Source organism: Dipteris shenzhenensis, chromosome 1, assembly GCF_047967505.1.
Source record: "Dipteris shenzhenensis isolate YYH24624 ecotype China chromosome 1, Dip_SZ_1.0, whole genome shotgun sequence".
NCBI classification, from domain to species: domain Eukaryota; kingdom Viridiplantae; phylum Streptophyta; class Polypodiopsida; order Gleicheniales; family Dipteridaceae; genus Dipteris; species Dipteris shenzhenensis.
This window is the reverse complement of record NC_141596.1, coordinates 68,283,508-68,426,809: the sequence shown is the minus strand read 5'-3', so window position 1 is coordinate 68,426,809 and position 143,302 is coordinate 68,283,508. Positions and strand designations below refer to the sequence as shown.

The 143,302-nt window shown below is 42.6% G+C and overlaps 2 protein-coding genes across 11 annotated transcripts; both read right to left on the bottom strand.

Annotated features, from left to right (window-relative positions):
- Window positions 1-50,556: 50,556 nt before the first annotated feature.
- Window positions 50,557-105,645, bottom strand: CRSH (Ca2+-activated RelA/spot-like protein). Of its 5 annotated transcripts, none has more exons than XM_087377628.1 (14): window positions 105,525-105,645; window positions 105,311-105,430; window positions 103,817-104,967; window positions 101,133-102,068; window positions 100,683-100,958; window positions 99,728-100,582; window positions 99,521-99,587; window positions 58,218-58,396; window positions 57,868-58,125; window positions 57,610-57,711; window positions 57,369-57,479; window positions 51,670-51,771; window positions 51,357-51,458; window positions 50,557-51,210 (listed from the first exon to the last, which is right to left on the bottom strand). In XM_087377628.1, the coding sequence occupies exons 3-14, from the start codon at window positions 104,774-104,776 to the stop codon at window positions 50,905-50,907; spliced, it is 4,254 nt and encodes a 1,417-aa protein (XP_087233754.1). In that variant the 5' UTR covers window positions 104,777-104,967; window positions 105,311-105,430; window positions 105,525-105,645; the 3' UTR covers window positions 50,557-50,904. The 5 variants fall into 5 exon arrangements, with proteins under 5 accessions (XP_087233754.1, XP_087233776.1, XP_087233781.1 ...); XM_087377650.1 differs by having other exon boundaries at window positions 103,817-104,853; XM_087377655.1 differs by lacking the exon at window positions 105,311-105,430 and having other exon boundaries at window positions 103,817-104,853.
- Window positions 105,646-115,079: 9,434 nt separating this feature from the next.
- Window positions 115,080-141,300, bottom strand: LOC147906274 (uncharacterized). Of its 6 annotated transcripts, none has more exons than XR_015542015.1 (3): window positions 140,983-141,300; window positions 115,697-115,911; window positions 115,080-115,508 (listed from the first exon to the last, which is right to left on the bottom strand). XR_015542015.1 is itself a non-coding variant. In XM_087383979.1 (3 exons), the coding sequence occupies exons 1-3, from the start codon at window positions 141,155-141,157 to the stop codon at window positions 115,501-115,503; spliced, it is 237 nt and encodes a 78-aa protein (XP_087240105.1). In that variant the 5' UTR covers window positions 141,158-141,300; the 3' UTR covers window positions 115,080-115,500. The 6 variants fall into 6 exon arrangements, 3 of the variants coding, with proteins under 3 accessions (XP_087240105.1, XP_087240095.1, XP_087240083.1); XR_015542017.1 differs by having other exon boundaries at window positions 115,697-115,902; XR_015542019.1 differs by lacking the exon at window positions 140,983-141,300 and adding an exon at window positions 140,672-140,976 and having other exon boundaries at window positions 115,697-115,902.
- Between the last annotated feature and the right edge of the window lie 2,002 nt (window positions 141,301-143,302).

Below are 143,302 nucleotides of genomic sequence, written 5' to 3'. Positions count from 1 at the left end.
CATGCGGTCGAAGTATCTCGAGGCATCGAGAATCCCCCTAATATGCTAGTCTGCTCGCGGGTACATCGATCGTGCCTCACATGAGAAGAAAATCGAGCTAATATCACTTGGCATGAGAGATGTCGATGAGATCATGCTCTTCCAGAGGCTCTGAGCTCGCGTTACATCCATCCCTCTTCCCTAAAAAGGAATAATCCACGCCACTGACATATAATACTAGTCGGACCTTAACATCTTTAGCAAGCATTTGCTTAACACCATTCCTAATCTACATGCTTGCTTAAACTTCCAGTACATAAAACAACAATAAAAATGTTCATGTTCGACAGGCAAACATGATTCTTTATCTCATCTGCCTCGTACCTCACATACAACTCCCTCCCAGCTTCCAAATCCTCTGTACTAACGTTTTTACACACACTTTTGAAGTGTGGCTAGCCGAAATCTTTCAAATAGTACCCTAACATTCCATGGTACATGTGCATATTTCTCTGCTTTAGGGCATGACACATTATCACTGCACCCTCAAGAGACCCTCAAGCCCACTCACATCCCACCCAACATACTTTTGAATCAACCTATTTACCGTGAGAATACTTCGAGCCGAAATCTTGATTACCATCTGCAGGTGCAAGTGGGACAATGCCACCTCCCTCTCAACCGCACAGAAACCAGAGATGCACACATCCTCCATAAACTTCTCTACCTTGCTAAGAATACTCAAATCCACGTCCCCACCTCCAATACCCACCGTTACACTCAACTCAAATACTTTCGGTTCTGATGTCTTTTTCCGAGCAGAGCTCGCGGACTTTTGAACACTGCTCTTCCTCCTGTAGCAGTAGCAGCAACAAGTTAGAAAATCTATTCCTCCTGCCCCCTTTCCATCGACTGGGGGGTCCTATTCGCGCTAAGGCCTGAACATCTAAATCCAGTTCGTTAGCACCCTTACCAATCCACTGAAACTCCATCAACCATAGCAGCTTGCACATCTGATCTCCTCAGTATACGATCGCCATCAGCATCCTCTTTGTCCTCCTTCTCTTTGCCTACAACATGACATCGGAATGACTGTCTTCCCCTTTATGCTCACGGACGACACCCTCCATCCCCGCAACACCAGCTTTATCCGTCCCAAGCCCATCGAACACATCATGGAGGTAATAAAATATCGTTCCATGTAGAATCATGCAAGGTAACACCTATTTAACTACCTCGAAATGCTCCAGAACCACCCACACTAGTCCATCACGTGCACAACGACACATGGGCAGCCATGCATCCACCCCCCCTTTCTCCGCCCCCGCCCAAAGCTACAAATTAAAGTAATTCCCCCTTTCCATCGACTGGGGGGTCCTATTTGTGCAAGTCTCAAAAATTGGCCACCAGTGCCACACTATGGGCTTCGTGTGCACTGAGCCTAAGGGATGGACATGATTACTTTTTGCTAATTAGGTCCATCCCACTAGTTCTCAGTTTGTCAAATTCCCACTAGTTCTCAGCTTGTGTGGTCAATTTGACTAGTTTTAAACATGGTTTAGCTACTATTTAGCATGATGGTTGAGGGTAATATTAGGGGTATGTAATGCTTGTTAGGGTTTTATTTTGTGAACATTCTGCCCTCTTTGTTAGTTGAGCTATTGTTAGCATGCTCTGCAGAGTTGGGGTTAAAACAAATGCATTGATGGGGGTTCGTCGTATCAGAGTAGATATCAATTTTCCTACCCTATGTTTGCGAATGGAAAGTCGCCTCTATTTGATTCTGTTGTTTGTTGGATTTGCATAGCATTGGTGTGTGTGGGGATATAGGTTTTGGTGTTGCTCTTTGGCATTTGTTGGTCTTGCGTTGGTGGAGTTGGCACTTGTGAGCCTCTTCTTAAGCTCCTGATGTACTGCTGTTTGCAAAACAGCGGTTTGTTATAGACAATGGGTGCAAGGGAATTGTGTTCACCGTCTTTGTAAGTTTGCAGCGTGGAGGTCGTTTGAAATTGCCAGTTTGTTGTAGGTGTTGCTTGCAAGGGCAAAATATCTACGTTGCAAGGTTTACACGAGCTTGGAGTTGAGGTGAACGGTGCTTGCAAGGGCAATATGTTGTATATGAGCAGGGAATTGAGGTGAATGCTAGTTGCTACTTGCAAGAGCAATGTGATGTAGGTTGAATGATTGTTTGAGTCACAATGAGTGTTTGGGTCATTGTATCATTTCCGATTGCTGGAGTGTTTGATGATTGCCTTCTTGCTCCTGTGTGCAAGGCCGTTTCGCGGTCTTGCTATGTCTGTCCTATATGTTGATTGGTCCTTTGTTGTTTGTGATCTAGTCAGAGTTTTAATTCGAAGTGTCATGGTCTCCTTTGCCAATCTTTGTACGATTGATGATGCGTGTGAGTTTGTGGGACATTTTGTGACGATGGACTTTTGCATGTGTGACTATGTGGAATTCTTCTCTGCATGTTTTGATTCGTATAGGTGCATTTGCATGTAGGTCTATACCCCCAACATTTTGTTATCATAGAAGAAAGAATAAATGCAGAATGCATTTGTAATCTATTTATAAAACCGTTGACTTCACCAGCAACAAACAGTTTAAATGAAAGATGTAATCTTTTCTTATTTTTGTAAATCATTGCTCTTATGAACTCTAAAAGGCAATAAAGCAAGCATATTAAATTCATAAACTTTAACAAGCACATATAATAATATTTCATGCAATGCCAACAAAGAATGATTTGAAAACTATATGCAAGCAATACCCACAAAGAATGTTTTCAAAACTATATGATGGCAAGACATATAATCATAATGATAGAATCTTTTCCTCATGATTATGCCTGCAAATTTTCTTTTGTAATGAGAAAAACTAGCATGTAGTGTGTATCTCTTTTGAGAATTAGATTTTAATTGTCCCACCATTACATGAAACTAATAATTGGCTTAGGGACACTCCAACAGTCAAAGTACCCAAGATTGATCTAACTCTAAAGAATTGTATTTTCAACATAAAAGTCTTAAATAAGTATGGAGCTTACAAGCTCTCCAATGTGACTTACCCGAAGTGTTTGAAAGTAGACCTTGTTGATAGGTTTGGCCTTGGAATCATCACTTTGCACATTGATGAGCTGTACTACAATGAATTTGTGAAAGTGTTGAGGTTGGAGATTCCATTAGAATCACCCATTTCTTGGTGTGCTCAAGAATTTGCTGAACAATGGTTAGATTGCAAACTACACAATTGCTTTTGACCTGTCAACTAGGCTCGAGAGAATTCCACCCTTCGGTGTAGTGCTCAAAATATATCCAAAAGGATCTATCTCCCAACGCAAAGAGAGATGCAAAATTTTAATTAACAAAGGAGAGGGAGGTCAGATGCCCCTGGCAACCTTGGCTGTGATGATGATTAAGCTAGGTGTGTCATATAAGGAGAGGGACGAGATTATAGTTGGGGATGGCGAGCTTCCAGAAGACCTGATAATAGTAAGAATATTTTTGAATTGTCTCGAGCATGTATGATGTCACTTTCTTTGTAAAAGCTTCTCTAATTTATAAATGATTGGATGGAAGGTGGAGAAGAAGACAATAGCATTTTGGAATGCCACATCAAGTCATTTGAGAGAATTGGAGTGCAAGAACATTAAATCATAGAAGGAAATTAAAAGACAATGGTATTTCAAAGGCTCTTGGAAAATGCAATTAGGTAAAACACATTGCTTCAAGATTTATTACAAAGGCAAACGATGTATATACTACTTTGATAGCTGTTTACATTGGTAAGAAGAAGGGCTATTCTTCTTCCACTCTAGGAGCAATAAAAGTAGTGACCAAAACAAACATGTTGATGGGAAAGCATCCTTCAACCTTCTTGGGACTTCAATAAGTGAGTGTTCTCATGAAGAAGTTCCACGAACGGCCAAGGGAGTTTCAGCACCTTGTCCATGATCGCACCTTTCCAAATGACACTGACAGAAGCTCCTTCTACAATGCTTATCATAGCTCTAACCTTTTATATTTTTAATCAAGGAGGTTGGTTTGTCACCGACCAAGCAAAAGACCCTATCACAATCTCGTGACACCTTCTTTTCTTTACAAGTAGAGAATGTAGCCTCATACTAGGAGGAAATTATTCCTGTGATGAAAAGAGTGCCCAGTACTCTACAAAAAACAAAATTTTGTCCTCATTCACCCTCAAACATTTCAATAGCAAAAGTTCACAATTTTATAAATATGATAGAACAATATTAAGGTTGTTTTGTATATTGTGAAGGTTGCAGCGCAACCTGGTTCCCATATCCAATTTGTTGGATATGGGTGTTGAAAACTCATGAAAGAGTCATCGTTAGAGTCGAATCCTTTATGGGCATGATTATGGTGATATTTAGCATATTTAGCATGATTAGTTGTGCATTCTTTTTGCTACCCACCTTGTGAAAAATGAACTGTATCTTGCCAAAGAATTTGAACTTCTTTGCAACCTTTAGGAAGTCTGCATGCCGGTTGCTCCAAAATGCCAACTACTTTTATACCAAATTGAATGGAGAGATTGTAATCTTTGCAATTACAAGTGATTTCTCATCTCTTGGAGAAAAAAAGAAAAGGAAATTACTCCCACTATTGGTGCTCTTACCGTGGACACAAAATTCAAAAAACAATTCTCAGACAACAAGTGCGCTTTGCTTTGCAAATTTTATTTGTAGGACTTTCATACAACACCACGTGCTTTGAGAAAATGCATAAGCAACAAATTGCTAGAGATAGTCACCTTGAAAAGTGCACACTTGAAAGAGTGCAACATTAGAATTTGACGATACTTTGACTTCGCTACCACATATGCAAGTATTGCAAATTTCAAATAGGATCTACGATATGTAGAAGACACTGACTTTATATTATCTCCGTTAGACTCCATATTATTTTTTGCACTAGTTGAAACCTTTGCATCTAGAGTAGAAATGTTACATGAAAGTTATCAGACATACACAAAGTATGAGAACTCAGCCTCGATTGACTAAAAATTTGCTATTCAAATTGTATCAAACAACCAGACATGAAAATTTACCCATGTAAATTTGAAAAGCTCTCTAACAAGAGGAAAAGATGGAGTGCTAACATGCAAGAATGGTTGAATAACATATTATTACAAGAAGAAGAAACCGACATCAAGAGTACCATGGGTGCTATGCAAAGGAACTACCCCTTGCACAATATAACACTATCTTCAGTGAAACACAAGGCTACATAAATAAGAAAATGTAGAAACTACCCCTTGCACAATATAACACTATCTTCAGTGAAGCGCAAGGCTACACAAATAAGAAAATGTAGAAATGAAGTAGCTACTTCAAAAGCATGTGCACATCAAGAAAGCATGGAGTTCGATGAAGCATTGCATGTATCAAAACTAGCAAAAAATCAAAGATAAAAAATTGTTATTGATGATGACATCAACCATGACAAACACATGACAAAGTTTGGAAGTTGTTCCAAGTATGTTAAAACATACATAAAGGAATAAAAGACACACCTTCATATGGTTGCCTATCCTGTGAAATGAATGGTATGCAAAAATCAAAGCACTTACATGATGAAAGAAATACTTGTTTGGGTGGCAAGCAAAAGAATATATTATAACACTATTTTTGAAGTGAAACATTTCAAGGTGTGAAACTAGTGCAAGAACAATGTTAACACAATATGGTACCTAATTACTTCACACCGGCACAAATTGCATTAAAAAAAATGTGCCACCTGAACAAATGCTAAATGACACCAATACAAACACTGGCTTTCGCGTAAATTAGAGAGATGAGTTCCAATGGGCAATTGGGCATAACGGGAAGTATCATAAATGTATTGGCAGACACCAGAACGTGTGTTACCATGTTTCTTGGACGATGAGCACTCAATACTAATTGGAATAAAAAAGAAATCAGAATACAAATCAACTTATGCAAGTGGAAGAGTACCCTCATGAAATCCCCAAATGCACTAATAAACACCCCATTATATGTCGCCAACAATGTCACTGTAACAATGAGTGGTACAAACTTGCACTAAGAATTACCACAATAGACATTGAGCCATTCGTGAATGAAGATGATGCCAATGACACTTATAAGGAGGATGAAGAATGGATACTTTGATACAATTTTTGGTGAGCACATGATAGACGATCGATTTTGAGACAAAAGCAAATATGTGGCTCCCTCTGAGAATCAAAAGCCACTTGTCCTTTTCAAGGACATACACAACAAAGAATTAAACTTCCCGACACTCCACTTTGGTTCTCCAAGACGAATTGGCAGTAGAAAGCTAACATATTTTGGACATTGTCAAATGAACTTACAATCCAAACAACCACGCGGTATTGTAATTCCAATCAAGCAAAGATCTAAGACCACTAATAAGACAAAACCCCACATTGTATGCTAGGTATTACATACACAAACTATAGGAGATGTTATCTCTAATTGTAAAGGATAGATCGTTGATTGGAAAAGTTATTGAATACTTCTTTGTTATGGACTTCCAAAGAAGAGGTAGCCAACACAAGCAGTGGACAACGCACCAACATTTAATTCCAATAACTTCGATTAGATAGTAGCATTCATAAATGAGCACATTACATGTGATAAGAACTCCTTGAATGAAAACATGAAAGAAATACAAACACATAAGCACACAACAACATGCACGGAAAAACATCATAAAATATGTCAAATTTAATACCCAAAACTACCACTACATGACAATGATACTTACCTCTTTAGACTATAAGAAGAGAACAACATATTAATAGGTATACAAGAGAGTTCAAGAAAACTCCTAAACCTACAAACTAAGGAGAACATATTCTTTGAATGGTTGGTACTTCTACAAATTGATTTGCACTCACAAATAATGAAGCCAACATTCTTTCTTAAACGTGAGCCTAAGGAGATCTTCACGAATGCGTTTAGCAAGAAGATTAATTTCCTATGGCAATCAAACATGGACATACAATTCAGTATGGATCCATATGCTGCCACCGCATACTGTACATCATATATCACAAAAATGGATAGCACAATCATGCAAAAATTGCAACAAACAAAGAGAGCTTGCATGCAAGAAAACACTCCCACACAAAAGAGAAAATGTGCAAAATGGGCAATGCTTTCTTGCATGCACAGTAAATGAGTGCACAACTAGCTTCATTCATTACTCTATCATTGCCATTACATGGGAATTTCAATTCATAAACACAAAAGAGAAGCAAAAAAGAGCTTTCATTCCATAGCATAAAGACAAGCTACTTGCATTGCAGAATGACTCAATAGAAATACAATAAGAGGTGAAACATGGACAACCTTTGCCTTGCCGCATTCGTTGCAGAGCACAACCATATCAATAAACCAATAACACATGTAAAGAAATAACCAACCAAAGATTATAAGTTTTGTTAAGCTCAACAGATACAAGGACTTGGACAATTATTTCCACAAACAAATGCTGCTATACTATCCCTTCACAAACATTAAGAGCTAGGAGCTACTACTCTATGGATCGCAGAGAAACACCTACTATGCAAGACAATCGATAGTTGAGGCAAACAGCAAAAAGTACAACTACAGTTAATATAAGAGTGAGGAACTTGAAGACATCCTCACAAACCTGTGAAGAAATTCAAAGGACAACACGACTTCCTTTGATGCCAATGAGATGTTGAATGAGAATTTGGATGATATTGGATTGGACATGCGTTCCTTGCCAAGTGGTGCAAAGCAAGATCATTCTGTTTTGCCTGTCAAGAACCAATTGCTCCTTGATAACGAGGAATACTTCCAAAGACTATGCTCACTAAACAAGGAGCAATGGGACTTGATGATTTGATGTGTAAGAGTATATCCCAACATAGACACTGAATTTATTCCTTACAGGGGGGCCAGGAACAAGTAAGGCATACTTTCTTCTCCTTGTTTTTCAACATTATTACAACCATTTAATCCAAAATGGATTGCAATTGGCCATAGCTCTCATGCTTGCATACAGGGGGAAGGAATCATTGAACATTGACTGGAGCACAATCCAATCTGCTTTGCAATTATCCACGCATAGTAAAAACCTCACATCACTCTACTGAGAGACATACTCGACACACTATTCACACTATACTCACAAGTCCAGCTTATTGTTTTCAATGAGATCTCAGTAGTGCAGAAGAGAACTTTAAACTTCATGGACCTCAAAATGAGAGTTTTCAAACACAACCATGATGACTACTTTGGCAACATTAATGTCATAACCATGTGTTGCCAATACATTTTCGCATACAAAATGCAACCACGATGACTACTTGGAAAGTGTTGCCAATACATATTGGCATACAAAACGTAGATGCTTTGAACTCAAATCCACTATGAGATAGAGCGACCATGCCTTCAGTACAACGCTTAACTCATTTAGGAAATGCACACACACAAACCATCAAATAGACTATATAAACAAATTGTGCTTTCATCGAGCACCTAAAGACCATACATTACCTCACCTATAATACACAAACTCTCATATGAATGCCCAAAATGAATCTGTATTACAACTATCCACCACGAGAAGAAGATACATATGAAGAGCGGTGGATCACTACTTCGAAACAATATGTTCCAAGGAAAATTTATTATAGATAATCTAAAAACAATTGGTATACAACAATTGACATAAAAGAGGGGATGCTCATAGAATTGTGCTCAGGTAACATTAACCAACAAGATGGGTTGGCCAACGAAGTAGATGGAAATTTCATGACAATATGCACCCACATGGACAAAGACATAGTTTGGATACTTTTCCAAATGAAAAGAGTTAGAATGAAAATAAGAAATGCCAACATGCACGCTTTCCAACCACACATTAAAATAGAATGGACTCCCATCTTTAGAATCACAAAAGAAGTTCAAATTGGCCCATTTAAAACAAGCATTCTCACATCGCAGGCAGTTAGCCTGTGGCTGTTAAAACAATCCACATGGCACAAGGATTGACTGTGGATCCCTAGGGTTGCATTCTCCTCGATAAGGGTGTGAAGTCATGGTCTAGCATACACGGCACTTGACAAAATATGAAGAGGGGAGAGGAGAAGAGTGGAGATGAGGAGAGAGGGCATAGCTAGAGAGCACACCACAAATGACTAACTGTACATGACTAACTGTACACTAGATTTTGTTGAAAAAATAGAATATATACAAACCCTTTTAGGGTTAGAGGTTAGGGGATCTAACCCTTTCCTTTATAGCACTCTATAAGGTTAGTGCTATGCACATATGATCACGTGATGGTGCTATGCACACATGATCACATGATGTTGAGCATGAATTCTCAACACCTTCCCTCAAGATCAACATCATGAAGTTGGCCTTCCCTCAAGATGATGATTCTGGGGAATCGAAGAAGGACTGAGCATTACATTCCATCACACCCCTTTCATGGGAATGTCCTTCCTCTACGTCAAACCAAGAGCTAGTCGGTGTTTCTCGAATAGCTCTTTACCGAGTGGTTTGGTAAAGATGTCTGCAACATTTTCTTTGCTATCACAATGCTGCAGTGTGATGTCACCAAGTAACACTCTTTCTCTGATGAAGTGCTCTCTGACATCAATTGCTTTGTCCTGGAGTGATATACTGGATTTTTGGCCAATGCTCGAGCCGATTGATTATCACAGTATATTGTTGTTGGCTTTGACTCATCAAAGTAATCTGTTTTCGACAATAGTCTTCTAAGCCATATAGCCTCACATGCACCTGTAGTGAGTGCCCTATATTCTGCTTTAGTCAAAGACAAAGAAACAGTTGGCTGTTTGTTTGACAACCATGATATAGCACCTTGACCAAGGAAAAATGCATATCCCTGCGTCGATCTCTTGGTCTCATGATCTCCGACATAGTCACTGTCACAGTATCCATACAACCATGGATGACTTCCTCTATATTCTATCCCAAACTATCTTGTACCTCTGATGTATCTCAAGACTCTTTTGGCTGCATTCCAGTGAGACTATTTTGGATTTGCCATAAACTGTGCTAGTGAGCTTACTGCATAACAAATATCTAGCCGTGTGATTGTCAGATATATAAGAGATCCGATGAGTTGCCTATAGTATCTATCATTGACTGTAGGCTTTTCTGAATCTTTAGTAAGTTTCAAACTCTGTTCCATGGGAGTGGCTGCAATCTTGCAATCTGCCATATGAAACTTCTTCAAGAGACTGTCAACATACTTGACCTGACTCATGAATGTGCTATCTGAATCTTTCCAGAACTCAATTCCAAGACAATAGTGCATAAGTCCAAGATCTTTCATGCCGAACTCTATAGATAAGTCTTCTTTTAATTTTCTGATGAAGCTATCCTTGCTTCCTGTCATAATCAGATCATCTACATACAAAAGTGCAATAGTAATGTCTTCCCCTTGAACTTTGTAGTAGAGAGTATGATTTGCATTGGATTTCATGTATCCCAGATCAGCAAAATACTTGTCAATTCTACTGTACCAACTTTTGGGTGCTTGTTTTAAGCCGTAGAGACTTATCTTGAGATGGCAAACCTTATTCTACTGTCCTAGTTCAACATAACTTGCTGGTTGTTGCATGTAGACTTCCTTGTCTAGATAACCATTGAGAAATGCATTCTTGACATCAAGTTGATACACATTCCATTTGCTGAGTGTCGCTAGTGATATCAAGAACCGTATGGAATCGATCTTTGCTACTGGAGCATAAGTCTCATCATAGTCCTGACCATATTGTTGTGCAAATCCTTTTGCAACTAGTCTGGCTTTGTATCTTTGAATACTGCCATCTGGATTGTACTTCACTTTGTATACCCATTTGTTTGCTATGGCCTTCTTTCTTGGAAGGTCGCATAATTCCCAAGTGTTATTTTTATACAAAGCATCCATTTCTTCATTCATAGCAGCTTGCCATTCTGGCTTGTCTACTACGTCTTTGAAGTACACTGGCTCTTCTGTAGCCATGATGGTAGTCATAAGAGCATAGTTGGTGGTTTCCACCTGAATTTCTTTGCCTTTCTAAGCATATGTCAATCTGGCTGGAGGTTTGCTTTCCCTAGTAGACCGTTTGAGCTACTATGGCTCTGCTTGGGGTGTTGCTAGCAATTCTTGCTCTTTTTCATCAACCTGTTCTGTGGATGACTGTGAAGTCGATGCTTCTATCTCCTGTGTAGGTGAGGTTTTCCATTCTTATTCCTCATCAAAGATTACATCTCTGGAGATAATGACTTTGCTGTTGATGGGATCATACAATTTGTATGCTTTGCTTTCTTCATTGTAGCCAACCATGATGCATTTGCGTGACTTCGCATCCAATTTCCTACGATGATCATCATGTATGTGGGCATATGCTATGCAACCAAATATGCGGAGATGCCCAATGCGTGGCTTGTGTCCAGTGAATGCTTCATAAGGAGTCATACCCTGTATCGGTTCGGTAGGAAGCTGATTAAGCAAGTAGTTAGCTGTAGCTATTGCTTCTGCCCAATACTGATTTGGAAGATGCTTTTCACTAAGCATTGCTCTAGCACTGTCTGCTAAAGTCCCATTCTTCCTTTTAGCTCTTGCATTCTGCTGAGGAGTATCACATGTGTGAATTGTCTTCGTATGCCGTGACTTTTGCAAAAGTTCATGAATGCTGAAGACATGTATTCACCTCCTCTATCTGATCTCATGTCCTTGATCTTTCTGCCTGTCTGATTTTCTACCATGGCTTTGAATTCTTGAAATCTAGAAAACACTTCAGATTTCTCTTTCAGAAAGTAGACCCAATAATATCTGCTGTAGCCATCGATGAAGGTCAAGTAGTAAAGTGAACCATTGATGCTGCGGGTCTGGGCATAACCCCATACATCTGTATGTATCAAATCAAGAATACCTCATGCACGAGAGGTACTTCTGACAAAGTTGGTTCGCTTTTGTTTGCCGAAGCAGCATGCTTCACAAACTTTTCCAAGAAACTGTAGCTTCGGAATCCCAATTGCCATATTCTGATTCCTGAGATCTAACAAGTACTTGAAGTTGACATGACCATATCTCTTGTGCCATTTTGCAGATAGTGGCATCTGTTGCATTTGAGCTGACATGGCATGCTTATCTGGTATTGTAGCTAGCATTCTGTATAAGCATCCTTCTTTGACACCTTTTGCTACTAGCTGACATCTTTTGGATTTGTCTCTGATAGTGCATTCATCACCGTCGAAGATGACTTTGTAATTGTGTTCCATCATTTGACCTACTGACAAAAGGTTCTTGCTGAGCTTCGGAACATAGAGCACAACTTTGACTAATCCTTTTGTACCAGTGAAATTGTTCATAGATTCAGTGTATTGTCTGCTGTGTAGACATTTTTCTGACCTTCTAATGGTTTCATTTCTGAGAACCATTCCTATTGATTTGTCATATGAGATGATGCACCGCTGTCGATGTACCAAGGATCCTGTTCAACTTGGTCGACTTGATAGCTGAAATCCTCTTTGGGATTGAAATAAATGTCTAGGTACACTGTATCAGTTTGATGCAATTCCTCGCTTGCAAGAAACATATTTCCTTGTTCATTTGCAAAATGACTGTGACTAGAATGTCCACCATGATGATTTCCTCTGCCTCAGGAATTCCCTCGATTACTGCTGGATTGACCACCTTGGTCGTACTGCTTCTTGCAGCAATCTTTTTCATAGTGTCCAAACTTGTGACAGTAGTTGCACTGGATGTTTGACACATTGGTGGATGCATTCCCTCGTCCTTGGAATCTTCCTTGATTGGAATGATTTCCTCTTTGCTAATTCTCATGTTGCTGAGGATAATGCTGATGCTGATGCTAATGCTGATTCTGACTTTGTTGTTGATGATGACCACTTTTTTGGTATGATCTACCTCTGCCTTTATCTCTGCTTTTGTTTGAAGCTGTGAATGATTGATCATTAGAATGACCTTTACGTGCTTGAATGTCCTGAGTCCTGAGTTCTTCACCAAGTAGGATTGACTAAAGTTCTTCCAGTGTCAAAATTTGCCGTTGGATGGCAATACTCTGGACTAGATTCTCGTATCCTTCTCCTAGTCCATTCAGGATTACTTGAACCATTTCTGTGGGCTTCATAGTCTCTCCTGCTGCTGCAAGTTAATTGTTGTAGTCTTTTATGTGGAGTATATAAGTATGACCGGTCTCACTACTGTTGCGGAAACTCTGGTTGATCTGGTTTCTCAAAGTGAGAATCCTGGATGTGTTCTTGGACTCGTAGAGAGCTGCGAACATATCCCATGCTTCTTTTGATGTCTTGACTGTGTTGAGCTATTCTAGCATGACATCTTGCACATTCTGCTTGATCAGGTGATAGGCATACTTGTCTTTCTTATCCCATTCTGCTTGAGCTGGGCAATGGCAGGATCTGCTATTGGTGCGGAAACTGTTTGTGTAGATGTAGATTTCGTTGCTGGTGCTATGACAACAGATGGAGTAGAGCTATTGGTAGCTGGATTGGCCAATGGTCTAGGTGTAGACCCATCGACATACTCCCATTTGTCCTGAAGCACAAGAATGGTCTCCATTCGGTATTTCCATGTACCATAATTGGAGTTGTCTAACTTAGCAGATGCCTGCAGATTGAGGTTGCTAGTCGACATGGTGCAAGAAGTGTACTCAAAAGTGTCGTGAAGATCTCTATATGAATCAACTGCAAATACACTGACTATGCCAAGTGAAATCCCTATACCGTCGGTGAAGATAGAACTGTAGTATATAAAATCTGATTTGTATTACAAGGCTTGTGGCAATGATGCCAGGAATAGCCAAGAGGCTTTACAAGGCTGAAATGATGTGCACGATGCCGTGAGATAGCCAAATAGGCTTTACAATGGTGGCATGTGTGTGTGAAATCAAATGCTAACTGCCCATTGAATCAATCTACAATGCCTCTGAACTCTGAAGTCTGCTCACTGAACTGATGAATGTAAGGTTTTAGGTAATGTAATGATGTGAAACCATATGTGAGTATATGGACTGACTCCGAGTATGTACTAGTCAGGAATTTTGGGCATGGCTTAGATTGGCAACTTGGGGAAATTCAAGGCGTCCCCTCTATGGTGATCTAGTCTACTCTGATCTAGATCTAGACCAATCGTCGATCAATGAAAGAACAACAAATAATTCCTTTTCTTTTTTTCTTTTTAAGTGTTGGGTCAAATGCGTCGATGTAGAGGCAAATGTGCATGAAGGAAGTGGTTTTGATGGCGAGGCTCAAATGTGAGTGTAACTTGCGCCAAAATGTGCACATGATGTGATGAGCACGGAGCACGAAAAAACAAGCGACTTTCCTTTTTGGAGCGCCCTCAAATTCTTCCTGGATCAAGAGATATGACTTGATCTAGGTGGAGGGGCAAAAGGAGTGCAAATGTGCTCAATGATGATGTGTCACTATGAGTCACATGCAGTGATGATGTGGCACTATGCCTAGCAAGAGGTGTGCCTGTGAAGCCTTGTGCTGAGGTGGCAGAAGTGGTCACATGCAGTGACTGTGAATCACTGTGTGTGCCTATAGAGGTCAGTGCTGACTGGACAGTTGAGGTGGCATTGCTGAGGTGGCAGAGGTGATGTGGTAATGATGATGTGGCACTGATGACATGGCACAAGTGACATGGCCTGCTGATGTGGCTGTCGATGATGATGTGGTAGTTGGTGATGATGTGGCAGTGGTGACGGGTAGCCACACGGGGCTGCTGACGTGTCAGATAAGATGATGTGGCACTTGGCAAAAATCTAACCGTGGTTCACTTGACTTAACCATAATTGTTTAGCAACAGTTAGGGGCCAACCTTATTTGGTTCACGGGCTAGGGTTAGGCTGACCAACCCTATCCACTTCTAACTAGAGTGACGCTACTCGGGTTACCTTGACCCAAGGTGGGTGTGGTTTGAAGAGTGCCACGTGGCCTTATCTGCCACGTGGCAAGTTCTCTCTTAGAGAAGAGAGGAAGCTTGGCGAGGCATGTTGTCGTAGGAGCTGGGCGTGCGCAAGGTCGCCGCTGAAGGTCTACATGCTATCTTTGCTTGGAGCTCGGGATTGCTTAGAGCTCGGGACTGCTCCTTCATTGAGTGCATTGACGATAGGAGCTTTGGAGTAGCCTGTGGTGATGTACTCGTGGGTTGGAGGAGCCGTTGAAGAGGCTTAGAAGGTGTTGTGTGCTTGGAGAGGCGAATGGCTTGCGAGGGGCTCGTTGGCGCTGCGAGCTTACTGCTAGTCATTTGCTTTGAAAGCAAATGGCGATGGAGGCATTGCATTGGGCTGTTTGCTGGTCGTCGAGGAGCCATCAGAGGCTGGAGCTCTACTACCAAGCTATTGTGGAAGCGCGAATCGCATGCTCAAGAGACTTTGGAGGAAAAAATGTGCGATCTTCAATTGCTGCTTCAAGAAAGGCTTTTGGAGGAGCCTTGAACCTTTGGGAGTCCAACGCATTGTGGAAGGGCCCTTACTGGCTCGTAGATTCTTTGCATGGAGCTTGCGAGGATGCTAGAGAGTTCCTTGGCAGCCCATGAAGATGCGCTGGCTGCAGGGTCAGTCGGTGAAGAGGCTTGTGGTAGACCGTTGTTGGAGGCTCACAAACTGCAGTCGTAGGATGCTGTTGCGCTGAAGCTACTGCAGGGCCGCTAGATCTGTGCGGGGTTGGTTGAGGATTTGCTATAGATGGTCGGCTGGTTGCCCGTATGCTAGACTCTAAGTAGTGCCATAATCACCCAGCAGCTCCTGCTGATTGGCTCGCGCGAATCGTGGGCAGGAGCTAATGCTATGAGAGCCTTTGATAAGGCTGGAAGGACAAGGCCAAGGAGCCCTCAATCTACCTCCTCTATTTCTCTCAATGGATTATGAAGAACTCTCCCTATCTTTCTCACAAAGGATCTCTCTCCCTCAACTGAAATCGAAGAACAATACAAGGAATCACTCAATCTCACATAGACGGAAATCTCTCTCAATGAACGAAAATTTCTATTAAAGAAATGAAAGGTGGTCTCTTACCGGAAGTGGACTCTCACAGAGAACACTCAAGAGAACTCTAAATCTCTCTCACACTCTCAAGAATTGCAATGCCTCAGCGGAAGGCAAGGGAGCTCTGATACCATGACAAAATATGAAGAGGGGAGAGGAGAAGAGTGGAGATGAGGAGAGAGGGCACAGCTAGAGAGCACACCACAAATGACTAACTGTACACTAGATTTAGTTGAAAAAATAGAATACATACAAACCCTTTTAGGGTTAGGGTTAGGGGATCTAACCCTTTCCTTTATAGCACTCTATAAGGTTAGTGCTATGCACATATGATCACGTGATGGTGCTATGCACACATGATCACATGATGTTGAGCATGAACTCTCAATAGCACTCTCATGTGCCAAAAAAATTAACAACCTATACCTCTTGGAACTGCTGCAACATGACAACTTCCACATGGACGATGATGTGAAGAATGAGATGGTACGGTTGAATAGGGAAGCAACGTGGAAAACAATAGTCAAGATCAATTTGGAGGGAATTAAAAAAGCCAATTTCTTGCTTCAGTCATTTAACACAAGATCGTTGCAAAAGTATGCAGAAGACGCCAGTAACACAACAATTCTGAATTCTTATGTTATATGCTTTCAAGAAACAAGGACTAGGTCTGCAAGCAAATACATACTAGCCAGGTTTAATGCAATTGAGAACTACTCAAAGACCAGAAGATGCACTCTAATTGCCAAAACATCAACCATCTAGTGTCACTTTGTAGATTTTGCAAGGAGTAGAGGTTACAAGAGTCAACATAACAAGAAAGAGTTGGAACTACACTTTTTTGAATATATACAGACCACCTTCTCTGCGATACAACATGTTCATATTGTTCCTCCAAAGAATACTTATGTGAATGAGTGCACCAACTTCACCTAAAATACTCGTAGGGGATTTCAACATTGACATGTGCAAAGCATACCAGAATCAACAAACTTACAAAAAATGATGGTGCAATTTAACCTTAAACTATAGTTCAATGAGCCAACAACTTTAGACAAATTCCCACTAGACCACGTATGGACAAATCTGCCAGCGGTCACCAACATCCATGCGGACACATCATTCACTAATTGGATAGACCATTCCATAACATAAATTTACACATGATGCTCTCCCTTACTGACGTGCACGCCCTCATTGAACTACACCAACATTACACTTGCTCTTACAAGATCACTACATAATGGAGGGCCGGTGGGATCCCCACCTTGTTTTATTTTCACTTCCTATTTTTTTGGGAACAGGTTTTTTTGTCTACATATCCAATCAAAACTATATGGTGAGGATTTGAAGCTAACATTGCTCATCACATCAAATGACATAGTATCTCTTACACCACTTGTGTGCACTTACATCTAAGTCTATAATTTATTTATTGATTTTTGGGGGAAAAACGTCGTCTTTCATTAAACAAAAAGGGAGCTATTACAATTGTTCACCTACTAGGAGTAAATTGCCCATGACCTACACCTTGTAGGCAACTCTCAAAACTCGAGCAAACCCAACTCACATAAACAGCTTCCCACCAAGTAGTCCTTCTTCCCTACTATTCTCCCAAAATCAGTCAATATTTGTTTGACAAGACTTAAATGGCATATCTTCTCCTACTCCTTTCTTGAATACAGCCTTCTTACCAGTGAAAGCATAACAACTACCCTAATATGCTACTAGCAAGTAGCCAAAGTAGATGGTAGCCCTCTAGTATCACACCTAACATAACCAATTTCCAGTTTGTTCTTATTGAGAACTTGCTCATCAAGCCAACCTTCTGAATTGCCACTACAACTACATGCCAAGCCCTCCTTGATACATTGCATAGTAGACCCCTTCATGTAGACTGGCATCTCCTCTCAGGCCAGTGTGGCCCTTCCACTTCATTAGATGGCCACAAGCTTTCCAAGCATCTACCATTCCTACAACCAAATACGAGCCCTAAATGTTAGCCTAGTACTAGCAGCACAATTTGTCATACCAAGTCATTTGCATCCATGCTCCCACTCCTCCTCCCTTCCCATAATCCTCCATAATCTAGGGACCATTTACAAAGCGCTATACTACCCAAGGGGCTTGGCACTCAAGCATCCATTTATTCAACAAGGCAATACTTCTCTTATTGAGATGAGGGACCCCCAATCCTCTATTGTTCTTAGAGGCCTTCATGGCCTCCCCAGTTATTTAATGCCATTTTCCCTTATCCCACTCTTCGGCCCATATGAACCCTCAAAGATTTTTTTCAATTTTTGCCCAATGATTTTGTCAAAATCACCAAATGGGATGCTAAGTAAGTTGTAGTAGAAAAAAATACATGTTGGACAAGCAAAACCTATCTCCATCCCATTGTAGCCCCATTCCAAGCATGCTTCTTTTGCCAAATCCTTTATGGATCTCTGTCAGAGCTAACCCAACATTCACTAAGGCTCCCAGATAGTGAACCACCATCCCTCTTTGAATTTACTTCACCAACATCAGATCCAACCAATCACACAACATTCTACAACCACTACAAAGCCCAAAAGTTTTTCCTCAACTATAAATTGATCCTAAGGCTTCGCAAAACCTATCCAACATAAAGTATATGTTATTCACACTCCCATGTTCCTCTAGGAAAAGAACCACCATGTCATTCACAAATAACTATGTACAGAATTGATTACTATAGGGAAGCACTACCCCCCCTTCCTTTGTGAGATGAATTAGAGGGATAATACAAAGTGCAAACAATAGGTGCTAGAGGGCATCCTTGTTGAATAGAACTTCTTAGTTCAAATCTACCTACCACCCCACCATTCAGACAAAACACTACCATTTCCAAAAAGGGACTTCAACATTTTGCAAAACCCATCTCCAAATCCAAGCTTATCTAGTATTGTAAGTATAAATGTTAAGGGGTCAATTAATTAACCCAAAGTTGGTGTCAGAATGGTTAAGTGTTCTGACAATGAAGTTGCAACCATATATACAACTACCAAGTCTTGTAAAAGAAGCAAAGAGCACATGAGCAAGAAGGGGGAGAGCGTGAGAAGAGAATACGTAGTATGCGTCCTTGAAATGATCTATTATTTTGAGTAATGAAGACTCTAATTTGATTGTTTTATATTATATATTACATTTATCTATTTCCATTTTGATGCAATGTCTTGTTCATTCTCTTTTAAATCTGAATGAGAGACAGTAAAAAGCATTCTGCTTCGTAATTGAGAGATCTTAGGTGTTCTACATATTCCGGCAATCCATTTCAGCAATGTGTTAGTAACTTTAGTAATTGCAAATACATTGGAGTCTTGTACTCGATTAACGCTCACATTCCTTTGGATTTGAATACCCAACAAGTAATTTGGTAATTGAAGACTAAGATCGGATGTTTGTGCACTATGGAACATTGCGCACAACTAGGATGACAATGCAATTGTCTTTATGCCATATCCAAAAAGGTGGAGCAAAAAAGTTCAGTCCAGTGGATTAGATTGTCCAATGTTTTTGGAAGAAGGTGGGCTTTGACAGCCCCAAACAAGTTTAGATTGATTTGAATTGATTATGCTAACATTCTGGGCATGGCAAACAAATTCCACACTCTGTCAAACACTCCAAGGAGTGAGAGTACATATTTGCCACCATTATCACCTGTTAGTCCACAAGTGAACATGCCAATACATGTGACCACTAGTTCATCCAAAGGCACATCCACAGGTATAGGTAGCGAGTCTTAAATGCAAATTTTTTGAGTTTCATGGCAAGGAAAAGAAGATCTAGGTAGCCATGTTGCTCAATTTGAAACTTGGTGCCAGTAGTTTCAACACCCTTTTTGAAGATCTGTAGAAGCTACAACAGTTTGCCGATACACTTGTTGGAAAAGCGATGTGGTGGTTCAACGCATACGGAAATTCACCACTTATAACGACCTCAAAGCACAATTTTGGAGAGGTTTTAAAAAGAGAAAACCCCTTGTGATGTTTAAAAAAAAGCCAAGGCAATTGAAACAAAAGAAGCTGGTCATAGAAGACTACGCCTAATAATTCTTGAGTTTGAATGCACGTCTGGACGTAGCAAGAAGGACAACCACTCAAACAACGGTGGAATACTTGGGGTAAAATAAAAAATTTATGGTTTAATTGGTGGCTTGGTACGATCAGTAGATGCAAATGGGTTTAATACTCTAGTTAATGCAGCCAAAAGAGCTAAAAAATGCATTGGAACAATAAAGAAGAAGATGAAGAAATTGGAGGCGGATCCAACGATGATTTCGAAGACAATTTTGATAATTCAACAGTGAATCTGAATCCGAATCTAATTCAATTAGTGATGAGTCTAACAGTAATTCAGACATAATTCAAGGAAGAAAAAGAAGAAGAAGAAAAAGAAAGCAGTAAAGAGAATCATAAAGGAAGAAAATAAGATTAAGAAGGAGACGACGAAGTTTAAGAAGGCTTCTACGTCCTTTGATTTGGAGAAACTCGTGGATCAAAAGTTGTAGAATTAGGCGATGAATTAGAGTCGTCCACAACTGTAGTGTGGAATATGCAGCAAAAGCCACCCGACCAAAGCATGTTAATACAACCCTAATGCCACCACAACTTCCGCAGAGAACTCTAGCAATAGGCACCAATGCGGTAGCCATTGGAGTAGATGCAGTGGAAGCTACACAATAGCAACAACAAAACCAACAGCAACAACAACAGTAGCAACAAAGAAATTGGAGACGGCAAACAAACTAGAGCCAACAAGGCAACTAGAATCAACAACAATCAGGGCAATGTTAATATTATCTAGGTATTGATGGCCATTGGCTGAGACCAAATTGTGCTTTGTGGGTGAAGCGCTATATTAAAAGGGGAATCCCAATTGTCTGGTATGGCAACCAAGGTCCACCACCACCACGTGGCACAACAACCCCCCCAACCCAATGCGATGCTAATACAGGAATTAATAAATTCCTTAAGGAGAGAAACATCAATGCATCAAAAGGTTTGGCAACATGACCCACATGAGTTGTGTGACTGTTCAGGGTGTATTGTGATTGAGACTATATCAAAAAAATCACCGAGTGGAGGTTCTGCCATCACCAAATCAAAAGGACTAGTTCAAAAGAAACGACAAGCAAAGAAAGAAGTGAAGGAGGAATTGCTAAGATGGAAGCACCAAGAAGAGGTCTAGACAATAGCATGAAAGAGATTTAGAAGGCACACACCAAAGAGGAAAAGACCAGTATTTGGCAATTAGTTGACTGGCAAGAATGGACCAATCCAACAAAGCCGAAAAGCAATCTGGTAAATAATCCAATTACAAATCCGACGACAACTTCGATGAGCAATCTGAGTCTAGGGGACCAATCAACAGTCCAGGAGCAGGGAGTGAGTAGCCAAAATCCAAACAAAGAGAACATGTCCGCTTATTTGTTTCAAGCTTTGAAGCAAGCATCCATCAAGATCTCCTTGGATCAACTATTGAGTTTGGCTCCAGTATTTCGTGAGAACTTTATCAAGCAATTGCAAGAGGAAAATGAAAAGAAAAAGCAACAAGAATCTCCATGTGAAGAATAATATCAGCCTTGTTTACAAGGACCACCAGTACTGCAAATAGAACCCGATGATGTGGACTATCAGGTCCCAATAATCAAAGTGCATTGTGCTGGTCAAGAAATACCAAGAACATTGCTAGATGGGAGCTCAGGTGTGAACATCCTCCTGCACAGTATGTATGAAAAGATGGGCTTGACGGAGTTGGATGAAGCTCCTTTCCAGTTAGAAATGGTAGATCAAAGATGAGTTCAACCGCTAGGTATTGTTCGAAAAAAGAAAATTCTCATTCAAGGCATGTCATTCAAAGTGAATTTTGTGGTCCTTCAGATGGAAAAAGGAGACTTTTCATATCAATGCTATAGGGAAGACCATGGTTTAAAATAGCCAAGGTGAAACAAGACTGGGGTGCCTCTAAGATCATAGTCTAAAGTGGGAAAGAGAAACTCTGACTAGATATGATCCCAAAGGTGAATTTGGGCATGGTAAAAAAGCCACATACAGTAAAACTCAGTGTCCATGTGTAAGTAACATTCAAAAGAGAATTGATGCACTTGTTGATGGAATTTAAACATACTTTTTCCTGGGAGTAAACTGACATGAAGGGCATTGATCTGAGTCTATGTGTTCACTACATAAATCTAAAGAAGGATGCAATTCCAGTGGTATAGCAGAGGTATCAAATGAATCCTAACTATGCAAAAAAAAAATATTTGAGCGAAACCTAACTATTCAAAGTTGGTAAAAGAAGAAATAGATAAATTGATTAGAGTTGGTTTTATATACCTTGTAGATAAAGTGTCATGGTTCTCCCCAATAGTCATAATGCCCAAGAAAAATGACAAATTGTGGGCCTACATGGACTATAGGAAATTGAATGCAACCACTATCACCAATCCATTCCCCCTACCTTTTTGTGAATATTAGATGCAATAGCTAGTCGTGAATTGTATAGCTTTCTAGATGGATTCAATGGCTCTTCAATGGCTATAATCCAATCCAAATGGCCAAGGAAGACAAAGACAAAAGGGCATTTGTGATCGAAAAGGGGGGGGGGAGTACAAGAAATGTAATGAATTTTGGGTTAAAAAATGCTCCACCTACATTTTAGGGATTGATGCAGAAGATACTTGCACCATACCTCACCACCTTCCTAAGAGTGTTTTGGATGACTTCAGTGTGTTTAGCAAAAAAATGAGCACATCAAACAACTTTGGCTCTGCTTTGGAAAATGTAAAGAGTCTCGGTTGAGCCTAAACCCATTGAAATGCCCATTTGCAATCCGATGTGGTATCCTACTTGGACATATGATCTCGGCAAAAGACATGACTATTCATCCAAGAAAGGTTGCTGCAATCTAGGATGCAAAAGAGCCAAGAAATTCTATAGAGATTATGTGATTCATTAGGCACATGAAATGGAAGAATAGATTTCTGAGGTACCTTTCCTATGTGTGTCAATCATTGACAAGATTAGCTAAGAAAAAATGAACAATTTGTTTGGAGAGAGGAACTACAGAAAGCATTCTAGCTATTGAAGAAAATGTTGGTGGTAGCACCTATCCTTATCCCATCTAACTAGAGCCGAGAGTTTCATGTTTTTGTGGATGCATCAGACATTGCCATTGGTGCATTCCTAATGCAAACCTTACAAAAAGGATGGTTCTAGACGATATACTATGCCAGATGTACCTTATCCTTAGCTGAATGGAATTATTCAATCACTAAGAGGGAGGGCGGCTTGGGCATGGTATATGCTCTACAAAAAATCATACATTATCTTTTGGGCAATGTAGTGGTCTTTCATGTTGACCACCAAGCATTACTATATCTAGTCAATAAGCCATAACTATTGGGAAGTATAGCAAGTTGGATCCTCCTCCTACAAGAATTTAATTATAGGATAGTGCATGCATCGAGGAGGCAACATTTCATTGTAGATTATCTTAGTCGATTGGAGAAGGAGAACATCTAGGACAAGGAATTCCTGATGACCTACCTGATGCATCTTTGTTCCAGGTAAAAACCATTTGTGGAATAGATTGGTATGACAAAATGTTGCAGTTCTTGACAGATGAGTGTTTCCTAAAAGTTTCACAAAGGATCAAAGGAGTAGGCTGGGTCTCAAAAGCACACCATTTATGATCATTGCAAGAGCATTATACAAAAGGGGAATAGATCAGATACTCCGATGCTGTGTTCCAAAACATGAGTAGCATGCCATATTGTAGAAAGCCTATCAAGGGACATCAAGTGGCCACTTTGTGGGGTGATGTGACAACTAAAAAGATCTTTCAAGTCAGATTGTGGTGGCCAATACTAATTAAAGATTCTCATGAATTCATAAAGAATGTTGGTACTGCCAAAGGGATGGACAACCACCGGACGCAGATAGATTGCCACTGAACCCAGTCTTGCCACTTGAGCCATTTCAAAATTGGGGTTTAGTTTTTGTGGGCATAAGAAAACAATACAACATCTGTGCTCAATAGATAACAGGATCTCGTATGCAAGAGAGAAAAGCAGATAGTATGGAAAATAAAAAATTTGATTACTGTAAAACTGATACAATAGATGGTGCTGCCTCCCAGCCGTGCACTCCTGTGTGAGAAGCTTCGATGGCATGCTGGAAATAGTAGAGGACGGAGGCTGGATGCTAAGGAATCAGGGTTGCTATAGCCACTGATGATTATGGGCTTCACGGGCTTGCTCTTATATAGCCACTAGTCGTAGTCGGTTAGACCCAATTGGGAGACCGACCCAGTTGGCCCAAAATGACCCCTCGGTCCCAAAATAGGCCACTGACCACACGTTAGAACTGTGGTGCAGAATAAAGGAACTAACCTACGATTGCCGTTTGGCCCAGAGCCATCCGAGATCATCTGGGGCTCCAAACGGGCCCCACAACCCGAGAGTGGGCTGCCTTGGGAAATGCTCCATCTACCCTTAGTGCGGTCAGTCATGGGATGCCTTTTCGCACTTGCATGTAGCCTAGTTGGTAGTGTGCCAACTCTATCTGAAGTCGTCTAGCCATCAGGCCACACATGGCCCCCATCTGGTATCCAAACCATGACCTACTATTGAGATATCAAGCTCTACCCCCAATATATCTCCTGGATGACTATCATTTATGTCACCGCCTATGATAGTTGTACTCGTGGTGTAGTTAGACTACCATGTATGTTTTTGGTTTGGGTTCACATATGAACCACGTATTCTATGGTTTGACATATAGGGTATTTCCCTCTTCTATTGTATTGTTGTTGTGTGCAAAAGTGAAGAAAGGCTTCACCCTCCAACCTTGTGTCCTCTCTCTTTTGTGTGTTGTGAAGAAAGCTGAACTTGAGTCTCCTATCTCTCCCTTATTCTTTACACCTACCGGATAACCTAGCTACTCAAATGCCTTCTCCTCATATGGGGGGCTTACAAGTAGAGTTAGCTGGTTCCCACTAGTTACACGAAAGTGGAGCATTGATATCTAACAGTGGGGCCATTTAAGCCAGCTAGAAAACACACTGGAAACAAATATATTTTGGCGGCCACGAATTATTACACTAAGTGGGAAGAGGCACAAGCCCTTCAGGATAATTCGTCTGACAACAAAAGTAAAGTTCCTGTATCATAACATTATAACACAGTTTGGATGTCCATAGAGCTAGTGTTGGATCAAGGAGGACACTTTCTAAACAAAACCATAAAAAAACTAACAAAAGTACACATGATTATGCATAAAATAGTATCAACTTACCATCCATAAGCAATTGGAAAGGCTGAAAGTTCCAATGAAATCATGAAATAGATTATGAAATTAATAGTTTTGGAAAATAGAACGGACTAGGATACAAAGCTAGAATCATCACTATAGGCATTCAAAAAAGCATTCAATCGACTCGTTAGCATGTGGGCTACACTCAAAAGCATTGCAAGAAAGCATGGAGAAGGTGAAGAAACAATAGTACCTCTTTGAGTCTACAACTCATGGTGTCTACATGCAGTTGCTCAGGACACAAGCAAAAGATGGGATTGCATGAGTATTATCACTTGCCTTGCTGGTAATGGGCAATGAACATGGAGGCCTAGAAGCAATTCAATCACCTTAGAAATACAAATGGCATGCTAACACCTAAGATGCCCATCATAGTAGAGCTAGTTGCATAGGTTTTCAAGTTGCTGTTGATTCTAGATGCACCCACTAAAGCTCCTGATAGATACCTTGATGAAGTGTTGGTCCAAAATTTTGGGGAGTAGGTGCATTCAAAAGGCTATTTTAACAAAGTATGATTACATTTCGAAAGACAATTACTCCTTGATGCATTTTGTGAAATTGGGCAATAGAGTAAATTGGGCAGTGGTAATGCATGAGCAGATTATGGGAGAGATCACTAAAAGAATAAGAAGAGCAGCACAATGCACAACAAACTCTTGTCCATCTTATAGGCTCTCTTCATTAAAATTCCGCATGCACCTTGTCCTCGACAGTGTTTACCTTTCTTCGATAAAGAAAACTAGGGAGAAGAGAGATGGATAGGGGAGGAATGTGGGGGTTAAAGGTCACTGTGCCTTAACCCCAGTTATGTACAATACTCAAACACATATATAAATGAATGAAAAAGAAGATTAGGGTGGTTCTGCACCCACCAAAACTTGTGTGGCTCTCTGTCTCTCTCTCTCGCTCTCTCTCCCTCTTCTGTTCTTGCTTCCGTTGAGAGCACTCTCAATTGGTATCAGAGCCCGGGTGATCTAGCTGAGCGTGCGTGAATGCTTGGAAGCTCAGCAGCTCTGTGGGAGGAAGGAGAAGCTTTGTGGGAAGCTTTGTGGGTGACTTTACTGGCATCCGAGTGTGCAGAGACCTTGGAAGAACCTTTGAAAAGTCACTTTGGCTTTGCGAAGTGGTTTTGAGAGCCTGTTAAGAGCTTTCAAAGAAAAAGTCGTTTTTTGAGATTTTCCCTATTCCGTTCGATGACAGAGACTCTGTATTGACTTGTAGAGGCAACTATTACTTGCTTTTGGTGTCCACATTACTTCAGGAGCCTGGAAACACCTTCATTCTTGAATCTGGGATCATTTCAGTGGATTTCTGACTCACTGTGTCAGTTCCTGCGTTTTTTGCCCGAGTGTTAGAACTCAAGTTTGGAGCAACCATTTGCAGATCTGTTAGTTCCGGTGGACTCAGGAGGTCCTAAAACTTCTATGTTGCTCATCATTCGCACTCCGGTGGAGTTTACAGATAGCTCTGTTTCCAAAAACGTTTTTCAGTCCGTGTGTTGGACCTAGTGATTGAGGCCACGGTTTCCAAAACCGTCTGTCCCATTGCGTTCCGGATGCCCAAAAACCCCTACCTATTAGTTCTTGCATGATTCGGTGGAGGATTTTCAGAGTTATAAATCTCTATGTATTCGATTTCGTCTCTCTGTTATGCATTTTTCATACTAAGGTTTTGAAACCTTAGATTTATGCCACATGGCAGTGGATAAGTATTGACTCCCATTTCTTACTCATCGGTTGGGATTTTGGAGTTCTGGCAGAAGAGAGATATTTGCAGATTTTCTTGCTGAGTCCAATTATGCGATGGCGCCCATGTTTTGAAGCATCTCAGGTCCTATTTTCAGTAGCGCTCATTACCGTGGGACTATGATTTCTTGAGCATACCTTATGTAGATCACTCTGGTTACAGTTTGAGCAGTGTGCGCTCATTCGTGGTGTGCATTGGGTTGCAGTGGATGATTTATAGGCCATTTGGATGCATTGCGGTCCTTGTTGGATGCGTTGATAGGCCTAAATTGCCTTGTGGGATGCTATTTTTATGGACGCTTTGCACATGGATGCTATTTTATGCTGAGGGACAGCTTTGACACATTGCAGGTAATGCACTGATAGTGCTATGCTCTCTTGGATGAGATATTATTGATGCATATGCCAGTGGACGGTGTTTATGCTTGAGTCATTTGGCACTTATTGGCATTTTCTTTTGGGCCAGATTTGCTCATATGGATGCATAGTATATGCACATGAGTCAGATGCTTTGAGTTTTGAGTTTTGGTGATATTTCACTCTATTGTGGCATACACATTTGGGTGCACCTGGTATTTGGTGTGATTCTCTCTTGCAGGCACTAGCATTTGGGATTTTGCTTTATTTGCATCATGGCATCCTCTTCCATGCCTGAAAAGGAGTTTTTCAGCATTAAAAAGTTTGATGGGACAAACTTTTCTTTGTGGAAAGAACAAATAAGAGATGTGCTTATTCAAAAGAAGCAAATTAAACCCTTGGCAGGTATTGAAGCTAAGCCTGCAAATAGGTCTGAGGATGATTGGAATGAGTTGGATGCATTAGCAAAGTCTACTATTAGACTTCATCTTGCAGAGTCAGTTTATTTCACAGTAGTAAATGAGCAGACTATGGAAGATTTGTGGAAGAAACTGTGTGCCACTTATGAGAAGGAAACTGCCTCTAATAAAGTTTACCTCATGAAGAGGTTGTTTGAGCTGCAGATGAAGGAAGGGGTCTCCATTGCTTCTCATTTGAATGAATTCAATATTATTTTCAGCCAGCTTCAGGCTCAGAAAATGAATTTTGATGTGGAGACTAAGGCAATATTTCTCTTATGTTCATTGCCATCCTCATGGGATACCTTCCGTACAGCTGTTAGTAACTCTGCACCTGGTGGAGTACTGAAATTTGATGATGTTGTGGGTAGCTTGTTGGCCGAGGAGATTAGACGGAAGTCTATGGATGGCAACAAGTAGGATGCAGCCTTAAATGTGCAAAGGGGCAGATCACAGTTTAGGGGGAAGTCCCAAGAAAGAGGGAAGTCACGTAGCAAATCCAGGGCACGGAACATTGAGTGTTACCATTGTGGCAAGAAGGGCCATATGAAAAAGGATTGCTACAAGCTGAAAAGAGAGCAAAAGGATAAGAAAAAGAATGCAAATTGGGGTGCAAATCAAAAGGAAGAGAGTCCAAGGGAGGACTAAGGAAAAGTGAAGATCGAGGAGATCAATGCAGTCACACATGATAGTGACAATGATGTTCTCTTCATGTCTACTTTATTTGCAGAGTTGCTTACCACTTCAGATGATGCATATTCCCAGGATTGGATTTTGGATTCTGGTGCTTCATTCCATGTTACTCCCCATAGGGAATGGTTCTCCACTTATGATAGTGGAAAGACAGGTTGTGTGCATCTTGGAAATGACTATGCATGTGACATAGTGGGAGCAGGTGACATAAAGTTTTCTTTTGCAAATGGGTCTGCATTTGTTTTGAAACATGTGAGACATGTGCCTAAGCTGACCAAGAGTCTTATTTCAGTGGGTCAGCTAGATGATGCTGGTTTTCACACCACTTTTGGCTTTCAGAGTTGGAAAATTCAGAAGGGCTCTATGCTTTTGGCTAGGGGTGCCAAGTGTGGGACTTTGTATCCCTTACATGTATAAGGGGTATTTGATCATGTTGTTGCAATAACCGAGCAGCCAAGCACTTCTTTGTGGCATTGCAGGTTGGGGCACATGAGCCAGAATGGAATGAAACTCTTATGCCGTTTGGGTTATGTACCGCATTTGAGTTTCTCTGATTTTGAATTTTGTGAGCACTGTCTCTATGGGAAGCAGACTAAATCAGCCCATAAAAGAAGGGGAAAGAAAGAGTTTGAAATGCTTGATTTGGTGCATTCAGACGTATGTGGTCCCATGCCTACACGGTCATTAGGCGGGGCTGAATACTATGTGACATTCATTGATGATGCAACTAGGAAAGTGTGGGCTTATGCTATAGCTCGGAAGAGTGATGTGTTCCAGGTATTTCAGAAATGGCTGGCCTTGGTTGAGAATCAGTCAGGTCGAACGCTTAAATGCCTACGGACTGACAATGGTGGAGAGTATCTCTCTCATGACTTTCAGCATTTCTGTGATACACGTGGGATTAAGAGGGAGCTCACATCCCCTCGTACTCCAGAGCAAAATCCAGTTGCAGAAAAGATGAATCGTACCATTCAAGAAAGGTTGCAATGCATGCTTTCCAATGCAAGTCTTTCTGGTGGTTTTTGGGCTGAGGCAATGAAGACTGCAGTGCATGTGATCAATAGATCACCTAGTAAGAGTTTGGATGGTGGTATTCCTGAAGAGGCATGGAGTGGCAAGAAGCCCTCTTACTCTCATTTGCATATATTTGGGTGTGAGGCATATGCACATGTGCCAAAAGAGCTTCGAAAGAAGCTAGATCCTAAGTCTAGGAAATGCATCTTTCTAGGTTATGGTGAAAGTGGAGAGATGGGCTATCGTCTCTGGGATCCAGAAGGAAAGAAGATCATACGCAGCCATGATGTGGTCTTCAATGAGAAGAAGATGCATAAGGCACCCATGAGGGATGTGGAAATGAGGAGAATCACTTTCCAGGATGTGAATCCACCTGCATATGTTGATAGATAGCAAGCTGTCCATGCACCAAATGTGCAAGAAATGGTACAACCAAGTACTCCCACAGGTATACAATCAAGGGTAGATGATGGATCATCTATTGGTGGAAATGATGAGCCAAATGTGGCTGATATGCAGGTGGGACAGCAAGCTGAAATGCCATTGAGAAGATCATCTAGAGTGTCTAGACCGCCTGATAGGTTTGTTCCAGGGGTAGACTATGTGATGCTTACTGATTGCGGGGAGCCTTCTTGCTATAGAGAGGCTATGATGCGTGAGGATCAACGCAAGTGGGAGTATGCTATGCAATCAGAGATGAGTTCACTTATTAAGAATAAGACTTGGGACTTGGTTTCTTTGCCACATGGAAAGAAAGCATTGCCATGTAAATGGGTCTACAAAATGAAGGTCACAGGTGATGATGTGCCTAGGTACAAGGCCCGTTTGGTTGCTAAAGGGTTCAAGCAAGAGAAGGGTGTGGACTTTGATGAGATATTCTCTCCAGTTGTGAAGATGACCACACTTAGATGCATGCTTGGACTAGTGGCAATAGAGGATATGGAGCTTATGCAAATGGATGTCAAGACAGCTTTCTTGCATGGGGATTTGCATGAGGAAATTTACATGGTGCAGCCGGAAGGCTTTGAAGAAAAGGGCAAAGAGCATTTAGTTTGCAAGCTGAAAAAGAGTCTCTATGGTCTTAAGCAAGCACCTAGAGAATGGTATCAGAAGTTTGATGCTTTCATTCGGTCCCAGGGTTTTAGAAGGAGTGAAATTGATCACTGCCTCTACACTAAAAGGGCTAAGGATAGTAGCCTGATAATCCTGGCACTATATGTGGATGATATGCTATTGGCTAGCAAGAATACTTATGAGCTAGATGCATTAAAGGCCAAGTTGCATGAGGCCTTTGATATGAAGGATTTGGGACTTGCAGGTCATATTCTTGGTATGCGCATCACGCGTGATCGGAGTAGGAAACTCCTTTGGCTTTCACAAAAAGAGTATGTTACAAAAGTATTGCAGCGTTTCAATATGGAGGGGGGGAAGGCAATGAGTACTCCATTGCCTCCATATGTGAAACTGAGTCATACAGATAGTCCCAAATCAGATGAGGAGAGGGCCATGATGGCCAAGGTTCCTTATGCATCAGCAGTTGGGAGTCTTATGTATGCTATGATAGCTACTAGACCAGACATTGCATTTGCAGTGGGAGTTGTTAGCCGGTATATGGCTAATCCAGGAAAGAGGCATTGGGAGGCAGTTAAGTGCATCATGAGGTACATGAAGGGTACCAAGGAGATGTGCATTTGCTTTGGTAAAGGAGACATGCGTGTACTTGGGTACACAGATTCAGACTATGCAGGGCATGTGGATAGTAGGAGATCCACTTCTGGTTATGTGTTCACCTTTGTAGGTGGTGCAGTGTCGTGGATGTCTCGCACACAAAAGTGCGTTGCTTTGTCTACCACAGAGGCTGAGTATGTTGCAGCCACAGAGGGTTGCAAGGAGGCTATATGGCTTGATCGGCTAGTGGGAGATTTGGGGATTCATACAGGTGTACCCACATTGCATAGTGATTCCATGAGTGCTATTCAGCTAGCACGGAATCCGGTCTTTCATGCAAAGACCAAACACATTGAGGTCAGGTACCATTTCATCAGGGAGGTACTTGAGGACAAGCGCATAGAGCTTGTCAAGGTTCATACAGATGATAACCCTGCAGATATGCTGACGAAGAGTCTACCTAGTCAGCGGTTTGAGTATTGTCGTGTATTGATGGGCATTGGATAGTATGCTCACTGGTTGTTCTCCCTTAAAGGCACATTGTCCTTTAAGTGGGAGGTTGTGGGGGTTAAAGGTCACTGTGCCTTAACCCCAGTTATGTACAATACTCAAACACATATATAAATGAATGAAAAAGAAGATTAGGGTGGTTCTGCACCCACCAAAACTTGTGTGGCTCTCTGTCTCTCTCTCTCGCTCTCTCTCCCTCTTCCGTTCTTGCTTCCATTGAGAGCACTCTCAAGGAATACCCAAGAAAAGAAACATCAGACTCATAAAGGAAGAAGGATATGCCCTAGTAGAGATAGAAGCAGTGGTGGAGGCAAAGAAAGACATGCAAGAATAGTTGGAGGTTGTACAACAACAAGGTGGATCAAATTCTTCCAAGAAGCCAAAATTGAAAATTAGGTGCAAAATTACCAACAGAATACCTTGCAAATGGGATGAGCTAGCAGTAAGGAAGCTAGTGGAGAAGGAGGCTGAGGAGAATACCAAAGCAATTAGCACAAGAACACCAAGTTGGTAATGTACCACAACCATAGGAGGGAGTGCCACCAATGAAGGATATGCAAACAAATCCACTCAAACCGGATAGTCCTGCACAAAAATCACCACTTGCAGCACAAGAAGATGTAAATAACCAAGAGCAAAGTCTAGAAGAGGAAGAGGAAGGCCAAACCACATTTGTAGATGTTTATTGCATTGTTGCAGAGATTCTAGATGCAATAGAGAGAGCAATATAGAGGGATGGAAAAAGTTTATACGGAATGGCAATGGTTGAAGGAGGACAATCATAGCTTGATCGAGCAGAATCACATCAGTGAAGCTCTAACTCACATCACCTCAAGATTGAGGTTACACAAAATACTCTTCAAGGCAAACCTTGAGCACATAAGTCAAATCTATATGTATGCATAAGCTTCCTGGAGTAGTGTAACTTTTTCTTTATCTAAGCTTTCAACAAAATAAGAATACGTTGAATTTTTATCCATGACCATAAATGCACTAATTCATTATGTGTAGATCATTGTACTCTTCCTGTCACAATGATAAACTTACCTTTAAAATCTCAAAAGATAGCATAAGCTATATGATTTTGCATTCTATCTTTTCATTGTTGTTTCAGTACTTACATGATTCATTTTTACTTAAATGCGGTTTTGTATGCATTAGCTTCTAATAAAATAATTAGCTCAATATGCTTGGTTGAGAATTGGAATAATAGGTGAGGCTTTTATATGTGGTTATGTAAGCCTTAGCTTCTAATCGAATCATTTTGATAATTTCTTATGCAAAATACAGTATCCATATTTGATTTAAACTTTTTCATTTACTCAGCACGTGGATACTAGCTATCTAGTGATTCTTCCTTGGCTAAGTAGAGAACTGGATCAATAACATTGCCTGTAAGACAAATGTTGGGTCGAGCTATACCTGAAGCAGGACATGAACTACAAAGTGGAAGAGCAAAAATTGTTAGTATAGAAACATGATGCATATAAATTTGAGCTAGAGCAGGTTGTAGAGCAACAAAAGTTCAAACTAGTGGAAAAATAGCAAACTAAAGAGTCACTTAGGAAATGGTATGAGCAGATTTAATAAGGTTTATTGATGGAAATGGGTTATTTGATTGAGGAACATAGGAAAGTATTATCTGAAAACATTTTGCTGAAAGAGAAGTTAGAGTGCTAGCTTCAATAGAAGAGCAGTTGAAGGCCATGACAGATGAGGAAGATGTAGACATCTCAAGAACCTTTATGCCCATGGTGGAATTAACATAAATGCAAGGCAAGCTATCTGAATATATGCTCAATCTGTGGTCTCAGATGGAAATCGTCTTGTGCATCTTCAAAAATAGCCAGTGCAATGCTAGGACCAACACACATAGAGTTTGTCTAAATTTATGTTGAATCATGAAGTTGAAGAGTTGAAAAAAGAGATCTACATACTCACAACCAAGCTAGCTAGATCAAAGGATTTGGAAGAGATAGGTTCCTTATTACAAGAACGATCAGAGTAGAAGCTCAGGGAGGAACTTGAAGCCAACTTTTATCACAGGTAAATATTTTCTAGCGTTCTCTATAGGTGAGTTGACAGATCCAGTAACCCCAGTAAAATCAGTTTAGGGAACAGATTGTCTTACATCCACTGAAGTAGCACAAACATTGGTGATGGCAAAAACAAAGAAAAAGTCAAAAATTGTGACAGAGATATAGGATATTCAAGATGATGATACAGAGTTCACATTTACAAAAATGGATAAGTATTTGATATTTTAGTTCAAAAAATTACAAATGTTTCGAATAATGACCTGGTTATGGATGACGGACACCCACTAACACAACCCAAGTACCAGCTCTCAAGTTTGTTGATTATCTAGACTCTGATTTGAAAGAAGAAGATACAAACCATGTCAACGAGCTCACACAACAAGAGCACATGAGGAGTTCATTCTGTCAAAGAAACAATTAGTCTTTGAATAACATCTCGGTTTATTTTTTTGCAAGTATTTTAGTTCTACAACATAGTTTTTCAGTTTCTACTTAGTTTATAATAAATATCCTGATAGATTATAGATGTATAGATTTTTGGAAACACTGGAACCATTTTGATATTATCAATTCTAGTTTCTACTTAGGAAGGAGGTGAACAACTGTGCATGGAATATGCTAGTATCTTGGTCTTGCACCAAGCTGGGCTAGCAGATAACCACATAGCCTCTATCTCATGTGATGTTTACATCGGAAACTAGAGTTCACCAATTTGTAAAGGTTAGAAATTTGAAGTTTTGAGGTGGGTTTAGGTCCAAGAATTTAGTCCAAATTCCTATCCACCAGGTGTGCCACGTGTTAAGGGGTCAATTAATTAACCTAAAGTTAGTATCAGAATGGTTAAGTGTCCTAACAGTTAGAATTTACAACCATATATACAACTACCAAGTCGAGTAAATAAGTAGAGAGCACGTGAGTAAGAAGGGGAAGAACATGAGAAGAGAATACATAGTATGTGCCCTTGTAATGATCGATTTTTTTGAGTAATGAAGACCTTAACATTGGACAATGATCAGATAGTGTAGAATCTAACAACACCTTACCACCCATTGGTGCCCTCAACCACTAACCCTCTTCAGAGATATAAAAACTACCAAATCTACTAGCTCTATAATCCTCACCTTTATGTCTATTGCTTAGAAGGTCTATCTCATGACAAAATCAATCAGTCCCTTATCCAAGCATAACTCCTACCATAGATCAGATGTAGCATCTACTAGCCCTCTACCCAATGAGAATAATTCTCACCTAGTTCACTCATACTTCAATCCATGCCTAACACCCAATCACTTCCATAGATACTCACATTCAAGTTCTGCTAGCACCCCTTCTTTAGTTAGGGATCATTTTGGACAAACAAACAACATTGAGCTGAAATCCTAAAACACTGACTAAGACAACCAAGAACTGACCACCACCAGCATCTCTAAACAATTATTTACCCTACAGATGACATTTTGTATGAGAGAAAAGCCACCTCTTCCTCATACAGAATAGTTTTCACAAAAACATCACAGTAGGGTTCCATCTACGAACAGCCCGCAAGGTAGCCCTTCTGCTTCCTTTTATCATTGCTATATGAATGTTCCACAATGCTAGGGACACATTTGGCTTACTCTACCCCCCACTATTGTTGAGACAATGCTTTATAGCCATTGCATAGGAAATCAAACCTTTTTCCCTTGCCCCCACCAGCCGATCTTGTTATGAGAATTGGAATTATCCTATTATTTTAACCCTTAGTGAGATCCAACATTTTTTATTGTGCAGTTGATGCATGTGTACTCGTTGTTTGTATGGGTGTGTGGCATTCTGTGCAGCACTTATGCAATGATGATATGTGTAGCATGTGTGCACCATCTATATGCATGGCTGGATACATGGCTACGATGGCTATATGAGTGTGTGGCATTGTGAGTACCACTTATGTGATGATAGTATGTGTGGCATGTGTGCACCATCCATACAATTTTATGCATGTGTGGCACGAGGTGCACCATCTGATGGCATGTATCGCATGTGTGCACCATCCATCTGTGATTTATTAATTTGCATTGCTGAAATATTGAAAGGTCGAATAGTTGTGGTGATGAATTCCAAGGTTATTTTATGCTTGGAATACTTCATTATTATTGGTTTTGTGAATTCAAGGAAAGAATAATTGATCGGGTGATGGCATTTGGCGAGCATGATTTGCTATATTTTGGGCATATAGGTGCAACTCCTAGTGGATGCTTTGCAGGGTTTAGTTGGGGACGCATAACTAACCTGTATATATGCCATGCTAGATGGTGATGTAACTAATGACAGGGATTGGAGTTAGTACGAAGTACTCATCAAGGTGTCGCATGGTGCATGCTATATGACCATGGGCCAATGTTGTAAAAATAATAAAAACTAAGACCTGGGCTATTAATGGTGATGAGGGCATATTAAGCCTCATGATATTTTGAGCTAGTGAAGCTGTGTTTGAGAAATCCCTCCAATTTTGGACAAGAGATGCTTTTGGATGTACTATTAGTGGCTCCTAGCTTTTTGAAATATGCAATTATAAATACTCTAAATGGGAAGCTAGAGCCACCACCTAGAGGGGGTTGATTGGACTCCATGCAGCATCACTCTCCTCTCTTTTTCCCTATTCCCTTTTCCTTTATTCATGTTTTCTTTGTTCTATGGATCATGATTTTTTTGGTTTCATAAGTTTGTAGATATGGTTAATTGTTATTTTCATTTTTGTAGTATCAAAGCCTGGTTACGCTGTAGCCTATTTATGGGAGGAAGAGTTACATAATTTTCAAAGATTCTTCAAAAATTGATGATGTAATTGTGATTTACAAAAACGGCCCTCATTGGCTTGTTCAAAGGATATGCGCCAATTATTCTGACTGGTTGGATCATTATATTCCAACTTGAGGGATGTTGCTCTCGTAGGTAGAAGACCTGACAAAGTGCAGGTCGTACCCAAATCGTACTAGCCTAATCTATCACTTAATGAGCATAAAGATCATGGAGGATCAAACCAAATATGGAAAGCCATGGGGAGAGTATGAACACTCAGTCTATTCCAAATGTGCTATATTAACAATACATGATAGGCCTCTTATATATAGAGAGTGCCCTTTGAATAGTCAAACCATGTGGGATCCTCTCATCCACATCTCTCCTTGTGGATATCCTCAATCCACATCTCCACATCATGTAGTCCACATCCTAGGGTGGCTACTTTAATTCTTTCCTTAGCACATACCTTAGCCCTTTAATCTATGTGCTCATGGCACCATATCTCAACACCTCCCCTTGGTGCCATGAGCAAGGGGTAGCTTAGTGTAGAGCTGTATGCACGGGATGCACTACCAGCCCTCCGAGCCTGAAGGTCACTGAAAATGGTTAAGTCCTCCTTTGTTGTTGGCTATGCAGACGCTTGAGCTTTGAAGACTTGGTTTTAAAATATCTCTCGGAAAAGAAAACTCTCACAATGGAGATGAACCCAAGGATTATCTCTCTCAAAACTAGAAGCGAGAAACTCTCGAAACCTAAAACTAATGTCACATTCTAAAACTAATCTAGGAATGGGAGCAATCCTAGTGAACTACTAATGAGCTAAACTAGGAGAGCTAAACCTACGCTCTGATACCATGACAAAGTGCAGGTCGTACCCAAATCGTACTAGCCTAATCTATCACTTAATGAGCATAAAGATCATGGAGGATCAAACCAAATATGGAAAGCCATGGGGAGAGTATGAACACTCAATCTATTCCAAATGTGCTATATTAACAATACATGATAGGCCTCTTATATAGAGAGTGCCCTTTGAATAGTCAAACCATGTGGGATCCTCTCATCCACATCTCTCCTTGTGGATATCCTCAATCCACATCTCCACATCATGTAGTCCACATCCTAGGGTGGCTACTTTAATTCTTTCCTTAGCACATACCTTAGCCCTTTAATCTATGTGCTCATGGCACCATATCTCAACAAGACCAAGGCTATTTAATTTGAAAGAAAGCAACATGACTAAATCAAGAATCAAGAGGTGCACATGATGTAAGGACAAATAGATGCATGTTATTTCTTCATTAACAATTAGCAATTCCTCTTGTCAGCTTCATAGACACAATCAAGCATACAAGTGTGGTGACCAACTTAGCGAAATATTCCAAGTATTCCAATCAATCAAGCATACAAGATTATTTTATGCTTGAAATAGTCTAATCTCTAGATACATCTTCTATCCTTCTTTCACTTTACTTAAATGCTTTCTTAAGTTGCATATGATGTCATTATGAAAGACTCTGGGAGGAATCTCTTTTGAACCACAAAGTTATCAGACCAACGATTGGATGTAAAGCAAAAGGAAGTTGATAGGGGCTTAACCAAGTAAGAAAAGATTTGGAAGGACAAAGGAGATACGTATCTTTTCCCATATTTTTATTTTTCATGATGAAGAGTGATAGATTATATTCAAATATCACAAAAATAAGAATAAAATATGATAGCCTATACAAGATCTAGGATAATCTAGGTGAGCTAAGAGTTTTTAATGATTAAATAAGCATGATTATTAGCATTGATTAGGGTGAGAAGACATATATCATGTGATATCCTCATAGCTTCTTTGAGTAGATGCCAATATGAAAATCCTAGCTTAATTGTTGTAGATAACAAAATTATAATTGTGATATACATACGATATTATTCGATAAAATGGTCTACTGAACTAAATTGGGGAAAATGAAAGAAAAGAAAAAGCATTTGAAATTTTTGCGAAGCAAGAGGGAAAGCACGAATGTGCACTAGAAAGCTTTTAGACTTGACAATTTCTTTGTGATATTGCATTTATGGATCTTCAACAAAAAAAAAGGTTACGCTAGAAATGTATTGTATGAATTTTTCTAGCCACATAAGAAAAACCATGCAGAATCATTACGAGCTACCAAGTTAAATTAAAGACTTTGAAGTGTGGCTAGTCAATAAGTTATATATACTCTTCTACCAGCCACATAAAATTATGTGACACTTATTGCTAATTGCATCATAACCTAGAAGTATTCTATTTATTATTATTTCTCAATATCAGACTTAGTATGGGACGATATAGATATTGAAGAATATGTCAAATATAATGCTTAGACTTATATAGCAAAGTAACATGAACAATGAATGGATGCAGTATAATACTCTCTAATTGGTACATGACATGAAGAAAAATTATCCCTCATATAAGAACACAAGTGAACAAGGGTAGAAAGAGAGTTTTATTTGTTGAAGGTAACCTAGTCATGTAAAGTATTGAGAAGCAACACCTCAAGAGTATAGAGACATATTCTATAGTTGAGTTCAAGAATCACCCCATTGATAATGGCCAACTAAATGTTGAGGGAGAAGGTTCGAAGGCAACTCAGATAGAGGAGAAACCTACGGAAGGAGAAGGTAAGATTGATAATGCAATTGATGATTTCCATGCAATGGCACTGAAGAGTAGTTGCCGGATGTAAACCACAAGAAGTGGCTGTACATAAAAAATAATTAAGAGCATGGTAGAGATTAACCATATCTACAAATTTATGAGACCACAAAAAATCATGATTAACAAAACAAAGAAAACATGAACAAAGGAAAAGGAAATGGGGACGAAGAGAGGAGAGCGATGCCGCATGGGGTCCAATCTCCCCCCTCTAGATGGTGGCTCTTGCTTTCCATCTAGAATATTTATAAATGCATATTCCAAAAAGCAAAGAGCCAATAATAGTACATCCAAAAGCATCCCTTTTCCACAATTAGAGGGTTTCTCAACATAGCTTCACTAGCTCAAAATATCACAAGGCTTAATATGCCCTCATCCACAATTAATAGCCCATGTATTAGTTTTTATTATTTTTACAACATTGGCGCATGGTCATATAGCATGCACCATGCGACACCTCAATCAGTACTTTGCGCTAACTCCAATCCCTATCATTAGTTACATCACCATCTACCATGGCAAATATACAGGTTATTTATGCGTCCCCAACTAAACCCCGCAAAGCATCCACTAGGAGTTGCGCCTATATGCCCAAAATATAGCAAATCATGCTCGCCAAATGCCATCACCCGATCAACTCTTTCCCTGAATTAACAAAACCAATAATAATGAAGTATTTCAACCATAAAATGATATTAGAATTAATCACCACAATTATTCAAATCACAGATGGATGGTGCACACATGCAACACATGCCATCGAATGGTGCACCTTATGCCACACATGCATAAGCACATGCCTCACATATGGTCATTGCGTAAGCGATGCAGACAATGCCACACACTCATACACTCATAGCCATGTATCCAGCCATGTATATGGATGGTGCACACATGCTACACATATCGTCATCATGTAAGTACTGCACAAAATGCCACATACTCATATGAATAGCGAGCATACAAGCACCAACTGCTATGATGAAAATGCTAGATCTCACTCAACTAAATATTGAAGGGTTAAAATAATGGGATAATTCCAATTCCATTGCATAAGTGGAGCACACACACAATGCCACACACTCGTATAAATGGCGAGAACACATGGATCAGCTACATGATAAAAAATGATGGATCTCACTCAACTAAATATAGAAGGGTTAAAATAATGGGATAATTGTAATTCTTGTAACATCCCTCTTGCTTGAAATCACAATTGCCCTCAATTGTGTGACAAAAAAGGTAGTCAATAAATCAGGGTATTGGTAAAAATATTGCTTGGGCATCCACTTAGCATCCTCCATCCTGAGGCTCAATAGGGGAATTGCTTCTTTGTCTTTAACCAATCTGCCTTCAACCAAAGGGGAATCCACCCCAGTATGTATCTTGTCATGGGGGCAAGGAAGCAAAACCAAGCTTCCATAGTTGTGCATATCACTTCTCTTGAGTTTGGCTACTCCCATAGTCTTTGCATGCCCTTCATCACCCTACACGTCATTGCTTTTGTGTCGTATGGATACATTCTTTGAGTAATTAGTCTTTCCATCTTGCATACCATCAGAATCATGGACATGCTTACCCTGATCCTCATGTTGTTCTATCAGAGCATCTTCTATCATGTCTCCTTGAGCAAGTTTAGTTGGACAATGAACATGCACAGTGAGCACTTTTTTGTACAAGTAACAAGCATTAGGAGAAGGCCCAAAAATGACATTTTGAGTGACAATTGAGTACCTTTGTAATTGTCCCTTTATGTGCCTAATCTTGTTGGCAAATAGTGTGTGTTGATCTAGTATTAGAGGTAGTTTTGAACCTAAAGAATTGACTAGATGAATTAAGAAAACGCTCATATTGTAACAAAGGTATTGAAATAGAATGAAGGACCTTTCTTAAATGTGTACACAAATTGGTTTGCTATCCCTAGAAGCTTCAAAAGACTATGATTTTAGTTCTTTTTTTCATTATAAAGAACTAAAATGAGATTTAATGAGATTTGAAGATCACTTGTCAATGAGATATAATGTACCAGGCCTTACACACATTGCCCACTTTAATTCTTTAAGATAAGCAATTTGTATAGATGGTTAGTGTAGAAAAGAGTAACTTCATCAAAAGTAGTAAGTGCAATTTCATTTATCTAGCCAATGAATAATATTTTTCCCATAGATTTCATGATTAAAGATATTCAAGATGCTTGTTTATGCCCTATTTTTGAGTTGTCATTATAGCACTATTATTTTGTTTCTAGTATTATTATTATGAGTGGAAAAATATGCATATGCCAAGGGCTTACTAAAATTTTAAATACCTTGAAGTAATTACACAAATAGCAAAATCTTCTATTTTTTATTTGTCACAATTTATGTATATGTTATTTGGGAAAATATATTTGAGCTACCTTTGAAAGGGTCTTGGCACCAGAGCTACTCTACCTCTGTAGCATACTCTCCTCACACATTTCACCACATCATCAGTATACATCCATGTAAGTACCTACTTTTTGTCTTTGTATAATACACCACTCTACAAGTGTATGGTTTGTAATACATATAATGTGTCCCTCTCATCATCTTCATGTCTTGAAAACCCAATCTCTCTGAATTCACCTCGAGTATATGGCAATAGCCTTAAGGAATCTATGGTAGAGCATGACAACATGGTTGTATGAAATCACAAGCCATCACATGTAGGGCAAGCTCCTCTAGGTTAGAGGCATCTCAACTTCTTTGCTTGCTATAAATCGAGATATCATCAAAGCAAACTAGCAAGTAGCTGAATAGGTATGGTTGTAATATTGTATCTGTCTATGCTTGAAAGGAAACAGATGCATTAGTCAATCCAAAGGGCATCACCTTAAACTCATACAAAGTCCATTTTCACATGTGTTCATGATTGTCTTTGACCATATGTGGTGGTATCTCAATCTTAGATCTATTGAAAAAATGATCACCTTAGAGTTCATCCAACAAATCACCTTTTGTGTGAACAAGTAGAGAACCATGGCATTCAAAGCAACACTAAATCCCCTAGATATTGCATCCAATGGATTGCTAGGATGATTATCATGTAGTGAACTCAACTCTCAACCCTATGGTTAATTCGAGTGGTTGCTATTTTTATTTTCTCTAAAGTCTATGTGTACAGTCTATGTGTACAGGGGGATACCCATTGTCCGCTAATATATAAATAGTCCTACCATTGATGTTGCATCTCAACCTAGTTGGCTCAATGTTTCTAGCACCCATAATTGGGATACGGAATACATTTTGATTGTGCATTCCAAGAATCCTCCCGTCGATCAATGAAAAGTGTTACCTCAGCTTGGTCCCATGTATGGAATCATGTGCATCTTGGAACTCAGCTCTGGGAGCGTGGCATGAAGTGTTAGCAACCATCTAAACAAATATCCCTTTTTGTCCTATAGGTGTTGTGCAAAAATACCATGTGAAGTCATGCCAATTAGGTTCTAAAATAAGTGGGGTTGGACCCACACTTTAAGGATTGCCTTGCATGCAAGGTATTATTTGTCTCCTCATGAGTCAGGTTTAGGATCTCAAGAGCGTCCACAATTCCTCGCCCTCATCTAACAATTACACACTCATGCTATGTTTGGATGTTCTTATGTTCCTAATTTTGCATACATCCTTATGTACAAGAGTTTATGTCTTACTACGTTTGAAGCATATATATGCCCTCTTCTTTTTGTCCATGATTCCCTTCAATTCTCTGATTTTTTGGCACAATATTACTTGCCGTTTTGGAAGTTTTAGATCCAATAGAGTAGCATTTCATTGCTCAATACTATCAAATACCATAGAAAAGCTACTACTACAAACTTCATGTTATGCCATTTGAGCATTTAAGGCTTCTTCTCAACCTCTATTTTCATATGTGCTTCCCTCTACTTGGGTGAAAAACCTTGGTAAACTTTACAACTTGCCCAATGGTTTGCCTCAATATGGTGCCAAGGGAGAATACTATCTCTAAATAAAGGATAATAGTTTTCCTCTCTTAGTTTAAAGTCCTTTGGCATAGTTGCACATGCTCGTATGATTAGGAGACTTTAGGAGATGCAGATCCCAAGAGTTATGATCCTAAGAACTCTTGACTGGCAGTTTCAAGATGATGTTTCAAGAGTTGAATTTGTTAGCTATATGTATGGAATTTTGTCCAATTTTGGATCAGATCTGGATATAGAATAGTGGTTTCTTGATAATCTATCTTGTCTTTTCTATTTAGAGATACGTAGCCTGATTTTGAATTTGTCTATTGTGAACCATATCTCTGCCTTTATGAGACTCTAAATACTATATGAACCTCTTCTGAATTGTTTACATTTAAGGGAGGTGGTTTCGCCTTAACACTAGTGATCCTACAAGATTGTTTGTTCTTTACAACACTCCATTCACAAATTTTGCGACACTTCAGTTTATTGTATACTACAAGAGCAATTTCAACTGCAAGTGTGCATTGTTTCAGCATAATGCATGAAGGCAATCTAGCTTAGTGTGCATAAGGCTACTGGGGATAAGATCAAAGGCGCAACAACTATATAATTTTTTCATGTTAGATTTGAGAAGCAAAACTTTTTTATTGAAAGTTTGTATGCCCTTAAAAAAATAGATGTTTAAAACATTAGCCAAGATTGAAACTTTTATACAAAAACATATAAGGATTTACATGTTTTTCTTCTAAATTTAAAAGAAAATATATAAAAGTGTACTATATTCTATCAATCTTGTGAAACTAAAAAATCTAGATTCATAAACTTTTGCCAGAATTTTATATTGATATATAAGAATACCTTCAATAAAAACATCCATGGCGACAACATCAAGAATTGCAAGATTCAAACTCAGACAATAGTACTATAAGTGCCCCACGTAATGAAATTATGCAACTCAGATTCAAGTATTACCCTAGAACAGATAGTGTTTTGGTGCATTGGAACTCTTGCATTGCCCAATATGATTAATTAATCAGACCCAAAGGTGACTCCAATTTGACCCTTTTTCATCCGTTGGCCAGAAAAGAAGGCCAAGGTTGTGCAATAATTTTTTTTTACTATGGCAAACCTAACACCTATGATGCAGAATCTTCAAGTCAAAGCATCAAAGTTCACTAGAGAGCTCAAAGATGACACATTCACGTGGGTCAATTTGAAATCTAGCACCTCTGAAGTAGAATCCTCATATCAAAGCATCAAACTTCAGTAGAAAGCCTAGGAGAACACAATCACATGGGTCAATTTTTAACCCGATGGCAAGCTAGTGGATACGATTTTTTGTACAATGATAGTGTCAAAAAGCAAGTTGAAAGATGTTTTGGCGCATCCTCAAAGAGATTAAAGAAGAACAAAAGGAAGTATAAGATTCAATGATGAGTCAAATTTAGGTAAATCCAACCAAGAGGACTCTGATGAACACAGTATAGATGCAAAATCTGAACATGAAGATGACGATTCAAATGCTAACAAAGAAAGAAAGAAAAAGAAGAAAAACCACAAATTTAAAAAGGGTTTCAAAAAGAAAAAGAAGAAGAAAAGCACAAAGAAAGAATAGGACAAAAGATAGATTTGGCCAAAACCATCATCAATTCATTGAAGAATCTTGAGATTGTAGAGGTAATTCCAATTAGGCAATATTTTCTATCAAATATGCAATAGGAATGGAAAAAATATAATAGAACAATGCTAGTGCAATCCAAATTGCCGTGAGAGAGCACCTCCACACATTGCAAATACAAATCATCATCATCATCATCATCAACAACAACAACAACGAGTGGCAATCAATCAAGTGGCAAATCAGGATTAGAATCATTGATACAATGCACCTCTACAAAATTAGAACAACAATTGTGGCAGCAAAAACATTGTGAGTATTATGGAGCCAATGGACACAGAGAGGGTCCGAACTATGAATTGTGGTATACAACAAACCACCACAAAATCAGCAACAACAACGCTAGTGTCGATAAATGCTATTTTATTTCAAGAAATTGATGACACATGATCATATCAAGTACAAGATGTGCATACACAAGCTGTTAGCATCCCCAATGATAAGAGTATTCAATTAGAATCTTCTAATCTGCATTTTGAATGTGACTCTTCTATGTGCATACAAGTGGAAGATATTCCAAAATCAAGCAACATTGCTAAGATCATGGTAATTACAAGATCTAACAAACATACACAACACAATAGAAAGAAGACAAGAAGCATCCAATTGATTGCAAGATCAGAACTAGATTTGGATCGAAGTTCAAGAAAAAATTCAAAAAATTCACAGAGATAAAGAGGCAAGTAATTTTGACCATCCTAAGTCAATGCTGGATGCAATAGAAGGTCATGAAATGTATAGCTTTCTTGACAAATTCAGTGGGTATAATCAGACTCTCTGATAGCTCTTGAAGATGAGAAAATATGCATCCATCATGGAATTGGGTCACTTTGCTAGCAATGTAATGACAGTTGATCACAAGAATGCACCACCCACATTCTAGAATTTGGTGAAAGGTATCTTGGCTCTTGCACATGCCCTGTGAAGGGCCCAAAAAAATGGGGAAAGGTGGCTCCTAGGAGGCCTTGATATTGCACCCTCCCTGGAGGCTCCTTCCCACATTTTATTCAGCCTTCATGGGGCATGTGAAGGAGCCAAAACGTCCCAAACCATTACCCTTTGAGAGTTGCAAAAAATGGGTGGAGTAACCTCCCAGCAAGCCATGATATTGTGACCTCCTAGGAGGCTACACCACCTTTGTTTTGCAACGTTCAAGGGAAAGAGGAAATGGGGTGGACATATTTTTTGCAAGTAAAAAAAGATGGAATGATTACGGGGCTTGGTGAAAGGGCCACCCAATGACCCCAATGGTTGGGTCGATAAGTTAAATCCATAGTTCAACACTAATTTTTTTAACACTCCCCCTTCAAAAATAGAAGATAGTAGAAGTTAGTAAAGTCAAGCTAGCTAGTAGTCATTGTTAAGTTAGTAGAGTCTAGCTAGTTTAGTAGTACTTAGTAGTAGCTAGTAGTAGAGGTAGTTAGTAGAGATGATTTCCCATTAGTAGTAGTTAGAAGTCATTGTTTATTAGTTAGTAGTAAGTGTAAAGTAGTTAGTATCTAGTGTCAACTAGTTAGTTTTAAGTCTTAACTAGTAGTAAGTCGACTAGTTAGTTTCAAGACTAGCTAGGAGTTAGAACTAACCAAGTAGGCCATGCACGATTGCCCCTTCACAGGGCACATGCAAGAGCCAGGATGTCCCAAACCATTTCCTTTTGAAAGGCAAAAAAAAAGGTTGGAGTAGCCTCCCAAGATGCTGAGACACCCTTTTTTTTGCCTCCTTTATGGAAGTCATTTTAACTTGCATTTCCCCTTATGTTTATCTATGGTTTAGAAAAGGATATGGTCAAGGGAGAAAGGGGAAATGATCTAGAATGTTTTGTTTATAGGTCTAAGAAATTGGATGTTCAAAGGCATGGTGAGAGGTCATCTTGGCTCTTGCACATGCAAGAACTAGATAGGTCAAAGGGAATGTACGATGGTACCATTTAAGTAGAGGGTATTTGGTCAATGTCATTGTTATTTTTATTTTTTTGTTGATTATTGGAGTATAGTCTCATAAATGATGTCTCTTTATATGGGGGTACATTCTCTTTGCTTTGTCACTGTGTTGTAGGTTGAATTTAACTTTAACATAAATGTTTAAACAGAACTTGATATGATTAAGGCTACAATTTCCATGCAAGAGAGAGCTACTTCAGAAAAGAAGGAGATCGATGCTATAGAAAGGAGAATATAAAATTAGATGGGCAAGGTAAAGTACACCCTTGGTTTGTTAGTTAAATGGAATGGATAGTGTAAGAGTATGAGTTTTCTTCGTCCTAAGTTAATGTCATATAGGTCCTTACTTGCCTTCAACCCCACAGTTGGGAGACTTATGGAAAGCAAAGATATTTTCCTTGAATTTTGGGGATGTAGAATATTTCTAATTTCATTAATTGTTTTCATAAGTTGCTAAAAAGATAGTGAAAGTTGTCACTCCCTTTATTTACTATTCACCACCCTCGACGAATTGTACTTTGGGTCAGCTCCATAGGAGGCTACATCGTGATGGGTCAAGACTTTGCATGCGGCAAAAAAAATGATATGTTGCAAAGAGACATGATTTGGTTTGCTCATATGTCACCCTACCAAGAAGTATAAGAAAAAGGGGGGAGATGTTAAATCGGTCGTAGATTTTATTTTCTTGGACTTTCCCATTAGAGAGGAGTTGGGTCTTGGTTCTACATTGCCTCCTTGGAACTTGATTTATGAGAATCATATCAAGTACAGTTTCGCCATAGCTGCTTCAAGTTTGGGAGATAATGGGTGGCTTGTAATGCTATGTCCCATTGTAGGTAATGTAAGATATTCAAATGTTATTTGATAAGTGTGATTTTTCCTTGCACGTAATGTAAGATATTAATATGTTACTTGATAACTGTGATTTTTCCTTGATTCATAGGATAGTTTAAACTACTACGATAAATTGCCAAGCCCTTGCTTGACATGGATGGATGGATATGTTAGATTTCAAGGCCTTGAGGTGGTGCAAAGTGGTGGTTAGTAAAAACATTTTCTATTGGAATAGGTATCAACATTACATGAAGTATCTCTTCTTGTGTAGCTTTGTTCTTCTATTTTATTTTTTTCATGTTGCAATGGAGCCATCCTCTCTTTGACATGCATCGAGTGACGACATGTGGACCCACTACATTCTAGAGGCTCAACAGACTCATGCAGCTTCATGTACTAGTGCATCAACTCACAGTGCTAGGGTTGGTCTAGAGTGTTCATGTGGATTCGTTTTTATGCTTTTAACTTTGTTGTGTGTGGCGAGAGGACTAGTCCTAGAGATGGGTTGCGGCACAGGCCTCTCATGTGGTCATGTCAACCTACTGGTCGATCTTGTTATTTGATTTGATGTGGATACACACATAGTGGATATGCATGCGTTACCACTAGTGCAAGCATCATTTGGCAAGAGATTTCGTCAGGATGATAGTGAGGTTGGTGCGGATGATTATTGAGTGAATCCCACTACTAATCCCTTTGATGATGACTAGTAAGACACTTGCTACAATTTACTTTCATTCTGTAGTACTATGCAAATTGCATAGTAACAGTTTTTATTTATGTCTGGTGAAAAATGGATATTGATATGGCATAATGGCACTTTTTATAGATAAACCCGTATGTTTGACTTTCCTTGTAATTGCGCTATAAGAGAATGCTTGACTTAACATCATTGTTTCCTTGATCGTTGTATTCATCGCTTTCAAATTTGAACGTTATTCTTCTTTGAATTTTGTAGCTTGTAGTGTTTTGCCTTCATATGCTGAAGGAATCGCTACAATGATGGTGAAAGACAAGCAATGTGATCAACATAGAAAAGAACATTCCTTCATAAATAGTCTATTTCTAGATGACAAGTGTGAAGATAGTGATTGAGGTGTTTATGGTTTTTGTATCTTTTGGGAATATCGCGTACATGGAATATTGAGCTGAAATATTGTTACCCAATCCCATAATTATTTAATTTTGCTCATTTTGAGGATTAATTATTATGTTGAAGTCAACACTTTGGGCAACCACATATAGATATTTTTTCCTCCTTGCCCTATATGCCCCCTCACTTCTTGCACTCACCTCCATTGCTTTCACTGTGTTTATGAGTGCATCTTCTCTCAGTTTTGCCTCTACATTCAAGCGGCAATTAGTAACAAAGGGAGTGAGTTAGTCTTCTCCCTACTACATTGGTGTCAAAGCTTCAATTTTTTTCTCCTGAGATAGTGAGGTCCAGTTAAGGACAACCACTGGTTTATGGTATTGACAAGATTTGGCAAATAGACAATGAGTAGTAGTGGCACATTCAAACCCAATGCTACGGAGGACACAATTTCCACAGCCTTTACACCCCCAGAACCCCAATCGCAAAGGCCCCAGTGATAGCTTCTGCCATAGTAGCCATGATGCAGTTGCAGACAACAATCAAAAAACCTCTTCGCACGCATGCTATAGGTCCAACAGATGCAGAGGGGGCTCAGGTGGCCAAGCAAGAGCTGATCGAAAGGCTCAAGAAGCCAAGGAGCTTAGAGAGCGCATGGCTCGAGAGGCAAAGGTCCTCCCTCTCCACCACTTCCACTCTCCCCTCCCCTCTCTATATAGGCGCTTGTAGCCCGGAAGCCTTTAGTACGAAAGTTTTGGAACACCATTACTCTAATTTTATTTCGCCTTACGTTAATTCAATTTGATGAATCCTAACATGAACTAACTAATTAATAAGGGCATTCTAACGACTGGGGGGGCCTAATTGGACTTGTTTAAAGTCCAATTTCAAGACTGGACCAAAGAAAAGTTCAAAAATAATGAAGACTATGCTCCTACAATTTTCTAATCTATTTTTTAAAACAAAAATGGCTTGAAATAATCAAATATTTGACACAATTTACCAAATACTAGCTACAAACACTACACTTGCCATTAATCACCAAATACTTGCTATGAATAATTCTATCATTAAGCCATCTTTCAAGAGAAAATGATTAAATATCCAAATACTTGCTCGAATACATTTTTTCTTTGACCCTAAATTGTAGTGTAATGTTTTTCCTGACATACATCAATAGATTACTTTCTCTTCAAGAGGTGGTGTACATATTATTGCCAAGCTTGGATAAAGCAAAAAGAGAGAATTTTCTAAATTGTTTCAATAGGCTCAAATACATTAGAGTATGTTGATATGGCAAGCGCGAAAACATAGAGAGCCTATTGCAACGAAAATAGAACATGCATGTAGATTCAAAGGCAAGACATCATCACGCCTATCGAGCCCACGAGTCTCATAAGCTTAAGATAGCATACCTTCTCTGAGAACAAGCAAGTTAAGCAGTATTAAAACACAACTATCGAGGTAGCTGTTATATACTCATTTTAAAAACAAAATTATTTATTTTATGTAAAATAAAGAAGTACAACCTTAGACAAACAATCTTATTGTCCATCTAGACCTTGGCCATGTAATTGGTTCTAATAACAAGGGACAGCTAAATCAAATACAATTTTTAAACTAACTTCATAAAATTATTTGGACTTGAGACTCCCATAGTAGTCGCTTCCACAAACTGTACAGTAACACATCACACAATAAAGAACCTGTAATAAACCATAAATTTGTCAACTGACCGATATGAATACATAGTTTTGGGGAAACAACAAAGCTGAAATGCATCAATGTAAATATAGACGCAGGTACAACTGATTGGAACCTGCTGAATGAGTATCACAATTTCATGAGTCAGAAATACAGACTCCAGCTGGTTTAGCAAGGAGATGTAAATATCCATGGAGATTTTGTAACCATGCGGAGCGACGAGGACCATCTCTATAATACAAACAACTAGATACAAGGTTCAGAAATGATATCTCCACAATCCTCCAGCCGATATGCATGGTACAAAGCCAGATCAATGACATTTTACTTACATGCCAGTTAAGGCTTTAATAATAAATTACAAATTCGATGATTTCAGGTAGAGTGCACTCCTTGAACAAACTTACGCCCCAAGAACAGTAGCTGTTTTCAGTTGTTGCTGCCACCCTTCCCCTTCCCACCTTAAATGAGCTGGACTCTTTCTAGCCTTTACTGGCATATTTACATCCACTACCTTCTCTTCTCCCTCCCTGGGTTTAATCTTTCTGTCTGCTGCAACCCTATTATCTTTTTCTGACTGTGAGGCCTTACGAGATACAAACATCCGATGCCTCGCCCTGCTCTTCCTTTTGTCTGCCATTCCAGCTGATTTATAGAAGTCCTTAGCTCCATCTATGTTTCCCAAGCGCTCTTCCACAAATGCAGCTTCCTAGTCCAAGACAAACAGGAAAGTGCTTTCAGCTCAGAATCCATCCCATAAGTAGCTAAGTATATATATGGATCCCAAACTCGGCCTTGTAAATATGATGCAATTCACAGAATTCACTTGGAAATGGGGGGAAGGGCAGAAAATACCATCAGAACTGCAGCATTTTCAGGTTCAACTCTCAGAGCCTTTTGTACAAGCTTTTGTGCAACGTCCAAATTCCCACAAGTCCTTTCCAATTTCGCAAGGGCCTAATAAAAGACAATATGAAGAAAAGAATCAGCCTTTGCATCTTTAAGCCAAAGCGCCTCATACTACAGCTCTGAAAGTCTCCTCTTCATAGTCACAATTTTTAACCACAACCTTAGCACATGAAATATGACATTAGTAGTTTCATAAACCGGAACTTGTTCTGGTTTCAGAAGTTTGACCAAAAATGTCGATTCACAATAGCTATGTCACCTGGAGGCTTGCAACACATGAGGAGTTCACCCTGAGACCATTCTCAAAAAGTTCCCGAGCTTTGTCATGATTCCCTAAAGCTTGTTCCATCACTGCCCAAGCCTGTTCATCGCATTGTGAGCAATTTTATGCTTCCCGCATATCCATGTAATTTCCTACATTCTCTCTCTCTCTCTCTCTCTCTCTCTCTCTCCCCCCCCCCCCGGCCGCCAAGCATCAAAAGTCAAAGATTCCAGAATCCACAATATAAATGATACAATGAAGAATGCAAATCGTTCAAAGGGTTCATGATACATTCCCTCACATTTCGCCCGAAGTCAGTTCGGGATGCCATGGAAGCTTATCAGGCCATCTGCAAGAGGAAGAAGCCAATTTTACTAGACCAGTGGGATGGATTATCTTCACAGCTTATAGCTGCACCTCAGTTGATTTTTGGCCTCACATGGCAAGATTGTGTCGTGGACATACAAACCCAGGCCCCAGGGAGTCAGCCAAGTCGTACGGACTCACGGCACTGTCGTGCAACTGTACGGACAGGTCATACAGACTGTATGGACGAAAAAAAGGGCCCAAAAAATTATTTTTTTTCGCCTGAAGTGGTGTGGGACCGATTTGTTTGTATGCGGGCAGCTCCGAAATTTCAAAAAACGTCGAAATCGAACCTCAAAAGGTCAAAAAACAGCCGCTGGACTATTGGAGCTACCTCAAACAAAAGCTAGAGAGCTGAATGTGAGAACCAGGAACGTGTACTGGAGCACCAAACTTGCGGGTGTCTCAAAGCAAGCGCAGGAATGGGCTCTAGAGACGGAAGCGCTCTGATACCAAATGTAGGAACAAAGTGGAGACATGTTGTGAACACAAGTGAGCAAGAGTGCACACAGAAGAAAGCTCCAATAGAAATGTTCAAATGAAACAATACAAGTACTTGGTATATATAGTACCCAAGTACTACTGGTCAACCATAGGGTTGACTTTACGCCTACAACACCATATCTTTGTAATCTCTTATAGGAACATCATTCAGAGAGAGCATGGATCAACTATGTGACGTCGAATCGATAAAGCCCAAGAGGAGTCATCTCTCTCATAGAAGACCAAAAGTTCTTATGCAGGTTAGCTGAAATCTCAAATCCCTCCCAATGGGGTGCTCTGGAGGGCCTCCAACCTCCACAACTAAGCTTAAATCTCCTAGCACCATGTGGCCAGAATGTGCACTGCAAAAGGGAGGTGAGACCTGAGGGCTAGAACAGCCCTACCTACAATTAGGCAGGGCATGGGCCATTTATATTGGCTAGTGCAGATTGGCACAACCCTGTGGGTTGGATTTGCAAAAGCCTGATTGTCCCAGAATTAGGTTTGCGAGTGGCCTAGCTTATAGAGTCAGGTCCCTACTATAGGCCATTGAGGACTCCAGTCACAACCAAAACAAGAGGAGTGAGAGGATTCAGCCATAAAAGGTAGCCTTGTGCTCCTATTTGCCATCCATCAGAGCATCGACTACTTGAAGACTAAAGAGTTTGAGCCAGACTTTAGAAGTTGTATGTGACCTTCTAGATTATCCCTTTAGAAGCCCCTTTTTTTATCAAAGCAAAGATTACAGTAGCCATCATGAAATTCAAGACTGATCCGGAACGGGATCGCATACACTTGTGGGCAGGATGTCCTATGTGTGGCAAAAAGGTGCTCAGTCCGGTCTTTGCAGAGTTCTTCGTTAAGCAGTAAAGATAGAGTGCCAACAAGACTAGAAGACCAACATCATTCAGCCTCTACATAAATCTGGCTGTTCTATGATCAAATCATCGCCATAGATCATCCTTTGTCCAAGATGTATGGAACAGCCTTGGACATCTACATTCGTCTATTTGCAGGCACAACCTGAGGATGTGTGGCCATAGAGATCGCTCTCCTCCAGATCATATTTGCACTCCATGAACTATCATGAAGGGGATAAAATTCCATGTCCAGAAACAGTTTGATGCATTTCCACAAGCAGTATTATTAAAGGGCATGGGAATGAGAATATCACAAATGTTGACCCCCCAAATCGGAAGCAGTAATAGACTGCCAAGGGAATAGGAGCTCTAGGCGTACGTTTGTTACTCGGAAGCACACTGTGTTAGCATTATATAGAACTTTCAGCAAGAAGGAATTAGTGAAACATGCACAGACTCGGTTTGCTTACATGTTTATTGTGTTAGCAAACTTGTTGGATGAGAGAGTCTACAATGGATTGCGTCGTATGGTTGTGAGTGATGAGTACTACAGGAAGAAAGTATCCCACACTGTGAAAGCACAACAGGTGTCTTCCATTGTATTGGGTGCCTATTTGGAGAGAGAGAAATCCAGATGGTGATAAGGAGGTGCATGATGGGTGGATGGATGTCATTGAGCGGTACACGAAGTATGATGTCGAGAGGCAGGGCATCTTATTTGATGAGTTTGATGTTTACAAGTCCATGTCAGGCACATTTGCTCAGGCAATTGCGAAGGATGATAAGAGGATGCACCAAGGGATGAAGTGGTGGGACATTTGGGGCTCACACTCCAAATTTGCAGCAGTTGGCTATTCGAGTTCTCTCGCAGGAGACATGTGCTTCTCCTTGTGAGAGGAACTGGAGCACATTCTCTCTTATACATACCAAAAGAAGGAATAGGCTTCTTCCAAAGAATACAGAACAATTATATACATCCATACTAAATTGCGACTGATCTCCAAAATCAAGGAAAGGGGATTTGAGAAGATAGAAGTGACCTTGGAAATGATCAACAAGGAGAAGGATGATGACAAGCTGCTTGCTTTGCAAGAGACTACAGAGGGAGAAGAGGAGATTCCAGCCAGACCAACCCCTCTTGTGTCAAGAAGGATGAATGTTGTTGTAGCTTCAAGCAACTCTAGTATTTTGGAGAAACATAGAGGCAAAGAGGGCATGCTCCGACATCTTTTCACAATTTGTATACTCTTTGGAAGAAGAGGACCCATTCTTTCACTTTTCTAGTATCTACTACCTGCTACCTTTGATGATTGATCATGATGTTTTGGTGTCTATCGGACTCTTCATGACTTTAAAATCAATAAAAGTTTGAAGTTTGAAGTTGAAAGTTTTGTAGTTCTCTCAAGTAAATGTGCACATTCTATATTTTTCTGATTTTTTGGGGGTAAAATTAGGGACACGTATGATTCAGCCCCGGGGGCTGAAACATACTCCATACTTCCGTACCCGTATGACATATGCGTATGGTCACGTATGGAAAAAACTATGGCCACATCATATATGTCATCATACACATATAGCACGAATTCAAAAGGTATACATATATACCTTCATAAGACTAGAATAATCCGCCGTTACAAGTTTTCTTTTAATATAGAACTAGCGAAAGAACAAAGGAAAGAAGGGAGTTTGTAAGCAACTTTAAACAAATTTTATGAGTAAATGAGAAATTTTAATTTTAAAAAAAAGTAAGAAAAGCTATGCTTGAGTGCTCACCAATACCCAAGCATAAGTTGCATCTAGGTTTTGAAAGATTTTGGAATCCCTTGAGGTAAACCCACAGGTAACTAAGCTTTGAAATCTCAACCCAAGCAAAAGGAAGAAACAAAACAGAAAATAAGAAAACGAAATACGAGAGAGAGAGAGAGAGAGAGAGAGATTAAGCTAAATATCCACCACCCAAAAAAAGGGGGAGAAAACACTAATGCTAACACAAGGAAACAAAGATAAACCAATGCATACATAAGAAAACAAATGAAACACCAACACAAACACAAGGAAACAATTTATTCTCATTATGTTCAATCAGATAGTTATCTATTTATTTGCGCCATTTTAGCAACAAATGATTCCTTAATCTCATACTTTAAGCTTGTGATGCCAACTTGTTGGCCTTTACTTTATGGATGAACATGTTCATATTAAGGTCTCTTCCCTTCTCATTATCAATGTCTTTGTTAGTGCTTTCCGATTTATGTAGAGTTGCATACACTTCAATATAGGAACATTAATGTTGTGGTACATTTTAATGTAAAAGTAAATCATAAAATAAGGGAGTGGGAACAAACCAAAACTTAACAGGTACCTGAGAGGAGATGACCTCAAAAATAGAGCAAATATAATAACTGAAAAGCCAATGGGAAAACATACCCAAAGCCGAAATTCCAAAGATATAACAACTATAATGCAAGACAGGGTAGCGTTTCTCTTCATTATTTCTCTTGTACTACAGCCTTTTTTGATAAGTAAATAGGATTAAATAAGCTCTCCTGCAAGCTCCCCCCTCGACAAGTCCCCCCCCCAAAAAAAAAGCCCCTCTTGCTGCCTGCTTCTACCCCTTTCCACCTCCCCACGTCGCCCCAGCCCCACCTGCCCTATTCTGCCTCCTCTTCACCGTGCCACCCAAATTTCTTCTTCCCCTGCTGCCGTTGGGTCTAATTCCAACAGCCCGAGGGGCTGTCGTCTCTGTTTTCAGGGCCACCCAGCTCTACTAGGAGCTGCTGGGCTTTTGGCCCCTTTCTACAGCCTGCGCTCTAGAGTCGCATGCCTTCTTGCATCTGCTGGGATTTTAGCCCCTTTCTACAGCCTGCCCTCTTGAGTCGCATGCCTTCAGCAAGGTTTTTTACTTTGCTATTTGCCTGGGCGAAACGTGTTTTTTAAACCTTGTGGTCTACAGCCAGCAGTCCTAAGCCCTCAAGCCTTTTCCTTTTTCTGCTGGCTTTTGGATAGCCAAACAATTTTCTTCTGGGTGGCTGTAGATCACAGCGGCAACCACCCCCCCCCCCCCCCCCACCTTCCCGCGGTTCTCTTTTCTCCTCTTTTGCACCCCTCTGTTTTTCTCCTTTTACATGCCTCCCTTTGCCTCTCCCTTTTGCTAGCAAGTGCATATTTCTCGCTTCATTTTCTTGGGGATTTTAATCCTATTGGTGAAGCTTTGGTCTGGCTTGAGGGGCTCTTATGGCAGCTCTCGACTCCCACAGCCGTTTGGATATCCGTCTTCCCAGAGGATGAGGGCAGCAGGTCAGGATTGCAGTTCAGTCTTTGTAGGACAGAGCATTGGTAGGCCTCACGCCCACGAGGCAGTCCAGTCTTTGTAGGACAAAGCATAAGTACGCCTCACACCCACGGGGAGCCAAGTTTGAGATTGGACCCCTAAACTACTCAAGCCCTCGTGGAGCAAAGTCCTATTATCCTCGGCACGCGTCTTGTCTTACCTGGGTTCCATGTCTTCACAGTTGATGATTAACAGGCTTCTTCTCCATGAAAGCCTTCGAGAGCTCAATGACGGCCTGTGAATAGTTTGCAGGCCCCTTTGATGTCTTTAACACCCTAGACTGAGCCCGGGACTCAGCTCAGCCTGGGGCTAACAGTGGGTTACTGTTTGCGCCCCCCCTACACTATTTGAGACCTAGGCGCCGCGACCTTCTTCCGAGCCCGCCCTGTGTATGTGCGCCCGCCTTGCCCGCTGGCTCTGTTGCTCTGTGTGTGCGTGCCCTGCTGGCTCCATTGGCTCTACTTAAGGGACGTCGTACAAGCCCTCTCAAAGGAATGTAAGTCAAAAAATACACGAAGTTATAGCCTTTTAGATAAATGAAACTGTATGAAATTATATAAAAATAACCCATTATCACAAGATTTCATGAAAATGCATCGTTATCTGTCATGAGCTTATTTATTTATTAAAGTGGAAAAAGTATGAACAGTTACCTGCCAGGCGAATGTATTCTTAGGGTCTACTTCAGTGCATCGCTGGTACAAGTTTTGTGCCTTCGATACAGACTCAGCTGTACCAATAAGTGACTCTTGATATGCCCAAGCCTACAACATTTCCAAATGCAATTATAAAAGGTACATTAAATCACTTCTACAGACTTTATGGATAATGGCTCAGCAATTGGCAGAAGCTACATGTAATTTACAAGCTCTTCCAAACAGAGCATTGGAGGACCTGTAAAGAATGCACACTGGAAGGGTCAGCCTTAAGTGCTCGCTGGAAAAGCTGGCGCATCTTTCCTCGTTTGCCTTGACTTGCCTCGAATATAGCCCATGCCTGATAATGGATATAAGATGTGATTTCAAGATGTAACTTAAGACTCGTTTGAAAAAACACTGGGCTGACTAACATTCATAAGGTTCTTCAAGATTATCCTTTTGATTTTGTTGACGAAAGAATCCCTCGCCCGTTCCCTGGAGAGTTAAGACTTACATGCCAGCATTTCACATCACTTGGAGCTGCCTCAACAGCAAGTTTAAAGTGATGACGAGCAGCTGCATAGTTGTGTGCCCTTGCTTCAAGAAGTGCGTGTGACTGATGAACCACAGCATTTCCAGGCTGTATTTCTGCTGCTCTAATCAGTAAGTCCCGGGCCTTACTCCAGTTACCAAGCTGTTCTTCTAGCCTTGCCCAAGCATGTAATCCATAAACAGCAGCCCCATTAATACTGCCAGGAGAACGACGCTCTTCCTGGATGGTCCAAAAATGAACTTAGAGGGTTAATCTCTTACATGATTGCCAACAGGAAGACATACAATTTCAGCACAGAATTGGCCTTATACCTGACGGGCAGCATGTATTGACTCCATAAATAAAACACGAGCCCTCTTTGAATTGCGGGCTTTTGCCTCTATAGAGCCCCAGGCCTGCAAAGCTCGTACATAATCATAGCCCATGTCCTTTTGATCCTGAAATGCCTTGATCGCCTGTGAATACAAAGCCCCAGCTACAACAAGGTCCCCTGCAATCCATACAGCCACTGCCTTTGACTTAGACGCTCCAAAATTTTCATGCTAGCTAAAGATACCTAATAGTGCAAAACGTGACACTTCAAAATAGAAGAACAAATATAGAAGAACTTTTTTCCTTTACCATCTTAAGGACTGCCTGAAATTGAGAGAGTACATTTTAGTCTCAACTTGAAAAGATAGCAGCTATTCCAAGGCATGAGGCCTCTTTTTTTAATACTAGGCTCGTGACAAGCACTAGGAAGACACCTAGAAATCTGAGCCTGGCATCCTTATTCTGTGGGTAAAGTGGTCTAAAACATATTTTTCAAGGCATAACATATCTAAGCATATAGCATGTCTCTCTTGAGGTACTAGAACAAGCAAACATATTTAACAGCAAAATCCATGATAAACCTTTTCTCAAAGCTATTACAATAGACATGGCCAAAAGATGATCCTTTCACACTCCTAGAAATTACCCTCACAAGTCCTTATCAACTATATAAATAAATGTGTGTGTGTGTGTGTGTGTGTGTGTGTGTGTGTGTGAGAGAGAGAGAGAGAGAGAGAGAGAAAGGAAAGAAAGACAGATATATTAACGTCCTCAGGAGACCTCACGGGTCTATGGGACAAAGCACACACCAAAAAAACATGACTTACAACATCTGGATATATCAGAGTGTCGATGAGTGCACATGGCATCTCAGCTCGAGGTTATAATAGCACACATCTAGATTCTAGATGTGTGTGTGTGTGTGTGTGTGTGTGTGTGTAAGTGTGTGTGTGTGTGATCTGTGAGGTATGTGGGTATGTGTATGTGTATCCATTGGGGTGTGTGTGAAACAGAGAGTGTGTGTGTGTGTGTGTGTGTGTGGTGTGATTTTACAAAAAAAAAAGTGTGCGCGCGGTGTGTTGGAGGGTGAACCTGCGCAGGTCTGGGTCGAGACGAGAGAGCGAGCGTCGAGACGAGAGAGAGAGCGTCGAGAGCGTGTCGAGAGCGTCGCTGCTCAGCCTCCCCAAGCCTCTGCACACGTTTGCGTTACGCTTCCGTTCAGCCCCGTAATCTGTCCGTTAAACTGTACGGACGCCGTACATCTGTACGGACGTCGTACAGCCACGTCCCTGCGCAATTTCGTCTTACCTGCCTGTCCGTCGACCTGCATCTTCGCTGTATCGTCGTACCCCCGTCCTTTTCCGTACATTCAGCCTTATCCTTTTGCGTCAGCCATCTCTTCCATCGTCGCTCTCCGTACAGCCTCTGCGCTCCTTGTTTCCTTTCGTACGACTCAACCCCTTCAGCCTTTCTTCCGTATATCTGTACAACTTGTACATTCCGTACAGCTTGTACTTTCAGCCTGCTCCTTGTCCGTACAGTTCTGCTTTTATTCCTTCACTTCATCTATCCCGCCCTGTTTCTCTTCATGGAGGACCAGTTCAAAAGTTATTCTCGCAAGGAGTCGACCCAGGACTCCAAAAGACAGCAAGTTGATGTCTCTGTTGCAGATTCTGTAGATGCTCACTATGTTTTTTACATGCTCAAAGATGAATTTCATCACAGCCGGAAGGAGTGGGCCAAACCTCCCCCGGCCATCAAATACAAGTTGAAGCTGCCTTCTTTGGTTGCTCCTCTTCGAAAGTTCTCTCAGCAAGCACTTATCATTTTTTTCCCAGGCAAGTTACCTTCAGCAAATGATGTGGCCCAGTGGGTTCAGGCATTGTTGGGAGGCTGCTTTGTTGAAGGAGTATACTTTGCTTCAAGGGGTTTTTATGAAGTGCACTTTTCGGATGCCTCATATCGTCAGCAGATATTGGAGATGTCGCCTTTATTCTATGGCAGACAAATGGTGCATGTCATGCCATGGTCGCCAAATAAGGATTACCACAGCCTCATTCGACATCACTGCCCCGTATGGGTTGAGGTAGTGGATTTTCCGGACTATATGAGGGCTGAGTTACCAAGTTTGGCAACCACCTTGGGGCAAGTTGTATGCCCTCCCCGTCCTTCGGGTAATCGCAATCGCTTTTGTATTCTTTGGGATACAGATCACCCAACCCCTCCTTCCATTGCGGTAGAAGTGGAGGATGTTCCCCTTGGTGAAAAATATTTTGATCTGAAATGGGGAGTTTTTGCAGGTGCTTGCTTCACATGCCATAAGTTTGGCCACTTAGCCTCACAGTGTCCTGCAGTACTGCATCAGCTCCCACCCACAGCTATTGCTCCAGAAAATACTCCCCCCCCAACTTATGCCCCGGGGTCCAAGGCAATGCCTTCCAAACTGGGTGATGTGGCTCCCAAATCTGTCCCTTCCAAAGAAAATATGGTTCAGGTTCTAGCTAAGCAAAAGGATAAGGGGAAGGGCAAAATTTCAGAATCTCATGCCTCTCCCCAGGCTGTCTGGCAGCAACCCAAAAAGGTATTCGCTCTTAAACCACGTCCATTACAGTCTCGCCATTGGGATGCTTCAACTTCTACCCCTGGTCAGACCTCTACCCCCGCTGACAGCCTTGCTTCTCAACTGTGGGTTGATGTGTTAAAAAGAGGCATTCCTGTATGTGACAATGATGAGGATCATAGAGCTAATGATCCAGGAGCACAGGTGGATGTTGATGTCATGGCTGAGGCCTGACAGCTTATACTTTACTCTGCCTTTTGGTTTGACTGTACATATCTTCTATGTCTACTTCAATTACTTGCATCACATACAATGTTCAGGGTCTTTGCAATGTCAATAAGTGGAGACTTTTTTGGCATTATGTACATAGAATGCATCCCGATGTGATCTCTTTACAGGAACACAACCAACACTTCTTGGCTGGCCAGCAAGGCCACTATGCTGGTTATGATATTTTTTATGCTGGCACAATGCACTTTTCGGGGGTTTGCATGCTGGTAAAACATGATATACAGCCCATGGTTGCTTACAATGACCCTCAGGGTCGATAGATGGTGATCAGGTGCACCTGGCAGGCTGATCTCTATGAAATTGCATCTGTTTATGCCTCACAAACTTCTGCGACTAGAGCTCAAATGTGGGCCTCTCTCCAACAATATCCATGGCTGTCCAATGCTTTCTTGTGTGGAGACTTTAACAACTCGCCTGCCACTCAAGACAATACTACTCATCGCTCTCACATGATCCCCACTGAGCTTCGACATTGGGAAGATATGCTCTCATCTATGCATGCAGAAGATCTATGGCTCTCAACAAGAGACACAGATATGGGTTATACATATCATCACAATGCCTTTACTCATTACTGGGCTCGACTTGACAGATGGTACTTGCTCCATGCTCAGCAGTATGCTGATTTTACATGTACATTACGGGTTGATCACTCACTCTTGCTATCTGATCATTTTCCAATATGCTTGACACTATCAATAGCACGTCTGACAGATGATATGCCTTTTTTTGGTCGTCGCCTGCTCTATGTTAATAGTGCCTATTTACTTCATCAACAATTTCAGAACATGGTGAGAGTGGCTCTCCGTCCCCTCCTCTTGCATGCTCAGGAAGATATGGATTTTGCATGGATCAGTTTTGCTCTCCGCTTACAGACTATTATTCAAGACTATGGACAGAGTTACATGGGAAACCTCAGGCTTAAGTTGAAATGGGCTCAATCTCACAAGCAGCAAATGGATGCAATCAGTTCTCATAGGCAGCTTACCCCTTCTGAACAGGATTCTTGCGCCTATGCGGTTCATATCATCCACCAAAATGATCTTCGCAAATTAAAGAAGTGGCAAATCCGAGCTCGCATGAAACCCCTTTTAGATAAGGGCTGCTCCTCCAAAGCTTTTTTCAAAAGTCTCCATGCTGATAGGAGAAAGGAGGATATTTGCAGGATCAAGAAAGATGATGGTACCTGGACCACTTCCAAATCAGAATTGGAATTGCAATGCTCTAGTCATTTTCAGCATCTCCTCTCTCTTCAGCCTGATCATTTGATGCAAGTGAATGCAGCTAGATCTCAATTTCTCATGCATGTCCAGCCCATATTGTCTCGGGAACAGGCCTATGCATTGGAGCAGCCTTTTATGCTTAGTGAACTGGATGATGCCTTGAGTCATCTACGCAAAAACAGCTCTCCTGGTTGGGATGGATTGACTGTTGAATTCTTCCGTGCATTTTGGGGTGATCTCAAGAACACTCTTCTTCTCATGATCAATCATGCTTGGGCAGAACAATCTCTTCCTCCATCCTGGAAACATGGCCTAGTAAAATTGATTCCCAAAAAAAGGTTATGTGAAACGATGGCTGACTAGCGGCCTATATCTCTCATGCCTGTCATTTACAAACTCATTGCTAAAATGATTGTCCTCAGGGTTCGCTTCTTTTTGCAAGCAGGACTTCATCCTAGGCAGTATGGGTTTGTTCCTAGAAGGCAAATCACAGACAATATCTCCAATGCCCTACTTGCGATTGAGTATGCCAAATACTCCAAACAAGATGTTCTCATTCTGCAAGTAGACATTGCGAAAGCATTTGATACAGTCCATTGGGATTTTATCTCTCAGACTATGCATAAATTGGGATTTGGCCCTCGGCTTGTCCACATCATCTACTGGCTCTATTCTCAGGCCACAGCGCAATGCTTGCTTGGTGGTGGGTTGTCAAGAACCTGGACTATGACCCGCTCAGTGAGACAGGGTTGCCCTCTCAGTTCCTTACTGTATGCCATTTCTACCCATCCGTTACTGTTGCATATGGACTATCTTGCAGACACAGGACAGCTTCATGGCTTGCAAATCCCAGGGGCACAGTCATTTCTTGCACAGGCATATGCTGATGATTCATACTTTATGCCCAGGAATTCTCAAAGTGATCTTTCTCTTTTAATGCACACGCTGAAAGACTTTGGCATAGCTGCTGGACTGCACATCAATTTCCAGAAATCAAAACTTCTAGCTTTGAAAGAAGCTGATTGGCATGCACTTCTCTGGCCAGGCCACATTATCTCTTCCCATACTATTGTCAGGCATCTAGGTTACCCCATTGGCTGGAATATTACCCCGCATCAACAGCTCAAATGGGTGCTTCAAAAGATTAACAAGAAGCTGGAATACTGGCATTTGTCCACCTGGCCTCTACATGTTCGACTTCGGATAGTACAGTCCATCATTATGGCATATGTGCAATTTTATTTGCCTCTTCTTCCCTGGTCTTTCAAGCATTTGGCTTCCTATATGTCCCAGGCTATGGAGATATTTTGGAAAAGCAAATCTCATAAAAAGGCCTTGCGACTACTACCTATGCAGTCCATTTGTTCACCTAAGACTCATGGGGGGCTGAATATTCTCAATCTCCAGGTTCATATGTTGGCACGAAAGAGCACTATGATTGCTGATTTTCTTCAGCAAAAACAGCCATGGGCTATTATGTTAGCAGCTATGTGTGGAAACATGGCGACTCATGCATATGGGCATTGGATTACAGATCACTGGGAAGCAGTCATGTCCACATTTCAAGGGAAAATTCCTGGTTGCCCTGTTTCTTCTGCTTTTATTCATGATTGGAAGAGAATTCTCTCATATGCAAAATGGACAGGTGCTTCTTCTCATCATGGTAATTCTTTTCGATTGGAAAGCATCCATTGGAGTAAGGTGTTTGAATTGCCTCTCGCTCTACAGGCACCTATTAAAGCATACAATCTCATGAAATTGGGCGTCAGATTTGTTGGTGATGTTGTGGATCAACAAGGTTGTATGCTTTCATTTCCACAAGCTTGCAGGACATTCTCCTTGGGCCTGCATCATAGGTCCATTTGGAGAACACTTTCAGCTATGTTGCAGCCTTTTGTTCCAGTTCCTCCACTGTTTGCACAAGACAGATTAATGGACTGGAATTTGACTTCTTTACCTCCTTCTACCCATACGCTCTCAATGCACAATCTGACCTCTTCGAAGGTCTACAGATTTCTTCTTCCACCGCCATGGATTGACAAGCATGCCAACACTCTTTGGAATTTGGATAGGCCTTTATCTTGGTGGCAATCACGACTCATGAAAATCTGGAAAGCCAAATTGCCATTGAAACAGAGGCTTTTCTTTTGGAGATGTATTGTGGGAGCCTTTTCCATTGGGGTTAAATTGGCAGCACGCCGCATTGCTTCCCCTTCCTGTCCCCGTTGCTCTCAACAGTACGCGACAGTTCCTCACCTATTATGGTCTTGCCCACAATCCCGCATACTGATCACTCATGTTTCTCATTTGCTGCAGCTTCGGTTTCCCTCTATCAGATTTGGGAAACTCTTCTGGATGTTTGGATGCCTCTCATCTCAGATGTCTCCATTCCTCCTCTTCTTTTACTGGACTCGCTTTTGGGTACTATGGACCATTTGGACGCAGAGACTGCATTCTAGGATGGGTCAACAGTTTCCTCAGGCATATATTTTCTTCAGAATGTCCCTCAAGCAATCCTTATATGACAGTTTTGCTGCAAGGGACTTGGATGCCACTAGCCTTGAAGTGTTCTCTACCTGTTTTTGAGTTTCTCCATTGGGCTCCTTTTTTTGAGTCTCATGTCAGTGAGTGCGAGACTTTCCATCTTGTAAATTTATGATAATATAAATACACTGGATTTTACAAAAAAAAAGTGTGTGTGATCTGTGGAATACTCTCCATCTTGGAGACTTTCCCGCTTGTAAAGTTATGACAAATACAATGCACTGGATTTTACCACAAAAAAAAAAAAAGTGTGTGTGTGTGTGAGAGAGATAGAGAGAGAGGTGTGTGAGAGGAGGAGACCAGCTTGCAGCCAGCATCCTGCGCGCCCCTTCCTGCTCCTTTTCTTGGTTCCCGCATCAGCCCTAGTGCTCCCACACTGCGGGTGCTTGCGGCCTTCAATGATTCACAAGGCAGATGGTGTTAGAAATGACCCAACAGAGGTTACGCACATCGGAAGACTAGGAGCTCACACAGTGTGGTGTGGGATGTGGAATCACAAACTTCTTAACTTATGTGCATAAAATAGATGTGCAGACTCATCAATAGACAATGAACCAGCCAGATAGAGAAACCACCAAAATAATATATTTCTGTCCAAAACTATGGACACAATACAAAAGAGATAGATCCAGAGTCCCACCAAAGGTGTGGTCCTCTGATCTTATCACAAGGTACTTCTCCTATCTGCTGGCTATCTCTAGACTCGAGCCCACGTGCTCCACCTCGAGCGTCTGTAGACTTTCTGTCCAGAACGATCCTCTCCACCTTGCTGTCTGGAAACCAGCCTAGGTGGGCTGCCACTCAAGCTCAGTCTGCAGCTCCTTCAGGGTCACCTTCACCTCCTGTGTATAGGCCCAAGGCTTGCCTTCTTGCTGCTCCTGTCTGCTGTCAGAGGGCTGCTCCAGAGAATTGATGATGATCACAACACCTTGCTGTCCTAGAAGACAGCCAAGGTCCAGCCTCTAGGGAACTCAGTCTTCAGTTCACCTTCCACTCTCCTTCACCCCCAGTGTGAGGCCCAAGGGAGTGGCTTCTGGCTGCTCTTGTCTGCTCCTGTTCTTGCTGGACAGTTGGATGTTTGTATGAGGCATAATGGCCTCCTTTTATAGGCCCAGGGGCCTGTCATAAAAACCAACCAGTCAGCTTCATACTGGCTGACCAGACTGGCCGACCAGTCTGCTGCTGGTCCAGCCCTTTAAGGGCTCTAAAACCGGGGCCCTTTGGCCCTCCAATTAAGGCAAGGGCCCAGCCCTATATAAGGCATGCCACTGCCCACTAGCAGCCCCATTTGCTGCTCCACCTGGCCTTCATGTGGCCAACCTAATCTGCTGGTCTGCCCCGCCCTTCTGCGCCATCTCTTCTGCCAGACAGCCACGTGTGCAGCGTCGTACTCATCCGTACTGCTGCTGAGGTCAGCCACCATGTGTCACCATCATGCAGCCACTCCTCACCTTCTCTAGATGTGCTGCCCACATGACAGCCATGATGCTGTCCATGTGGCCGCCCCTTTCTCTCTTTTTCTGTGGGGTACTGCCCTAGGTCTCCCTCCCCCATGCTCTCCTCATATGAAGGCTTACAGATGGGGAGGTGACCATTCCAACAGATGGATGGTTATGCAATGCATTGTACAGGGTGATATCTTTGAATTTGCATCTGTCTATGCTCCTCAATCCTCCCGTCATCAAGGACAAATTTGGGAAGATATGCAGAGGTATCCATGGAGGTAGTATGCTTTTCTTTGTGGTGACTTCAACAATGCTCCTCAGCCAGGGGATAATACCTCTGGCCATACACATATGTTGGCCTCTGAGAGGCAGAGCTGGTCTAAATTGTTGCTTGATTTCAATTTTGCTGATCTTTGGACAGCATCTTATCCATTACTGCCTGGGTTTACTTTCCAGCACAATGCTCAATCTACATACAAAGCTAGACTGGACAGGTGGTACAGAGTTGATCCTCAGCACTCTGATACTTTTACTACTACCTTGTCAGTTGATTATGCATTTGTGCATTCTGATCATGCACCTCTATGTTTGAGGATTTCTCTGCATGACATGCCGGATGATAGGCTTCCACACAGAAGGCTCCTCATGGTTAACAATAGCTATTTGGATCATGATCATTTTAAGGCCATGGTGTATGATGCGTGTCAACCTCTTTCACCTCAGAGTTTTATTGATACTGATTATGCCTGGGATGCATTTGTTGCTCGTAGGCAATCAGTTATTCGCAAGTATGGCAAAAATTATCTCAAAACATTGAGGGATATGGTTGCTCGGGCAAAATCTACCTATCAGTCTTTGACTGAACTCAGTCATTTTCGGTCTTTGTCTCTTGAAGAAAGCACATCTTTATGCCAAGCTAGACATTGTTTGCAAAGTAATGATCATAGAAAATTTGCCAAATGGGAGACAAGAGCTCGTCAACGAGCTTTCTTGGATAAAGGTTACTTGTCGAAGGGTTTTTTAAAGAGCTTACATCATAAGCGACAAGCTACCAATATTTGTCGTACTCTGCTTTCTGATGGACATTGGACTTCCTCTCGAGCTCAACTTGCTGCAGCTTGTGTTCATCATTTTTCCAAGCAGTTTGGACAGGCTAATCCTCTTTCTCCGGCAGTATTGGCAGCTCGGACTCAATTATTGCAGCATGTTTTCCCTATTGTTTCGCATGCACAAGCTCTTGAGCTTGAATGCTCTTTCACTGAAACAGAATTGATCACTGTTGTCCGATCATGTGGTAAATGGAAATCTCCGGGATGGGATGGCCTTACAGTGGAATTTTTTCTTGAATACTGGGATCTTCTCAAGCCCATTTTGCTGTGTATGATCAACCATGCCTGGGAACAGCAACATATGCCAGTTTCTTGGAAAAAAGGGCTAGTAAAGCTTCTTCCCAAAAAGCAGATTTGTGAATCATTGGCTGATTGGAGACCCATGACTCTTATGCCTGTCATTTATAAAACCATCACCAAAATGGTGGTTGATCGTATTAAAGGATACTTGCATGACAATATGGTTTTGTTCCTCACAGGCATATCAATGATAATATTGCAAATGCTTATGTTGGAATTGAGTATGCCAAATACACAGAGCAGGATGTTGATATTGCCAAGGATTTTGATACTATTCAATGGGACTTCATCTCTCAAACAATGCATGCTTTGGGATTTGGGCAGAAATTGCAGCATATCATATACTGGCTTTATAGTGACAGTCAAGCTGCTTGCATTCTTTCTGGGGATATCTCTGAAGCATGGACTCTTCGTTGTTCGGTGCGTCAAGGCTGTCCACTTAGTGCGCTCTTGTATGCTATAGCCACGCACCCCATGCTTCAGTATATGGATCATCTCGTAGCTACGGATAAGCTACATGGTTTGGAAATTCATGACAGTAAACCATTGCTTGCTCAAGCTTATGCAGATGATTCTTTTTTCACTCCCCGCAATATGCAATGCAAAGCAGGATCTTTCTGAGCTAAAGCAAGCTCTTTCTTTGTATGGTTTAGCTGCTCGGCTTCATGTAAATTTTTAGAAATCAAAATTGTTGCATTTGCATTCCAAGGAATGGCACTCTCTTTTATGGCCTGGAGAAATTATCCCACCAACTCAATTGGTTCGTCATCTTGGCTATCCTTTGAGTTGGACACTTTCTCCTCGTCAACAATCTGATTGGATTCTCGCAGCTCTCAAGAAAAAGCTGGAGTACTGAAAATTGGCAACTTAGCCTCTGCATGTTCGTTATTGTGCAATATATTCTGATGGCGTATATTCAATTCTACTTGCCTCTTCTTATGTTCAGCAAGGCTGATCTTGCCTCTTTTATGTCTGAGGTTCTAGAAATCTTCTCGTGTTCTCGCCATGGCAAAAAAGCTTGCGTTTGCTTCAGGTACATCAGCTTTGTTCTCCAAAGATGCATGGAGGTCTTAATATTCTCAATATCCATCTGCACATTCTTGCCCATAAGGAGAAACTCATGCTGCAGTTTTTGCAAGATTCTCAACCATAGGCTGCCATGATTCGTCATTTACTCTTGCATGTTGAATCTCCAATTTTTGGTCATTGGCAGCTTTCCCAATGGGAGTTTCTTTTTGGTTCTGTGACAGGCAAAATCCCTGGCTGTCCTTTGGTTTCCCATTTGTTAATGGATTGGAAACATATCCTTTCCCACTTGGATTGGCATGGCAGTGATTCCTTGCAGGGCAACTCTTTCAGAACTCGAAGTATACATTGGTCTAGAGTGTTCGCCCTTCCTTTGGCTTTGCAGTAGCCTCGACGTTCGTATTTTCTTTGGCCTTGGCATGCATTATCGTCCACTTTGGCATAAGATTACTTTGATGCTCCAACCTTTTAAGTGGGTTCCTCCATTGCATCTACAAGATAGTCTCCAAGATTGGACACTTTCTTCTGTGGGCTTGTCATGCCGTCCTCTGCAATTTGCACATATTACAATCTCTTCTCTTTATAAAGTTCTACTTCCTCCACCATTTATCTCACAAAAGGCAAATCAGCTTTGGCATCTTAATCGTCCTATGAGATGATGGCGGAAACGTTTGAGACAAATTTGGCATTCTAAGATTCCTCTCCGTCAGCAGGTTTTCTTGTGGAGAGTTTTGTTGGGTGTTCTTCCTCATGGACAGCTCTTGGCACGACGACATATTGCTTCCTCTATTTGTCGCAGATGTCTGGCTCCGAGAGAGACTGTGCCTCATCTCTTTTGGCATTGTCCTTCCTCTTGTGCTTTCTTGGACTTCCTTGGGCAGATTTTGAGAGCTCGGTTTCCTCAGATTGCTTTTGGCAAGTTCTTCTGGCTTTTTGGTGTACATCCACCCAGACAGGAGTTTGATTTCTTTTTTGTTTGGGTTCGGTAACTAGGCACTCTAGACGCTCTGAAAGGATCACAATCATAGGGTCTTTGGTGATCCTGTTTTTTCCAATTTCTCTTTCTTCGGACACTCTTTGCAACAATCGCTTTTTGATTGCTTGCAATCTCGTGTCTTTGATCATGATGTATATTTGTCCTACAATGAGATTTACTCTTGATGTATTATAGCTCTCCCTTTCTAGGATAGCTTTTTTTGTAATATAATGACTCAAAGATTCCACACAAAATAAAAGTGTGTGTGCGCGCGTGCTTGGAAGTGGATTTTGAACTGCCTCACCCCCTCCGGATTCCACTTCGTTTTGCCTCCTTTTCTAATGCCTATTATAAATGTCAACAATTGGGCGATTTTGATAGAGTATGACCTTCTCCATGCTCTTCAACTTCAGCTCAAAAGCCTTTTGATCCTCCTGTTCTAGTTTCTCCTGTTCCTATCTCTTCTTCTACCATACAGGAAGTCAGGCATTTTGCTAAACCCTCTAAGGTTTGGAAAAGAGTTCAGGCAGACAAAGCGGTTAAAGATTCCAATCCTTTTGCTGTTTTGGCAGTTCCGGATCCTATTACTACAGTGCCACATTCTCTTGTTCCTTGCTGTTGTTTCTATTTCCAAGAGCAAAGTTGCAATGTTGGATGCTTCCACTCTCATGGAATCCTCTTCTCTTCAGTAACTTCCTGCAGTAGAGGAAACTTTGAAATGTTTTTCAGCTCAGAATACAAATGTTCCCTTCTCCTTGGAGCTTCAACCTACTTTGATTGAGAACTCTACTACAGTACAGCCATCTTTCCAGGGCATTTCATCTCCAGCTGCAGATGTTTCCTTTTCTCTGGAGTCTTTTCATCCTTGGTTGAGACAGGTTTATGATCCTGTGGTTCAAAAGTTCCGGTTGCTAGCTTATATTAAGAAGAACCACAAGGGCAAAAAGCAACTTTGTTTTATTGATGGTGATGTCACTCCGTTACATGGTTTTTTGCAAGCTAATAATCTCACTTTAGAGGATATTTTACTTGATCCTCCTCCAAGTGACTTGTAATCAGTTCTTTATATTTTCTGGCAGACTTCTGAGGTTTCTCTCAGAAGCATACTTGTAATCTTTTAACTTTTGTACTTCATGGTGGGTTTTTTTCCTCTTTTTGAGGTTTCCCACACAAAAACATATGATTTCACTTTTTTTTTTTAAAGTGTGTGTGTGTGTGTGTGTGTGTGTGTGTGTGAGAGAGAGAGAGAGAGAGAGAGGAGAGGACAGGAGAGTAGAGCAGGTCTGTGCCTTCCCCCTCTGCTGCTGCTCAGGCCACCCACTCCGGGGGGTTCTCAGCCCCTATGTCCACCTTCCCAAGCCCTCGCGTGGTCTCTAGCTCTCAATTGCTGCCATCCCTGCTCACGACACCTTCTATCTCCCTTCCGAGGTCATTTTGGGCGCTTCCAAGGCATTTTCAGGCTGTGTGCAGGTCTCTTGCAGCTGCTGCAGATTTCGCCATTTGCTGCTTCCGGCCTCTCCTCATTTCACGCACTGTTTGGGGGTTTTCTAGTTCGCCTCTATGTGCTTAGTATGCACTCTTGTCAATGGTTTTGTTTTACCCTCCCTTTGTCCAGCTTTACGCTCTTTACCCTCCGTTTTTCATCTCTATCCATATTCGCCTTTTAGTGGGGGGTTTGCTGTTTGCCCTTCTTTTTCCAACCTCTTACCTCAGAAATTATCCCGAATTTCTAATCTCTCCTTCTATAGCTTGTTTGCTTGGGATTCTTGTAGATTTTCATTGTCCATAGTTGTCCATATTATACCTTGGTTTGTAAAATAAGTTTTCCCTCACCATCCGTCATACTTTGGCTTTGTGGTGGACTTTTGTTCTGCTCAATTTGGCTTTCAGATTTTCTTCTCTCCTTGTGTACAATGGCGGGTTATGAATTTGAAAAAACTTCAACAAAGAAATATTCGCTCAAAACAAGAAGCAGAAGCAAGCTTTGGGTCAGGATGACCCTGCCTACATCTCTCAAGAGGCACAGTGGGTGTTTGATGTTATGCATGAAGGTTTTGAAGACACACGTAAGGATTGGACCGATGCTCCTCCCACTGCTGGAATTATGGTCGAGGTTGATCAAAGTAGACCCAATACGTGAATATGCCAAGCATGCTGTCATTATCTTCTTCCTGAGTCGTATGCATGTTGTAGCTGATGTGGGCAACTGGTTGACGAGGACTTTGGGAGGTTGTTTTGTCCGTAAGGTACATTATGCAACTAAGGGTTTTTTTGAGGTCATCTTGACAGATGAGCAGCATAAACAAATGATCTTGGAGCATTCTCCGCTCTTTTATGGGCAGCAAATGGTGCATGTCTTGCCCTGGTCACCTACTCGAGACTACCAAGCATTGATCATGTATCCTTGCCTGGTTTGGATAGAGGTGGTGGATTTTCCCCAATGCTTAGCTTCACTTTTGCCGAAACTTGCAGCATCATTAGAAAAGGTGTCATGTCCACCTCGCCCAAATGGAAATTCTAACATGTTTTGCATTCTTTGGGACATGGATACGCTCACTCCAGAATCTTACTCTGTCACAGTGAAGTGCAAAAAGTTCGTGCATATGGCTTACCAATGTCCCTTGGTTTTGCATAAAATGCCCCCGGATGCCATGCCTTCTCCAGTGCAAAAGAAGGATGCCCCTAGGCCTTTTGGGATCAAAAATAAATGCAATAAACCTGCAAATACAGCACCAGATAAGGGAAAGGCTCAAGTCTTGAGCAATGGGAATGCCTCTGGCTCAGTGCCTTCTATGTCTCAGCCTAAAGCTAAGAAAAAGAATGCTTCTGAAACTTGGCAAACTACGAGGAAAATTGTCTCAGCTAGGAGACCTTTACCTCCTCAAGCATGGAATAGTGGTTCTTCCAATGGATACGCTCACTCCCAAATCTTACTCTGTCACAGTTAAGTGCAAAAAGTTCGTACATATGGCTTACCAATGTCCCTTGGTTTTGCATAAAATGCCCCCGGATGCCATGCCTTCTCCAATGCAAAAGAAGGATGCCCCTAGGCCTTCTGGGATCAAAAATAAATGCAATAAACCTGCAAATGCAGCACCAGATAAGGGAAAGGCTCAAGTCTTGAGCAATGGGAATGCCTCTGGCTCAGTTCCTTCTATGTCTCAGCCTAAAGCTAAGAAAAAGAATGCTTCTAAAACTTGGCAAACTACGAGGAAATTTGTCTCAGCTAGGAGACCTTTACCTCCTCAAGCATGGAATAGTGGTTCTTCCAATGGTCATACTCCTGCAGAAAAACTCAGGAATAGGGATTACCTGGGCTGCTATAACAGCCAGCCGTACTTTGTTTCCAGAAGGAGGAGTTGCTGGCTTGATGTCCTCCCATCAAGCCGTTGTGTCATCTGAGGGACGAAGCCCAGACGCTGAGGTGGACATGCAGACTTAATGTATTTTCTTTTTTAGAAGATTCTCAGCTGCATATAGTTGTATAAAACATCTGTAAATATGCTCGAACAAATCAAGTGCTTGACCTTCATTGTATAGAGTTTGTGTGACACTAAAAAATGGAAGCTTGTGTGGGCATATGTTAACGAGTTCAGGTGCAGCATCAAAGGAAATGGGCAGCAGCCTGTCAGAGGGTTTAGAAGGACCCTGATTTCTGTCAAAACCAGCAAAGGGCAGATCTGCATTTTCAGCAAAGATAGCATCACGACTAGTGACAACCTTCTTGGTCACGGGATTATAAAGTCTATAACCCTTGCTTTCACAATTGTAGCCAATAAAGATGCACTTCTCTTCCTTGTCATCAAGTTTGCCACGCAACTCTTGAGGTAGATGTGCATATGCTACACAACCAAATGTACGAAAATAGCCCACATTGGGCTTATGACCAAACCATGCTTGATAAGGTGTCATGACCTTACGAGCCTTCATGGGACATCTGTTCAAAATATGATTCGAGAACATGATGGCTTCCATCCAAAATTTGTGTGGCAACGCTCTTGCTTTTAGCATGCATCTCCCCATCTCCGAAAGTGGCCGATTTTTCCTTTTACTCTTCCCATTCTGTTGAGGAGTATACCTCATTGTAAACTAATGTGTGTAATGCCATTCTGTTGAGGAGTATACCTCATCATAAACTGATGTGTAATGCCCTTCTCAGCAAAAAATTGTTGCAATGCCTTGGACATATATACCGCCCCTCGATCTGAACAGAAGATCTGCAACCGACATTCAGATTGATTTTCAACCAAGGCATAAAGTGTTTTGACCATATTGCAAACTTCATACTTCTGCTTAAGAGCAAAGACCCAAGTAAAACATGTGAACTCATCTATGGATATAATATAATAAAGATGACCTCCAAGAGGCGGAGTGCACATGGGTCAATATGGACAAAATGTAATTTTTGTGCAGCCCAGACTGCACCATCCTTGGAAAAGGAAACACGATGCATTTTGCCCAAAATATAGCCCTCACATATTTTGTTTGGAGTCGTCTCCAAACGAGGCAAAGCATCAACCATATTAAGCTTTTGCAATAACATGAGGCTGCCATAATTTACATGCCCAAACCTCGCATGCCATAACTCTGCATCCTACATGGCACAAGTAGGAGCTACAAAAGCTAAACAAGCTGTTTTCTCATAGGCATCAAGCTGAAACAACCCGTGACATAATGTTAAATGTACCGATGAAAACCAAGGCATAATCTCTCTCCCTATCACGGATCATACATCTGTCATCCTAAAAAATGACCAGGTAACCTCTGAGAGAGAAAGAAGAGAAAGAAAGTAAATTCTTCTTAATCCCAGAGAAATACAAAGCATCGCAATAATCTGAACCATCCACAGCTGTAAGTGAAAGGTCTCCGATCCCTTTAACTCGATAAGAAGAATCATTGGCACAAGAAACTAACTTGCCAACCGGTGCACTGGATAACTTATCAAAGAAAGATTTATGTGAGGTGACATGGCGGGAAGCACCGCTATCAAAGTACCATGCCCTAGCCGTCTCATTCACGCTGAAAATGCGTGACTCCCAAGAAACATCATATCTGCAAGTAAAGAAGGCCCAATCAAGCTCAACAAGTATCATAGGACCCTGCATGTTGAGCTGAGTGTAAAACTACCATACCAGACTCTTTCTTCTTCCCTTTTGCAAGCCTCTTAGGGCATTCACTGATGTGATGACCAAGCTTTTCACAAAAAATGGCACTTGCCTTTCTTGAAAGGCTTTGAGGCATCCTTTTTATCTTTCCCATGTATAAGCATGTCCAAAACCACTGCTAGAGGATGACTTGGTTGAACTTTCTTTTTACCCTTATCTTTGGGTTGAAAAGCATGCTCCTCACTATGAGAACGTGAAGCCATGTTCTTTCACGTATGCTCCTCTTGCAACAAGAGTGCTACCGACTCTTGCATATTGAGGCGATTCTGATTCCCTTGCATCGAAAGGTTGAGAGATGCAAGACGTATGAAAAGAAAGATAAGACTCCGGTAAGGAGTTCAAAGTAAAAGTAACAAGCTGTGACTCTGGAATGACCTCATCAATGTTCAAGAGTTGCTCTCGCAAATCTTGAATCCTAGTGACATGTTCATGCATAGGCACCCTCATCCATATGCACGCTATCAAGCTCTATGCGCAAACATGAGACTCTCGCCTCATTACTCTAATCGCAACGAATCTATTCAAGCGTTGAAAGTCTGCGGCAAGCACTGTCGGAGCAGTGAGAAGATGAACCAGAAGTAGCAAAAGTGTCTGCAGTGGCAGCAGGTGTCAATGAAATCCCCTACACCAGAACACTTCCTTATGAGTTTGTGATACCTAAAATCACTTTGGATTAAAAACACAAGAGAAATTCACCTTTATCAAAATTTATCTCCAAAATGTTCAACCAAGGCCCTCCAAAGCTGATTCATGAACTTGGGTCTTACTCTTCAATGATCACTTATTGAATATCATATTGGATGCTAACATATAATTAAAAACTTGTACATCTTCTTAGTACACATGAAATCAACATGATGAGCATTTTGACCTTGTCACCTTGGTGGACACATACTATTCATGGTCTCAGTAGTAGCTAGTGATAACTTTGCCACAAAGTCCGTATTGATGGCTGATCTAGTACCTAAGGTGGGTATTTCTATAAGATGCCTTCATTGTTTATCAGGCTGAGGACGGGAGACACATGTAAATATGTCATTCCTTACCTTAGGCCAATAGAACTTCTGAATTCTGCAAGGTACCTTGTAATTCCCACCCTCTGTCAATAGTGAAATCATATGCAACGGATAATACTGCCGATTGGACCTAAGAGAGGAAACAATGTCATCCCTTGAAGAATGAATATTGTACTCTCTTAATGTGCCGTATGTTGTGAATCCTTTCTAAAGCAGTGTCACCAAAAAACGCGTTTCGGGGCACCGAAACGCGAAGAAACATTTCTAGACGAAACGTTTCTTCGAAACGCCCAAAACGCGCAGTTGGGGCGAAACGTTGCCTGTCCAAAAATCCACCGCGACGAGTTTCTTGCAGATTTTGGCCGCCGTTTTTGTTTTTTCGCTCCTCCCGCGACGCTCCATTGCTTGCCTTGCTCCAGCCTTCTAGTGCCTACCATCTACAGTCTACTCTACCTTCTACTCCACCTTCTACTCTCCTCTACTCTCTACTCTCTACTCTACCCTCGAGCCTCTACTCTACTCTACTCTACTCTACCCTCTACTTTCCTCTACGGTCTACCCTCTACCCTCTACTCTACCCTACCCTACCCTCTACTCTACTCTACTCTACTCTACCCTCTACTCTCCTCTAGCCTCTACAATCTACTCTACTCTACTCTCTACTCCCATACCATGGCCTCAAGACGTGCCGGTAGACCGAGTGGAAGCACAAAACGGGATGTATGGCAGGATGCCATTTTTATAAAGAGATATGGCACATCTGGCACGAGGAGGTCAGTATGCAAGTTTTGTGGTGACACTTTGACGGGATCTGCCCCTCGAGTTCGAGCACATTTTTTATGGATCGGAGACCAGGGTAAGAGTGCTTGCCATGCCATTCCAGAGGGGATCTTCTTGGAATATGGAGGTACCTCATCCAAATTTGTTGAGATTCGATCCCTCCTCCATCCCGTGATCACAAATCAAGTTCTTCAAGCTAATGTGTTGGTTGAGCAATAGAAGTTGGGCATAGAGGCAACCTGTTGGAATCAGAGTCCTAGTGTGTGTGGTCCTAGAGTCCTAGGAGTGTCCTACAATTGTGTGAGTGTGAAGAGTCTTGAGGCCACTTGTGCCACCTCATGTGGTAGGTGTGACTCCTCCCCTAGATTATAGGATCTAGATTCTCTTGTGTGTGACCTCATCTATGAGGTGTCTGTGTGGGAAGATAAGGCTTGCCCAGCCTATAAAAGAGGCTATGTACTTGCTGTGATTAATCAATCAATCAACATCAGTTCGTGCCTCAGCTCTTGTCTCCAATCATGTGTCTCTCACCCTCTCCCCATTTTCAACAGTTGGTATCAGAGCAGGTCTTCCCTGACTGAGCCTTGCCTCACCAACGGCCAATCCTTTAGTCAGCTCCGAAGCCTCTCCATCGACCTACAAGAAGATCGCACAGCCCACTGCAAATCAGCCGTGCAGCCTGTACGGCTTGCCTGCCGTACGATCGTACCTGCAGCATACAATCTTCCGTACAACTTGACCTCTGCAGCTGCTGTATGATCTGCCATACAATCTGCCGTACGATCTGCCGTACTGACGTACGATTTGCCATACAGCAGGCCCGTACCAAACAGCCTCAAAATCTGCGCCACTCGGATGCTACTGCCCTGATTCTCCTCTCCCCTCTCCCTTGCCTCGCCGCTACCTCTCTCCTTTGCTGGGCCACTCTAGTTCTCCTCTCCTTCCTCGAAGCACTCCCTCTTCTTCGTTTGCCTCTCCACATGAGCTCCTACCCAAGCCTCATCATCGACTGCTCTTTAGCCTCAGCATCAGTGTACAAGAGCCCGTATCAGCCCGGACCTATGCCTCTCCATTGACCAGCAAACAGGCCGTACAGCCGTACGGACTGTACGGACTGTTGCACCGTACAAACAGGCCTACTGTTCGTACGCTTTTACAGTACTGTCCGTACAGCCAGCCTTGAAATGTGCGCTATCTTTTGCAAACAGTCTGTCTGAGATATTCTGCCTACTCTCATGCTCACACTTTTCCTGCTGCATATCTGAGCCCAAAACCCTAAATTGCGCTTTTCAAGAATTTTGCCTCATTTTGGGTGAATTTGTTGGGGCTTTTATGGTCTGAAGCTTCCCTAGTATTGCTAGAACACTATGCTCTAGGAAATTTTGAAAAGCCCCAATTTTCTGCAAACCCTAATTTTGCAGCAACCCTAACCCAAAAATTTAGGGCTTTTCTATCATGTGTCTTCCTTTGGCATAATTGAAGCTTCTACCATGTAAAATTTGGGCCTTTTTTGAAATTTGAGTAAACATTGTAAGGGATTTAGACACTGGCTGTAATAACAGCTAAGACCTTCCCACCAATGGATAGCATAAAAAACTCCTCGTTCATCGAGAAATTCTCAGGGAGCAATTTTCCAACTTGGCAGACGAAACTCCGGCCTCTTCTTATGCAAGAAGGGATATGGAATATCACCAATGGCAAGGAGCCAAAACCCCAAAGTGATAATGCTAGAATCAGTTGGTGGGAGAACCAAAATGATAAAGCAATGGCTATCATTGGCCTAGCTTTAGCTGACAACCTTATCCACGTGGATTTTGATAAGACTGCAAATGACGTTTGGGAAAAATTAGAGAATTTGTTTGGAAATAAGATCAATAATTCCAGAGTATTTCTCAAACAAAAACTCTTCAAGCTCAAGATGAAGGAAACTGAAACCCTCAATGAACACTTGAGCAATCTTGGGTCAATTCTCCAACAATTATCTGCCATCCGAGCCATTGTTGAAGATGATGATCAAGTTGCTATACTTCTCTCAAGTATTGAAGACATTTCCAAGTACAATGAGATCCTTGCTGTCCTAAGAGTCAGCCGCAATGGTAGCTCATCTCATTGATGAGGACCGTAGGCTTACAGAGAAAGCAGAATCTTCCTTCGAATCTGGCAAAGCATTCTTTCTCAAGAATAAGCCCAAGAAGAAAGGAAAACCTCTTAAATGTAATTACTGTCAGAAACTTGGCCATCCAGAGGATCGTTGCTTCAAGAAGATGGCAAAGGTACAAGCCAAAGAACATGCCAATCTGGTTGCGGAGCAGAGCGAGGACGAAGACGATGAAGCTACACCTTCTGGACCTGAGGAACAAGCCTGCACTACTGCTGTTTCTGGTCTATCCCTCCATGAGGTGATAGATGAAGAGTGGGCTTTCTAGAGTCATGTGTGTTAGGTACTCTGCCTTGGGTAGTCCCCCTAAAATGATGTAATAATTTGTCATTTTGTGTGCCTTGTCCTATAAAAGGCTCCACTTATTTCCATGTACCCAATTAGGAGACAGGGGGGTCGTTATGTCTTTCCTTTATCAGGCCTGGCCAAGTTCCAAAATGTTGGTGTATTCGCTAGACCTATGAGTTGGTCATGCATCCATGCTCAGATTTGAGTCTCTGATCACGTTGACACCTAAGCCATGAGAGTGCTTGGTTCAACCTCTGAATTATGCTCGGCTGTTAGCCTCTGAAATTGCCTGGGATGCACAGTCTGGAAGATGTCATAGTTTCTCACCCTAGCTCCGAAGGGGGGTTTGTTGGAATCGGAGTCCTAGTGTGTGTGGTCCTAGAGTCCTAGGAGTGTTCTACAGTTGTGTGAGTGTGAAGATTCTTGAGGCCACTTGTGCCACCTCATGTGGTAGGTGTGATTCCTCCCCTAGATTATAGGATCTAGATTCTCTTGTGTGTGACCTCATCTATGAGGTGTCTGTGTGGGAAGATAAGGCTTGCCCAGCCTATAAAAGAGGCTATGTACTTGCTGTGATTAATCAATCAATCAACATCAGTTCGTGCCTCAGCTCTTGTCTCCAATCATGTGTCTCTCACCCTCTCTCCATTTTCAACACAACCGTCACTTTCACATCATCGCAGTCAGATACCGGGAATGTCGAGTGTTCTCACTCACAACATGAGGGGCATGGGTATACTCCATCTACATCGACATCACAAGTTCATGGGAGTGCCTCTACTCAGCCTCTACATGGCACCACTCCATTGGCATCCGTATCAGTTGGGTTGTCTGCTATGCCATCAGCTCCTCCACAGCCTCCTGCCAAGAGGCCGCGTGGTCCAGCAGCTATCACTCCGAGAGTTACTCCTATACAGGCTGCTTGGGCACCACGCCTGGAGCAAGAGGCTGCAATTGCAGAGGAGCAGTTTTCTCACTCACAACATGAGGGGCATGGGTATACTCCATCTACATCGACATCACAAGTTCATGGGAGTGCCTCTACTCAGCCTCTACATGGCACCACTCCATTGGCATCCGTATCAGTTGGGCTGTCTGCTATGCCATCAGCTCCTCCACAGCCTCCTGCCAAGAGGCCGCGTGGTCCAGCAGCTATCACTCCGAGAGTTACTCCTATACAGGCTGCTTGGGCACCACGCCTGGAGCAAGAGGCTGCAATTGCAGAGGAGCAGTTTTTCTACGCTTGCATATTCCCTTCAATGTTGCAAGGACTCCTGCCTACAAGAAGTTTTATCATGCACTTGTAGCTGCTGGTAGAGCAGGAGCATCATCCCTTACACCTGCTAGTTCTGAGACTCTCCGCACCACACGTTTGAAGAAGCAGGTGGGATTAATCAAGAAAGACATGGAGGGACTCAAGGAAGCTTGGAGTCGGTATGGATGCACCATAGTCTCCGATGGATGGAGTGACACGAAGAGGAGACACATAATTAATATCTTGGTCACTAGTTGTGTGGGAAGCATATTCTTGAGGGTGGTTGATGCCTCACATGCCGGCCTTCACATCACCGGAGAGTGGATATGGGGTCATATTGAGGCAGCCATCAAGGAGGTTGGTGAGGACAATGTGGTGCAAGTCATCACCGATAATGGCTCCAACTGCAAGAGAATGGGAAGTCTTCTAGAGGAGAAGTATCCCAAGATAGTATGGACACCTTGTGCTTCACACTCTCTTGACTTGATGATGGAGGATATTGGAAAGCTGCCTTGGGTGTCTAGTGTGGTCGAAAAAGCAATGCAGCTAGTGACTTATATCACTCGTAAGCCACATGCACTGGCCCTATTCAGAAGGGAGTGTAAGTGGGAGCTATTGAGACCCTCAAAGACACGCTTTGGCTACATCTTCCTAGTCCTTAGCAGATATGATTCATGAATCATGATTCAATTTTCATCATTCAAAGATCAATTCCTCAAATTATTCATTGTTTAAATTTGTTTAAACTTTATCATTTGTAGGCTGGTTGAGACCAAAGAGAGCCTTCCTCGCATGATGACCAGTTCAGATTGGCTGGATTGGAGTAACTCGAGATTGCCTGCTGGACAGAATGTCGAGGGGATTGTCTTTGACAATTAGTTTTGGCAGGAAGCCCTTTGCATTCAGATGTCCATAGAGCCCTTGTACTTCGTGCTTCGACTCTTTGACCATGAGGGTTGTACTATGGGCTTGCTATACGAGTTCATGCTGAAGCTTCGAAAAGCAGCGGAGGATTGTCCTTTGAGATCCTCAACTAGAGCAGGTACATATAAGTTGAAACTTGTAAGTTTGTTTGAACTATGGGCCATGGCATATGCTAGTAGCCATATGCACTTGCAACTAATTAGTTAATAGTAATTTGTAAACTGGAAGATATGTGTCTTTGTAAACCTCAATCTATAGGCTGCGTGACGCATCCTTTTACCCTTTCAACTGTGTAATATGTGTGTGCAATGTGCATTGTGTGCACAATATGGATATCTGAGAGCTCTTTTGAGAGGAGTCTGAGAGCTCTTTTGAGAGAGAGAGAGAGAGAGAATCTGAAGACAATTATTTATGAAGTATATTATATATATAACTTCTATAAAATAAGTATTTTTAGGCGTTTCTAGACGAAACGCCTGTAAAAATCTAGAAACGTGTTCCTAGAAACGTTTCTAGAAACGTTTCTTGTGACACTGTTCTAAAGTCATTGAGACTTGAGTCATGACAATAATCCCTATATCTAGAAATGTGCATTCCTCCACGGTGGCAAACTTGCTAACAATACTAGTGAGAACATTTTTTTCCTTGGCACAAGCTCCATTATGCCTCCATATAGCGGAAGCTGCGTGTTATGGTACTTGCTTCTCAGAAGCCTAACTCACTGCCTAGAAGCTGCATGTTATGGTACTTGCTTGTCAGAACCCCAGCTCACTGCCTAGACTGTCTCGGAAGTGGTGTCAACAACCAGAGTGGGGGGGGCTAAACAACCAGCAGATATTTTTTTCAACAACTACACATGGACTTTGCTCACAAGTGATGGCAACACAGAGAAAGGTCATCAGATCCTGGGTTGTACTGAGCTCGCTGCTCTCCCTGCTTCTTGTTGAGCTGATCCTTCACCCCGCCTAGCCTCTTCATCACCCCCTCCCTTCCCCCGCCCTCTCTCTCTCTCTCTCTCTCTCTCTCTCTCTCTCTCTCTCCCCTCTCCTTCTTCTCCTCGCTTTTCTTTGCTGCTTTCTTGCTTTTCTAGAGATTCTTCAGGTCGAGTTTCTGCTACTAGTTGGTGAGGTAGTTCGGGTCAGGTCGCGGCACTTTTTTGGGGATTGTCTTCTCCTCAGAGAGCTGGTTTTCTGTTCGCATTAGTCTATTGGAGGTCGTCCAGGAGGTGGTGCAGCTAGCGGCGCTCCTGGACGATCATTTTCTTGTTGTTTCTGTGGGCCCCCCCAGTTCATGTTTTCCTCGGGGTTTTCTCAAGTAGCTCAAGCTCTTCTGAGACGCAGTCTTTGTGTTCAGGTGGCCCGGAGTGAGAGCATATATGCTGCTTTTTTATCTCCTGCCTGTTCGGTTTCTTCTTGGAGTTTCCCACAGCTTTGAGTGGCTCAATCGAGCTTCTTGCTGGCTGGTTTGAAGCCTCCTGCCAGGCTGCTTCTGGCCTGGATCTTCTTCTTGGATTGGACCTGGGTTCGTTCTAAGCCTTGCGCATTCGACTGTGCAGGGATCTTGTTTCAGCTTCGACAATCTGAGCTGCCCTCGGATCCTTATCTTTGTGTGCAGCCCTTTGGTTGTGCATTCGCCTGCTCCTAGGAGGTTTGGGAGCCCTTGGAGCCACCCGTTTGCTCAAGACGTTTGCAGCCTCTTGGTGCAAGCTTTTTGGGCTCAGAAAGGCTCCCATTTCAGAGAGTTTTCTGACAGCCCTCTCAATGTTGGAGCACCCCTTTCTGTCTAAACCTGTGGCTGGTTTTTTTAGGATCTTGGTCCTGTTTTCTTCCTCCTTTTTTCCTTTTTCCAACCCCCTTCCTTTTGTAGCGCACTGTTTTGCTTTACCTTAGAGGAACGAAACTTCGTGGTGACCTTTGGCCTAGCAAGAGGGGCTCTTATGGCAAGCACCCTCAACTCAAGCTCTTACAGCAGCATCCTCGACACCCACTGCTTTAAAGGTTCTACTTTCTCCATAGGACAAGCAACAGGTTGAAAGTGCAGATCAGCCACTCCAGGATAGAGCCTTGGTGGGCATGATCGTAAGTCTCATGCCCTCAAGGAGACAAGTCCGTGATTGGCTCCGAGGGAGCTTAGCACTAGCAGATGACCACATTCAAGAGGTCACTATGTACGAGAGGGGAGTGTCTTCCTCCTCCAGCAGTACGACATCGCCCAGACCTTGGTGGAGCAAAGTCCTATCTTCCTCGGCCACACCTTGTCTACCTGATACCGTGCTATCATGGATTCAGTGTGGACGACATGGATTCGACTCATCACATGTGGCGCTTCTAGGTGGCGCTCCGCTTCTAAAGGCTCCTAAGGGAGTACCTTCCTATCCTTCAATCCATCAGGAGTTGCTTTGGCACGGTGCTTGAGTCTTTGCCTCAAACAACAACGTCAATGGTAGCTGATGACGGAGTTCCTCAGACTCAATAGGAGTAGACGGCGGCGTGCTCGGGTAGAGCACAACCCCCGGCCAGCAACATCCAAAGTCCCAGACACCATGGGTAGAGCCTTCTGAGGGCGCTTGATTCGTAAGAAGCTGAGTAAGAAGGCTTTGAAGAACCGCAAGCTACGTGCCAAACTCCATGAGCGCGAGAGGGCAAAGCGGGAGGCAGCTTCCTAGTCCCAAGGGAAGCAGTCCAAAGGCGCCCCAACAGGCCATCCCTAGACTCTGGAGAACAAAACCTTCTATGATCTTTCGGAAGATCCCCCCAGTGACAAGGGTCCAAAGCACCCAGACTCTTGTACATCAGCATAACACTAGAGTTCCCGCTACATAGGCTTCCACTACCCCGTCAGTCCACTCCCCCCCCCCTCTGGATCTCTCTTCTTCTACCCCCCCCCCCGCGCGCTCGCGTCCCTTATTGTAGTCCCTCTCACTACCCACCCTCCACCCTCCTCTCCTCATCCCTTTTCAGCAGCTCCGGCCACTTCTTCCATCTCCAACCCTCCCCCTCAATCCCATCCAGACTCCCAGCCCTCGAGCAAGGGCGTGTCTGAGTCTCCCCCCTCTCCCCAAGCTGCAGCTGCCTCCTCTCATTCACAGCCTAGCCCAGCCCCCCTCCCTCTTTGTAGGATTTAGCCTCCTCGAAGCAGCCAAGGTTTGGTGGCTATTCACCTAGCTTCAGGTTCGAAGCCCCAAATAGGGCAACCCTTGCCATGGGTTTTCTTGAGGCTTGGACCATGGAACTACCTAGAGGATGATTATCCTCTCGCTTAGGAGATGACTGTGTTGATTTTGCAGCCCTGGAAGTAGTTGGTTTTCTGGGGCTTCACTTTGCCACTGTGGGAGAGGAGCAATAGAACCCACTGCTATTTGATTTTATGATGAGACAGCAATTGTTTTGCAGGATTGAGGAGTGGCTGGGCTCCCAGAGGAAGGATCTTTGTGGTGACACAGCTACCTTTCAGATCGGCTTCACCTCAGCTAGGCAAGACTCAGACATTGCAATGGGTGTGCTTCATTTGGGGCCAGAGGTGCAGCTAAAACAGGCTATGTACTAGACACTCCAACAATGCACTACCACACTTGGGGTAGAATTCTCCTTCATGATGCAATGGGCCTTGAAGATGGCGTAAATCTCGTTATGCCTCCTCCCCATGAGTTGGAAATTGGTGAGTTGCAACGTGCACAAGCTTCACAAACACACGCGGCAGCAGCCATAGCATTTGATACTTCGCCAGAAGTTATAAATGGTTGTGGTAGGACGTGCACTTTCTTTTGATTCAGGAGCATATGTTTTCAGCGGCAGATATCAGATGTCGGCATCATCTCCTCCCAGGGAGAGACCCTGAAGCCTGGTCCCTCGTAGTATGCAAGACTAAGGGGTTTGCATTTCTGTCTCGCACGCGGTGGCTGCAGATGTATATATCGCGATGGACTTGTCACATGGTGGACAATATGGATGGGTTTACAGTAGGGTGACTCTAAGATCGGCATCCTAAATGTGTATGCCCCTACTTGTAGATACTAGCACCCTGTGTTTTGGAGGCGGCTGATTAAGAGCCTGGCCTCATGGATTGTTGGAGGTGACTTAAACAACCTAGAGTTTGAGGAGGACAAGCAAGGCGGAGTCTTTTTTTCAAAAAAGCCTACGATTAAGAGGAGCACGTGGGAATAGTTTATCTTTGTGATTTGTGGCAGGGACCCTTGGTGGGAGGCGGAGTTCTCCCGACAGCCTCCCAGTAGATTCCTCAATCTATGAGAATAAGAATGCATGTAGGCCATGCCTTGTAGAAACACTACTACCTTTCCGCAGTCTTTCTAGATCCCTTCGTGCCTAGAATTTATGCAAATTATTGGCAACTCTATAGGTCCCATGTGGAACTGTTAGATGTAGATGATATCATGGCATATGTTGACGTGGGTGGCTGCTTACTATACTCCTACGTATTCCAGGCTATGATGCTTGCCACCATCTCCCAATGTCGTCCTCCACCAATTTAAAGGGTATTGGTTGTATGACCCTTCCAAGAGGGAAATTATCCTCAGCAGGGATGTCATCTTTGATGAGCAAATTCCTTTTTTGATGGTTGATGTCGACCCGCCTCTTATCCCAGAGATAACAGTAGTGATGATTATGTTCTTGCACTGCCCCTAGCCTCGGCAGCTGTACCTGAACCTCCACCCAAGAGTGACTCCGACAGTGATCCAGATGATTCCCCACCTCCCCAGGCAACAGGAGAAAGTTTCGCGTCAAGCTCTCAAAAAGTACCCCATTGGTTGATTGAAACCCTTCGTAACATAGGTGTCACTGACATCCCTTCTTCATGGCTTCGAGAGGAGGACGGACCTCATACATCCCACCAGGATAAGGAAAAGGTTCTGAAGGTAGTTCCACTCTAGGTCAATTCTTCCTTGATGTCCTGCATCCTCAAAGACAAGGAGCCTTCAAATGTTCGAGAAGCACTCTGTCAGACACACTAGAAGAAGGCCATGGAACTGGAGTTGGATTCTATTGAGCGAAAATGGGACCTGGGAGTTAGTACCGCGCCCCAAGCGCCATTCATTCATTGGTGTCTATTGGGTCTACAAGACCAAGTATGCGTCAGATGGTACAGTGGATAAGCACAAAGCCCGACTTGTGGCAAAGGGATACTCACAGCGACTGGGGATTGATTGTGATGACACGTTTACTCCTACTGATAGGATGGCCACTCTTCGGACAGTGTTAGCAATTGCTCATCAGTAGCGGACGATTTACCAAATGGATGTTAAATCTGCATTTCTCAATGGTGATTTAAAGAAAGAGATGTATGTGGAGCAATCGCCTGGGTTTTTCAAGGCAGAAGGCATGGTCTACACATTACGGAAAGCCTTATATGGGCTTAAGCAAGCTCCTTGAGCCTGGAATCAAAAAATTGATGAGTTTTTTTTTCACAGAAGCGTTTTCGCAGGTCACGGGCTGATCCCAATGTGTACATCTTCTATCAAAAGGGTCTTCTTTCCCTTATCATCATGTTTGTTGATAGTCTATTCATTACAGGGAGTCATGCTACTCATATTTCCGAGAACAAAGCGGCTCGAGCTTTCCCAGGCCTTTGAGATGACTGATCTCGGTCTCCTACACTTCTTTCGGGGTTTGGAGATTTCACAGGGGCCGGAATCATATTTTCTGTCACAAAAACATTATACTGAAGAGCTTCTGGAGGGTTTTTATATGACAGAATGTCGTGCCATTTCATTACCCATGGACCCCAGTACCAAATTGACCAAATATGACCCCAATGATCTAGTGGATGCAAGTAGATATCGTCAGTTAATCGGCTCCTTGATTTGGATACTCAATACCAGATTGGACATAGGTTACTCTGTCCCAAATTGAAGTCCCAACGGGCACATCACCAAATCCTCTGAGCCCATGCATACCCCACAAGTAGCGAGCTATGGTCTAGGGTCCTTGGCGTCATAGCTATGATAGGCCCCATCTACTCTCATCTACTTCATACATGGTCTAGGGTCCCTGGCGTCACAGCTATGATAGGCCCCATCTACTTCATCCACGGTCTTAGTAGTGGCCCTTCATGACCTACCATCCAAAAGAAATAGGAGATTTTCCTCGAGCAGAAGCTCATCGAAAGGTGGCCCAAAACTTGATTAGGACCTCATGTAGCACATGTTTCTCTAGCCGATGCCACTCCCATGAGAGTGTCCATGCCACCACAGCTAGATGAAGCAATCTACCAATGCGGCTAGTATAGGACAAGAAGGGCACCTCCACTACCCTAGTTGGCCCTAGTTGGCTAGAACCACTTTCCTAGACCCCACTACACCTCGCACAAGGGTCTTCCCTCCCATAACCAAAGGCACCACCTAGAGGGATCCAACAATACTAAAAAGGTTTGGGGTCAATGGTCCAATATACCTAAATGAATCCAAGAGCATTCCCAAACTCATCCTCTAAAAACACAACATAGTGCAGTTTCAATCTCACGATAGTTACTCATAAGATTGAAAACCATAAACTCCATCACGCATAGCACTATGACATCCCCACTGACGTCATCAGCACCCAACAGTGGGGGTAAACCAGTCACCATAGTATAAAAGTATGCTCTCACACATACAGATCCACACACCCACACATACTTGAGCATCCATTTATACAAAGTCTTTGTACTGAGTTTCTATCGGCACTCCGGAGGTGAAGGGCAGACTCATCCATGACGAAGGCTAGCACTAAAGGAGAAGGCTAATTAAAAAGTAGTCCAAATCTCTTCATTCAAGCTACAACTGCTTGTGAAATCTAAATGATTTCATTTTAGTCTCTCCCAAACGAGCATCTGAATCTAAATCTAGCTGATAGGGCAACGCACCATTTAAGATAGAAAGAATTATCGCAATACCAGCAGGCCGCAACTTGGACGAAAACTTCACGAGGTGAAATTTTTCCGCTAATATGGCAGAAGCATGTACCTAAATGAATCCAGGAACATTCCCAAACTCATCCTCTAAAAACACAACATAGTGCAGTTTCAATCTCACCATAGTCACTCATAAGATTGAAAATCATAAACTCCATCACGCATAGCAGGGACTAGCTACTATGACATCCCCACTGACGTCATCAGCACCCAATAGTGGGGGTAGACCATAGTATAAAAGTATGCTCTCACACATACAGATTCACACACCCACACATACTTGAGCATCCATTTATACAAAGTCTTCGTACTGAGTCTCTGTCGGCACTCCGGAGGTGAAGGGCAAACTCAACCATGATGAAGGCTAGCACTAAAGGAGAAGGCTAATCAAAAAGCGTCAATGGTCCAAGTCCATCCCAAATGATCAACCGCTTTGATCCTCTACAACTCTACCAATTCGGGTGTTGTAGGAAAAGAAAGGCACCTACTCCAAGTGCCCTACCCTAGATGGCCATATCCACTCTCGTGTCCCATTGCACCTCGCACCAAGGTCTATCCTACCATAACCAGAGGCATGTACCTAGATGAATCCAGAAACATTCCTAAACTCATCCTCTAGAAACACAGCATGCAATTTCAATCTAATGATAGTCACTCATAATGTTGAAAACCAAAAACTCCATCACGCATAGCAGGGACTAGCTATTATGGCATCCCCACTGACGTCATCAGCACCCAACAACGGGTGTAGACCATAGTATAAAAACATGCTCTCACACATACAAATCCACACACACATACTTGAGCATACATTTATACAAAGTCTTCGTACTGAGTTTCTGTGGGCACTCCGAGGTGAAGGGCAGGCTCAGCCATGACGAAGGGTAGCACTAAAGGAGAAGGCTAATCAAAAAGTAGTCCAAAATCTCTTCATTCAAGCTACAACTACTTGTAAAGTCTAAACGATTCATTTTAGTCTCTCCCAATCAGCATCTAAATCTAGCTAATAGGGAAACGCACCATATAAGATAGAAAGAATTATCGCAATACCAACAGGCCGCAACATGGACGAAAACTTCACAAGGCGAAATTTGCATGTCCACTAATACTGCAGAAGCATAAACCTACATGTATCCAGGAACATTCCTAAACTCGTCCTCTACAACATAGTGCAATTTCAATCTGATGATAGTCACTCATAAGGTTGAAAACCATAAACTCTATCACGCATAGCAAGGACTAGCTACTATGACATCCCCACTGATGTCATCAGTGTCCTCCAAACTATAATGAAACGCTTTGGGATCGATGATCCAATTCCAACCACTCTGATTCTCTACCACTCTAAAGTGTCTAAGACCCTTCATCCCTCGGGTCTATGTCCCCCCAGTCTGACTCCATCTTAAGTAATCCACTCAAGTCCACACTAAAGAAAATCAAGTAGGTAGAAGACTTTGAGAGCAGCTCCTGTCCTAGAAAACTACATAAACTAGTGCGGAGGGTCTGTGGCATCTATGGCCCGGTCAAGCCTCTCACGCCATGCCTATGGAATGGCATCCTCAATCTCTTGCATTTTGCTGCCAAACCCTCTCAGGTGGGCAAGAGTGTTCAACCTCTCCTCAAGATACTAGGAAAGCCGACTCCATACCCAAGCAATCTCACCACTCTGTGGTCCCATTGATTCCAGGGAGGAAAGGGTGGAGAAGCAGGTTGATCTTGAAATGCAAAGCACTCTCTCCATCATGAATCCTTCAAAATGTTGTTCATTTTTCTTATGTTGTGTAGTAGAAAAGAGTGTAGAGATACGGAAAGTGATGCAAGATATGGTCTTCCAATGGGAAGAGTACCCAGAATCAATATTATGTTGACTATTGCTCAAGCACACAACACATCCTACTACGTACCAGGTGGATGTGGGTGAGGTCAGTAAATGTGAACAAGAAGACACACAACAAGACATGAAGAGGCTCACACCTCTTTGTACAACCCCATTTACTCAATTGGGATACACTTGGCCCTTAAGGCCTTGGACCTTCTAAAAGTGTACTCTAGTGTGTCTACACCCACCTAAGTTCCTGATGCATGACTCTTTTCATTTCAGTCATAAAATAAGTGTTAGATGTCCAAATTGGTGCCATCTGATGCCATGGCTTCGATTTGACAGGCCATAACAAACTCGATCGGTGCCCATCATAACTACAAGCATATGTCACACCCTCGAATTGTGCATAATGTGATAATATTCTAATGTCTATTCATTAACAAAATAAACATCTTTCTTGTCATGACACTCCCTCTTGATTGGATGTGCAGAAGTCCTCTTTTCAACTATCTCTTGCATCTTTTGAAATATATCTCGCCTCTTTCTCTTGCATAACCTTTCTCTTTTTACTTTTGCATTTGCATCGCCTCTTTATATTCTGCAAGTATCTAAGGAAAATCTAACAAGAACTCTTTTTACATCCATTGTGCATCACTGGCTAGTTGGTTTTTTACTCTTCACAGATACATATATCTATTTTTTCCACAAGTACTCTCCTCTTGATGGTACACAACCAGTTCTGGAATAAGAACTTAGACCCATCTTCAAGTTCGGGTTTCTCTTCGTGCTAAATGTCCAAAAATGTCACCCAGCGGCCCAATTGGTATGCACAGGGTATTTCCAGGTTCTTTTTGCAGGCCTTCTGGAAGGCCTTGTGGGAGTGCTGGCGGCCGCGGAAGATCTCCTACTTCCTGTGGCTTCTTGCCCACAAAGGTCTTCCAGTGGGGAGCTGGTTGCGGAAGATAGGCCAGGACGGATGCTGTCAGATCTGCCACGAGGACGAGGAGTCACCTAAACACTGCCTGTGGAGCTGCACTCGCGCCCAGGAAGTGTGGAGGTGGACTTTCGGGATTCTTACTCGCGCAGCACCGGAGCTAGGTCTGATCACTTGGGGGCGCATTCTGTTGGTGCAGCACAGCACCTGGTTTTCATCACTTATTCGAGGCTTGCCAGCAGGACCCCACTTTCCTTATCACACAGGGGACGTGGGGGCCGCTCGAGGGTATCCCGCAGCACCTAGCAGAGGCTGATACAGGAGTTCAGGAGAGGCAGCCAGTCTGGGAGATTATTAGCAGCATCGCAGGATGGCACATTTGGACCTCGCGTTGCGCGCAGATCCTCGGTGGCACCTCCTTATTGACTGCCCAGATCATGACAGATATCTGGAGTGAGATTATTCATACACTCAGAGGCCAGTGGGACCAGATTCAGGGAGATTCCCGGGCCGGCCAGGAGAAGCGGAGACGCTTCCTCCGGGCTTGGGACACACAGGGCCTCTTCTTCGAGCAGACTTCGCAGGGCCTTCGGTGGTGCTACTCACCACCCCATTGGCTGTTCATTCACACTCGCCTTATCCCTCCGTGAGATAGTGATTTATTTTGTACCTTTTTGGGCTGTGTCCGATTTGTGAACGCAGCCCGTCAGCTACAAGCTGACCTTTTGTATCTTGCTCTCGAAGTAATATAATTAGCACTGTTTTTTCGGTAAATGTCCAAAAATGTAGAAGTACCACCACGGTATCTCTTCAATTTGCTCACATGAAAGACATTCTTGATGCACCACTTAACTGGTAATCTCAACTCGTATGCTTGAAATCCCTCTTCCGGATACAATGCTGTTGAAATCATCTTCTTATTGGCTGCCTTGGATTTGCGAACCTAGGCCTTCTTGACATGTTCTTTTAGCTGCTCAAAAACCTGTAATATATCCTCAACCAGTTAGCAGCAAAAACCAAAAAAAAAATCACCCAAAAAGTATTAAAAGACAAACCATAAATGATTTCAAATAGGGCTTTCTTGGTAGAAGTATATCTAGTATCTCAACTCATGTTTTTTGGACATTGGCCATTCAATTATGGCCTTGACCATTTTGGCATCAACTCGAATTCCCTTTGCAGACACTCTTGAAGAACTCACACTTCTTTGTATTTAGGAACAATTGATACTTCCTTAGGAACTCCATCTCCCTAACAAGGTGACCCTTACGTCCCCAAGTTTATTTAAAGCCGATAATATATACACATGCGATAAGATCCTTCCTTATTTTTGACCAATAATATCGCTGCTCCAAATGGAGAACTACTTGATCAAATTAGGCCTTTCTAATATACATCATCACTCTATTTTTCTACCTCCTCCATTTCTATCCTATTCATCGTATAAGGAGCTCTACATAGAGAAGAATTCTTTCGTTCTCTATCCACATCATCACTCTATTTTTCTACCTTCTCCATGTCTATCCTATTCATCATATAAGGAGCTCTACATAGAGAAGAATTCTTTCGTTCTCTATCCAATCTCTACAAGGAATACAACTATTCTCTATCCATAATACAACTATTCTCTATCCATAAACCCTTACACCTTGGAAAGGTCATAAGTTCCCAAGGTGTTGGCTAAAAGGATAGCATTCACTATTGATTCAATAGTCGCGGTAGATTTCTAGGATGAGGACCCTCACCCTCCTGCTTGGATGCATTAGCTTCCCCTTTGATTGAATTGGCAATTTTAGCCAAAATAGTGTGCTGGCAGTGCCTACTTCGTGCTACTAGAAGGCTGGAGTATATGTTGCCGCAGTAGTAACACGACAAATGCAATAATGCAAATCAGGATCCACGGTACATTGATAGTGATGCATTATCTCGTATGACAGATCACTAAGAGATCACACCATTAAAAGGATCTAGACAATTATGCCATATATGCCCTAGCATTATGTCTCTTGCATTCAAAACATTTGTGTTCCTTTATCAATCTTTTCTTTTCTTTTCAAGAACTTGGCTGTAAATTCAGCAATACTCTCATTGTCAAATTGCCTTAACCTCTCCAAACGGAATGTCAAGTTCTATTCATGCCTTGGTGGCATGAAAGTGACTTTCAGCGTTCCACAAACTTAGCCCATTCAAGGATAAGCTCTTTGCCTATTTGTAACAATGACCACCACATTACAGCATCCTTTTCTAACTGCAATGTAGCAAGAGCAAACTTCTCTTGATCGTTCTTGCCTTGATGGACAAAGTACAGCTTGAAATGACGGATCCAATTAAGGATCTTATCAGTCTCCCTTGCTCCATCATATTTAAGGAATTCAATTCTCTTTCGTGGTTGAAACTTGATTCTTTTTTGAAAAGTACTCAGCTCTTCCTCCCCAAAATTTAGAACTCTCATTGTTCCTAGCTTTGTCATTAGGGACTCCTCAATTATATTATTAAGTTGAGAAACCAGCTTATCAATGGGAGACCCTTCCTCACTTCTCTTTGCATTTGATGGATTATAACCCATGTGTGTACAGTTTTGAGCTAAAGGTGTAAACTCTTCACCTTGGTCTTGGATGCACTCATCTCTCCTCTCATTTCCAAAAGAAAACTCTCTATCCTAAGATTCTTGTTGGAAAGAGGGGGGTAGCTCTATTCGGGCATTATCGTAGTTAAGGTGTATAAGTTCCACCAGATGGATCCTCTTCAAGAGGAGGTGATGGTGTTTTTCCTCTCTTTCGTTGAGGCAAGGGAGGAAATGGGACAAGTTCATTATTATGCATCCCTTCCCCTTCTATTCTTTCTCTTTACTGATAACAAGAATTTGACTTGTTGTAATCTCCAAACAGAAATTTATTTCACAGAAAAACTAAAATATTGTAGGTTAGTGGTACTTATCTGTCTCCCGCTTCGTTTATGTCAAAAACAAGCTGAAATAACCCTTTTTCCCCTGTCTTTGGCTGTAAACTAGAGCACTGAGTTTAAATTTCTTAGTTTGAGTGAATCAGAGATCTCGATGTTGTTATAGGGGATATATGATGGGCAGATCACCCCTTAAAATCTTGTCTTGATACCTTGTCTTGATCCGACTTTTGTTAGGGAGAACGAGGGGGTCCTATGACAATTTAATGGCACATTTACACAAGGGGGAATCACCCCGTTAGGATACCCATTCACCGTCGAAAACCAAAAAACCCTGCTCCACAAAACTGAATACTTCAGGGCCTTCCTAGCTGGGCCGGATTTCCACTCTTGTCACCCTTCAATCACTCTAATGTCCACAACATTGTCTTGCCGCCTTAACAAATTTCACTTTGCTTTAGCATCTCCACATAGAACCTGCTCTTGGCTATTGAATCAGCTCTTCAAACGTTGCTTATTGTGCGCCATGCTGCTATCTGCTCATTTCTATCGCACCTTATTCTGGCACCACTGTTCCACGTTGTCTATCGACACCTTAGATCCACGTTGTCCATCTATCGCCTCTGTTCACACGCTATTCTAACCCGCACACCCTATTTGGACCCTTGCCGTGCTACGTCCTTGCTCCTTGCTTGCTCAGAAAGTGCTTTGAATACCAAGTGAAATGCAAAAGTATATGCCTAGATGAATCCAAGAACATTCCCAAACTCATCCTCTAAAAACACAACATAATGCAGTTTCAATCTCATGATAGTCACTCTTAAGGTTGAAAACCATAAACTCCATCATGCATAGCAGGGACTAGCTACTATGACATCCCCACTGACGTCTTCAGCGCCCAACAGTGGGTGTAGACCATAGTATAAAATATGCTCTCACACATACAAATCCACACACCCACACATACTTGAACATCCATTTATACAAAGTCTTTGTACTAAGTTCCTATCGACACTCCGGAGGTGAAGGGCAGACTCAATCATGACAAAGGCTAGCACTAAAGGAGAAGGCTTTTCTTATGTATGCAGCACGCAAGAGTGTAGGGATGGAGAAAGCGACATAGAATATGGCCCTCCAATGGGAATGAGGATATGGCCCTCCAATGGGAAAGAGCGCCCTGGACTGTATTATGTTGATTATTGCTCAAGCACACGGCACATGCAACATGTGTACCAAGTGGATGTGGGTAAGGTGAGTGACTGCAAACAGGAAGACACACAATGAGATATGAAGGGCTCATGCCTCTTCATACCATCCCATTTACTCCAAAAAAATTGTTTTCCAAAGAAGAGCTTCTATTAAAGATTGAAAATACCCATACAAATCAGCAAAACCAGAAGGTGCTGATCATGGAAAAGAAAATAAAAACTAGTTATCACAAAGAAACCAGCCTGTTTCCACAGAACCCAGCTCACTACCTAGGGAGTCCATGTAACAGGGGCTAACAACCAAGGCTGTGATCTATACATCTAGCGAATACCTCTCGCAATAATGATGTGAAAAATGCATGCACACCAAGCCTTGTAGAAACACTCTCACCTTTCGGTGGTCGCTCTAAACCTGGAGTATCGCGCTCCCAGATAACGATCAAGGTGAATATGATGTCATGCCAAATGACAAGGGTAGCCACCGGGGAGACCTAATGACCTATTATCACTTGATTGCAACAGGTGACGCAGGTGTTCCAAGCAGTGATGCTCGAAACCATTTCCCATTCATTATCCTCTAGCAATGTCGGAGGGCATACTCCGGAGGGAGGCGATCTGTCATATGCCTCAATCATGGAGATATGATGGCTCTGAATCCTGTATGCTAGAGAGCTAGATCAATGCGATCCATGCCATCATCCCCCATGTGAAGTTCTGCTGCATCTGTTGTGTGCCGACCACAATTCTAAAAGCTGTTGCCCATATCCTCTGCACGGCTGGACAGCCCCAAAGGCAGAGAGGGATCATCTATAACACTCCGCCTGTACCTCCGCCTGTACAGCAAAGACACCTGCCATCCCCGCATCTGCTACAACCAAGGGCCAATGGGCAAGCCTCCATCTGCCACCATCCAAAAGAAAACTGATATCTTTCATGGTCTCTGGCTGGTTGAAAGACGTGAAAAAACCTCATGGGGAACATCCTGCTCAACCCAATCGCCCTCCCTTGATACGGTCTAGGCTGCTACATCTAGCTGAATGCATCCGCTGATGCAAGTCATGTATGAGAAAACGGGCACCTCCTCGCCCCTGTCTAAGTGCACTACTCTAGCAGGCCAAAACCACTCACCCAAGTCGCACTGGACATCCCTAAGGGGCCCAACCCTCCCAAATCCAAAGGCGCCAATGTGCTCCCTCCCTACATGATAACACTATGTTTGGGTCAATAGTCTGGATCCCGCCTCACCGGCCTAGTCCACTGCCACTGTAGCCTATCTAAAACTGCCTCATCTTGCGATCCCTCTCTATCTCAACCTACAAGAGGCCTCCTTGTCCCACTTTGTAGTATTCGCGACAATGGTAACACCCACGGGACTGCAGAAGGAACTGAATCCTAAGAGGTACCCATGCCCTCGAGAACTATCCAGACCAATGGTGGGGGGGTCCATGTATTGCTCAAACCCTCCCACCACAAGTCGTGAATTGTTGTGTCAATCTGTGTCATCCATAAAGCTGCCCCCCTTTGGAGCAAGAGGGCCTACAAACCTAACTCCAAACCCCAAAGCACCTCACTCGGCCACTCTACCACTATGCCCAGCACTATGAGTCCGCTGACCTAGCATACATCCCTCTTAATCTCAGACCCCTAAGTGCCAGGCTCATCATCGAGGGGAAACCCGTTTACTCAATTGGGATATGCTTAGCCCAATTAAATTACTAAAGTTCCCCCCTTGAGGTCTTGGACCTTATAAAAGTGCACTCTAATGTGCCTAACATATGACTCTTTTACTTCATTGATAAAATAAGTGTTAAAAGTCCAAATTTGGTGCCATTTGAAACAATGGCTTCAGTTAACAAGCTCAATCTACTCAGATGATTCAACGCCATAACAATCTCAACTGGTGTCCATCATAAAATACAAACATACCCTACACCATCGATTTGGCGCATAATATAATAATGTTATAATGTCTATTAATTAACAAAATAATCATTTTCCTTGTCATGGCAGGTTTACTAGCGAAGAGGGAAGAGAGAAAGTATTAGCAATAATGGGAGAGGAGAGGAGTCGACAGTGGCGAAGGGGGGGGCAGTGGAGGCTAGGACTGTGTTGGGGGCAATGACTACGAGGGTAAACAGTGGAGGGAGTGATCTTTGGCATTGGCCCTGAAATGGTCAAAACCTACTCAATCTCTCGAGGCACTACCTCTGGTGGAGGATTGAAGAGCTCCTCCCTCCCTAGAGAAATTGGTCGCTTGCAATGAGGCACCTTCGGTCGCCCCCCTCTTTGCAGAGAGGCCTTTGGATAAGGTTCCACCCTCGCCTGCAGTACCATCTCCTTCGGTAATTTGTTGCGTGCTTGCCAACTTTCTTACCCCCCACTCTACTCCAAATCCCCTCCGAAGGGGCAACCCAAGAAGGGGGGCAGCTATGTCTCTCCGCTAGGTGGGGGTGTGTCCTACGCTCTTGTTGATACTCTATGGGACCCTGGGGGCGAGAGAAGGGATGTCTACCAAGGGATGAAGAAAACCAAACGAGGTCCAAGGAATCCACATGGCCCCAAGTGGTATCCAAGGAGCTAAGACGGAGTAGAAAACCCCCCTCCCGTAGATGGTGACCTCTTGGATCCTATCTTGAACTTGTCGTCACATGGGGGTGAGGCCAACAATGTGTCCCACCACTACTTGATTCTGAAGAGAGAGAATGGCTTTTTGTACCTGTTGTTTGTCCTCTGGGAAGAGGGAGATCTAGTGTTGCCATGTGATCCCCTCTTGGCTCGATCGAAAGGTCACCTCCTGAATACCTACCCTTTGTCAAACAAAACCACAGCCTAGCACTAGCAAAAGAAAGAGGAGGGAAAAGGGAAAAGGAAGGGAGGGGAGAGGTAGGCCCAAACAATAATAATAAAGTAAAGCGTTTTTCTTAGGCATCGCTGGATTGCGGAAACTGTTTGCACATTGAGCAGGCATGGCAGAATCACAAAAATTGGAAGCAAACACCCTAAAACAGGTGAAAATAGGGGGGCTGACAGCTGCCAGAAAACCCTCAAAGGGCTTGGCAGCAAGGCCCTGGGTAGACAGATTGGAAGGGGGGAAGGGCCCCTTGTGAGAAAGCGGGGGGCAGTGTAGGAAGAAGACCAGCCCAAAGCGGGAGGGGGAAAGAAGGAAAGGGGATGAGCAGGAGAGGGGAGCGGGAGGGGAAGAAAGGCAGGAAGAGGAGGGACAGGCTAGCAGGGAGGAGGCAGAGCAGGCAGCAGTGTTTTCTCAACTTTTCTCTCAGCACCCAAAACTCTTGTCATTGTGAGACTACAAACTTCAAAGTGGCTTCTAGGCAAAAAGAAAGGACAATGCTATCCAAGGAAGTACAATGAGATCATGAAAAATGGTACGCGAAATCTCATGGAGTTGCCACAAGGAACTCATAGTATGCAAATGGATCTACAAGATTAAAACAAGTCGAATGGCAGCATCAACAGTACACAGCTAGGCTAGTTGCAAGAGGCTTTGAGAAATAAGTGTTCAATGTAACATGACATCTTCTCCTGCTGAATAGACAAACATGATTGTAGCTGCATTGGCTGTTTACTATAAGGGGCGACTACATCATTAACGTGTGAGGGGAAAGAGAGTGTAGATGATACAATTAACAGAATATGAGCAGAAAGAGAGTCTAGATGATACAATCAAAAGAATATGGATACAAGATCTAGTGTGCTAACGAACGAAGGCACTTTACCATCTCAAACAAGCACCACGGGCTTCAATGGGATTGGCAAACACTTTCAATAAAAGCATGTTAAAAGTCATCCACATCCACATGTATAGTTGTTGAAGGACACCATTGTTGCACTAAGGGAAATACGAACCACAAAGCACACTGATTCACTCTTGTCAGACCTGACTGACTGATCACAAGTCTTGTTTTGTTGACATCAAATACTAATGCCGGCTTTATCTGGTCTTGCTAACCAAGGCTTTTCACCTCCCTAGCGCTGATATCATGCTAGAATAATAGGTCTAGCATTGTGCAAAAGTAAAACTCCAAGCAAATCTCTAAGAAAGTCAAGGTTGACTTTTTGGAAAGTCATTGATTTTGACATTGACCAACTGGTCTACAAATGACTTTGACAAGCCAACCTGGCAGAATCGGGGAGAGAGGCATCATACCAAAGTCATGTGATTTGACCATCAGCTCTCCAAACAACAAACTATTAAGCAAGAGCAGCCTCACCTCCTCATAGGCTCAGCCAGGATTGGAAAAGAACAGCAACCTGACCACATCCCTTGTTGTAGGGCAGCAATGTTTTCAACCTTACAAAAGCCACTGGCTATGCAAAAACATCATAGACTTCTCACATGTAAAAACCATATTCCTATCTCTATTGCTAAGTGGCTTGCAGTTGTGTCAAATATCACTGTCCAATCCTTGGTTCCATTTTCAACCTAATCCTGGTAAAGCTGCTATGTGCCTACCGCGTTGTCTTTGAACATAAGCATACTCGACCAGCACATTCGTATCACCAGGGTATTCCTCGTATAGCTGCAGAAAAGCACAGAAAAATGGAAACAAAGCATCAGAGCAAGACAGATTTACAAATTCAGAAGGAATAAATTTAGCCAGAAAGGATAAGAGACCATTGCAGAAACTCAAAAGACAATACAACTTTCTCATAAGACAACCTGCTGTGCAAGGTCATATGCATTTTCAATATTTCTTGTGGCAATAAGGTGGCGCAACGTCTTGAGTCCCTCTTTCAAGTTCAAGGCCTTTCTGCCTTCCCTTTTTAAATAAATATCCGAGTCCTCGCTAGCTAGCTTATACCCATCACCAACTCTCTGCCCACCTGATGAAGACACTAAGCTGCTTGTTGATTCCCCTTTTAGAGCAGCTTCCTCTCTCGATACATATTGAACATTAGGTGTATAGATTGGTCTTGATATACTCAAAGATTTTGTTCGAATAGTAGGCAATTGAATGCTCCTTTCGTGAAGCTCGCTAGCACTGGTACTGCTCTTTGCAGAATTCTCTACCCTTTCCATTCTAATTGCTTCCACTTCATTCAATGTCAATAATGAATCAAAGCTTGGAATATTATTAATTGAATCCTCTGTTTTGATGGAATGTCTTTGGTTTGACGATGGACTCTTTGTTTTCTGACTTTCATACAATGACTGGAATGCAGAGGGATCAGGCCATTGTGGGAGACTCTGCAACCCATCCTCACCTGACCCTGTGGCCTTTGATTCAGGAGAAGTCTTCCTAGCTGGAATATTTACCAAATTTGAAGCAGTAACCTTATGAATGTCCCCTTCATGGGCTGACTCCACAGGAGAGTTCAGCGCCAATGCATGTCCCTTCACTGAAATACTATCCATACTTTCATTTTGACCGTGTTCCTTACTGTGTATTGGCTGATCCGAACCATAAAGTTTATGTTCAGAACTAGCACTACCAACGTCTGACACTCTCAGTTTCCAGCCCAATTTACTGCTAAACTGCTTATCAAATCCTTCAAATCCTCGTAAGAGACGGACCTGCCATAACCAATAATTTGTTAAAATCAACCAAACCTAGAGTTACGCTGAAGTGGCAAGCATGAAAGTAAAGCCTTAACTGCAAAACTGTACCATATACCTGTTTCTTGAATTCTGCAAACTCATCTGCACTGACAGAGCCATCCTTGTTAGTGTCTACTAGTTGCATTAATACCTGCGCCTCATTCCTGTCCGCTCCTAGCTCACCCAGCACTTGTTGAAACTCAGAAATGCTTATTTCGCCATCCCTATTCTTGTCAAATAGCATGAAAACCTGGTCATTGTCAGTGAGACCGTTGGGAAGCAAGGCCCACTCCTTAAGGGATAAAGCTGCACGTTCAGCGGCAGCTATCATCAATTTCTTCAACTGTTGTACCTGCAGGTCCAAACATAGACCAAGCATACATATAATATAATTAGGGAAGCCAGGATTGGAGATGCTCCAAACACTAGTTGCACGAAGGTTGTATACACATCACTTCTGCACCTTTCTCAGATTTATGAAGGTAGATAAGAGAAGGATAAATTAATAAACAGGTAGTATCCCCACCTGTCCTGGATCTGTAAGTCCCCCTTTGTACAATGAATGTGAAGCGTCACCACCATTAGCCATAGAATCCATAGTTGAAGTTCGACATTGCAGTTCCATGGTTGGTTGCTTCAATTCTGAGCTAGTTAGGTAGAGAGCCATATGCAGACTCTCATACCCATTGGACTTAGGCTTTGCAATGTAGTCCTTTAGCCTTCCCGGAACTTCCCTCCAGATGGATCTGGCAATTTCAAGTACCCTGTAGCAAGCCTCATGTCCCCTCACCTTGGAAGAATCGAGGCTACTTTTTGGAGTCACCACAACTCGTAAGCCAGCAATATCATAAACTTCCTCTGGTTTGCGGCCATCTTTCAACAGCTTTTTCATTATGCTGAATCTACTTTTCAATCGGCCAGAGATTGTGAAGCCCTCGGTCATAGATTGGAGCTTTGTATCATGCTCAAGAGCATTAGACAAACGCTGCTTGCACTCTTTCAGTACAATGTTTCCATCCTGCCATTGACTTCTAAGCCAGTTGTCTAAGAACTCGTATGAATCTGGAAGAATGACTTCAAAGGCTAGGTCCTCAAGCTCTGATGAGACATGTTCTGATCCGATTGCATGAGCAAGAGGGGCATGAATCTGCAATGCCTCCAAGGCCAAAAGATGTTGCTGATACCTGGGAAAATCTTGCACATGCCTCATCTCATGCAGACGAGCTGAAAACTCTATAGTTATCGCACGGATATCATGATATGACAAGCAAAATTGCCTAACTGCTCTAGCACTTTCGTCATCAAGAATGTCCATCCGATCAAGGGTGCGTCTGAACCGCATGCAATCGTGCAGAAGTCGACTGACATCACTACCAAGTTGTTGCTCAACTGTCTTGATGCCCAGGAAACTTTTTTCTACCACAGTGTGGAGAAGACCAGCAGCCATAACTCCCACATCCATCTGAAACTTTAGAAACTTGTATTAGGGAGTCCATTGGTTACACAAATAAATGTATAAAAGTTAACTGGCAGAGTTATTTGCAGAGCCTCTGAAATGGAAGCTATCATCGTACATACTTTAAATTAATAGCTCTTCGTCAACTCAGTAAAAGCACATCAACCTAAATACAGCCACCCAGAAGATTGAAAAACCTTTGACTATGCAGAAAGAAAACCAAGCCTGCATGCTTGTGTTACACGTGATACCCACCCACTGGAAGATAGTCACCCACAAAATAAACAAACCTTCGAACTCCTCAACAATGTTATTCCCATCCAAATATAGTCACTTTCCTTATTTTTTGAATACCACTCTCACTTCTAATACCTGGCACCAGAATATACACCTATTCCAAACAAATCTAGAGAGTGATTCTAATGATACTAGTATGACCGCCCAGGCAAATGTATGCAACATATCTTTGCCCCCCAAAACAAAACTGTTCTTTTTTATAGTTTTTTTCGGTATACACACAGTTTCTTTTTTTCGGTGAACATTTATATTACAAAGTAGTACACACCTTTGTAAGATTATAATATATCCAATCGTACCAGTTCTAAAGTCCAGAACTTGAGAAGTTTTAGCAGTTGGGGTTTCTGCACCCGCGTAAGATCTTTCGATATAGTTGAACAGATGACCGCCACTTGGAAAAAAACTGAAAGATAAGAGACGAATGATGTTTGCAAGATTGGGTCCCAACCTTGCAAATTGCTGATACCTGTGTCTGGAGTTTTCTTTAAGATTTTATATGTACTATGTCTGACCATAAACAAAGGATGTCAGGTGAATCATGAACAATGGGACGACTTTTGAATACAGTGAGCATTCACTCTTTTATGAGAGATTTGCGAAGGTAGGACTCAGAACTTGGCATCAGGTAATAAATGTTTATGCTGTACGAATTACAATTTACTTTAGTAGAGTTCTAGGATATCGCGATACATGATAAGAGTTCAAACCATACTGCAAGCACATGCAGAAGTGATTTTGAAGGTTGAGACCTATCGTTCCCTTTTCATTAGGCAATGAAAGTTTCTATTGTATGAATTACAAACTAACTTAAAATTCCAGAGAATCAATTATCATGACAAGTATATGTAAGAGCAATTCTTAAGGTTTTGAAAATATCATATCTTTCGATCACAGAAATTACAGCTGAATAATGAGATAACTTGAAATTGCATAAGCCATATCTGTTGAACGAACGTTTTCACAAATTGTGGAAGCGCAAAAGAAGGCAGGTTATATCCGCATTATATACATGCCTTCATCACATTAACTGATAGGGTGGGTAGCTTTCAAATAAGTCCATTATAGATGCCTTCATTACACTAACTGATAGGGTAGCTTTCCAATAAGCCATGGCAGTCCTAAAGGTTAGATGTTTCTAAGACCCTGGTATGGGATCTATTCTATGACTTCTTTACAAGAGAGAGATTTTCTTTCATAGATTGTCAGAGTCATAAACGAAATATGGTCTCAGTTTAGACTCTGCTTATCGGAAAGAAGCTGAGTCTTGGGGAATTCAAGAGAGAGATATGACAATTTAGGACAATGGGTGAGACCAGTCTTATGCAAAGACTTCTTGTAATTCAATAGAAAACTGTCCTAAACTTGACCAATTAGGACGCTTTAAGGCTCAGTGGAAATCACCCTTTTAGATCACGACAGAGAGAGAGAGATGCTGAAAATATACTCCGCTTGGTTACCTGAAGGTCGGCAAGGGTGTAAGCCACTGACAAGGAGCGAGACAGCATAGGCCGGCCATCGTCAGAAGCTCGTTGAATTGCTGAGAGTGCTAGTTTCAAGGCTGCAAACAAATGCTGTGTGTGCTTGACCGATGTAGAAAGGGGGGCGAGCCTTCCTGCTAAGCCATCCCAGGCAGTTGTGAGGTCAGCAACTAGCTGACCCCCTCCCGAGAGCTCTGAAAGGGAAATTGGCCATTGCTCTCGAAATGGCAATCCCAGTGAGTGCCGCGAAGCAAGTGAATTTCTTTTATCGTCATCCACAGAAACATGCTCTTCTTCGGACCTGCCATTCAATTCGTTTTCTCTTAGTAGAGCTGCATCAGATGCTCCATTTGCTATCATTGCCTCCGATTGCGCTAGATTTGCAGCATCCCCTTCTGACCTCAGTTGAACTTCTCTAGTATCTGTGTTGGCTCCCTTATCTGACTCCACCTCCTGTGCAGTAGGTGCCTGTAGTTCTCCTAGCTTTGTTTTACTTTCTTTCGCCTTCTTCCTGTTCTTACGAGGCCCGTTTCGCTTCTCTCTTAACAAACCCAGTTCTGTGTCTAAGTCCACCAGTCCATCCTTCCCAATGATTTCGATATTCTTGCGACCCATTGATTTGAAGATCCCTTCATCTGGTTCTTTGTCAAGCACCAACATCTGCGAATCCTCCTTGTCGCTAGCTTTGGCCAAAATAGAAATCCTTTCAGGCTTTCCTACAGTTCTCAACCTTCTCCTGCGAATGTTCCCTCCAATACCGTGCCGCCGTGGACTGTTTGGTGCACAAAAGAGCAGAGTACATTTTCCTAGTACAAGCTTGTCGCGAAGTCCAAACCGCAGACCCGGAAGAGTTCTCTCTGGCCGATGATGACAACCCGTGTGCGTCAAAAGAGCAGGAACATTCGCAGCATAGACACCATTTGCAAGAGACAAAGGCATGATCCTGCGGAAATTCACTCGCCCCGACTTGTGCAAGCTTCTCGCTCTTCAAATAAAGGTGAGGTCCCCCCTTGCAGCTGCAGGTAGAACCTTAGTCAATCCGTCGTTTGAGGTTATATTGCTTCTTGTCTTACGAACTGCAGCGCTGATTCCAGTTATCGATTGCTTTGACATGCAATTACAAGTCAGTTCTAGGGTCGTTTGTCGATTCACAAGGAGCAATCGCAATATCGTTAAGTTGCAGTATTGCAGTGCAGTAAATTGTGAGCTCAAAGTAGCTAGAAGATGAAACGGCAAAGCGAAAGCAGCCTGCGCAGCGTTGTATGAACGTGCTCTATCAAAAACTAATGTCCTATCCACGCTTTATCTGAGCCATAAAGATAATCAACCTTATCCACATTTTCACGAATTTACGGGATGAAGGCTCGCAGGGGCTCAATCCAGCCAAATGGCAATGCGGTTCTCAGGCCTGAAAATTCTTCCTTTGCATACGATTTCTGCCCACGTATGCTTGACCAAAATGCGGGGAGATACCTTCATAATCACGCCACAATGCCTGCTACTTGTCTACTCGGCGCCTCAAGCAGAGGGACGGAACCCTCCGCACACGATCGCAACCAAAAGGGCGTGACGCTGATGACGGATCTTTGCGGTCTTATTGATTCACAGCCGTCAGTGGAAAAAGGCTCAAAGGTTGCCACACACGGCTCGATGGACAGCAGAAATGACGGCGACAGGGCTTACTCACCGGAGAAACGCACTCTTCAACCTGGGAGGCAGCCTCCTCGAGGAAGTGGGTAGGGGGTCTCCAAGCTGGGCTGGATGAGGCAGAGGCGATGCGAGCAAGGAAGGCCAAAGGATGGCGAGATGATGTGAGGCTCCGAGGGTGAAGAAGCAAAAGAATGAATGAAAGAGAGGCCCCGGGCCTGTGGACGTGGCCTCCCCTCGTCCTTGTGGCACTCGCTCACTCCATTTGTGTCGTGTGTGCCTCCCCTTGCCACACTCTTTTAAATCACACACACGTTCTTAGTTACGCTATTCTTGTTGTTGCAAGGGAGCGAGTGTCACGCGCGTGCACACACAACAAAGGCCCTGCTAAGGTATTTTGCTTTCAATTCGGGGCAATGCTAAGTTTTTGTTATTTTTTCCTAGATTTATGTATATATGTATGAGATGGAGTGGCCTGTCCAATATGCGAAACATCTCCCTGCTTTCTGCTAGAATTGTTAGTGTTGCTCCATATGTGATCTAATTGAGATCCGTAAGTAGTTGTTGGTTCATTGAATTGTAAGTTAAAGTAGTGCATCATATTTTGAAGGTTTGTTGTTGATGGCGTTTGTTGTAAGGGTAGCTTAAAAGAATCAGAATACTATGATAGATTATATCAACAAACAAAAAGTACTATCAAAGAGGGAAATCTCTCATTAACAGAACACCAGTTAATTAAAAGTTTTGTTAAAGGATTACATGAAGAAATTCAAGAGCAAATGGATCATTATAGTTGCAACACTGTAGTAAAGATATATGATGTTGTAATGATGATTGAAGAATCAATCAAAAATGATCAAGGAATGATTGAAGTAGAATTGGAAAGGCAGGTCATAGAATCATTGGATGCACTAAATAGTAATGCAATAATCTGGCAATATGTCCAAAAGAATCACCTATCAAGAACATGTGCTCAATGGAAGGTTGACTAGCATGCAAAAAAGAAGAAGAAGAAAGGAGCTAAAAAAGGTATAGTGAGTGTACAGTCAATGGATAACCCCAAATCAAGCCTGACAAAAGCAGATTGCAAACAGGGGGGATGCAATCGAAAGGACAGCACCGAAAGCATTTAACACACATCTATCCAACGATAAAATTGGGATGTGGCATTCAATAACATCTTTACCACCCAAGCTCTTTGAGTACAATAATTCTACATAAAGTATTCTCTCTGATAAGTCTCAAATATGGATGCCAACCATGGAAGAGGAATTACATCTTGCCCATACACCAAAGGATTTTCAAGGACAAATAAAAAGATGGAACAATCATATCAAAATCATCAAGGGCCAATTTTATTCATTCAAGAAACAAGAACAAAAAGGAATAGACCGACTACAAGATCTACAGCAATTCAAGGAGGTTTTCTAAGAGCAAGTACACCTAATGCATGAATTCTAAAATGTTTGGCAACAACAGATGGCATAGCTCAAACAACAACTACAACAAAAGAGTAGGATCAAAAGAACAAACTTATTTCATGGTGGGCAAAAACAAATAGTGGGATAACAAGACTTAAGATAAGAGCTCATTATAGTCAAACAAGAGCTCATTAGAGTCTAACAAATGCTAGCAATTGACATGGACCCGTATCAAAGATCTACACCATTTGTCAGAATCCAAAATAGAGTGTCAAAAATAACAAGATGACAAAAAGACACTCAAGACAAGAACTTCTCAACAATAAACACTAAAGAGAACTCAAAAGAAAATCACAAAGATATTCACTCAACAATCTATAATATATTAACGAGGCTAATTGGTTAGGACCATAGAAGGAATTAGAGCCCTTAGATTTAAATGGATGACTATATGCCGTTGGATGGAAAACAGTTAGATTCGAGGCTGCACCCCTCTTGGTCTCTCTCCATTCGTCCTCTGTCTCCCCATCTCTCATCTTGGTCTATTCATTAGCAAGAAGTTGTAAGGTTTTGGCACCCTATCCATTGAAACAAACTCATTTGTAAATCTACAAAACACCCGATTGTCGCAAGCTGAAGTCTTTAAACACAAGAGCGCTAGAAGTGAAAATGTACAAATACGAGCACATAAGCATTAACGAATCATATGGGAATGATTGTAGAGACTCAAAACACCCTTTTTAACTATGGAACTTGATCTTCACGGTACTATCGATTGTATTGCAAGTAATGGATGGACAAAAGCCATTGCAAAGCACAACCCACATAGAACTTAGATAAGAGATAGTCCATCAATCTGCTATAGCACGTAGGCAAATGTACGAATTATATCTGGCTTTTAGAATAGCGTTGTGAGCATCTATCCTACATGCCCGCCCAATTCTTCAATGTTTTGCAAATTGATGATGATGGAGACAATCTGGAGTGCCTAAAAGTGCCCCTCTCCAGCTCTATATTGGATTGGTTGTCCCTCAGCCTCTTGTTATTGAACTCAATAGCAATGGAGGAGGAGTTGTATGCTTGCTTGCCTTTGATAGGCCCCCCACCCCCTTTGAAGTGATCGGGCAATCAGGCAATCACTTTCACCAATTACCACATCCCACACTACATGTGGCCCACCACTCCCACTTTCAGTCTCCTCTCCTCCCTCCTAGGTTTTGCTTCTTCTCAACAGACACAGGAGGACTTCTTGAAGCAGATGAATGTGTAGCAGCCAGTTTACAACACGGAGCCTCCACTCCGGTGCACCCAATCCACTACTATCATGACATGATTATTAAATAAGATCCTAGTGGATCATTCTAGGGAATCTGGCAGTTATTTTAATTGGATATAATAAAGTATACACATATGCATTAGGTCCTAGGATGGCTAGGAAAGGGTAGTATTTGCATCGGTATTGCATTAGTCAATGGTAGGCATAAAAGAGTCATAGGCTAAGGGTAGAATAATGAGGTAAGCCTAAGGGATGTGGTCCCAAAGGCATCAGGGGTTGTAGCCTCGCGCATCATTCATGGTGTGTGGTATGAGCATTTGCATGCATATGGATTTGTGGCTTGCAATGAGTAAATAGGAAGAGTCTAGCAAAAATACACTCATGTGGGCACTCCTTCCACCCCATTTCGAGGGCCAATGCTTCTCAATTTCTGCATCATTGCACACATGAGCATCCTGCATTCAAGATCGTGACAAGTGGTATCAGAGAGCCTTGATCCTTTGCCTGTGTGGACATGCCAAATGGAAGTTATTCAAAGCGAAGACACACTTCAAAGGAACTAGGGGGCCCCTCCTTCTCCTTCCTCTATTTGAATTTACGCTCTCTCTCTTTCTTTGGCGAGTCTAATTCTCTCTGTCTTTGGCATGGCAGCCATACCCCCTCCCAAAAAAAGTCGCCAGCATTCATTTCTGCCCAAAAAGACACTACCACCATGCCCTCAGCTGCTCAGCGATGGCCATGTGGTACACTCTGTTCATTCTCCCCTGTGCTATTTATTCCTCCCCTGCGCTCAAGTAGTCGCCACCTTATTAAAGGTTGCAATAGCGCAGTGAGCAGCTCCGCTTGGCACGCAACAGTGCAGTGAGTAGCCATTGCCTAATTAAAGCCTGCCCTGCATGGCATGTGTTGTTGCACACAACGAGCAACCCCGTCACCCCTGTGACCCGCACTGCCTCTCGTGGCACGTGTTGATGCGCATCACCCATGAGCCATGCCATCCCTTATGCCACATGTCGGCGCTGCCACCTGTGCCAAAGTTAGCACTCCCCCCCCATGTGTCCACAGCCCAAAACACCCCCCCCTTCCACCTTCTTTCTCCTCCCTAGTTCAAAATTCCAATTACCCCCCCCTCTCTACCCAAAGTAAATATTAAAGTTTATATTAAAAAAGAGACAAATACTATTTTATGCATCATGAAGTGCCATCTCTGTAACACACGAAGCATAGTCAAAAGAAGTCGCAACCTATTGAAGCAAGACATGAAGTGGGCTCTTCATCGAATGGGCGTAGGGAACTACCACTATTCCCATTTTTGTTTAATCACACTTACATTCATTTCACATACTTGTAGCTCACCACGAAGCTTAATTGAAAACCTGATTAGTTCCATTTGTAATTCATAAAAACATGAAAGATAATCAAGATTTCACATATCTAATAACCCCCAACCACCTATCGAACCTCCACCAAAAACACCATCACCTCCACACTACCCAGACAATGCAATCCAAGAATTTCTTCAAGGATCGTCAACCATAATAAGTGACACAATTCAAAGAGAGATGACGCTAAAAAGGAAGTTATTTGACGACTAGGCACACCCTTTAGAAAAGGCTAAGAAAAGAAAGTTTGATCCTAAGGAGCGAGTCGAGTTTCCAAAGTACGACGGACTTAGGCAACCGGAGAAACTCCTCGATTGGATTATTTCCAATTGTACTTTGTACAACTCCATCGTACGGAAGATGAGAAGTTGACGCTAGCTACTCCACATTTAGAGGAGGAGGTACTACTTCGGTGGTCCATACGCTAATCGAAAAGTAGTCCAATCAAGGAGTGATCTAAATTCTTCGAAGAATTAAAGATGACATTTCTCCCACTTAAGTATAAGGAGAATCAAATGTTTAAATGGGAGAAACTACAGCAATTTGATAGGGAGACAATGAGCAAATACACAACCAAATTTTGGTGTTTGTCTCTTGAGTTCACAACAACGAAGAGGGAGGAGGAGAAACTATATAAGTATCTATCAGGTCTTAAACCAAATATCCGACATGAGTTGGAACTCCTAAGTCTGCCTGAGTTAAAGGACGCCATTAGATTGTCCGAGCTAACGGAAAGGAAAGTCAATCCTAGAAGGAGAGAAGTGACAAATGAGGCATCAACATCACTATCCTTTGTTCGATCAGCTAATTCCAAGCGAAATTGACGACAGTTTCCTAGGTGAGTAGGAGTATAAACGATTAGTGGCAAAAGAACACGGAAACCTACTCCGGGTGGATGTATGAAACCTCCATTCATGTCTTCTCAGGAAAGAGATAGATTGTTTAAGAAAAGAAAGTGTTTTAGATGCAACAGGTGACAGGTCACAGATTCTATGATTCTAGAGCTAAAGAAGAAGATGGGCAAGACCAATGTATGCCTCTCACACTAAGCAAGAGGGTGAACCTTGTAAAAATATTGAACATAAAAAAAATGGCAAAAATGCTAGTATGCATTACACCTTTGGTCGACACGACTTATTTAAGTTACATGGGTATGTTGGGGTCAACGTATGATCGTCTACATGGATGATGGTAGTAACTGTGATATTATCTCAGATAGGTTGGCTAATATAGTCAAGGCTAGGAAATGACCTTTGAGAGATATGAGTATTAGTGGTGCATTTAGAGGCAATGAAGAGCATTGTACTTCTAAAGTCAAGAACTTGTTCTTCAAGATCCAAAAGTATGAGGATCGTAGAGACTTCCTTGTTGCTCCTTTGGAGGAAGTAGATATGATCCTAGGCAAGTCTTGGAGGTATGATTTCCAACCATCTATGGATGTAACCTTTGAGCACCAAGGTACGATTATCACCTTAAAGGGTGAGCGAGATATTCTTGATATTCCATTCATATCTCATACTAGAGCTAAAAGAGAAATGCATAAGGGAATGAGTTCTAGTGTGATATATGTTAGGGAAGTGAAGCCCCAACATAGTGATCATGAACTTCGACATTTAGAATTTCTTAAGCAATTTGATGATTGATTTTCTAGTGATGATCGCGGCATGAGTTGCCTATCTCTAGACCTGAAGATCATACTATTGACTTGATTCCAAGGTCCTCACCTCCATGTAGAGCTCCCTATCAAATGAATAAGGTGGAGCTAGACGAGGTAGAAAAGCGAGTTGCAGAGTTGCTAGAGAAAGGTCTAATTAGACCAAGTAGTTCACCTTTTGGGGCTCCAGAGTCCAATCCTTTTAGTGAAAAAGAAGGATGGAACCTTTAGGATGTGTATTGACTATAGAGCCCTTAACAAGTTGACAATTAAGAATAAGTTTTCTATACCTAGAGTTGAAGACTTGTTAGACTCCTTAAAAGGTGCCAGGGTATTCAGCAAATTGGATTTAAAGTCAGGATCTCATCAAGCTAGGATGAAGGAAGAAGACGTGCATAAGGTTGCCTTTAGAACACAAACCATTTGTCTTCATATTTCACTTAAATTTTGTCTTCAAGGCAAACCTAGCTTAAGATTCCACACTACCTTCCTGCCTTCTCTAGGAGTCTAGATTCTAGTCTTTGTCATTTTGTCAGCTCCTCATTTCGTCATTCCCAGATTTTAGTCTTTGCTAATTACTCATTTTTTCATTCTATCATGTGAGCAATTGGGTGTTAGGACTTCATCATTGCTCTAGTTCCCAATTTCAAAGTTGTATTCATTGTTGTCTATTGCTTATCCAGCCAACAATTCCATGCACAAGCTGCTCCATGAATCTTTGCTTCTTGTGCTACCTGTAGGTTTGCAATCCTACTTCCAGCTTTCCCATGGATCTTTGCATATTGTTATGTCACTCCTCTGCTGCCTAAAGGTTTGCAATCCTGCTACCCATTTGTTTTCATGTGCTGCCTCGAGGCTCACAATTCCCTCAAAGTTGCAACATCATAGTAATCTAATTATTCATGTTACAACGTCATTTTGTAGGTCTATATATTTTGAACTTTCTAATCTTATTTTTCATTTTGTATTATAGCTTTAGGCTTAAATGGCATCTTTGAAAAACAAAGCAATAGCTAATGAAAATGATATTGAGCCCAACAAAGGGTGTGGACAGCTTTAAAAATAAAAATAGCCTATTGAAGTTTTAATGTTAAACATCACTATCGGAATAGGTTTAAGCATCTTACATAAGGTGGATGAGTTCTTACAACAACAAAAAACATCGTAGGAATATGTTTAGTTGAGCAAGGAGGTACACAATTCCACATGCGTTTGCAAATGGTTTGTTGTATTCAATAAAAAACTATATAAAATGTCAATAAGGTGAGTAAACATACCTAAGTCGGGAACAAAGAGTATCTTTAGCCTTTATCCTTTGGAGCTCTTGTCCATATAGTACAAAATGGCTCGATAAATTTAGAAGAGCAATGTTTGACACAATTAGGGGAAATCTAAAATTGGATGAAGATGCTCATATGAAATCTCTAATAAATCTCTCTTAGTCAAGTGATAGACCAATATACATTTATATCATCTTCAAGTGGTCATCATGCATTGGGATTAGACTTCATCAATCATGAGCACAAGGGTTTGGTTCCTAGCTAGTCTTGGACACATCAAAGAAGTCAAGCTAGTGCATATGATATTGCACTTGGCATGCATGTAATACAAGCTCTTATGTATTGTATATCGAATCATGCATGGGTCTTGCATGAGTGTCAAAAATAATGTGCGCTTATTTTTTGCTCATCTGCATATGTCCATCTTGTATGTTCTCATGAAATGAATGTAGATTACACATATGGGTCAATTTAGTCATCCCTTGTGTTGGTCATGTCCATAAAAGAGAAGCACAATCTATGATTCCTTTGTTTTAAAGGCCTCTACAAAAATTCATGAACATTAAAGGCCTCTACAAAAATACAAAAATACGTATGTCAATTTAGTCATTCCTTGTGTTAGTCATGCCCATAAAAAGAAGAGCACAATCTATGCATGAGAATGGTCACATGCCTTTTGTTTTAAAGGCCTCTACAAAAATACATGAACATATATTAAAAGAGCATAGAGTGAATCATGTGGCACATTGTGAAGTATGGAGCTTAACAACCATGTTTAAGGTAGATTCTAGGATCTATGTTGTCATGGTATTATGGAGTAAATGCCTGACGAATAACTCCATATATTAGTGTGGCATTCATGGATTATCTAGTGGCACCAGTGATACACATGGTGTAAACTAAATGGGATGTTGTAAGGGTTTCCTTGGAATGCCTTGTCATATTGTTTCTAAGTGTTAAATTCATGCATAACCATTTCCCATTGGATAAATTTAACACAATTGAATTCAACATCTTTGTTAAAATTCATAGATGCTAAACTCATTGTGTTTTCTTACAAAATTCATAGATGTTAAAGATTTTATTAACATTTCAAAAAATAATAGTAAAAGTCCAAAAATATAAGCTAATGTATTATGGACTAATATTGCTTTTAAATTAGCCAATATGTGGATCTAATGGGTGACATTATGAGAGCATTAATGTAAAGCACATTGCACTCACCTTGCAACATCAACGTTTAGAGATGCTTCTAATGACTATGCCACGTAGCAAGTGTAGTGCTTTACAATTATAAAGAATGAGGATCGTGTTGCTAGATCTACCTCATTCACTTTTGGTTGGCAAAAATACAAATATGCAAAGAAGGCAATGAGTTGAAGAATTGTTAGACTATGATAAACTAGCATTAGAACATCACCGTCCTACATGCCATCCCACTCTTTTACATATGAGACTTAATAATGGCTAGTTGACCACAAATGCAAATGTGATGAGAGAAAATGGCACAAGAATTTCAAACCTAGGAATCAATTCAAGGAGAATGCTATGAGAGAATTTGTGATTTAGTTCTCTATGTTCAATGTTATTAATTGAATTACACAGATTAGTTGCATCAACTTATGTAGTAGATATCATGATTGAATCAAGGGTTTCCATGTGGCCATATGAAGAAGAATCCACTTAGCCTTATCTAGTACTAGTTCACGTGCATGCTAATATTAGCAAATGAATCATACTTGCCCATTAAAGAAACTTGCTTCTAATGGCTATGGACTAACTATCCACCCTACTTGGCTATGGATCAACTATCCATGCACACATCTTGTGCCTTCATGCCCATTTGCTCATGAATTTTTGTTAATGTTAGTTTGCAATATTGGGGGTCCTAGCTATGTTGCTCTCTCTCATGTTATTCTTTAATTTCTTGGCCTTGAGCATTGCTTTAAATCCATTTATGTCTTAGGTAGTTATTTTTTAAAGAGTAGTCGTATTGAAATGTGTTTTGCATCATGATGATATGCTATTCACAATTTATATGAAGCAAATGCATGGTCAATATGGTATTAACTACCTAAGTTGTTTCCATATTCTTAAAGAAGAATTGGTAGAATATCAAGAATACTTATTAAACTTGTCACATGCATAGTGAAACTTCTTAAAAGGTTTTTAGAGGCCTTATACACTTTGAGCATTGGCACAATATCAAGAACACTTATTAAACTTGTCACATGCCCAGTGAAACTTCTTAAAAGGTTTCTAGAGGCCTTATACACTTTGAACAAGGGATGGATTGGAATTAGCTATTCATATATTACATAAAAAGCATATAGTTTAAAGCTTCATTATAGGGTCCCAGCAAAAACATGAGCCTTGCCCACTACTAAGTTAGAGCATGATGAAGTCACACAATTATTGAGAAGTCCCTTAAAAAACAACATATATTAATAAAGTACAAGAGAGTGGAGCAAAATTAAGACTCTTATACTAGGTTTCAAAAGAAAAAAGATTCAGCCTTTTTCCTTTTTCCCTTTTCTTTCTCAAATGAGCATGCTCTAATTAATAGTGAGGGAAATTACCCTCATTAAATTACATAGACGTTAGTTCCTACCAAGCGTTATGCTCATAACCAATAGTAAGTCGGACTTCAAAACAAGCATTGATAAAATTTCATATAGGGTCGGCTTAAGTAGACGGTGGGGGGAGCAAGCTTGAGCTTGGGTTGTGTGCCAACTAGTCACTTTGCATGTGTTAGGGGGCCTATCATCTGGTTTAGTGCCCTGATGTGAAACAAAAGAGGAGACGGTGTATTGATGGTTCTATTGCATGTGGATAAATGGTGGTTTGATTGCCGAGGGAGAGGTGGTGTGTGAGGTTGTAGCATGTAGCTTGACCACCTGTAGATTTGCTTGAGTGACAGTCTCTCTTGTTTACAGCATACAAAGCATGTATCCTCTTAGCCTCCATCCCCTCAGTTTGTGTCATTTCTTCTGCTAAAATAGTCTATCCACCTACATTAAACAAGGCAATGCTCAATAGTTTCTTACTCTCTTCACCTTATGCTAATAGGACTCTACTTCTATTCAGTTTCATCGTTCTATCGAAGTGATATTCCAAGTTAATAATTATAAGCATCGAGTCTCTACCAGTTTCAAAAAACACTTTGCATACAATCCAAAAGGGGTCTAGGATGTAGTACCATTGCTTACATAGAAGGCCAAAATGATGAACCTCACTCATTACACCATTGATACTAGGGATCAAAAGCTTCAGGAGGCGGTGGCACAAGATTGACTCCACGAAAATCCAAAAGCTGCACTAAAATGAGGTATGCAACCCCAAGGAGAACTGCAATAGCACCTGTAATGATAGCTGTTGTTTGGCCTTTCTTGACAGCTTCCTTCTCTGCAATATCTAAGACAATCATAACAAATAAGTCTCTCTCTCTCACTCTCTCTCTCTCTCTCTCTCTCCCCACACACACCCCCACATCAACACCACACACATGCAGATAAAGGTAATATCAATATTTATATAATTATGTATATGCACAAATATGTGTGCATGAGTCTGCATATACAAAGGCAAATATCACGTCAATATGGAATCCTATTTAGAACATATAGACAAGTATGTATATTACGAATGTCAATAGATTAAAAAATTGCTCCCCCTCTTTTTTGTGTTGTAATTCATCTCCGTTAGTTTAGCCAATGTCTATTTGAGCCATTTTCACAGTTGTTCAGATGTCTGGTTATCCTATTCGGAAGTGGCATAGAAAGTGGCATAGAAGCACACAATCTTCATGCTGTTGGTGTTGGAATTAAAGAGTCTACTAAACCGTAACTCTAAGCACCAGTATGTAGGTCTACTGAACAGTAACTCTGGAATGTTTTCAAGCTCTCATGATCTCTCACAAAAGACAGGTGCACACCCACACTGAAACCTCACTGAGAAAATGCAGCAGGAAAGAGAGAACACGAACTCAGACTTTATTCATCCACAAGCGTGGGAAAACCATCTCAGAGAAGTGCTAAATGCATCCAGCAAAGGTGCTGGGTAAAACTGCAATCAAGTATGATTGCACTGCTGAGATCTATAGAGAGCTATGTGCTGTAACACTCCTTGAGTCAGAGGTGCCTTTTTGAGGGCTTCAGTTGCTGATACATTGTGCAAAAGACCTCCCCTTTACACAGGGGAGGAGAGGGCTAGAGCCCTCCCCAAACTTGTCTGCAAACAGGCCGACCCACTACTGCTGACCCCGACTGGGGCTGATGTCGACCCCAACCAACCTGGTTTCTGCCTCTGACTTGCACCTGCTGCTGTCCTACTTCCAGGCTTATAAACGGGCCTTGGCAGTGCTCTCCTGACTGCTACCATGCTACAACGCAGCCCTGATATGCTGTCCCACAGCCTTGCTGCATTATCATGCAATCTTGCTTCTCATTACAGTCCGGACGCATCTGCAGACAGTCGCAGACATGGCGCACCAGCATGCTCTCCAGTTCCATATAAGAATACCCAGGTCCACTAACCCCTTGTCCTCCTCACATGGGAGCTTACAGTTGGGTTAGCGACCATTCCTCTAACAGTTGGTCATAAATAAGTCATCCAGGTCAGGGATTCCCCACAGTAGTCAATTAGGTTTTGAGAGTAAAAAGCTAGACCGTGCAAGGCAATTACTCAAAATATGATAAGGAGATATATGTTGTAGCTTGTTTATGCTTTGATATTATTTATAAGTTTGAAAACATATTTAATTACACAAGCAATAAATTGACCTATAATCAACCATAATTTAAAGGAAGAAAATCTCAATAAAAGTTGAGGTATTGAAAAGAGAAATTTCGATATATATAATGGAAACCAGTTCAAGAAATGGAATCAATAAATTAAGATGATGCTCCTTATTCTTAAATATCGAAAGCAATTTCACGAAATAGTTCAATAAATCGAGAACACTCAAGAATTGCAGTGAAATAATTTCTTTGTAAACCCTTTGGTAGGGCTAATATCTTGAATTCTTTTAAGGGTTCCAAAGACCTTAGGGGCACTAAACCTTAGCTTTTCCCATAGTCAAAATAAATTTTGCAGACTGTGAGCGATGATGCAGAGGTGCAGATTCTGTCAATGCGCGAGCCAGACTCCAGAGTAAGAGACTGTAACCAGTATTCTGGCGCAGAGAATTTATTAGCCATGGAGGAATGAAGAACCAGCTGCTACGCACGGGCTGGCTGTAGCGGACTTGAGTCCTTTGTAAGAGTCGAGGGGCAGAAGCTGTTGGCAGAGAGTACATGAATCCAGACTCCGGAGTCAGGGAGATCTGCCAGCGTGCAGGCCGAGCTGCAGAGATTTGGGGAGTGGCATGCGGAACGGGATCGACTCCCAGCGATGGCTGCTCCGACCCCAGAGTCGGGGAGCGCACGGCAGCCAATGAATTGGTGGCGCATAGAAGGCGCTGCGCACGTGACAGCTGCAGACAGTACAGCAGCTAAGGGAGACAGTGGACTGCACGAGTCGCGACGGGAGGAGGGCTCTACACTGTGCAAACAGACTGTAGGGATGCCCGTGGCCCAAGCAGAAAATTAAAGGGGCAGCTGATCACTGATGAAGCTGCCTGGCGCATGGGCCAAGAACCAAGGAAAGTGCCAGATGGCAGAGATTCACTACAGGCTACGTGCGAACAGAGACAGTGACCCGTGGGAATCTGAAGACTCGCGGGGCATGTTTCGCCGGAAATTTTGCGGCCTGTCACGGTCGTTGGCAATTCTTTTGAGCTGCTTTTTTTTAAAGACTCTCTTGATTCTCCTTTCAATTTGACATCTCTTCTTCTACCGCAAGTACCACTCTTTGTCACGAGAGATTTTGCCTCAATTTCTTTTCCTCCTCCGCAAGACCGTGACCAAAGTTCTGATACCACTTAAACCAAAAGGAGACTCTTACACACAAATTCACCACTTAATTTCATTGGAGAAGAATAAGCACAATCACACCATGATAGCGACAAGAAGACTAGGTACAATCTCCCCCCCCTAGATGAGTGGCTCACGTTTCCTCATCTAGAGTATTTATAACATTTCTAAAAGCACAACGAGCCAAAATTATTCCTCTCTTCCAAAATAAGGGATTTGCTTTACATAGCCTCTTTGGGCCCAAATTTGATTTATGTCCTCTCCAAAATATATTACTCAAACTTTGCAATATTTAAGAAATACAAAATTGGCCCATATTTCGTAAAAGCACAACGAGCCAAAATTATCCCTGTCTTCCAAAATAAGGGATTTGCTTTACATGGGCCCAAAATTGATTTATGTACTCTCCAAAATATATTACTCAAACTTTACAATATTTAAGAAATACAAAATTGGCCCATGGCCATAAAAGATGCGCCCTGCAACACCTCGATCGGTATCCTCGCACTAACTCCAATCCTCGCTATGAGTTCCATCAGCTGTACTCAAGCCTCCAATTACATTAGTTATTAACAATCGATTGAACAAATCACCGAATCAACCAATCCTAACATAACCGCTCTCAAAGTACAATAATCAAGCACAACACCAATAACACTAGCAACATCAATATTAACATGAAATCACCCACAATACCGACCATCTAGCAACACAGGCTAGTTAGGCGTCCCAAACTAACCACACAAAGCATCCACTAGGACCTCCGCCGTGTCCAATGCGCTCCTATGGAATACTTTGCCATAGTCACACTTGACAAACAAAATAATATCCAAAGCAAGATATATCAGAAATATAATTTTCGTAACAACCCACGCTTAGCCCGAGGTTAACAGTGGTTAAGTCTAGTAATAGTTTAGCTGTGAGAGACTAACTAGAGGACGTGCAAACTTTGTAGAAGTTCCTAGGGACAAAGTCTAGGTGCACCACTAGGTCCTAGGGACAAGGCAAAGGCACTAGAGAGGAGTCTAAAAGTTGGGCCCAAGGACAACCACCGTTGTTCTTGGTCATGAAGGGCCAAGTGTCATGCATGCAGGTGCATGCCCTTCTCCCACCTACCATCTCTCTCCCCTCACCCTCTTGGAGCATTGCAAGCCTAGCAAAAGCACTCTGCGCTGATTTTGACTTTTTTTGCTAGCTCTTGTTGCTGTTTTGCTGCTTCTCTGATCTTCCTATAAAACTTGCTCTCGCACTTTGAGGCGGTCCAACTGTTGACACGCATCTCGAGGCAGTATGCGACTGCTGGCATAAATTTTGAGATAGTGTACAGAGCATTTAATGCAGTCCGTATAGCCGAACGGATCTGTACGAATCTGAGACGCAATCTCCGAGGCTATTCTACGGACTCCTTCGCACGCTTCTCGTCAGACACGGATTCCAAGGTGTTTTGTGGCTAGTTAGAAGTGAGGTTCAAGACCCGGACCCAAGGTTGAGGCTTTGGATCAGATCTGCAAGCCTGTATTTCTCTTCAATCCTTACCTGTCTTCCTTCTGTCTTCTTTTTGTTCTTTCTCTCCTTCCTGAGACTAGAAGCCACTTGCGTCCTACTGGAAGCCTGGTTAGGGAATAGACGCGAGGACTGAGCTCGTCTCTCTTCCACGGATAATGGGTATTTCATTAGTGTCTTCTTCTCTTTTGCTGTTTCTCATTCTAAAGTTAGCTGCAGTGCTTTTCTTGTGTCTGGAGTCTTTTCTTGTCCCCACACGCATAAGTAAGCACTCAGAAGCAAAGGATGTGCCTAGGGAAAGAACAGAGAGACAGTGTGTTGCATGTGAAAGCCTTGAGACTGCTTGGGTACAACGGCTCTCCCAAAAACATCAACATGAGGTTGGGATGTGCCAAATGGCAGCAATGAAGATGGACCTATATCCTCTGCACATAACTCAAGGATATCACCCCTTGGAAGGGTCGGTGGTGGAAGTCTCTGGCTGAAATTTCCCATGGGTGAGATCATAGTGGGCTGCTCACTAATACGCTTCCCAAAGATGGAAGGATTTGGCTGATTGTGTAGTAAATACTCTACCGCCTGCCCACCCTGCATCTTGTGTGGGGACACGACAGAATCCACATGCATGAGTGTAACTTCGTGCTCTACAGACAAGGATGTAGCATCATCGTGTCGTATGAGATCACCCTTCTCAGAAAGAAGCTGATTGCCTTTGTCCTATACGACACCCAACTTGTGTTGTAGCAAGTTTGCCTCACCCCTAACTGTAGCTCTACCTTGGTCTCCTTCCATCGCACTTCCATGTGCATCTTTTCCATCATCTGGCAAATCTGCATTATCAAGCTGCTGTGCACCCATGTACTGTTGGAAACAGTAGCTGTTTAGACCAATATGGTTGTGCAAGGGTTGCTTGCCATCATACACCTTCTCAAAAGTGTCATAACAGGCAATTCCCTTCTGCTGTCCATTGCCATAACAGCCATCTTCTTTGTGCTGTCCATTGTCTTCATAATTTGGGCTGTCATTTCGAGGTTGTACCATGTACTTGCAGCTTTTGTCATTCCTACTAGTCATGAACGTATGCCATCTGGTAGTATCCCAGAAATCTGCATGCTTGGCCTGGTTTCCATTCCTACCATTAAGTTCAGTCCCATTCCTACTAGTCATGGACGTATGCCATCTGGTAGTATCCCAGAAATCTGCATGCTTGGCTTGGTTTCCATTCCTACCATTAAGTTCAGTCCCAGATGAATGCATCTCTATTGTGTGCTTCATAAACATGTCATTTAAGTTGAGCAACTCAAGTTTTGAAAGTGCCAATACATGGCAGCAATATTTATGACATGCTGCCCTTGCATTTACAGCACTCATGCGAAATGCCTTCATTCCCATTATGGCTGCTAAGTATAGGAGGCAAAACTCCCAGGTATACTCATTTACTGAGCAATAGTGAAGGGCATTATTCATGTGGCTATCTTTCCCGCTGTACTGCACCCTGGATGTGTGGTAATGCAGCTTCAGGGATTAAACTGTCATGCATACCTTGCTCTTGCTGCACAATCTGCTTCTTAGTAGATTTGCATTGGCATCCTTTGTTATCATCACCGTGGTCTTCAATATTTTCTTCCTTAATGGAGACCATACAACGCTGGATACTCACCTCCTCATCAAAAACTTTGTCCTCAAAGTTTGCATGCCTAGACATGTCAAGTGCAAGTGCATCCACATCCTTACCTTGCTGGTCAACATCTGCATCTTGATTTCTATCACAGATTTGCTCAACATTGCTTTTCTCATCATCTGTCTTTACTGTTAGAAGGTCACTGCCCCACCTGTGAGCCCCCAATTTGAGGGGACAAGGGGGCAGGAGACCATAGGGGGTAGGGAAGATGAAAAGGGAAGAAGACGGACCTGTCTGGCAGCCCGCGCAGCAGCAAGAAGATGGCGCGCTGTTCGAGACGCCCCTGGACCTGCGCACGGGCAGACTTGGCAGCTGCAACAGCAGCCCATAAGCCCTGCTTATGGGCCCTTTATATAGGGCAGACCTGAGCCGGCCTGACCAGTCAGGTTGGTTGGTGGGCTGGCAGGTCGGTTTCTAGGGCAAGGAGCCGACTCCCTGGTCGGCCGAATCAAGGGGGCCTAGCCCCTCCTATAAACAGCCCCCCCTTCCCCCCTCATTCCTCATCACCTGCACTTACAGCCTTGCACATAGGCAAGCGCACAGGGAGAGGAAAAGACTCAGCATCTTTTGGACAGCACTCGGGCTGTTTGTACACGCTCTCTCTTGAGCTTTTGTTGCCCACGATTGTGGGGGAATATATCTGAGTTTTGGCCTATCTCTCTTTCAGTTTTCTGAGTGTTGTATGAGCTAGAGAGGAAGAGAGGTGTGAGTGATTTTATCCTCTATTTCCAACATGGTATCAAAGCTAGGTTCACAGCTCTAGATCGGAGTACCTCTGCTAGAAGGTGACTCCAATCGACACTCAGGTTTAGGTGCGTGGTCAAGTTCTCCGCTGTATATACAATTTACTGTTCTTTATTACAGCAAGGATGGAGGACAAAGATTCTACTATTGCCTCTTCAGCCCATTCTCTTCCTTCCTCCTCCTCCAGATTCCTCTCATTTACAATCCCGAACTTCGAAGAGTCAGGGAAGCTAGACGGGTAGCTAGCCATCTTGTGGCCCAGAAGTTGTGGAAGCTGACGACGGGGGTGGAGGCAAAACCAGAAGACTTGTTGGGTAACAAGGGGAAGATTCTCATTCCAGTGGATGGTGAAGAACTTGAGAATTGGGAAGAGAGAGATGCCCACTCCCTAGCATTAATCATAGGGACCACGGCGGACTCTGTTCTTCCGCACATCCAGGTAGCCGAGACGTCTGTAGAGGCGTGGGCTATCCTGAAGGATTCGTATGAAACAGACAATACATCTCGGATTCTGATGCTTCAACACCAACTGTACAACCTGGACATGAATGAAGGTGACAATGTTCATGACTACCTGACAAAAGTCAAGATGGTGAGGGACTAGCTCGCGGCAGTTCATCAAAAGGTACAATCAAGTCAACTGGCAATGTTGACCTTACACAAGCTACCCAGAAGCTTTAAGAGTTTCATGACTACGGTCACTGCAAAGGACCAAGCCTCTCACCTTCGAGGAGCTTGGCCCTTTATTATTGCAGGAAGAGGCTCGAGAAAAGCTATTTTCGCAATCGGATGAGAAGGCTCTCATGGCGAGGGACAAGCCCGGCAAGGGTAAGTTCAAAGACTCCAAAAACAAGAACAAGACCGAGGATACAAAGAAAAAGAGGCAGATGAAGTGCTTCTACTGTGAGAAGCTTGGTCATTCCGCTAAAGAGTGCCACAAGAAGAAGGCGGACCTCAAGAAGGAGTCCAAGTCCAAGGAGGAGCCAAAGACTGAATCAACAAATGTCACGACCGGTGCTCTTTTCATCATCACTGAGTACTGCTCCGCGTATGCAATCAGTGAGGGAGAGGAAGGTTGGTATGTGGACAGTGGAGCTTCAAAGCACATGTCCAACAAGAAGGAATGGTTCAAAACCATAGAAGGTACGCATCCCGATTCTAAGGTCACCGGTCATGCTCTGTGAAGGATGTCGCTAGTATTCCGTTCATTACGACTATTGGAAACGAGGAGCTGATTTCCGGTGTACTGTACGTACCGAATTTGTGCAAGAACCTATTGTCTGTCTGTCAGATGGACAAGCACAATATAACGGTATTATTCGACAACAGCAAGGTCATTGTCACATCCAAGGCAAATGGACAGGTGGTGGCTCAAGGTGTCGAGGAGCATGGGCTATATATCGGCTCAACGCTCTGGTGGTGCACGGGGACCATAGAAGATCCAGATTATGGCACGAGCGGTTTGGTCATGTCAACTATGCCACTCTCTCCAAGATGCAAAAGACAAAGATGGTGGATGGACTTCCACCGATTGCAGGCAATGATCATGTCTGCAGGGCTTGCGTGGAAGGCAAGCAACACAGGGACAAGTTCCCACAAGAGGCTTCATCACGGACCAAGAATCCGCTCGAGTTGGTTCATGCCGACATCTGCGGCCCAATGTCGACAAATTCATTCACAGGTTCGCGGTATTCTCTCTTACTTGTTGATGATTTCAATAGCATGACATGGGTATTGTAGGCCATCTCCTGGTGGTTCTAGTGATGCCCTATAGGCCATGGTATGTGCCTTGTAGGCATAAATATAGGCACTTGTAGTGTTAGTGCCTTTTAGGCCACATAGGACACTTAGTCCTATGTGACACCTAGGACACTTAGTCCTAGGTCTAGGTACAAGTACTTTGTACTCTTTCTTTTCTACTATCCTAGTTTGACGTGACGGCTAATCCATCGACTCTTTTGCAACCTGCACTCTCTTTTCAAACGATCCTACAGTGGTATCAGAGCTAGGCTTGACTCGTCTTCCTGCCCCTGGACTCCCTGCTATACTTGTCCGTACTGGGTTTTGTACCTGCGTCGTACAGATCCGTACATGCCATCGTACTTACGTAGTACAACTTTCGTATCTGCACCACCGTACGTTGGACTCCGTACACAGTACTTGTTACGTACGTACGCCGTACTTGTTCGTCCTGTACCAGAGCCACCATACCTGCGCTACCGTACAAATCAATACTTGCATCGCCGTACTGTCCGTACTGACCGTCGTACATACTCCGTACAATTCCGTACTTCAACCATCGTACAGATTCGAATCTGCATTTCGTATAGCCATACATTTTTGAATCTACATCGTCGTACACCATACAGCCGTACAACGTACAGCAGAGTACCTGCATCCGTACAGCGTATCTGTATCCATACAGTCAGGTACCTTGTTCCTTACACTGCACGTACTTGTTCCGTACACTACAGTCCGTACTTGCTCAACACGTTGTACCTACAGTCCGTACTTGCTCAGCACGTTGTACCTACAGTCTGTATAGCTTGTACTTTACAGTACATTATCAAAATTTGAGACTTTTGAGGATTTTTGTTATCCTTATCTTCCTTCTACTGTTTGAAATCATTTCAAAACATTTCAACAGATTGGAAAGCCTACATTTTTTAGGTCCATACCTTGGGACAGGTGCACTTTTGCAGTCATTTTGTGGGCAGCAAGTCCTTATTCTGCAGTTGCAAGCCTTGAGGCTGTTTTTTTTTTTGGATTTTCTCTACAATTTCTCTTTTGATTGCAATACATTGGGACAGATTGGAGAACATTGAGTCACATCTGCAGGACATTGAGTCAGATTTTCAGACATTGAGTCTTTTTTGCAAGACATTGAGTCAGATTTGCATACATTGGGTCACATTTGCAAAATTTCAGCAAAATTTGGGGCTTTTCTGCATTTGCCCTCTTTTTGGCCTATTTGCCCTCATTAAATTTGGGGCTTTTGCCAGATTTGCTGTTTTTGCAGTGAACATTGCCTGCCACAGTCACATTTGGGTCAAATCTGCATTTGCCCTTTGATTTGGGTTGGAAATTTGCAGATATTTGCTGTCATTTTTTGGATGGACAGCCAGCTTTTGCAGTGATAGCCTTGAGGCTTTTGGGTTTTCAGGTCTCTTTCAGGGTATCACATTTGCTATGGCTGGGAACAATCAAGATCTGTTTGGCGTTCTTCATGAAGATGATAAGTTGGATGGCACCAACTCTCTGATGTGGTCTTATCTCATAAAACATATTCTTGTTGCAAAGCATTTGTGGAATATTGTTTCTGGGGTTGATCTGAGGCCAACCAATGCTAAGTGGTTGCCTCTACTGCTGGTCCCTCTGCAGGGGGTACTACTCCTGATGCCTCATCTTCTAGCACTCCTGCTACTACTCTTCCAACTCAGGAACAGACAAGATGGGATGCAAGAGATGCAAATGCACATTCGTGTATTGCTTTATCATGCAAGAGAACCATTATTCCACACATCCGGTCTTGCAGGACAGCAAAGGATGCTTGGGATAAATTGGCTTCTCTCTATCAGATTCGCAACGAGGCACGTGTTGCATATTTGAGAAGGCAATTACAGGAAGTCAGCATGAATGAAGGTGACTCTATGGATGCATACCTGACAAAGGTCAAGGACCTCAATGGAACAACTTGCCAACATTGATGAGGTGGTGCCAAATTCACAGCTTGTCAGTACCACATTGAATGGACTGCCAGATACATATCAAGGGTTTGCTACAACCCTTCGATTAGTGGCCATGGGTAATCCAGACCACTATTCTTTTGATCAGCTAGTTACTTTGCTTTTGCAGGAAGAGCAAAGTAGAGCTAATAGACAAGCCATTATTCCTAATCATGCATTTGCTTCACAGCAGACAAGGCTTCCAAGCCTATGGGCAAGCCAAAATCTGCGCATAGCAGCTGCAATTCCTCCCATGCATCTAAAAATACAGCAGATAAGTCAAAGAAGAAAAGATGCAACTATTGTCACAAGCCTGGACATGACATTTCAGAATGCAGGAAGCGCATTGCTTCGGAGAAAAAGAAAGCAGGATTGACAGGTAATGCCTCTCATGCTATTGAATCCCATGAGCCAGAACATGCTTCACATGCACATGCTCTTCAGGATGATTGGGCGTGGGCTGTCCATTGCTCATTTGATCCCTCCAAAGCTGATGCATTCTTTATTGCTAATGATGCTCAGTCCTGGTACTTTCATAGTGGTGCTTCCAAGCATGTCACATCTTGCAGACAGTTGTTTCATTCTTTAGCTGATGCACCTCGAGGGGGGACTGTCACATGTGCTAATAATGCTTCATATGCTGTAAAAGGAATTAGAGATGTGCAGCTCACATCCATTTCAAGCCATCCTATCACTCTGACAAATGTTCTTTTTGTGCCTGGAATTGAAGTCAACTTGATTTCAATTTCAGCAATTGCCACTTCAAGTTTCAGAGTGATTTTTGATGGCTACAGATGCCTAGTTTATGATCTTCGTCATGACAATGCCATAGTTCTCACTGGCACTTTGCAAAAGGGGCTTTATCACCTTGATCATCACTCAGCTGCACTTTCTATTGAAGCATTTGCAATTTCAGATTCACAGCTTGCTGAAACTCATCTTTGGCATGAGAGAATGGGTCATCTCAATTATAGAGCTCTTGCAAAGCGACATTCACAGCAGATGGCAAATGATGTACCTCAAACTCACATAGTTTCCAAACATGTGTGTGAGGGTTGTCTTTTGGGTAAGATGCATCGATTTCCTTTTCAAAAGAATTGTCCAAAACTCTCACAAAGGAAATTACAGCTAGTGCACAGTGATGTCTGTGGCCCAATGAGGACAAATGCCATTGGAGGGTACAAATATTTCATGACTCTCATTGAAGATTTCACAAGATATTGATAAGTATATCCTTTAAAAGCCAAATCTGAAGTTTTCTTATGCTTTCAGAGGTGGCTGAATATGGTTGAGAATGAATCAAGATGCAAGCTTGTCACCCTCAACACAGATAGGGGGGGAGAGTATATGTCTAAGGAGTTTGATGCATTTCTGTCTTCACGGGGCATTATTCACTCATGCACTACTCCTTATACTCCTCAGCAGAATCCTATTTCTGAAAGGAAAAACAAGTCCACAATGGAGATGGCCAGATGCATGCTTAAGGCCAAGTCTTTGCCCAATAAATTTTGGCTTGATGCAGTGATGTGTGCCAACTATGTGCCTACACGGGCATTGAAGACTATTACACCTTATGAAGCATGGAAAGGCAGGAAACCTTCACTTTCACACGAGAGTTTTTGGGTCTCTTGCATATGTTCATGTACCATCTCAACTGAGACATAAGCTTGATGACAAGGCAATCAAATGCATATTTATTGGTTACAACCAGGAGAGCAGAGGGCATCGGTTATATCAACCAAATACTGGGAAGATTATTGTTAGTAGAGATATAATCTTTGCTGAACATTCAGCTTCTCCTCTTATGGACTGCAAAGCTAAGCCAGATGTTGACATGTTTGATGCCTTTGAATCTTGGTTACCTCTGCCATCCTCAAAAGAGGACTTTGACCAGCAACATGAGCCTCCTGCAGGCCCTCCACCAAGCAATAATCAGCCACAACCCCACGCTGATTTGCAGGTTTCTCTTCCAGCACAAAATGATCCCACTATTCATGATGCAGTCATTGAAGAAAGAGCTGTCAATAGACAGCAAAGGCAAGTTCCCAGATGGCTTCTTGATACATTGAGGGACAGCAAACAAGATCAGCCTTTTGCTGCCCTTACAAGATCAGGGAATAGACAGATGCATGGTCACTTTCTTGAATTTGCACTCCTTGCTACAGCTTGCAATGAAGAGCCCTTGTGCCATAAAGATGCTTTTGACAACAAAGAGTGGATGAATGCAATGAGAGCTGAGTTACATTCCATTGCTAAAAATGACACATGGGAATTAGTAGATCTCCCTCCCAGCAAGCAAAAAGGAAATCTGATGGCAGCATAGATCCATACAAAGCCCGTCTTGTTGCAAAAGGGTATGCCCAACAACAAGGCATTGACTTTGAGGAGACATTTGCTCCCACATCCAGGATTACTATCACTAGATGTGTCATTGCCATTGCAGCCCATCATCATTGGCAAGTGCACCAACTTGACATCAAGACTCCTTTTCTTCATGGGGATCTGCAAGAAGAAGTATATGTCACACAACCTCCTGGCTTTGAGGTTGTTAATTCTGAAAATAAGGTATGCCGGCTTAGAAAAGCCCTTTATGGTTTGAAGCAGGCACCCAGGGCATGGTATGCCAAAATTCATGCACACTTACTATCCCTTGGTTTTCAGAATAGTCCCACAGAACCCACTCTTTATGTCCGTGGGAGTGGATCTGATTTTTTAGTGCTGATTTTATACGTGGATGATATGCTCATCACGGGCCCAAATACTCAGCAAATTGGAGCTTTCAAGGCTGATTTGCAGCAGATTTTTGACATGCCAGACATGGGACAGCTCCATTATTATTTGGGCATTCAGTTTGCTCATGTTGAGGGGGGTATCATGATGTCTCAGTCCAAGTATATTGGACAGCTCCTTGATCGTTTTCAGTTTGAGGATTGCAAGCCAATCTCTACTCCAGTAGACGCTGGCTTCAAATTCTCAGCTCATGATGGGAGGCCACCATGTGATATCACTCTTTAGCAGCATGCTGTTGGATGCCTTATTTATTTATGTCACACCAGACCTGACTTGCAGTATGCAGTATCTCAGCTCAGCAGATTCATGCACATGCCCAGTTCATAGCATTGGCAGGCAGTGAAGAGAGTCTTCCGATATCTCAGAGACACTCAGGATTTAGCCCTCTTCTATGGTGATCAGGATTCACTTACCATGCATGCTTACACGGATAGTGACTGGGCAGGATGTTCCGACACCAGAGTGTCACATACTGGCAATTGTTTTTTGCTTGGCAATTCGTGTATCTCTTGGCTCAACAAGAAGTAACCAACAGTTGCCACATCTAGCTGTGAGGCTGAGTACAGGGCAGCTTTCACCGCTACAGTAGAGTGTGTTTGGCTTCGACAGTTACTTACAGATCTTGGTATTCGCCAGACATCCTCCACTATTGTCTACACTAACAACCAGAGTGCTTTGGCCATTGCATGTAACCCAGTGTTTCATGCGCGTACCAAGCATATTGAAGTTCATTATCATTATGTTCGGGAGTGGTTGTCAGCAGGAGACATAGAGTTGTCCTATCTTCCCACAAAGGACAACATAGCAAATATGTCTACAAAGGCACTTCCTCGTCCCAAGTTCGAAGTCTTTCGACAGGCTTTACACTTGGTTCCCTTTGTTACATGATCTGACATCCCTTGTACATTCATAGGTGGCATAAATATAGGCACTTGTAGTGTTAGTGCCTTTTAGGCCACACAGGACACTTAGTCCTATGTGACACCTAGGACACTTAGTCCTAGGTCTAGGTACAAGTACTTTGTACTCTTTCTTTTCTACTATCCTAGTTTGACGTGACGGCTAATCCATCGACTCTTTTGCAACCTGCACTCTCTCTTTTCAAACGATCCTACAGGTATTTTTCTTGGCCAAGAAATCTCAGGCTTTCGTGAAATTCAAAGTCTGAAAGGCCCAGGTAGAGAAGGAGAGCGGGGAGGTAATCAAAGCCTTCCGCACCGACAGAGGGGGGGAGTTCACTTCAACCGAGTTCAATGGAATCTGCAAGAAGCAAGGGATCAAGAGACAACTCACGACAGCTCGCACATCTCAGCAGAATGGAGTTGCTGGGAGGAAAACAGGACCGTCATAGAGACAGGGTTGACCATGTTGCAAGGGAGGAATCTCTCAAAAGCCTACTGGGGTGAAGCCGTGAACACTACCGTTCACATCCTCAATAAAACCAAGACCAAGGATGTTGATGACAAGATTCCATACGAAGCTTATTATGGTAAGAAGCCCATCATTTCTCATCTGAGGGTTTTTAGTTCTAAAGCATTTGTGCATGTACACAAAGATGAGCGAACAACGCTGGATCCCCATAGCCAGAGCTGTATCTTTGTGGGATATAGTGAAGAGTCCAAGGCCTACCACCTATTCGACCCAGACAAGAAGAAGATCCTTATCAGCAACGATGTGATCTTTGAAGAGACCGAGCAATAGCCTGTGCCGAGGAGGTTCCAGAACTTCCAACATTACCCCCACCCAAAGTCACCATCCGCGAGGTGGAGCCAACTGAAGATCAAGAGGAGAAGGAGGAGGAGCGTGCCATTCCAGAGCCAGCTCCCAAGTCAACTTCATCCAAAGTACCTCCATCTGAGAAGAAGCTACCTCAATGGTATTTAAAGACATTAGGAGACTCACGGGTCACGGACATACCCGAGAGCAATTCCGAAGCGCGGCGGTCTTAAAGAAACATGAAGACTCCCTTCGTGAACTTCACTTTGGTAGCTCAACTTGCTGAGCTCCGTTCCTTCCAGAAAGCGAAGGATATACCACAATGGCAGGAAGCCATGAAGGCTGAGATGGAAGCCATTTTGAAAAATGACACTTGGGATTTAGTACCCAAACCAACGAAACGGAAGGTCATCAAGACTAAATGGGTCTACAAGCTTAAGTTCAAGTCAGATGGAAGCTTGGACAAACACAAAGCAAGATTGGTGGTAAAAGGCTACGCACAGTCTGAAGGACTTGACTTCAACGAGACCTTTGCCCCCACAGCTAGGATAGTGACTATTCGGACAGTCATTGCCTTGGCTGCTCATCACAGTTGGCCTATTTTTTAATGGACGTCAAGTCTGCATTTTTGAATGGTAACCTGGAGGAGGAGGTATATGAGGATTTCAGAGTCCAAGATCCCCATCAAAAGTCTGCAAACTTAAGGCGGCCTTATACGGGCTGAAACAGACCCCTAGAGCTTGGTACCAACGGATAGATGTGTTCTTCCAGAAGATCGGGCTTCAGTGGAGTTCATTAGAGGCAAATATGTATCTCGACACGGAGGGGGATTTGCGGCTGGTATTGATTCTATATGTGGATGACCTCATCATTAATGGGGATCATACGAAGAAGATTGCTCAGGTCAAGAGACTTCTTATGGAGGAGTTCGAGATAACTCACTTAGGCATACGTCACTACTTCCTTGGGATTGAGGTGAAACAGGGAAAGAGCAATATCTTTATTTCACAGGAGAAGTATTGCAAGGAACTGCTCAAACGCTTTGAGATGGAAAATTGCAAAGCTATAAGCCCTACTTATGGGCCCTTTATATAGGGCAGACCTGAGCCGGCCTGACCAGCCAGCAAAGGCCGACCAGTCAAGTCGGTTGGTGGGCTGGCAGGTCGGTTTCTAGGGCAGGGACCCGACTCCCTAGTCGGCCAAATCAAGGGGGCCTAGCCCCTCCTATAAATAGCTCCCCCTTCCCCCCTCATTCCTCATCACCTGCACTTACAGCCTTGCACACAGGCAAGCGCACAGGGAGAGGAAGAGGCTCAGCATCTTTTAAACAGCACTCGAGCTGTTTGTACACGCTCTCTCTAGAGCTTTTGTTGCCCACGATTGTGGGGACTATATCTGAGTTTTGGCCTATCTCTCTTTCAGTTTTCTGAGTGTTGTATGAGCTAGAGAGGAAGTGAGGTGTGAGTGATTCTATCCTCTATTTCCAACATTTTCAACCATTTGGCCTGCTTCATTGTCACTATTATCTAGGCTTCTGCCATCACCATGCATACATGTATTCCTTCCATTGGTATGCTGAACTGCTAAGGCATCGTCTGGAGCAATGTATCGGTCCTGCAAACTGATACAACAGCCCCCTTGCTGTCCATATTTGTTACCATCATGTGGGCTGCTCTTTTTATTTAAGCTGGTATCCCCAAAAAATCCATTTGTATTTGCAGCTGTAATCGCCTTGAAATAATCAGATTTGTGTCCTGCATACAAAGGCATGTTCACCAACTTTGAAGCATGATTTGGCTGTGTACTAGTGGGAGGCATAGGATGGCTTGGCTGCATTGGCTGCGTTACCCACATTTGCACCTGTGCATTCTCCTCAGATGTTGGGTGGCTATTTTATTAGCCTGCTTAGCCTGTGTCATCACCCCTCTAGTAATCATGGCTCTAAAAACAGGTGGCTGCTCTATGGCATTTGTATCTCCACATTTAGCATGGAATGACATCTTTGTCGGTTCTAACAGCTGAATGTGTAATGTACAGCCACCGTCATATATATCCCGACCTTACAAGCTATTTCGTGCTTGCAATGCACTAGCCTGTGAGGCATAGTGTAGTTCAGCATGTAGACCACTTGAAATCTGATGCATGGCAATCTTCTCAATAAGCCCAAAAGGGGAAAATACTTGATGTAACATATCCAATGTAATAGGGTACAAGAGGTTGTAGATGGTAATCGAAAGAGTTCCCTTGGGCTGAAATCCTGCTATGCGTGCAACGTCTGCCATAAAACATCGGCGTGGTGTAGAGGATGCATTCTGGCTGTCTGATTGGACCCCATGCTGGGGTATAGGCTGCTTGCCTTTGTCCGGTAATGCATGTGCGACAACTGGCCAATCTGCTCAGACTGCTGACTAATCATTTGCTGTCCCAACTGTAAAGATGTATCCTGCTAGAGCATGGAGGAGAATGCTGCAAGGAATTGAGCCTGAACAACCCGAGATGTAGGAGAGAGGGCCTGAGTGGTAGTAGGACCATTTGTTAGTGGATGCACCCACTGTGGAAGGCAAGTGCTCATGCCGAGCAGCCTCATCACTATCATCAAGTGACTCAAGAGGGGGACGTTGTGTTGCCATGGTGAACTGCCACAGGAGAGAGGAAGCTTGAATGTATGGCTTTCCCTGCAAAGAAATTCGAAAACTGATATAGTGTGTAGAACCACGAAAATGTCAATGGAGAAGCTCGAGAGAAAGGTCGATGAAGAAGCTGCAAAATGTGGCCCAAATAAGCCCCAACGGGGCTAGGAAAGGCCCCGAAATTGCCGTGAGAAAGAGGCTGGAAAAAGTTTTTTTTCTTTTTTTTTCTTTTGGGGGGAGGGGGTGTTCCTAAGACATGGAGCTGCTCCTGTTGCTTGAGATCTTGATTCTCTCCACCAACATTGGCTGCCTTGACTTGGAGAAGGAGAAGGAGATTACCTTCACGATCTTCATCGACTTGCTGGCTGGCATTTGCAGCTCAGTTCTCCGCAGGTAGCCCGCAGCAAATGCCTTCATGGCCGCCTAGCTACAGCCACTTCTGCCAGGAAAGCACCCGTTTTCTGAGCGGCATCCATATCTTGCGACAGAAATGGAATTTCAACCTGCAATCTGAAGCAAAGTTGTAGAGCATCTTGCGAACTACATTTTTCAATTTTACATCACTTCATTTTGACATCTTGGTGAAAAGTTATGGCCTCTACAAGAAAGTGACGAATTTCATTCCTGCACGAATTTTATGTCTGTAACTGTGGGCTGCTACTGTACAACTTCATGTATTATGAGAACGTGGTTTAGCCTTGCAAAAGGACATTATTATATGCTGAATGCTCCCGCACAGTGACTCTTCTCGGAGAACTCTATCTTTCTCTTGTACTTAGAACATCATTGTTTCCATCTCCAACAACTCGGTGATAATGGACAAATTCAACGGGGAAGGTTTTCCCACCTGGCAAACCAAGATGAAGCTCCTTCTCATGAAGGAAGGTGTATGGGAAGTAATCGATGACAAAGATGCTGATGAAATCGAACACAAGGAATGGAAGAAACTGAACACTCGGGCCATTTCTCTCATTGGGCTTTCCTTGGCGGACTCCTTGATTCATCATGTGGACATCAACTCCACCGCAAAGAACATTTGGAAGAGTTTGGAGACTCTATTTGGTAACTACATTACAAACTCCAAAGTTTTTCTAAAGTTGCAATTTTACAAGTTGGAAATGAAGGATCATGATGAGTTTCGTGATCATTTATCTAAATTGCAATCTCTTGTACAACAATTGTCAAGTTTAAAATGTCCTCCTGACGATGAGGATAAGATGGCAGTACTTATGAATAGTATGGAAGGAGTCTCTCGCTTTGAGAACACTCTTGAAGTACTTAGGTTGGCTACTACCACATTTGATGATATGGTACCTCCCCTCCTTGAAAAGAATCGCCGCAACAAGAATTCAACTCCTCATTATTCAAGCACTGACGAGCCCCACAACAAATGGAGAGCCAGCAAGAACATCACATGCAGGTACTGTAAGCGCAAAGGGCATCTTGAAGCACACTGCTTCAAAAAGAAGGATCGAGAGCAAGAGCAACATCATGCTAATCTTGCAGCTGATGAACCACTAGACGAGCTTCCTCAAGATCAGGCCCTCTCGGCCTATGTTGTGGATGACAAAGATTTTGCATTCTAAGTATGTGTGACATGAGTCAATAACAGGTCCTCTGCCTTGAGAAGTTCCTCTAAAATGATGCATGGATATTATGTGTCAATAAGGATCCTCTGCCCTGCGTAGTTCCCCAAAAAATGATTGTATTTGGTTTCTATTACTCTGGCTTATGCTTGTCTCCTACCTGATCAAGCCCTCTCGGCCTATGTTGTGGATGACAAAGATTTTGCATTCCAAGTATGTGTGACATGAGTCAATAAAAGGTCATCTACCTTGAAAAGTCCCTCTAAAATTATGTATGGATTTTATGTGTCAATAAGGATCCTCTGCCCTGCGTAGTTCCCCAAAAAATGATTGTATTTGGTTTCTATTACTTTGGCTTATGTTTGTCTCCTACCCTTGTAAAAGTAAGGGGATGACGAGTGATGGTCTATACTTACCGGTCGCAAGCGCATTGAAGTAGGTGTTCCACCCTTGTCGGTCGCAAACTCAATGGAGTATTGCGGTAAAGGGGGGATCGGTCTACTCTTTGAAGTATTACGGTGGAAGGAAGATCGGTCTAGTCTTTACGTATTGGGTCTCACACACTTCGCTTTGAGGGGGATGTTGAAACCTGGGTCAAAGAGTGTGTTTTTATTGAGTACTAGAGTAGTACTAGACTACTTTATATCCTAGAGTGCCACGTGTCACTATGGGACTTATCCCATATACATTTAACACTTAGAGTGTGTGTGTGCCTATTCTATAAAGGCATTGTACTTTCTCATGTCAAATCTATCAACTCACTTGGAGCTCTCTTGGTCATGTAAGTTCTATTGGTTATTGCATCCTTTCATTTCTTTTTCTTTCATTTCAGTTATGCTTTCCATTTAGTTCTTTGCCTTTCCATTTTCTTTTCCGTTCCTCCATGCCATGTCTCTTCAGTTTGCCCATCTCATGTGCTTCTCTGACAACTTTCTCTAAGTGAGAGAGTACTGCAGCGATTGGTGATCAGTTTGCACATAAAAATCAGCACCTAATAAATAGTGCTTCCACACAGTAAGAGCATGTATTACAGCTACCAATTCTTGTTCATACACATTCATGTTGTGTTCAGCATCTCAGAGCAGCCTGCTCTCATATGCAACCACTCTCTCTCCCCCCGCTCTGTTCGTTTTGTCCGTCTCCCGCCCTCTCCCCCTCCCGTAGCCTCTCCGCCACCCCCTCCCGTAGCCTCTCCGCCCCCCTCTCCCGTAGCCTCTCCGCCCTCCCTCTCGTAGTCTCTCCGCCTCCCCTCCCGTAGCCTCTCTGCCCCCCTCTCGTAGCCTCTCCGCCCGCCCCCCTCCCGTAGCCTCTCCGCCCCCGCCTCTCGTAGCCTCTCCGCACCCTCCCTCCCGTAGCCTCTCCGCCCCCCCTCTCGTATTCTCTCAGTTCCCCCCCTCCCGTAGCCTCTCCACTCGTAGCCTCTCTGCTAAACCCCTCCCGCTCCCGTCCGTACCTGCTCCCGCTCCCGTCCGTACCTGTAGCTGCTCCCGTACCCATACGCTCGTACCTCTTGCTCCCGTTCCGCTTCTGCTCCCTGCTCCCTGCTCCTGAATTAGGAACCCCTAGCTAGGCTGAACCCCCAGCCCAACTAGGGGGTTAGCTCAGCCAGGGGGTAACAGGAGATATGGCTAGCAAAGCATGGCCCAGCCTATCTTCCTCCTCTTCAAAAACCCCTTCCACTCCAGCAGCCTCTAGTAACAAAGCCAGATACTCCACAGTAGCAGCCAGGACGCCTTCCCCGTATGCACATATATATGAACGAGGTGGTCTTTTTGATCGACCAATTCTTGGATATCATGAACAAATTTACTTCCTACAAGATCAAGTGAGAGAGCTGAGGATACACTAACGGATGCCATAGAAGAATTCAAGCCTTGGAAGGACCTAGTAAGAAGGAAGTCAATGACGAGGTTATAAAGTCATGCAATGCTTCCCCCCCACCCCCCAACTAGTCTCTGCAGTCAAGAATCTAGTTCATACTGAAATGCAGACAGCCAAGCAAGAAGTGACTGTGGAGTTTGATGCAAAGGTCAACAAAGCTGATACAGATGGATGGTATAAAGAAGATGAATCTTTTAGTGATACCTTAGCACATGCCCAAACAGCCATGCCTACTGTTGACTGGACAGCAGATGCCGATGACAATCCTGACAACCCAGATGATGACGGTGAAGCTCGAGTAGTTCAGATCAGTCAACATAATGGCCTTGCTGCTCTGGCTCTAATTTACAAACTGTATTAGCAATGTAGAGAAAAGTCTAGAAGATCTCATCCTTGGTCTCTCTTATCTTCTCAATAACCCAAAGTCTAGAAGATCTCATCATTGGTCTCTCTTCTTCACCCCAATCTTCCACTACCCAAAGTCTAGAAGATCTCATCATTGGTCTCTCTTATCTTCTCAATAACCCAATCTTCCACTACCTCCACATCTGTATCCTCGACATAATTACATGCAAGGAAGAAATTCAAGCAGTCACAGATTGTTTCTTTATAATTTCTTTGTGAGGCTCTTATTGTTCTCTCAGCATCCGCATCAGATTGCCCATGACGAGAGCTGTGATAACGAAGGTTACTTAAGAAGTCTAAGGAATCTTGTCGTGCTTTTATAATATGTCTGGAAAGTCTTTCACTCTCTGCTATCTTGAGAGTCTCCTCCCTCTCTACGCGCCTCTATGCATCAAATTCCTCTCTCATCCATGTCAATGGAGAGCCTTATCGAATTCTGACCTCTCTTTGTGCTGCTTGGTCAACAATCCATTTTTTGAGACTATTAATTCTGGACTCCACGTCTTCGACGATGCCAAGGACATCCATGGGTGGGGAGATGATAAAGAAAGAGAGATGGACTAGGATGGAAGAAAGAAGAGAGTGTTTGTGGAAGGACTAGGATGGAAGAATACAAGTTAATGAGAAGCACTAGGATGGAAGAAAGAAGAGAGTGTTTGTGGAAGGACTAAGATAGAAGAATACAAGTTACTGACTCTGAGTCTACATCATAACCAAGTCTTATAAGCTCCATATTTAAGGCAATGGGTGGCTGTACCAAGGAAAATCAGCAGATACTTTCTCTACCCAAGCTGCCCAGAAACTCCTCTGGATGATTTGATGAGGGTCCCGGCAACTGAACCACTGTAACCGGCCTTTGACTAACAAAGGGCAGTATATCTTACTCTACTTCCTCACAACACCAAAATACAACCATCATATTCCATTGCCATTGCCAAATACAATACTGAGAGCATACAATACCACAACATAGCATCACTAAATCACAAAAACCAAGGGAGGCTAGAATGCCCCTACTCAATAAGCATACACAATGACACCTGTTGGCCCTAACACTTAACGACCCTTGCGGTATTTATTTATTCACTAGTTAGTTCCATTACAAGGGGCTCCCTTCCTGAACTCACCCACAGGTGCAACCCAGTACAATGCCAACCAATGGCTGTGCAAGTGACCAACACCCAGTGCTATCCTCTTGGTTCCCTTCAGTAGCCAAGCATATCACAAGCGGAATGACCCAACATCATACCATCCACACAAATCAAGGCCGTCACTGAGTCCAAGGCTTGCCACTGCTCCCCCAGAGGAGAGTAACACAACCAGTGCCCCACTCCTCTTCCGGGCCAATGGCAGGGCAACCAACCTTCCAAAGCTCAGCAAGAGTAGCAGATGCACACACCAGGAGAAGAAGACAAGAGTACGGCAAGCAAATGGAGCCTATTTCAGCTCAAAACAGCCCCAAAAAATGGTCGACCAGCAGTTAGCACACTGGGGCAAGAGGAGGCTGTCCCTGACTGCCTTCCAGCACCAGAGAGAGTCACAAGGAAAGTCGTCCACCAATCAGCAACCAAACCACCATGAAGTCATCCACCAGACTTCCACCAAACTGAGGATTTCAGCCCATAGCCATCTTCGATTTCAGTGTGCACAGCACTAGACAAGAGCCAGGAGATAGACGACCAGGAATATGGCCTCAGACAATGAAAAGGAAGCATTCTGTCGCGAAGAATGTCGAGAAAAGCATCAAAAAGAGCCCAGAATGGAGACGCCCAGGCCCAGGGAGCATGCCAGCAGCAGGGCACACCAGCAGGAGAAGATTTGTCGCAAAGAAATCATCAAAAACGTCTTCAGCCAGCAAAGGGAGAGCTCCACAAATCCGCACGCCACTCCAAAAAGACTCTCTGGTAGGGATGAAGACCCAAAACAGCAAGCAGGATAGGATGGGGTAGGGCTCCAGGACCTTCCAGGTGCTTCCAGATGAGACACACAGGCGCCACAAGTCAAGCATACAGCCCAAGCATGCACACACTCAGGACACATGGCAAATTGGACGTGGGAATTTAATGGCTCTAGGGGGTCACTTTTTAAGACATGACCCTAGTGAATAGTGGGTCATTTTTCAAAACATGACCCAGGTGAATGGAACCAAGCTAATAGCACTAGGAATCACACTTGTTGCACATTTAATCATAAGTACCCTTTGAACATTAATTAATGCCCCTAGCCAGACACCCATAGGCCAAATTCAGTGGCGGTTAGTTTAATCACTTCACCATCACATCCCCATGACATGGGACATGGGCAGTGACAACATCTCAGAGTCAGCCTGAAGCTCTAATACCATGTCATAGTGCAGCGGAATATACAAACAGACATAGAAAGCTCATATGCCAATAGAGGGACAGCAAACTACGACTAGAGAGAGAATAGACTTGAAACCAAGGTAGAACTGCACCTCGTAGAGCTCACGGGTAGGCTGTAGACTGCACCTCCACAATGTACAAGGCCAGGGCCAAATGGCCCTATATATAGTGGCAGGAGGCTGCTGATGTGGCCGACCAGGTCTGCTGACCTGGCTGACCAACCAACCTGGTCTGGTCATTTAGCCAGAGCTGCTCTAGTCGGTTAAACCAACGCTGGTCAGGTCAGTTGACCCAACCCTGATCAGGGTCCCATACCAGCCCATAACTGGCCCCAAACTGTGACCACTAACCAGGCCTATACCAAACCAGGCCTTGTGAGTCAGCCTCTAACCCTGGCAATGTGTCCTGGCTAGAGTTCCACAGAAATACATTGAGAAAGGATGAAAATGATATAGCTCTCTCTGGGGTTGGGCACACCCACATAGAAGCCCTCTCTCCCCAACTGGCAGCCAAGAGATGACTACCTGTTAAACACTTCAGCCCCTTTTGCTGTGAGCCTTCACCATCTCTCCTTGCAGATATCTTGGCCCTCTCTACCTCTTCAAAGTACAGCCATTAACATGCTCAGTCATTGCAGAAGATATTACAGCCAGTTAGTGCCTTACCCACCACTATGCTCAGTCATTTCAGCCGCTATTACAGCTATTTAATGCCTTTGCAGCAGCTATTAGAACCAGCTGCTGATCATGGTCAATTAAAACTCTATCAACTGCTCATTTTCAGCCAGCAGCTAATCAGTTATCATAAGCTCCATCTACTGCTCAGTTTGCATCCCGCTGCTAATAAGGTAATCAGTTATCATAAGCTCCATCTACTGCTCAGTTTGCATCCCGCTGCTAATAAGGTATCAATCTCAATTAAAGCTTCATCGACTGCTCAGTTGCATCCAGCTGCTGATCAGTTGTCATGCTCAGTTAAAGCTCCATTTACTTCTCAGTTGCGGCCAGCTGCTGATCAATTATCATCTTCTTGTCATGCTCAATTAAAGCTCCATTTAATTCTCAGTTGCGGCCAGCTGCTGATCAATTATCATCTTCTATTGTTGACATGGAGCTTTGGCCGCATCGATCGTCGGCTGATGAGGTGGCATGTCTCGATTGCCAGGTTCGCACTATCACACTGACATCCATTCCTCGTGTCATCTGCTTGGTAAATTTCGGGAGGAAACAGAATCATACCTTGAACCTTTTTATCCGGCGTTGCTGAGACTGAATTTTCCTTTCTACGAAAGCTTCAGCGCTACTTTTCTCTTCGGAAGTTGCGAGCAGTCTTAATGAACGCTTCCCCGTGAGCCTTTCAAATATAAAGACGCAGAACCTGGGGTTATGGCAGTACAAGGCGAGGTGAATACGATAATTGATCGAGTATATATAATACCACATTGAATCCGGATTTTCGATTTCCTCCCTATAAATCATTGATGGGTTCGTGACAACAAAGAAGGAGCAAAACGATGAGACAGGCAACAACAGTGCTTCGATTTACGTACCTGGAGTGAGAATAGAGGACAGAGAAGGTGCAAAATTGGTAGCTGGAGCTTGGCAAGGAGCTGATGCTAGCAGTCTATCAACGTGCAAGCTGCAGACTCTAGGTGCTGGCGACCAAGACATGAAGGGAAGAGCAACATGTGTCATGGGCAACAGCAAGAGGCATTGCTTAGCCATAGCCTCGGATGAGGAAGGGACGAGAGAGACACCGAGCTGATACGCAGAGAAACCAGTGGGAGGGGAGGGAAAGACCAGCGAGAGGAGAGGCAAAGAGAGCAGCAGGACCCGAGTGGAGGAGAGAAGACGGGGTTTAGGAGAGGTTTAGGAGGACGGAGAGGAGAAAGTTGTCCTTGCGATTGTCGCATGTATAGGTAGAATTTCCTACATAACACGCATGCTTTGTTTTGTATATCATATTTGTGGAACTTTTACATAACAACAAATGCTTTCTGGAAATGCATATGTAGCGAAGTGAAAGATATAATAGCATCAAAAAGTACTAACATAAGAGAGGGAAAGAACATGCTCTTCAACAACCCTCGAGCTCCAAAGTTGAATAACAGTAGAAGATCCCGCAAGAAAGCTGAAGAAAAAAATCACAGAAAAGCCAAGGCACACTTCAATGAATTCGAACGAGTCGAAATAAGGATCATCAAATTATATCTTGCAAAGCCAGCTCCCTCAAAATTAGAACCACCACCTCTTGAATGGTCCCTTGAGGGACTGGAAGGAGTATGCGTAGCAAATGAACCCTTACTTGGAAACACCTTACCAGTGGAAAAGTTACTCCACAGTTCCCACCGTAAGAAGTTTTGGAAATATAAGCCACATGTGCGGATGAAGCTCAATCAAGACACTTTACAAAAAGAAAGTCAAAAAGAGCCTAACAAATTAGTAAATGAAACTATGACACTCAGTACACATGGCACATGTCAGGCTAGTTCAACACCATTAGAGGCCGATCTTTGAGAAGTGCCGAAGTACTTCAAGAATTACACAAGTGGCAGTGCCCCAATAGCAATGCCAAGATCACTAAGAGAATTTGAAGTTCAAGAAAGTGATAGCATTGGAGAAACTCCAATCTATGAGGGACCAGTAAATACACACACAATAAACCTCGCCCTGGAAGGGGAGGAAGAAAAACTGGTTTTCTTTGGGAAATAGCTTCGACAGGAAGATGAAACCAAACTCAAAGCACTCCTAATGGAATACCATGACTGCCTAGCATGGTCATGCAAAGAGATGAAAGGAATTTCACTAGACGTGGTAGTACACACAATATCTATAAGGAAAGGTGCTCACCCTAAGGTATGTGGAACTTATCGAACAAATCCTAAGTATGGCACCATGGTTTATGATGAGTTGGAAAAACTCCTCAATGCTGGAATGTGAATTCTGCCACAATTAGGGATCACTATCCCCTACTCTTAATAGAAATAGTGTTGGAAAAGATGGCATGCTCCAAAATATATAGCTTCTTGGATGGCTTCAGTGGCTATAACCAAGTGCAAATTGCTCCTAAAGACCAATAAAAAATAGCATTTGCTATAAAATGGGGTATTTTTGCATATAGAGTCATGCCATTCAACCTTTGTAATGCCTCGGCCTTTGTAATTCTAGCGAGTCATGTTACAGCTTTCAAGTCATTTCTGAATAAGTTTTTAAAGGTGTTCTTGAATGATTTGTGCATCCATTCAAACAAAAAAAACCACTTCAAATGTCTTGAAGCAGTACTAATCAAATGTAGGGAGTATGGCATCTCCCGAAATCCAACAAAATGCCAATTCATGGTCACCCATGGAGTTGTCTTGGGACACATCGTTTCTCAACATGGAATTGCAACTAACATGGACAAAATCAAAATCATCATGGAATTGCCGCCTCCTACAAATTTCCAAGGTGTACAGATCTTTATGGTACATGCAGGCTATTATAGAAGATTTATATTGCAGTGTGCCATGATAGCTAGACCACTTTACAAATTATTAGTGGAATTCTTATGGATAGAAGAGTGCGACCAAGCCTTTAAGCTTTTAAAGTAGTGCCTAATCATAGCACCCATCCTTATATCTCCCAATTGTGATATTGATTTTCATGTTCATACTAATGGATCCAAGTATGCAATTGGGAGTGTGCTTTGTCAAGCTTATGAAACATAAGAAAGACTACCCATTCTACTTCACCAGTCGACAACTCAATGATGCAGAGATCAACTATACCACCACAGAAAGAGAAGCCCTAGCAATGGTGTATAGCGTTAAGAAATTTTGGCACTATCTACTGGCAAATGATTTTGTCTTCTACACCGACCATCAAGCATTA

What these genes read in the sequence shown, in the direction of transcription:
- CRSH (XM_087377628.1), bottom strand. Translation starts at nt 104,776, where the DNA reads ATGCCTTTGTCTCTTGCAAATGGTGTCTATGCTGCGAATGTTCCTGCT. An exon ending in CATATGACCTTGCACAGCAG is followed by an intron (nt 99,588 to 99,727) that starts GTTGTCTTATGA and finishes GCTTTTCTGCAG; the next exon opens with CTATACGAGGAATACCCTGG. An exon ending in CAATACATGCTGCCCGTCAG is followed by an intron (nt 58,126 to 58,217) that starts GTATAAGGCCAA and finishes TGGACCATCCAG; the next exon opens with GAAGAGCGTCGTTCTCCTGG.
- LOC147906274 (XM_087383957.1), bottom strand. Translation starts at nt 141,157, where the DNA reads ATGGCTAAGCAATGCCTCTTGCTGTTGCCCATGACACATGTTGCTCTT. An exon ending in GTCCTCTATTCTCACTCCAG is followed by an intron (nt 115,912 to 140,982) that starts GTACGTAAATCG and finishes TGATTGTCTTAG; the next exon opens with ATATTGCAGAGAAGGAAGCT.